At 42.0% G+C, this 144,179-nt stretch overlaps 6 protein-coding genes across 10 annotated transcripts; 3 read left to right on the forward strand and 3 right to left on the reverse strand.

The window, feature by feature from the left end:
* Nucleotides 1–6,023: 6,023 nt before the first annotated feature.
* LOC120024893 (carnitine O-palmitoyltransferase 1, liver isoform-like) lies at nucleotides 6,024–22,216 on the reverse strand. 2 transcript variants are annotated; one of them, XM_038969244.1, is made up of 19 exons: nucleotides 22,074–22,216; nucleotides 21,244–21,402; nucleotides 20,956–21,098; nucleotides 20,703–20,874; nucleotides 20,377–20,481; nucleotides 20,092–20,229; nucleotides 19,892–19,969; nucleotides 16,969–17,076; nucleotides 16,730–16,817; nucleotides 15,196–15,391; nucleotides 14,632–14,820; nucleotides 14,191–14,296; nucleotides 13,938–14,054; nucleotides 13,365–13,529; nucleotides 11,513–11,644; nucleotides 9,369–9,521; nucleotides 9,116–9,229; nucleotides 7,849–7,941; nucleotides 6,024–7,289 (listed from the first exon to the last, which is right to left on the reverse strand). In XM_038969244.1, the coding sequence occupies exons 2-19, from the start codon at nucleotides 21,382–21,384 to the stop codon at nucleotides 7,203–7,205; spliced, it is 2,325 nt and encodes a 774-aa protein (XP_038825172.1). In that variant the 5' UTR covers nucleotides 21,385–21,402; nucleotides 22,074–22,216; the 3' UTR covers nucleotides 6,024–7,202. The 2 variants fall into 2 exon arrangements, with proteins under 2 accessions (XP_038825172.1, XP_038825171.1); XM_038969243.1 differs by lacking the exon at nucleotides 16,730–16,817 and adding an exon at nucleotides 16,102–16,186 and having other exon boundaries at nucleotides 22,074–22,215.
* LOC120024894 (cysteine--tRNA ligase, cytoplasmic-like) lies at nucleotides 21,705–53,428 on the forward strand. 3 transcript variants are annotated; one of them, XM_038969245.1, is made up of 20 exons: nucleotides 21,705–21,767; nucleotides 40,087–40,172; nucleotides 42,195–42,283; nucleotides 43,682–43,778; nucleotides 43,862–43,960; nucleotides 44,213–44,362; nucleotides 44,842–44,982; nucleotides 45,487–45,575; nucleotides 45,691–45,812; nucleotides 45,905–46,146; nucleotides 46,381–46,510; nucleotides 46,752–46,855; nucleotides 48,840–48,937; nucleotides 49,410–49,599; nucleotides 50,041–50,109; nucleotides 50,443–50,524; nucleotides 50,643–50,723; nucleotides 50,831–50,958; nucleotides 51,532–51,615; nucleotides 51,717–53,428. In XM_038969245.1, the coding sequence occupies exons 1-20, from the start codon at nucleotides 21,731–21,733 to the stop codon at nucleotides 51,843–51,845; spliced, it is 2,247 nt and encodes a 748-aa protein (XP_038825173.1). In that variant the 5' UTR covers nucleotides 21,705–21,730; the 3' UTR covers nucleotides 51,846–53,428. The 3 variants fall into 3 exon arrangements, with proteins under 3 accessions (XP_038825173.1, XP_038825175.1, XP_038825174.1); XM_038969247.1 differs by lacking the exon at nucleotides 21,705–21,767 and adding an exon at nucleotides 31,979–32,085 and having other exon boundaries at nucleotides 51,717–51,845; XM_038969246.1 differs by lacking the exon at nucleotides 21,705–21,767 and adding an exon at nucleotides 32,005–32,085 and having other exon boundaries at nucleotides 40,081–40,172; nucleotides 51,717–51,845.
* A 163-nt stretch (nucleotides 53,429–53,591) lies between these two features.
* On the reverse strand, nucleotides 53,592–66,233 carry LOC120024895 (solute carrier family 22 member 18-like). Its single transcript, XM_038969248.1, has 11 exons — nucleotides 66,009–66,233; nucleotides 65,700–65,908; nucleotides 64,141–64,238; nucleotides 63,706–63,851; nucleotides 62,452–62,584; nucleotides 62,250–62,362; nucleotides 61,917–62,027; nucleotides 56,743–56,843; nucleotides 55,942–56,043; nucleotides 55,597–55,717; nucleotides 53,592–54,056 (listed from the first exon to the last, which is right to left on the reverse strand). The coding sequence occupies exons 2-11, from the start codon at nucleotides 65,838–65,840 to the stop codon at nucleotides 53,869–53,871; spliced, it is 1,254 nt and encodes a 417-aa protein (XP_038825176.1). The 5' UTR covers nucleotides 65,841–65,908; nucleotides 66,009–66,233; the 3' UTR covers nucleotides 53,592–53,868.
* Nucleotides 66,234–70,992: 4,759 nt separating this feature from the next.
* On the forward strand, nucleotides 70,993–83,535 carry LOC120025214 (peroxisomal membrane protein PEX16-like). Its single transcript, XM_038969683.1, has 11 exons — nucleotides 70,993–71,172; nucleotides 71,847–71,882; nucleotides 71,995–72,071; nucleotides 72,662–72,795; nucleotides 76,888–76,985; nucleotides 77,290–77,370; nucleotides 77,479–77,625; nucleotides 77,991–78,063; nucleotides 78,290–78,409; nucleotides 81,129–81,193; nucleotides 81,386–83,535. The coding sequence occupies exons 1-11, from the start codon at nucleotides 71,046–71,048 to the stop codon at nucleotides 81,442–81,444; spliced, it is 1,017 nt and encodes a 338-aa protein (XP_038825611.1). The 5' UTR covers nucleotides 70,993–71,045; the 3' UTR covers nucleotides 81,445–83,535.
* Nucleotides 83,536–85,891: 2,356 nt separating this feature from the next.
* LOC120025215 (ADP-ribosylation factor GTPase-activating protein 2-like) lies at nucleotides 85,892–113,507 on the reverse strand. Of its 2 annotated transcripts, XM_038969684.1 has the most exons (15): nucleotides 113,397–113,507; nucleotides 110,243–110,361; nucleotides 110,005–110,077; nucleotides 109,750–109,881; nucleotides 108,044–108,127; nucleotides 107,815–107,920; nucleotides 107,636–107,698; nucleotides 101,297–101,349; nucleotides 100,844–100,980; nucleotides 100,273–100,404; nucleotides 98,958–99,086; nucleotides 98,099–98,375; nucleotides 88,114–88,204; nucleotides 87,869–87,990; nucleotides 85,892–86,265 (listed from the first exon to the last, which is right to left on the reverse strand). In XM_038969684.1, the coding sequence occupies exons 1-15, from the start codon at nucleotides 113,466–113,468 to the stop codon at nucleotides 86,245–86,247; spliced, it is 1,611 nt and encodes a 536-aa protein (XP_038825612.1). In that variant the 5' UTR covers nucleotides 113,469–113,507; the 3' UTR covers nucleotides 85,892–86,244. The 2 variants fall into 2 exon arrangements, with proteins under 2 accessions (XP_038825612.1, XP_038825613.1); XM_038969685.1 differs by lacking the exon at nucleotides 109,750–109,881.
* A 13,021-nt stretch (nucleotides 113,508–126,528) lies between these two features.
* Nucleotides 126,529–133,362, forward strand: LOC120024753 (oncoprotein-induced transcript 3 protein-like). Its single transcript, XM_038969039.1, has 5 exons — nucleotides 126,529–126,630; nucleotides 126,742–127,142; nucleotides 130,362–130,458; nucleotides 130,727–130,943; nucleotides 133,196–133,362. Exons 1-5 carry the CDS (start codon nucleotides 126,529–126,531, stop codon nucleotides 133,360–133,362), a joined length of 984 nt encoding a protein of 327 aa, XP_038824967.1.
* The last annotated feature ends 10,817 nt before the right edge of the window (nucleotides 133,363–144,179 follow it).

Here is a 144,179-nt window from a genome sequence, read left to right on the forward strand (position 1 = left end):
TTTCAAGTTTATTTTATATAGCCCTTCGTACATCAGCTAATATCTCGAAGTGCTGTACAGGAACCCAGCCTAAAACCCCAAACAGCAAGCAATGCAGGTGTAGAAGCACGGTGGCTAGGAAAAACTCCCTAGAAAGGCCAAAACCTAGGAAGAAACCTAGAGAGGAACCAGGCTATGAGGGGTGGCCAGTCCTCTTCTGGCTGTGCCGGGTGGAGATTATAACAGAACATGGCCAAGATGTTCAAAATGTTCATAAATGACAAGCATGGTCAAATAATAATCAGGAATATGTGTGTAGGGTGTGGTGTAGTGTGTTGCGTATGGTGTGTTATGTATGGTGTGTTGTGTATGGTGTGTATGTTGTGGTGTGTATGGTATGGTATGGTGCGTATGGTGTGTTGTGTGTGGTGTGTTGCGTATGGTGTGTTGCGTATGGTGTGTTGTGTATGGTGTATGTTGTGGTGTGTATGGTGTGTTATGTATGGTGTGTTGTGTGTTGTGTATGGTGTGTTGTGTGTGGTGTGTTGCGTATGGTGTGTTGTGTATGGTGTGTTGTGTTGTGTTGTAGTTGGTGTGTAGGGTGTGGTGTGTTGCGTATGGTGTGTTGTGTTGTATATGTGTGTAGGGTGTGGTGTGTTGCATATGGTGTGTTGTGTTGTATATGGTGTGTAGCGTGTGGTGTGTTGCGTACGGTGTGTTGTGTTGTATTTGGTGTTTAGGGTGTGGTGTGTTGCGTACGGTGTGTTGCGTATGGTGTGTTGTGTTGTGTTGTATATGGTGTGTTGCGTATGGTGTGTTGCGTATGGTGTGTTGTGTATGGTGTGTTGTGTTGTAGTTGGTGTGTAGGGTGTGGTGTGTTGCGTATGGTGTGTTGTGTTGTATTTGGTGTTTAGGGTGTGGTGTGTTGCGTACGGTGTGTTGCGTATGGTGTGTTGTGTATGTTATGTTGCGTATGGTGTGTTGTGTTGTATATGGTGTGTAGGGTGTGGTGTGTTGTGTATGGTGTGTTGTGTATGGTGTGTTGTGTATGGTGTGTAGGGTATGGTGTGTTGTGTTGTATATGGTGTGTAGGGTGTGTTGTGTTGTGTATGTTGTGTTAAACTGACAGCGTGCTGGAGGATATAGCGAGACAGAGGTGCAGACAGTGGGGAACAGATGACAACGCAGCAGTCATTTCTGCAGTGTGTGTGTGTTTGTGTTTGTGTTTTTTATGTTGCTTTGTATCGTCTTGTGCTTTGTTGTGGTGTGTTGTGTATGTTGTGTATGGTGTGTTGTGTAGGGTGTGTATGTTGTGGTGTGTTATGTATGGTGTGTTGTGTAGGGTGTGGTGTGGTGTGTTGCGTATGGTGTGTTATGTGTTGTGTATGGTATGGTATGGTATGGTGTGTATGGTGTGTTGTGTATGGTGTGTTATGTATGGTGTGTTGTGTGTTGTGTATGGTATGGTGTGTTGTGTGTGGTGTGTTGCGTATGGTGTGTTGTGTGTGGTGTGTTGTGTTGTGTAGGGTGTGTTGTATATGGTGTGTAGGGTGTTGTGTGTTGCGTATGGTGTGTTGTATATGGTGTGTTGTGTTGTATATTTGTGTAGGGTGTGGTGTGGTGGGTTGCGTATGGTGTGTTGTGTTGTATTTGGTGTGTTGTGTATGGTGTGTTGCGTATGGTGTGTTGCTTATGGTGTGTTGCGTATGTTATGTTGCGTATGGTGTGTTGTATATGGTGTGTAGTGTATGTTGTGTTGTGTATGGTGTGTATGTTATGGTGTGTTGTGTTGTATATGGTGTGTAGGGTGTGGTGTGTTGTGTTGTGTTGTGTATGGTGTTTAGGGTGTGGTGTGTTGCGTATGGTGTGTTGCGTATGGTGTGTTATGTATGTTATGTTGCGTATGGTGTGTTGTGTTGTATATGGTGTGTAGGGTATGGTGTGTTGTGTTGTATATGGTGTGTAGGGTGTGGTGTGTTGTGTTGTGTATGGTGTGTATGTTATGGTATGTTGTGTTGTGTATGGTGTGTAGGGTGTGGTGTGTTGAGTATGGTGTGTTGTGTATGTTGTGTTACTCAGGCAGTCTTTGCCGGCAGCCTCCTTTAGTTCTCAGACTGGACAACCCCAGTGCATCAAAGCGAAATGAATGACCTCATTACAGGGTGGATGCAATCTCTGTATCACAGCCAAGGTGGAACAGCAAATTGAATCACAGGGAACAGCCTGCCCAAGCCATTGTCTGTGCTCAGGTACTGCCAAGATGAAACAACACTGGGACTTGGTGCTGCTTTATTCGTTTTGTGATGGACACTGACCCTGCTCAGGTCCTGGTGAAGGATGACGTTGACACCAGCAGGTGTGAAGAGAAGGGGGATGATATACAAACCTACTCTTTTAATGGGCCAAGAGAGAAATGTACTGGGATGACATTTGCACAGACTGTATACAGACGTTTCTATTGTGTTATTGACTTTTGTTTATGTGTAACTCTGTGTTGTTGTTTGTGACGCACTGCTTTGCTTTATCTTGGCCAGGTCGTAGTTGGAAATGAGAACTTGTTCTCAACTGGCCTTCCTGGTTAAATAAAGGTGAAATAAAACAATGAAAAAGGGTTACACACTGATACATGATCAGGGATTGATCTAGATTAAGATGTTGATGGTGAGTATGTATTCAGGAGAGGTGTTCAGATAGCAGAGACAGAACTGGACCACTAGATCATCTTGATGGAATCGGATTTTCTATCACGATCTCAGGTTCTAGAATGTATTACTGCACACTGTCTAGTGAAAGTATTCACATCCTAGAATGTATTACTGCACACTGTCTAGTGAAAGTATTCACTGTAATTTCCCCACACCCACAGATATTATGGAAATGTTCGTAAGGCCTATTGTAGTAGGAATCCTTGGACCCATTATATTTAAAAAAGCTCATAATGATACCAGCGCAACAGCACTGACAAGTACTGTCATTTGACATTTAACAAGTGAACTGCTTCGCACACTAAATGTTACATCCAGAGCTTATTACTGCATGTCCGGTAGATCATTTGTGTGATCTCCTCAGATGTAAATGCCAAATGCATAGTAAATGTCACAGAGACCTCTATGTACTGGGACTATTCCTATGTCTATCCGTCATCAACATCTGTGACTGGGAGGTATAAACATTTAGTGGACTTACTAATAAGCCTAAACGAGAACATCCTCTGGCAACTTACCCCCAGGTGGAGAAAACATTTACCCCCAGGTGGAGAAAACATTTACCCCCAGGTGGAGAAAACATTTACTCCCAGGTTGAGAAAACATTTACCCCCAGGTGGAGAAAACATTTACCCCCAGGTGGAGGATACATTTACTCCCAGGTGGAGAAAACATTTACCCCCAGGTGGAGAAAACATTTACCCCCAGGTGGAGGATACATTTACCCCCAGGTGGAGACTACATTTACCCACAGGTGGAGACTACATTTACCCACAGGTGGAGGCTGCATTTACCCACAGGTGCAGGATACGTTTACCCCCAGGTGGAGGCTGCATTTACCACCAGGTGGAGGATACATTTACCCCCAGGTGGAGACTACATTTACCCACAGGTGGAGACTACATTTACCCACAGGTGGAGGATACATTTACCCCCAAGTGGAGGATACATTTACCCCCAGGTGGAGACTACATTTACCCCCAGGTGGAGACTACATTTACCCACAGGTGGAGGATACATTTACCCCCAGGTGGAGACTACATTTACCCCCAGGTGGAGAAAACATTTACCCCCAGGTGGAGGCTGCATTTACCCCCAGGTGGAGGCTACGTTTACCCACAGGTGGAGGCTGCATTTACCCACAGGTGGAGGATATGTTTACCCCCAGGTGGAGACTACATTTACCCCCAGGTGGAGAAAACATTTACCCCCAGGTGGAGGCTGCATTTACCCCCAGGTGGAGGCTACATTTACCCACAGGTGGAGGCTGCATTTACCCACAGGTGGAGGATATGTTTACCCCCAGGTGGAGACTACATTTACCCCCAGGTGGAGGCTGCATTTACCCCCAGGTGGAGGCTACATTTACCCACAGGTGGAGGCTGCATTTACCCACAGGTGGAGGATATGTTTACCCCCAGGTGGAGACTACATTTACCCCCAGGTGGAGACTACATCTACCCCCAGGTGGAGACTACATTTACCCTCAGGTGGAGGATACACTTACCCCCAGGTGGAGGCTGCATTTACCCCCAGGTGGAGACTACATTTACCCCCAGGTGGAGGCTACATTTACCCCCAGGTGGAGGCTACATTTACCCCCAGGTGGAGACTACATTTACCCCCAGGTGGAGACTACATTTACCCCCAGGTGGAAGATACATTTACTCCCAGGTGGAGGATACATTTACCCCCAGGTGGAGACTACATTTACCGCCAGGTGGAGACTACATTTACCCCCAGGTGGAGGATACATTTACCCCCAGGTGGAGACTACATTTACCCCCAGGTGGAGGCTACATTTACCCCCAGGTGGAGGCTACATTTACCCCCAGGTGGAGACTACATTTACCCCCAGGTGGAGGCTACATTTACCCCCAGGTGGAGACTACATTTACCCCCAGGTGGAGGATACATTTACCCCAAGGTGGAGACTACATTTACCCCAAGGTGGAGGTTACATTTCTTTCAAAAAGACTACTGATGAAGAATAAACCAAAGAAGGCTTATCTTTCCATGGTAGTATACGGCACACCAACCCGTGGCAGTATACGTCACACCAACCCGTGGCAGTATACGGCACACCAACTCGTGGCAGTATACGTCACACCAACCCGTGGCATTATACGGCACATCAACCCGTGGCAGTATACGGCACACCAACCCGTGGCAGTATACTGCACACCAACCTGTGGCAGTATACAGCACACCAACCCATGAGTAGGATGGAGTCTTTCTACATGCTTCCTAATGATGGTGACTTTTATGTATAATTGTATGAAAGGTTTGTGTCCCAAGATACTTTTAAACCAAATTCACAAACTCACTATGACAGCATGTTGACCATTAACGCTGGATGAAACCATGAGGTCCAGACAGCTGGCCTTGGAGGAGGACGTGCAGAATGTAATCCCTGTCCCTGTATAATTACACAACAGAGTTCATACGTTTTATTTCCTGTGGGTAATGTAATCCCTGTTTCTCTATCCAGACAATGGCATATGGCCAAGTCCTTTTTGACATTTTGATGACTCATCTGCATAGCCTTGTGTGTGTTATTAGTATTATGTTGATTAGCTATCAGGTCAGACAGTGCAGCGACTGAGAAAGAAGGGGAGAGAAATGAGACAGCAGGTGGAGACAGACTATGGTATGTTTGCATTAAATTATATTTGTTTTATTAGTAAATATCTTAAATAAAAATGCTCACTTCATCTACAACGGTGTGGTAAACAGCAAACTAAATGAGATATTTGTCATCGTGTCACCTTGGACTGGTTTAAGCCTGGATACATGAATGCATATTTAACATTGTTAATAATGAATGTGTATATTCATATACACTTCTACAGGCAGCTAGACAGTGTCTGTAATGACTTCAAAAGCTCTGAGTAGAGCAGTAACAGTAGATATGAGTTGCGCTGCGGGGAGACTTCTAAGTTCAGCCCGTGGCTACGTATCATCAGTCTTCAAAGTGGAAAGCCACAACAGAAAATATGTGTCAGGACCTTAGCAGTGTGGTTGTGCAGTGCTTTTCAGCTGTGGACTATGACAGGACTTGTACATCCACCCGTCAAGGCATACCTACCAGGCTTCTAGTAGATTACAGCCTCAGGGTGAAGAGGACACAGGAGAAAGGCCAAAGTGAATGTACTGGTATTCTAATGAAAGAGATCCATCTTCTGGGTTAGAACGGCTATGGCAGTTGGGCTGACATCAAATCAAAGTGTATTGGTAGTGTACACAGTTTATCAGATTTAATAGCGGGTGCAGTGAATTGCTTGTGTTACTAGTTCCTGACAGTGTAGCAAAAATGTCAAACAAGTATACAACTATTAATCCACTGATAACATACACTTTTATTTTGGTATATATATGCTGTTTTACATATTTATAATGAAACATGTAACGCTATCGCCTTGCTATCGCCTTAGCAACAAAGGAATACCTTCTACAGCAGACATTTCTACTGCTATATGATATTTCTAATTCTTTTGAAATTAAAATGATCAAGTTTAAATATTTGTAATTATACTTTACATCGAACAAAGAAAATGTGACGTGTAATGCCTCATGGTGCAGTTTGAAGGAAGTTGAAGGTAGTTCGGTGAGGCATTGCTAACAAGCGTTAGCGCAATGACTGGAAGTCTATAGGTACAGCTAGCAGAGACATAAAAGTGGTATCCATGAGATCATATGCCTCTGGGTAAGTAGAAAAAGGTCTTGATTGCCTAAATGTAGCACTATCCCTTTAAGACTTTACCAACGGTAGTTATACTGTAGTACATAGAGGGCTGGTTTCCTGGACACAGATTTAGCATAGTCCTGGGCAGAAAAACATGTTGAAAGGAGAATATCCATATAAAGTGCTTTTAGTCCAGGACTTATGTCCGTGTCTAGGCAACTGGGCCTTAAGTATGATCCTTCAACTGTCACTAACCATACTATTGAAATGTGTCAGACTCTAGGCTGTTATGGTGTCCATGTTAGGACAGCATCACCTGTCCATGGAAGTTGTCCTAAAATGGATACTGTACCCCTGCCAACAGTCCTTTACTTGGTGGTACACAGAGCAATGGTTAAAACAACAACCGATATTAAAACCCAGAAACCAAAATGCTTTTGTGCAGTTCAAAATACATAGCTAGCAGCTGAAAAGAATTGCACGCAAGACAGCGGGTGTACTGTAAGCGCTGACTGAAATGTTCACGGCCATTTGGTCACTTCACTCTCCAAATCTCACTTCAACTACCACAGTGCATTAAGGCACCAGCACTTTGAAATGAGCTGAGCATAACCTTAACATAGGACAACACATGGCTGCATGGGTCTGTGAGCTAGCATGCAATACACAACTTAAAAAATGGCAAAAACACCCCTATAATCATTCCTATACACTCTTATTTTGTTAATATTATATGATTTTTAAACACATTCTAAAATCATAACACAGAATTTCATCTGCGTAAGCCTATGGAAGAGTTCAAGTTCAGGTTCAGGGAGGGGGGAGAAAGAAAGTCACGCCAAGGCATTTGCATCCAGCTGAAATAAGGCCAGGATGTCGAGCATGGCCTGTTTGATGTGGTTTCCAAAACGATGAGAATCCTATTGGACAGAGGAGAAACAATTTAGAACGGACACGTTCTAAAACAAGCTGACACAATAAAACTTTAGAACGGACACGTTCTAAAACAAGCTGACACAATAAAACTTTAGAACGGACACGTTCTAAAACAAGCTGGCACAATAAAACTTTAGAACGGACACTTTCTAAAACAAGCTGACAATAAAACTTTAGAATGGACACGTTCTAAAACAAGCTGACACAATAAAACTTTAGAATGGACACGTTCTAAAACAAGCTGGCACAATAAAACTTTAGAACGGACAGGTTCTAAAACAAGCTGACACAATAAAACTTTAGAATGGACACGTTCTAAAACAAGCTGACACAATAAAACTTTAGAACGGACACGTTCTAAGACAAACTGATACAAAATAACCTATATGGATATGCAGTTGGTATCAATAGTGGCTGGTCAGCCAGGTCTGCATGTTATTCAGGTCTGTATGTTACCCAGGCGATAGCGATGTCTTTGTTTCAAGTGAGGACAGCTGATTGAAAGCAACATTCAAGATAGGCCATGTGGATCAGCCAACTCACCGTCTCAGGACTCGAGTGCTTGCTGGAGATGTGGAAGTTAATGAGGTTTTCTCCCAAGATGATGTAGGACACACCATATCCATCATCTGCCACCTGACACACAAAGAGAGAAACACAATCAGCGTGTGGAAAAGGATTACACTGCAGCACAGAGATAATCACACTATATCCTACTGGATTTTCAACTGCTAAAATTAGAGAAAACTTGGGCCCTTTAAAATTTATTTTTATTTAAGATTTGTTTTACAGGTTTTCCCCCACTATTTCGCATATTTTACAGAGTTACAATTGGAATAAATTAATTAGGCCCCTAATCTATGGATTTCACATGACTGGGAATACAGATATGCATCTGTTGGTCAAAGATGCCTTAAAAAATGTGGTTGTGGTTTGGTAAGAAGAATGCCCCTCACCCTACAGGTGTGATTACTACCTCTGAGGGTTTATAGCTTGAGGTAGTCACCTCATACAAGTACTTGGGAGTATGGCTAGACGGTATACTGTCCTTCTCTCAGCACATATCAAAGCTGCAGGCTAAAGTTAAAACTAGACTTGGGTTTCCTCTATCGTAATCGCTCCTCTTTCACCCCAGCTGCCAAACTAACCCTGATTCAGATGACCATGCTAGATGACGGAGACGTAATTTATAGATCGTCAGGTAAGGGTGCTTTCGAGTGGCTAGATGTTCTTTACCATTCGACCATCAGATTTGCCACCAATGCTCCTTATAGGACACATCACCGCACTCTATACTCGTCTGTAAACTGGTCATCTCTGTATACCCGTCACAATACCCACTGGTTGATGCTTATTTATAAAACCCTCTTAGGCCTCACTCCCCCTTATCTGAGATACCTACTCCAGCCCTCATCCTCCACATACAACACCCGTTCTGCCAGTCACATTCTGTTAAAGGTCCCCAACGCACACACATCCTTGGGTCGCTCGTCTTTTCAGTTCGCTGCAGTTAGCGACTTGAACGAGCTGCAACAAACACTCAAACTGGACAGTTTTATCTCAATCTCTTCATTCAAAGACTCAATCATGGACACGCTTACTGACAGTTGTGGCTGTTTTGCGTAATGTATTATGTAAGATTTTTGAACACCAGGATGAAGAACACAGACAATAAGATTGTGCGATTATGTTTAAAGGCGGCAGATCACTCCCGAATCTGGTCTGAAAACATCTGACAATCTTTAATGCTACTTTAAAGCCTAATTCATTTTGAGTAGAGGGCCCTTTTGAGGCCAGGCAGGGAACTCACCGGACCAAAGCCTCCCCCGCTGGACACGTACTCCGGGTGTCTGGCCAGGTCAAACAACTCCACCTGCTGGAGGGGAGTCTGACTGGTGGACAGCCTCCAGGGCTCTGACAGCACCTATGGGAGAGAACACACGCTTTAACATACACACCTCTCAAAGGAAAACAAACCGTATCAAAACTAAAAACACACAAACACCTCCATTCCACTGTAAAGATGAATAGTAACATTAACAAGTCAAAATACTACATGTGACCTCTTTGAGGAAGGCCGAGTCCTCCCCCAGGTACTTGGAGACCACGTAGAGACAGAAGAGGTGGCGGTCGATGCCTCCTCCAGTCATGGCCAGTCGGTAGAGCTGCTGGTGTCTTGTCGCAGCTTCCTTCAACAGTTTCAGTCGCAGCTCTCTCTACAGAGAAGACAAGGAATGGTAGGAAGAGACAAGGAGACAAGATGAAAGGAAAGGGGCATACCTAGTCAGTTGCACAACTGAATGCATTCAACCAAAATGTGTCTTCCGCATTCAACCCAACCTCTGAAACAGAGGGGTAAAGGGGTACTAAGTGAAGGTGGAATCGGTCTCTTTTGGCCAATCACATCCAGATATTACAATCTAACCATTTCTCATATGAGCAAAGATATGGAAATAGTTGGGTGCATTTTTGGGGGGCATACATTTTTTTTGTGTATATATATATGTGTGTGTATGTATATATTTTTTTATGCCAAAAAAGATATACACTGCTCAAAAAAATAAAGGGAACACTTAAACAACACAATGTAACTCCAAGTCAATCACACTTCTGTGAAATCAAACTGTCCACTTAGGAAGCAACACTGATTGACAATAAATTTCACATGCTGTTGTGCAAATGGAATAGACAAAAGGTGGAAATTATAGGCAATTAGCAAGACACCCCCAATAAAGGAGTGGTTCTGCAGGTGGTGACCACAGACCACTTCTCAGTTCCTATGCTTCCTGACTGATGTTTTGGTCACTTTTGAATGCTGGCGGTGCTTTCACTCTAGTGGTAGCATGAGACGGAGTCTACAACCCACACAAGTGGCTCAGGTAGTGCAGCTCATCCAGGATGGCACATCAATGCGAGCTGTGGCAAGAAGGTTTGCTGTGTCTGTCAGCGTAGTGTCCAGAGCATGGAGGCGCTACCAGGAGACAGGCCAGTACATCAGGAGAAGTGGAGGAGGCCGTAGGAGGGCAACAACCCAGCAGCAGGACCGCTACCTCTGTCTTTGTGCAAGGAGGAGCAGGAGGAGCACTGCCAGAGCCCTGCAAAATGACCTCCAGCAGGCCAAAAATGTGCATGTGTCTGCTGAAACGGTCAGAAACAGACTCCATGAGGGTGGTATGAGGGCCCGACGTCCACAGGTGGGGGTTGTGCTTACAGCCCAACACCGTGCAGGACGTTTGGCATTTGCCAGAGAACACCAAGATTGGCAAATTCGCCACTGGCGCCCTGTGCTCTTCACAGATGAGAGCAGGTTCACACTGAGCACGTGTGACAAACGTGACAGAGACTGGAGACGCCGTGGAGAACGTTCTGCTGCCTGCAACATCCTCCAGCATGACCGGTTTGGCGGTGGGTCAGTCATGGTGTGGGGTGGCATTTCTTTGGGGTGTTGCACAGCCCTCCATGTGCTCGCCAGAGGTAGCCTGACTGCCATTAGGTACCGAGCTGAGATCCTCAGACCCCTTGTGAGACCATATGCTGGTGTGGTTGGCCCTGGGTTCCTCCTAATGCAAGACAATGCTAGACCTCATGTGGCTGGAGTGTGTCAGCAGTTCCTGCAAGAGGAAGGCATTGATGCTATGGACTGGCCTGCCCGTTCCCCAGACCTGAATCCAATTGAGCACATCTGGGACATCATGTCTCGCTCCATCCACCAACGCCACACCACAGACTGTCCAGGAGTTGGCGGATGCTTTAGTCCAGGTCTGGGAGGAGATACCTCAGGAGACCATCCGCCACCTCATCAGGAGCATGCCCAGGCGTTGTAGGGAGGTCATACAGGCACGTGGAGGCCACACACACTACTGAGCCTCATTTTGACTTGTTTTAAGGACATTACATCAAAGTTGGATCAGCCTGTAGTGTGGTTTTCCACTTTAATTTTGAGTGTGACTCCAAATCCAGACCTCCATGCGTTGATAAATTTGATTTCCATTGATACTTTTTGTGTGATTGTGTTGTCAGCACATTCAACTATGTAAAGAAAAAAGTATTTAATAAGAATATTTCATTCATTCAGATCTAGGATGTGTTATTTTAGTGTTCCCTTTATTTTTTTGAGCAGTGTATATTTCATGGAGGACTGACCCACAACTTTTCAGTTCCTGTAATGCTCACAGAGCCACCATCACAGTTGAACCAAGATCCTTACCGGGTTGTCTTCCACCATGGAGCGGGCGAAGGCACAGGTCTCCACGGTGCAGGAACGCACCGTCTCTGTGCGACCCTCTCGGAACATGCGTGTCATGGACGCCTCGTACGTTAGACAGAACCTCCCCTTGTCCTGGAAGACAAATTCAATTTAATCAAATTTAATGAAACATTTATCCACTCAGGGATGAATAAGGAAAGTCAGGTTCACATTTTTTTAAGAGTAAAGACTCAGTTAACCGTCCTGTAATGTGGTTATAACATATTATAACTAGAGTAAAGACTCAGTTAACTGTCCAGTAATGTGGTTATAACATATTATAACTAGAGTAAAGACTCAGTTAACCGTCCTGTAATGTGGTTATAACATATTATAACTAGAGTAAAGACTCAGTTAACCGTCCTGTAATGTGGTTATAACATATTATAACTAGAGTAAAGACTCAGTTAACCGTCCTGTAATGTGGTTATAACATATTATAACTAGAGTAAAGACTCAGTTAACTGTCCTGTAATGTGGTTATAACATATTATAACTAGAGTAAAGACTCAGTTAACCGTCCTGTAATGTGGTTATAACATATTATAACTAGAGTAAAGACTCAGTTAACCGTACTGTAATGTGGTTATAAAATATTATAACTAGAGTAAAGACTCAGTTAACCGTCCTGTAATGTGGTTATAACATATTATAACTAGAGTAAAGACTCAGTTAACCGTACTGTAATGTGGTTATAAAATATTATAACTAGAGTAAAGACTCAGTTAACCGTCCTGTAATGTGGTTATAACATATTATAACTAGAGTAAAGACTCAGTTAACCGTCCTGTAATGTGTGGTTATAACATATTATAACTAGAGTAAAGACTCAGTTAACCGTCCTGTAATGTGGTTATAACATATTATAACTAGAGTAAAGACTCAGTTAACCGTCCTGTAATGTGGTTATAACATATTATAACTAGAGTACAGACTCAGTTAACCGTCTTGTAATGTGGTTATAACATATTATAACTAGAGTAAAGACTCAGTTAACCGTCCTGTAATGTGGTTATAACATATTATAACTAGAGTAAAGACTCAGTTAACCGTCCTGTAATGTGGTTATAACATATTATAACTAGAGTAAAGACTCAGTTAACCGTCCAGTAATGTGGTTATAACATATTATAACTAGAGTAAAGACTCAGTTAACCGTCCAGTAATGTGTGGTTATAACATATTATAACTAGAGTAAAGACTCAGTTAACCGTCCTGTAATGTGGTTATAACATATTATAACTAGAGTAAAGACTCAGTTAACCGTCCTGTAATGTGGTTATAACATATTATAACTAGAGTAAAGACTCAGTTAACCGTCCTGTAATGTGGTTATAACATATTATAACTAGAGTAAAGAATCAGTTAACCGTCCTGTAATGTGGTTATAACATATTATAACACATACAGTAGTATAAGACATAATAAAGGCCCATAAATGCTTATAACAAGTAACAAGGCATTATAGCTGTCGGCTAAAGCATTACAGATTTTTCTTGCTGGCACATTTTAGTCTTGTCATGTTTGGTTAATAAATAATAAATGTATGTTTGTTATAGCTATCGTCCTTATTAAGGAGGATTTTTATCTCATCAAACTACAGATTGTTGACAGCTACTTACAGCACCATCTCTTAACACTGGTATTCATTCACATGTCCTAAGGAAGCTACATTCCCAACCTGGGTTTTCATATATCCATCCTACCCTCCTTCCTTCCAATTGCCTCGTTGGCTAATCAGCCAATGGACTAATCCAATCAGCTGATCCTCTTTACTGTTGCCAGTCAACAGGGGCAGAGATAAGGACCCTACCCTGAAGTGAGCCAGCTGCAGGGCGATCTGGATGAAGGCATCGGGGCTGGTGCGACACTTTTTGATCAGGCCCTTCCCGAAGCAGTTGAAGGGGATGATGTGGGAGTCGACGTCGTCTGCCAAGGCCTTGGCCACCATCAGAGAGCTGGCGATGGCCGTCTGACACTGAGGCACCGCACACGGGGAACAAAGACACTGAGAATCAGCCCATTTCACTTGGGGTCTCTGATGTATTTGATCAAAGAGCCTCAGTTCTTGATTTCATTTGAAGATTTGAGGTGAGACAGTTGAGGGGGGGGGGGGATTCTCAGAAAGATTAGAGCTCAGGTGGCTTAAAGATGTGAAATCTGAAGGTATTTCTACTGTCTAGTCTATTATCACACTTGTACCAAACAGACAGGATCACTGGGGATCAGATTTGATCATTATAACAATGAAACAGAATGGAAAGGCCTGTGTGTGCATTACTGATGTGCATTAATTGATGATAATTCTGAAAACAATAAATCACGTTTGAAAAGGGGAACATCCCTACAACATTGTAGTTTAACCCAAACCCCTGTGGTAGGCTACCTCAGCTGGGATGTTCCACTGCAGCCTCTGAGGGCCTGGGAGGGACGGGTGGGGGTTTCCTTTGCAGTGGCCTTCCTCTGTGTAACCCAGCTTCACAGGGTCCATCGACAGCACATGCTACAATTAGACAATAACATCATTTAGAGACATGCACCATTTGTTCTGCCAGCTATCTATTCCTGATAACCTATACAGACACACTGTAAACATTAACACAACTAAAGAAGCAGAAGGGCTCTACTCTGCTAGCTACCTCCCAGAGGTGCCCTATGATGGGGGCATCTGCCCAGCTGTGCTCCGCGTTCAGACCCATGGTCCCGTTCCTGAACACGATGAGGTTGAAGGACTTATCAAACCACCTACAAGAAAAAGACAAACACAAACCAGTGCTTGAGCATGAAGTAAGATACAAACTCTAGTATTTAATTATATATATTTTTATTTTATTTTATTATACAAGCATTTAAAAGTGATTTAATTCATAACATTTATGAAAAACGTCTAAACAATTTATAAACATTCAGTAACATTCATAAGTCGTTATAACAGCTTATGCTTGAACCTTTTTGTAAAGGGTAATCTGTAGAATAAATGAGGGCTCAGGTAGATGATAATAACAATAACATTTCATTTGTAGAGCGTATTTCCCACACTCCCTGTGCATAATATGGAGGATTGGAGCCCTCGGTCTCACCTGTCGTAACATTTGCCGTGCAGCAGGGACTTGGCGTAGCTGTCCAGGGACCGGACAGGATCCTCAGCCTTGTAACGCTGCTCTGTGTCGTCCAGGGTCACAAAGAAGGCAGCCTTCTCCACAGTGTCCAGGGCCTGCTGGTTCCTGCCCTGTCTCAGGTAGGCCTCGCGGGCTTCTGCCCAGGGCAACCTGCCAAGTGGGGTGAACATACCATTGGGGAAACTTTTTGATAAAAGTGTGGGTGATTTTTTTACATTTCTGTGAAATCCTCATGTCTTACTCATTGTTGGACCCAAATGTACTATATTTATTTAATATTATACGAATCCTATAATTTAAAAAAATTGCCAATTTGGGTGCAATCATTTAAGTTAATTTCTCAGAAACGATTTCACAACAATCTGAGATGGTGGGTGTTTGTTAAGGTGTCTCTCAGTTGGTTGAGCATGGTGCTTGTAACGGGCAGTTCCATTCCAGCTGGGCTACCCATAGGAAAATGGACACGTCGCGTCAGATAAAAGCATCTGCTAAATGGCATACATTACATGTGTAGCGTTAGCGTACCTGTCCCCAGCAGTGAGGGCGGCCAGGCACTCCTCCCCCGGCTGGGGTTCAGAGGGGTCAGCCAGGATGCGCTCCATCTGTTGCTCTACGGCCCTGGGCGACAGCACCCGACCGTCGTAGAACATGGGCACCTTGAAGTAGCGCCCCCGGTGGTACACCACGATGTGCCTGCTGTCCTGCATATGCTGGATGGTGTCTGGACAAGCACAAGGGTAGGAAGGGATAACTTTGTGTAACTTCCAACTAAATCTAAACAAGAATATGATTATGGCTTAAAGGAGCTCTGATAAACTATTCATACAATGTGGACCTACTGAAGAATTAGCACAACAAACAGGTGGAAACTGCAGTACTACAACATGGCTAAAAAGGGTTTTTCTAGCAACTAAGACAGAGTATCAAGCAGATACCTTGGAGAGACTAAATGTGCTCTGAACTGTTGTTTCAAGTGAAAGACTTGGGAGAGAGTGCTCTAAAGCACAAACTATGGTTGATGTCATTTCCAAGCAGCAGTCAGAACTGCAGTGGGATTCTTTGGCATGAAACAAAAGTTAAAAACACACAATGAAGAGGATTGCAATGAATCATGGGAGTCTATGGGGGTCTAATTCAGGACACTTTGTAGCCTCGGTCACAAAAAAAAATTGCCCTAAATAGCCAATCTGTTATGTCAACTTGGCACTGAGAAAACAGCTCCATCCTGTGATGCCAGTTGGCCTGTATGAAAGTGCACATTGACTGGATATATTTGTGCATAGTCTGCATACATTTAATGTACACGTTGCTAAATAATAAAATGATCAAATAATCTATTCAATCTGCAATTGGTTACACCCGTTCTATGGTTGTTAGAAGTGCTTTAGTCTGTGTGATTGAGAGACTGGGGAGGAAGAAGTGGCCATCTACCTGTATCTACGCCTGGGATACGACTGGTGTTGAACATACGCTCATATTGTGCTGAGCACATTGGAATGGTATTTTGAAGCATGAGCTGAAAGGCAAAAAGGAAAATAGAAAAAAAAAATGAAAAATGACCAAAGCACGAAAGCCTGCTCTCCTAGAAACTGACGGGAGGGGAGCTACAGGGGTGGGGGGTTGATGGAGGAACCAGAACGGCTCACGGGAACATTTCTCCCACGGAAGAGAAGAAAGACAGATGGGTGGGGATTTAAAAAAATACAACAAATTGAAGGGAATGATTGGAGGGGATGGGGAAGGGTTTGAGATAGCTGGTCCTATTTCACCAGCATGTTACAGACTTGAGAAATATGGTTGTCTGGGTCAAAATAAACTATATTCCTGTACAATAACACTAAGTGCAAAAACAGTAATTCCAATAAGCACTTACAATCACTTACAGTGTCAGACAGTACCAAACAGTTATGAATGCAGGCCAAATGGGTGATACATGAGTTTGTTTTTAATGGAACATGCTGGTGAAACAGGAATTCCATGGGGACAGGAATGGGTGGGAGGGATAAGGGGTGAGCTGGATCCAAAGTTGGTCTGTGACAGTAACGCTCCCTCCTCTTACCCCGTTCCAGGCCTGGGAGGCGGGACGTATTGAACAAGCGCTCCCATTGGGCGGAGCAAAGAGGAACTCTTTTATCCAGTGCAAAGAGCTGCACCAGAGAAAACATCCCGTCCGCAAGTGTGAAACAGAAACAACCATATTTATGTCATTGGGTATTAAATACAGAGGGAAGAGGAACACACATTATGGTCATAAAGCAAATAGATAAGAAGCAGTGACCAAAAGTGAAGGCTATTTACCGGTTTGATCTGCGCTCGGTCCAGCATTCTCCTGTACAGCATGATGGCATGGATAGCATTGCCTGCCCGAGCGGCCTGCAGACTGGTGGGAAACACATACAGGAAGTCCTAAGAGAGAGGGAGTGAGAATGGAGAAAAAGATGACAATCACTGAATGAAAATCTACAATGGATAAAGAGAAATATTGCCAAGAGAATCTGATCAAATAGAGTCTGATGAATTGCCAAATTGGTAAACATCCATAAACATATAATAATATTAATAACACATACTTATCAAAGACAGTACAGTATGAAAATAGGCTAAAAGTGCTTCTCCAATAGAAATCCCTGATCATACTTGTAGGCGATGTAATGGAGGCGTTGGCTAGCTAAGCTCATGCGTAGAAACACGTCATCGGGTCTAACGGTCGTCTCGCGCCGAACTGAGCATGTGCAGGCTGTCAAATCAAAAGCACCCCTTCCATATAACATTTAAAAACGCCACTCGCACATCTGAGCTGTCTCTGTTGCAGGTGCATGGTGACAGTTGAATAAGATGAAGAAAAAGAAGAAACCTGCACACTGCTCTCGCTAGCATCACTGCTCTTTAATAAGCTATACGTATCAGCCTTCGATATATAATTGTTTTTATATTAAGTCCGCAAGCTAGATCCCTGCAATGTCTCATTGAAGATCCAGATAACTTTTCTGCCCTCTCTGGACTAAATCCTAATTATGATAAGCGTACCATATTACATGTTGGATCTTTTACATTGCAGTTTACCTACAAAATGTGCTGACTGGGAAGTAGACATACTTCGTATTCATATCACAAAATATATAAATGAGCTCTCCACAATGAATTTCAAAAGAAAACTAGTAAAAATAGACAAGATCCTGCAAACATGGAGAGGTAAATACCTGTCTATTCATGGGAAAATTGCTCGCCAGCATCACCGATCTCGCTAGCATCACTGCTCTCGCAAGCTCTCGCCAGCATCACTGCTCTCGCCAGCATCACCGGTCTCGCCAGCAGTGAGCTAGTACCACTGCTCTCGCTAGCGTCACTGCTCTCGCTAGAATCACTGCTCTCGCTAGTATCACTGCTCTCGCCAGCAGTGCGCTAGTATCACTGCTCTCGCTAGCGTCACTGCTCTCGCAAGTGTCACTGCTCTCGCCAGCAGTGCGCTAGTATCACCACTCTCGCCAGCATCACCGCTCACGCCAGCAGTGCGCTAGTATCACTGCTCTCGCCAGCATCACTGCTCTCGCCAGCATCACTGCTCTCGCCAGCAACCTGATGAACTTCTTAGTCAGCATCACTTCTCTCGCCAGCACCCTGATTAACTCCTTAGCCAGCATCACTGCTCTCGCCAGCAGTGCGCTAGTTTCACTACTCTCGTTAACATCACTGCTCTCGCCAGCAACCTGATGAACTTCTTAGTCAGCATCACTTCTCTCGCCAGCACCCTGATTAACTCCTTAGCCAGCATCACTGCTCTCGCCAGCAGTGCGCTAGTTTCACTACTCTCGTTAGCATCACTGCTCTCGCCAGCAACCTGATGAACTTCTTAGTCAGCATCACTTCTCTCGCCAGCACCCTGATTAACTCCTTAGCCAGCATCACTGCTCTCGCCAGCAGTGCGCTAGTTTCACTACTCTCGTTAGCATCACTGCTCTCGCCAGCAACCTGATGAACTCCTTAGCCCTTAGCTCTGCCGATTTTGTTGTGAGGATACAGAATCAATAGACTATTTGTTTTGGTATTGCCCTCAGGTAGCCTGTTTCTGGTCTCAGGTTCAGGAATGGCTGAAGAATCAGAACATTAATCTAAAATTTACCCTAGAAATAGCATTGTTGGGATATCTGGAGACCAGGTGTCAATTACTAATAGTCTTAGTAAAAGTATTAATCTTCAACTAGCAATCTGTGGATTCTATTCGATTAGATAGATTCAAAGTGTGTCACAACATGGTTGAACGATATATGGTGTGTAGAAATCTGAAGAGGGTGGCCAGGAGAGATAGGTGGGATAGGCTGAGGGAAGCTGAGGGTTAAGATGTGGAACTGGAGACAAGTGGGAGTGGAGTTGCTGACTGGGGGATAGAATGACAGTCAAAGACAAAAGTAAAAAATGATATTGACTGAGGCTGATGCCGTGCAGGTGCTTGTACGCATGAGGCATATACACACACACGCATTCAAATGCACACGTGCACACACATGTAAATATTGTCACACATGCACTGAAACCTATCCAGTTGGCCTTGCTGTTTTGATTACTGTTGTCCTTGATGTCTGTTGTTTTCCTTTGGTTTTCTCTTTTGTTCATTTTGTTGGTTTGGACATTGGGGGACGGTGGCTTGGGGGGGTTTTGGGTGTGTGGAATGGTGGGAGAGGTTGTTTTTTTCAGGGGGGGACTTGGATAGTTGAGGGGCAGCTCTCAGGAACTGTGGGGGGATCTTGGAGGGTTGGTGGCCTGGCGGTTGAGGGCTTGGGCTGGTGGCCGATAGGTCGCTGGTTTATGTCCCCATTTTGGGAGATCTGTCGACGTGCCCTGGTTGCTCCTGTGAGTTGCTCTGGACGGAAGTCTTTTAGATGACTGAATGTAATGTAAATGTTAAGCAGCTTCACTGCAGGTAGATTGTATGTTTTAATGGTTTTTGACAAAAATGAAAAAGTGTCACTTTCACAAGGTTGAAGTAATAACATGTTCAACTACTTAAGACATTGGCTCCAATCTAGGTGGTGCCTTTACATTTCGAGAAAATAAATAACTTTTGAATAATTTTTCACTTCTCAAACCCTAGCCTGGTCTGTCTGGTCTGTTTCACAAGCGTTCCCGGAAGTCTCGTGATGTTGCGCCCCTGGGTTCAGTAAGTCTGTGATATTATTACATTCCTTGCAGCTTGATTATATATAATGCTAGTTCTGACTCTTACCATTGCATAGTAGTTGCTGTTGACCATGATTGGTCCACGGCCTCTTAGGTAGATGTACTCCTCCCACCAGTCACTGACCTGAGAACAGCAAGACAAGCAGGAAGATGGACATGTCGGAATCATACGAAAAGCTATGGAAAACTAATGAAGCTATCTAAGAAAATCTGATGAAAACAATATTTAATTAAAATGTGACTTACATAGTTTGTAGCCCACCAGGATTTGAGTTTCAGGTACCACTGAAGTTTAGGACCCAGGCCTTTCTCAAAATCCTTGGCAAGGCCCTCCATCCTCAAGTACTGTTCGTCGTCCATGAGCGGACGGGCAGATTCAAGGTACTAGCAGAGAAAACATGTATGACAATCTAACATTGCACACCTTCAGGAGTTCTATAAATAGCCACATTGTACCCCTCTAGTAAATGGTTATAATCCATTTAAAAAAAAGATGGTTAAGCGGAGATGTGTTTTGTTTCTGTCACTCACTCTATTGATGGTGTCTTTCACCGAGGGCAGAGGGAGCTGTGGTAACGATGTCTGGAAGCTGTACAACTGGGGATTCCGCCTCCCGGAGAAGATTTTCACCAGGACCTGCACTCATAAATATGGGCTGGTCTGTTAAAGAAGTCTACCTTCAAATAAAAAGGATCATATATATATTTTCTTTGCACCAGTCTTTTGTTTATTTGGTCTGGGGGAGATATTTCTGACATATGATCCTTCTAGGTATAATATTTCTGTAGCCCCCACCTCTACCCGGCATTGGTTTCCCACAAGGCAACACGTGACATGGTCGTTTGCAGTCGACTCACCAGCCAGATGCGTGTTCTCCATGGCACGGTGCCGTGACGGGCATACATCCATCCATGCCAGGAGAGCAGCCACTTGAGTGCAGTTCGCATGGTGAAAAAAATAGCCACCCAGAGCCCTGTGCCAACTAGCACCCCGCCAACCACCTGCTGCTTCTCAAAGGACATGTAGCGACTGCAAGGAGAGGCAAAGCATCACTTACTGGCCATAAACATCCATCAATTGTCATTTTATCTATGTGATTATATACTTTACCTAACAGGCAGGTGAGCACCCACTTTGGTGAACAGTGCCAAGGAAGGGTCAGCTTGGACGTACTTTGCCCTCCCCATGTACAGCCCCACCACTAACATCAGGCCGGTGGGACTGCCAGGGTACACCCCAGTCATCACCCCATTCTGTGGAGGAAATGATATTCAGCTGTTTGACACATCAACGTCACTGTTGGTTGTATTTACGTGATCTGTATAACTTGGTATTGGTATGCCTGGTGGCAAATTTCCCTTGAGACAAAGTTTGAATACAATTTAAGTGTTGGAGCACCTTGAAGCGGATAAACTTTTTCTTCCAGGAATGCAGGCCAGACAGGTAGATTTGTCTCAGGGCCTCGTGGCTCAACTGCAGATCAATGCCATCTGGAGAGACGGTGAACTGGAACGCCACAGCCTGGTGAGCTTCTGCCATGACTCTGCCAGAGGTACTCTACAGTCGAAAACGCATGACAAAACATCACCAAAACATCATCACATGATAAAAATTGAAGCACACAGGCAACTATAATAAAATGACCTTCTCTCGTAAGCTACTTAGGTAGAAAGGACCCACCCACTCTCATGAGCTACTTAGAAAGGACCTTCTCTCAAACAGATGAGACAAGTGGGTGGGAAACATTTGTTCCATTCAGTGAGCAAAAATCTAGTAACGTGATGGTGTGATAAAGCAGTGCTATTTGAGTTTGGCCAATGACAGATGCGCAGCACGACTGCATAAAACACAGCCTGAAACGCAACCAACCTGAATCAACGGAATCATGGTCTCCAAGCAAGATATCAGCACAGACAGAAGGGGTTAGTTATAAATATCTTTGATGTCAGCTAACGTTAATGCCGGATCAACTTTGTGAATTCCAAGGCAGAAAGATACTAGCCAGTTGCCTTGTTTGTTAATATAGCTAGTTGTGACATTCATCCGTTAACTAACTGTCCGCTTATCCTGCCGTTAGCTAACTAGCTAGCTAGCTAACGTTAGCTAGCAGCAAATTGTGGAAGCGCCGGCTAGTTAGCTATGTTAACGTTAGCTAGCTAGATAACGTTGGCCAGACAGCTAGCTAGCTAAATAGTTTGATAACAGGTGAAATCAACAATTAAACTCACGTAGTATCTTCAAATGGCTCCTTTTCAAATATATTTTAGTTCAAAAACATTTCAGCAGCGATTTCAACGACACCAAGTTAGCTGGCTACTACACGCTGGGTAGTAGGCTACGTCGGACGCTCTGGCACGTTCCAGGTTGCATAGATAGGGTATATTCAAGGCTGACTGTCTATCCCAAGGTGCCACGGTTCCGGTCTAGAATCACGGTTTCGACTGCTCCTACAGTTTGGCTTCAGTACTGCAGTTTAACTGACACCCGTCCCAGAAAGCGAATTTCCATACACGACCACATAGTGAAGTCAGATTTCAAATGCATAATAAAGACACTTTATCATTGCTTGACTTGGGCAGGAGCTCACCAGAGATGAGTACCAGCACCTCACATTTTCTACTGCTTGAGCTCCTGTTCATCTTATAGAATGTTAGCTCAAAAAGTATTGTGGAGCTCCTGCACCTAAAGTTTGTACCAGAACCTATTTCAGTCCAAGTCAAACACTGCACTTTAGTCATCAGCTTTGTGCACAAAACATCCATTGAATTATTAAAATAATTGTCACTGAGGCAGATATATATTTTTTTTAATCTATTACCTTCATCGACTCCTCAGCACCCAACTCCATTTTCACGCACCCTGAAACCACATATGAATGAGTCAAAAGGCAGGGGTCCACTTAATCCAAAAATGTCACTCCTACCGTAACAGACTCATCTTTATCCTGACCATCGGTGCAAGGCTCGGGTTCCAAGAACCTCACCAAACCTGCCACCTCTGGTAATTCCCCTCATTCACTTCCATTTCTCCTCCAGAACTGGATCCGGTGTACGGCTCAGTCTGTTTGCACTTGCCACCAGCCTTCTTCGACCTACCGTCTCCCTTTTTTCCCACCATCTTCAACAGATTCAATCCCACCCTCTGCCTCCCTCACTCTCTTCAACCTACACCTCTTTCCTTCCATTCTTCCTCGGTATTCCAAGTATACGTCTCCTTGTGATAATATTGCACTTCTCCTAACATACATCTCGTTCTTGCCCTCTCAAGGGGACGAAGTTGCTATGACCGGAACTCGATGCTAGTGCACATGAGATGTTGGTCCTTATAACCTGGATGCAACCCGGATATAGACGGTCCATGTATCGGCGTATACGAACGCTAGTAGATTACCTTGAAAAAACTAAGGTTGGACATCTTGGATGCAGTCTCCAGTTATTATACCTCAGTGGTCTAAGCTGGGCAGATAAACCTGTATGGATGTAAATCATTGACAATGATTTGAGCATGTACAATAGATTTGTAGTTGTAAACACAATTTGCAAGTGTGTAACTGATGAGTTGTGAACATGAAGGAAAAAAAAGTGTAGTTGTAAGTTAATATTTGTAAACAATTATTGCACCTGCGCATGTCAATTTTGCACACAGACTTTTGGCAGGACTTTAGCACCCTACTGTGACAAAAATATTTGTAGATGTGCAAGCAAGGAGAGAGGGCAGAAGCTCTGAGAGGTGGGACCTGTTTCTTATAACCAATTAGATTTGGTTTTCATAGACCAGCATACTCTACACTGGTAGGTTGGTTGGTGACAGCTCACATGGGCTGTGTTGTCTAGCGCAACCACCTGTCAATCACGACGTGCGTCACCAGTTTACCACAGACTGATTGTCCAATGTCCACCAATGAATCCTAGCTGTTAGCTGTCATAGTGGGTACGTTTAAATGTCTTTCTTTTGTGGCTAGGTAGCAAGTCTTTTTTTTCTTCTTTGTAATACATTTTGGAAGCAAATGTTTTTTTTACCTTTATTTAACTAGGCAAGTTATTGTCCAAGTCATTGTTATTAAGGGTTTGTAACTAACGTTGTAGTCTGATACTAGCTACCAAAATCGATTAAAACTTCTTAAGGCTAGCGGAACCCCTCGACAACATCCGCTGAAAAGGCAGAGCGCGAAATTCTAAAATATTTTGGAGAAATATTTAACTTTCATAAGTGCAATACACCAAATTAAAGCTTAAATTCTTGTTAATCTACCCACCGTGTCCGATTTCAAAAAGGCTTTACAGCGAAAGCACACCATATGATTATGTTAGGTCAGAGCCTAGTCACAAAAAACATACAGCCATTTTCCAGCCAAAGAGAGGAGTCACAAAAAGCAGAAATAGAGATAAAATGAATCACTAACCTTTGATGATCTTCATCAGATGGCACTCATAGGACTTCATGTTACACAATACATGTATGTTTTGTTCGATAAAGTTCATATTTATATCCAAAAATATCAGTTTACATTGGCGCGTTATGTTCAGTAATGTTTTGCCTCGAAAACATCCGGCGAATTTGCAGAGAGCCACATCAATTTACAGAAATACTCATCATAAACTTTGATAAAAGATACAAGTGTTATGCACAGAATTAAATATATACTTTTCCTTAATGCAACCGCTGTGTCAGATTTCAAAAAAGCTTTACGAAAAAAGCACACCATGCAATAATCTGAGTACGGCGCTCAGACACAAAAACAAGCCATACAGATACCCGCTAAGTTGTGGAGTCAACAGAAGTCAGAAATAGCATTATAAATATTCACTTACCATTGATGATCTTCATCAGAATGCACTCCCAGGAATCCCAGTTCCACAATAAATATTTGTTTTGTTCGATAAAGTCCATAATTTATGTCCAAATACCTCCTTTTTGTTCGCGCGTTTAGTTCACAAATCCAAACTCAGGAGGCGTGGGCAAGTCCAGGCGAAAGTTCAGACGAAGTTCAGATGAAAGTCCAAAAAGTTATATTACAGTCGTAGAAACATGTCAAACGATGTATAGAATCAATCTTTAGGATGTTTTTAACATAAATCTTCAATAATGTTTCAACCGGAGAATTCCTTTGTCTTTAGAAAGGAAAAGGAACGCAGCTACCTCTCACGGGTGTGCGCGAGACTGAGCTCATGGCACTCTGCCAGACCTCTTACTCAATCAGCTCTTATTCTCTCCTCCTTCACAGTAGAAGCCTGAAACAAGGTTCTAAAGGCTGTTGACATCTAGTGGAAGTCTTAGGAAGTGCAATATGACCCCATTTACACTGTATATTAGAAAGGCAATGAGTTGAAAAACTACAAACCTCAGATTTCCCACTTCCTGGATGGATTTTTCTCAGGTGTTCGCCTGCCATATGAGTTCTGTTATACTCACAGACATCATTCAAACAGTTTTAGAAACTTCAGAGTGTTTTCTATCCAATACTACTAATACTATGCATATATTAGCTTCTGGGCCTGAGTAGCAGGAAGTTTACTCTGGGCACGCTTTTCATCCGAACGTGAAAATGCTGACCCCTATCCCAAACAGGCTTTAAGTGTAAAGTTATTTTGCAAGCTATTTTAATTTTTAATCAAAACGCTAGCTTAATTCTGTATGGAGCCATAGCTAGCTAACTAGTATAATCATTCACCTGCTAAGACCAAGTAACAGACATAAATCCCATGATTTATTGATCACCCAGTTAGATCTGGAGTTTTAGTAGAAGCACGACTGAAGGTAGAAAATAATTGATTTGGCTTTGACATTGGCTTTATTCTGTACTGCCCTTTGATTCATGTAAAATCTTATCTAAACAATTTATAATTGTCTGTACGAGTCACAGAGAGGGTAGTATAGACTTACTTTTGTAAGTATTAATTGAGGAACCAGGTGAGGAGGGACACAGTCTTGTTGACCGTCATGTCCTCTGCAGCCAGTTCCTGCACCCTGATGGACACAGTGTTGTGGTAGAGCTTGAATAGCCTGTCAAGGTGTTGTAATGTGTTGGGATGCACTGCACCAGCGTCACTGCGGCCTCCAGCCTTGCCCATGGCGTGCTGCAGCACTATCCACAGCTGATTGGCCAGGTCGTCTGACAGGCCGTACACCTTGACAAAGTACAGTGCATTTGGAAAGTATTAAGATCCCTTGACTATTTCTACATTTTGTTACATTTTGTTACGTTACAGCCTCATTCTAATTTTATAAATTTATTGCCACCGGGACTGCCGGTGTAACTGCTAAACGGCTTGCCGACTGTAAACTGTACTGCATGATTGTAAAGGGTTTACTAACATGTTAGTTCCAGTAGCTATGTTGTCTATGACGTTATTAGCTAATATGGTGACAACGATGTAGGCTGTGTGTAGCTGTTAGCAGTTATGATAAGAAGGTTTGGCTTAGAAAGTTTTTTTCACCTGGTCACAGACAGCTGATGTGTTGTGCACTGAAGTCCACAAGCGAACTGAAAAGGCGAGAGGAGGACAGCATGTAGATGTGAAAAGGAATTAAGCAAAATGTTCATGCTGTTTGTGGCTGCTATGAAAGTGAACTGTATTTGCGTGTGATCAGGGGTGTATTTATTCCGCCGATTCTGTTGAATGTTTCTTAAATGGAACGAAACGGGGATAAACACCTGAATTGGTCCAATAGAAACTCTCGTTTGCAACTGTAGGACTAATGATTACACCCTGTATCAGCTAGATGCAGGCAAGAGTGTGCAAGGTGGTGTTGAATGTGTCACTGTCTGTCACCTTGATTACTAACATTTTTCTCTCGACCTGTGCACCTACTGTGCACCTTTAATTTAAAGGCTAGGTTGTAGCACCCTCATGATGGGTATAGGGAAAATTTGAGTATCATATAGTAGCCTGAACCAATCGATGTTACATTGAGCTGGGTGAATGGAATATGAATGACAGTCATCCAATATGGTGTAATAGAAATAAGGCCCTGCTCATGAAAACAATAATCGTCCTCCCTCATCCTAAACGGCACCGACCGCCACTGCATTTACAAGGATTGAGAATCCATTTCCGGAACCTCTCGTCAGAGCCAGAGAAGAAGAAGCGAGAGGGATTACTCAGCCCAAACTGTGTCCATGAAAATAAGACCACAAAGTGAGGAATTTTTGTATGGAGGTCAATGAGAGATTGTGAATTTGGTCAACAAAAAATGGAATTCTAATTTGCTACGTTTGATTGAATAGAAGTTTCATAATGGTTAGGTTGTTACGAAGCCATTGATAGAAGTGGACACACGTGGCATTTTGGAAACTTTGAAAAAAACTACTTTATATCAGAGTTGTGCCTCTTGTTCATACGCGTATCTGCCCTCTCATTGGCTAGAATGCTCCCACCTGATCTCGCATCCTCTCCCTGCCTTCCATCTTTAAGGACATGTATTTCCATTGTTATAGTGGTTACTCAACCGTCTTGTCAATATAATAGATAATCTTTGTCGGAGCCCTATTTGAAAATTGTGGGAGGCAACCATTGAGATATAAAAAGTCTTCACTATTTACCACCGAGGTGGAAGAGAGAACCAACTCGGCGGAAAATCTGTCTCCCTCCAGCAGGTGGCAGTGTTTCGTTGTTTCGCACACCAAGCAAGGAGTTTTTGAATGGAGGTCAATGAAAGAGTGTCGAATTTGGTCAACAAAAATATTAATGGTTTATTTGCTTGGTGAGGTTTATTTGCTCGGTGAGGTTTATTTGATCTAATAGAAGTTTCGTAATGGTTAAGTTGTTATGAGTGTTCTGATATAAGTAGGACACGGGACATCCCGGCAACTTTGAGAAAAAACACTTTATATCGGGGTTGTCTCGCGATGGCTATGCATATGGAATGAGGCTAGTAAAATAGCATCTCTCTCCATTGAATATAGGCGGTTGATGTCATCAACCCTCATCGAATATTCAAAAAAGGATTACAATAAAGAGATGTATCCACCAATCCGAAGAAAGGATAGGTGGGAGCTAGACAGCCGCAGATGCTGATTTGAGGGCAATGACTCCCATTGTTAGGGCGGAGAGACATGTTTCTTGTCAGTATATGCATAATCTTTGGTTACCACAGCCAAAAGCTGAAGTCCCACCTATTCGACCAATCAGATGAGGGAGTGTGATGTCACGTATGCCGGTTTACGGTTAGTGAGAAACAACCAATCAGATGAGGGAGTGTGATGACGCGTATGCCGGTTTACAGTTAGTGGGAAACAACCAATCAGATGAGGGAGTGTGATGACGAGTATGCCGGTTTACAGTTAGTGGGAAACAACCAATCAGATGAGGGAGTGTGATGAGGAGTATGCCGGTTTACAGTTAGTGGGAAACAACCAATCAGATGAGGGAGTGTGATGACGAGTATGCCGGTTTACAGTTAGTGGGAAACAACCAATCAGATGAGGGAGTGTGATGAGGAGTATGCCGGTTTACAGTTAGTGGGAAACAACCAATCAGATGAGGGAGTGTGATGAGGAGTATGCCGGTTTACAGTTAGTGGGAAACAACCAATCAGATGAGGGAGTGTGATGAGGAGTATGCCGGTTTACAGTTAGTGGGAAACAACCATTCAGATGAGGGAGTGTGATGACGAGTATGCCGGTTTACAGTTAGTGGGAAACAACCAATCAGATGAGGGAGTGTGATGACGAGTATGCCGGTTTACAGTTAGTGGGAAACAACCAATCAGATGAGGGAGTGTGATGACGAGTATGCCGGTTTACAGTTAGTGGGAAACAACCAATCAGATGAGGGAGTGTGATGAGGAGTATGCCGGTTTACAGTTAGTGGGAAACAACCAATCAGATGAGGGAGTGTGATGACGAGTATGCCGGTTTACAGTTAGTGGGAAACAACCAATCAGATGAGGGAGTGTGATGACGAGCATGCTGTAGGGGTAGATGAGAGACATGCATTTGTTTTTTCTAGTGATCCATCAATGATTTGGTTATTTATTAGCTATAATAAAACCAACCGTTCTTAATGCAAAGTGTTAATCGGATGTCTTATTGAAACTCAGCTTGCAAGCTTATCATGTTTGCCTTTACTCATATTTGTAGGTTTAGTCCAATATCATCGTTTTTAAAATGACATGTAGACAAACAAATTGACACCTTTATTTTGTGTCTTTATTTTCAAAATCCACAAATAAAACACAGTTTCACAGAAATGTCAATTTTATTGATTGGCTGATTTAAGATAAACTTCAACCCTGTTCCTTTATTTGGCACCTAGGCACATACTATAAACATTTATTTAAGTTAACATAGCCTTGCAGTCCACCTTTTTGGTATTTTGTACCAATTTCCATCACTGTGGTAAAGCGGCCTTTACTGGTTCTAACAGTGTACCTTTCTTGCTGCCAGCTCTTTGCAAACTGTTGGGGGAAAAATCTATTTGACCAAATACAACGCTATTTCTCTGTTAACAAATGAACAACAGACTTTCAGCATGCTTATAGAGAAGGGTACTCAACATGCACTGCACTGACACAATTGACTGATGATTGGTTGAATGAAATTTATAATAAGAAGACTGTGGGAGCTGTACAGATTTTTTTTTTTACCTTTATTTAACTAGACACGTCAGTTAAGAACAAATTCTTATTTACAATGACAGCCTAGGAACAGTGGGTTAACTGCCTTGTTCAGGGGCAGAACAACAGATTTTTACCTTGTCAGCTCGGGGATTCGATCCAGGAACCTTTCGGTTACTGTCCCAATGCTCTAACCACTAGGCTACCTGCCGTGCCACTAGGCTACCTGCCGCCCCGACCATAACCTGTTGTTGAGAAAACGTATGTGTTATGGCGTTTCAACCTCTGCCATATGGTGGATTTAGAGCTATCTGTCTAATAGAACTCAGAGGGTTTTCTATAATGGAAGCTTCTCTAAGGTCAAACATGTAAAGTGTGGTGTACCGCAGGGCAGCTCTCTAGGCCTTCTACTCTTTTCTATTTTTACCAATGACCTGCCAGTGGCATTAAACAAAACGTGTCCATGTATGCTGATAATTCAGCCATATAAGCATTAGCAACTACAGTCTTGCTCTTCATTGTAATCAAAGGGCTAATATAAATTCTATGCATGCCAGTCTCTCTTGGCTATGAGTTGTGGAAAGACTGACTATGTCACTTCTTGTTTTTATAAGAAACATTGTAAATTCCAAATTGTTTGCATAGTCAACTTACACACAGCACTGACACACACACGTACCCCACCAGACATGCCACCAGGGGTATTTTCACAGTCCCCAGGTCCAGAACAAATTCAAGGAAAACGTACAGTATTATACAGAGCCATGAGTGCATGGAACTCCCTTCCATCTTATAGTGCAAGTGAACAGCAAACCTGGTTTCAAAAAACAAGTAAAGCAACACATCACGACACAATGCTTCTCCCCCATGTGACCTACTTGATGTGTGTATGTACTGACATGTACTGTATGTGTAACTGATAGATGCGTACACACACACACGTTAATGTTTTTAACTATATGTAAATTGTAAAGTATTTTGTCTGTCTTCTTCGTTATGTGTCGGACCCCAGTAAGACTAGCTGTTGCCAATCAAACTATATAAAGGTGCAGGGTCTTCAAGCTATGGAAGATTTTTTTAAACATTTCATTTATTTTGGGTAAAAGACATATACAACAAAATGTACCCAGAGCATATCACTTGAAAGTATTAATTAAAACGCTTGCTTCCAAAGTGGTCCTCGACGGTAAAAACAATAACACATACAATGATTAAAAGGCAAGACAAAATTGCAAACAACCATAAATACATTCATTTATATTGACATCCTAAAAAGTGGCACTATTCACTGCACTTTTCCTGAACCTTAAAAATCAACCATATTCATTTCACATTAAAACAATCTATTAATTGCACATCATACCGATCCTTCAAATAAATGCGCCTGACCAGCAGTAGGAGCACAAGGAGCAGTGGAGTGGTTTCTCTTACTTAGACAACCTTCTCCAAATGAAAACCTTTTCCTGCTTTTTAAAGCCAGTTCTACTTTTTCTTTGCTTGATCTCTAAGGGGAGGCTATTCCATAGACAAATGCCTGTATAGAAAAACGTGCTCCTCGCAGTACTGTTTATTCTGGGGATTTTATAAGACATAACACTAGCTCTGCTATTGTAACTGTGGTGGTTATAGACCATATCAATGTGGTTTTTCATATAACCTAGGGGCACGATCATTTACGATGTCAAACATATGATTAAGTTGGCAAAACATTTAATAATTAATTGGATTTAAATGGCACTTTTCTAGACCTCCACAGCTCTTTATAGTGTAAGGGGAAACTCAACACCCTAACCCCACTTATATACTATCTAAAATAATAATTATTATTGGCCCATCCACCCCCCTCTTCGGAGGACAAAAGTAACTTTGTTTGAAATGTTTGTTTTTGCAGATATTGTTACAAATACATTATTCATACAGGGTACTTGTTTAGACAGTATTACATGATAGGAATACAGTTTGATCCATTACACATTAAATGATACCCATCATGACATACTCTTGCAATAAGGGCCACAGGGTCTTTAGTGACCACAGAGTTAGAACACCTGTTTCAAAGTCTCATCTTCAGTTTTATTGAGGAACATTCCATTGTTGGTGTAGTATTTAAACAATATTAAATAGAAATGAATGTTGTAAAAGTATATGGTATAAATTAGTGCTCTGTCTTTAAACTTACTGCCTTCTTGTTCATTTCAGCAGCATTCTTCTCTTTGGCTTTTGTCTTTCCCCTGGTGGCATTCATACATCTTTGTGGAACTTACCTACCCATTTGCCCAACAATTTTATCCTTTCTCAATGTTATGCATTTTAGTGACATTGCCAATTCGTGTTGCCGAATGTCTTTAGTAATTTGGTTCAAACTTGGAACACAATATATTCCATTTCGAAAATGAGGCGGTTCCCGTGAACCGGAATACGCGTCATCACACTCCCTTATCTGATTCGGGTAAGCGGGTCTTCTGAGCCGGCATACTCGTAATCACACTCCCTCAAATGATTGGTTGAGCCTTCTGACTTTGTGGCTGTGGTAGCTAGTGACGACCATAAAAAACGGGAGGCAACGCGGATATCTAGAGAATACAGTCATTGGTCTAGACTAGCGAGAGAGTGTACGTCCGGGCACGTTATTGTTGCATCAGAAATTGCAGACTGTTGACATGTCAAGCTCGGGAGAGTTAGGTAAGTATTGAAATCTTTGCATGTTTTTCATGTTTCCAAATATCAGCAGCGGCTCTTCAAGGCAAATGCGTGTTCTCAGAATATAAATTATTGCACGATATTGAATGTTGGCTACGGTAAGGCTAGCTATTTATATAGTCAATGAAATGAATGCCATTCTACACATCTATAGCGTCAATGTGCAATATGGTACGCAGCATCATCTGGAGATGTGTGCAACAAAAGTTAAACATTCACCTTCTGCTACCATTTCTGTCAAGCCGTCTACGCATACAATTTGATACTTACGTTCGATAAATCCTACGTATGCACCGCAAAGAACGCACTGCAACGGCCATTCTGGTTGACACTGTCGGTGTGATCAAGCGTCACGAATGTATTTAAATCAAAGTGCCGTCCAGCTAGTAGTACTATTAATGGTTATACTACCGTATTACTGGAAAGGGCTGAATCAAGCTTTCGCTTTCACAGTGAATGTCCAGAACATGAGTCATGAGTGACGGTAGATATGGGTATTCTGTGAAAATAGTCCTGACCGGTGTACTTGTGGCTGCGTGATGCTCGGTACACCGGTCACGACTATTTTAGTAGAATAACGTTACTCATAGCTTACTGTCACTGTCTCCAGCTCTTGACATTGGTCGTGTGCTGGGAAGAAAATGTTCTGTATTGTCACATACACCGGATAGGTACAGTGAAAAGTGACATTAATTTTGAAAGCTCATTTCAACCTTTTCCAGGAATACCGTAGAATAACAATCAATTGTACTAGCTAGCTAGATGGCTTGTGAAAATATCTGCTACTACTGCTAGCTAGTCGTCTACAAACAGTCTCTCGACATTGAGCGCTCTCCATTGGTAACCCTCCTGCTGTGTTCCGCTCGAATTGGACCGATTTACACGGGGGGGGGGGTTTTCTCAGAAAAATGTAGTTAATTTAATCTGTCATAAGGTTCCATAACTTTGTCCACACAGGGCTCCGGCCCCGCAGCACGTGCACGCTCTGCGCTGGTATAGGCACATAGCAGCCCTGCAGCGGGACACCCCCAGCCCAGATAGCAGCAGTGAGTAGAGTCCAGGGCCCATGGACAGGATAGGGATGCTTCCCTTAGATTAGAGTAGCCCACTGCATAAGGGCAGTCATGCCCCCCCCCCCCCCCCTAGATTAGAGTAGCCCACTGCATAAGGGCAGTCATGCCCCCCCCCCCCCCCCTAGATTAGAGTAGCCCACTGCATAAGGGCAGTCATGCCCCCCCCCCCCCCCTAGATTAGAGTAGCCCACTGCATAAGGGCAGTCATGCCCCCCCCCCCCCCCCCCCCCCCCCCTAGACTAGACCGATAGTGCATGGCCACTTTGGAATGTCGGTAAGGCTAGCTATTTAAATAGTCAATTAAATTAATGTCATTCTTCTACCTATGATCAGGCATCCCGGATGTATTGAAATCAGGGATGGGCACCTTTTGGGGGGGGGGGGGGGGGGCACACACAAAAACAGATCTCATCATGAGGGGCTGGAGTGGTTTGCGGGTAAAGGTTGAATTTCGCTTTCACAATGAATGTCACCTTTCACTGCACCTATCTGGTGTACGTGACAATACAACATTTGTTATTTTTTTCCAGAACATGAGTTATGACAAGTCCTGGAGACGGTGACCGTAGCTCAGAGTATTCTGTGGGAGTAGTCCTGACAACTGTACTGTTGTCTTCATGATGCTCGGTACACCAGTCACAGCTATTTTCACAGAATACTCATAGCTACTGTCTCCAGCACTTGTTAAAATGTTTAAATGTTTTATTGTCACGTACACCAGATGGCTACAGTGAAAGGTGACATTCACTGTGAAAGCGAAAGTTTAATTCAACCGTTTCCAGTAATACGGTGGTATAACCATAAATGGTACTAGCTGGTCACATTAGATTCAGGCTTCTGGCAACACCCTTGTGTTCTGCTGACAGACGCTCTAGAATGAGATGCTACATTTACAGCTGTTGGGCCTATCCTTCATTATTTCTGCAGCAACACACTGGGCTTCATAGAAGCTTACTAGTGTCAGATATAGCCCAAGCCCCTGTTCAATATGGACTCCTAGTGTCAGATATAGCCCAAGCCCCTGTTCAATATAGACTAGAGGTCAACCGATTATGGTTTTTCAACGCCGATACCGATTATTGGAGGACCAAAAAAGCCGATACTGATTAATCGGCCGATTTTTTTTCATTTTTAAATTTATTTGTAATAATGACAATTTCAACAATACTGAATGAACACTTATTTTAACTTAATATAATACATCAATAAAATCAATTTAGCCTCAAATAAATAATGAAACATGTTCAATTTGGTTTAAATAATGCAAAAACAAAGTGTTGGAGAAGAAGTAAAAGTGCAATATGTGCCATGTAAGAAAGCTAACGTTTAAGTTCCTTGCTCAGAACATGAGAACATATGAAAGCTGGTGGTTCCTTTTAACGTGAGTCTTCAATATTCCCAGGTAAGAAGTTTTAGGTTGTAGTTATTATAGGAATTATAGGACTATTTCTCTATAAGATTTGTATTTCATATACCTTTGACTATTGGATGTTCTTATAGGCACTTTAGTATTGCCAGTGTAACAGTATAGCTTCCATCCCTCTCCTCGCCGCTACCTGGGCTCGAACCAGGAACACATCGACAAAAGCCACCCTCGAAGCAGCGTTACCCATGCAGAGCAAGGGGAACAACTACTCCAATTCTCAGAGCGAGTGACGTTTGAAACGCTATTAGCACGCACCCCGCTAACTAGCTAGCCATTTCACATCGGTTACACCAGCCTAATCTCGGGAGTTGATAGGCTTGAAGTCATAAACAGTGCAATGCTTGAAGCATTGCGAAGAGCTGCTGGCAAAATGCACGAAAGTGCTATTTGAATGAATGCTTACGAGCCTGCTGGTGCCTACCATCGCTCAGTCAGACTGCTCTATCAAATCATAGACTTAATTATAACATAACACACAGAAATACGAGCCTTAGGTCATTAATATGATCGAATCCGGAAACTATCATCTCGAAAACAAAATGTTTATTCTTTCAGTGAAATACGGAACCGTTCCGTATTTTATCTAACGGGTGGCATCCATAAGTCTAAATATTCCTGTTACATTGCACAACCTTCAATGTTATGTCATAATTACGTAAAATTCTGGCAAACTAGTTCGCAATGAGCCAGGCGGCCCAAACTGTTGCATATACCCTGACTCTGCGTGCAATGAACGCAAGACCTGGATTTCTTTTAGCTAAATATGCAGGTTTAAAAATATATATACATCTGTGTATTGATTTTAAGAAAGGCATTGATGTTTATGGTTAGGTACACGTTGGAGCAACGACAGTCCTTTTTCGCGAATGCGCACTGCATCGATTATATGCAACGCAGGACACGCTAGATAAACTAGTAATATCATCAACCATGTGTAGTTATAACTAGTGATTATGATTGATTGATTGTTTTTTCTAAGATAAGTTTAATGCTAGCTAGCAACTTACCTTGGCTTCTTACTGCATTCGCGTAACAGGCGGGCTCCTCGTGAGGCAGGTGGTTAGAGCGTTGGACTAGTTAACCGTAAGGTTGCAAGATTGAATCCCTGAGCTGACAAGGTAAAAATCTGTCGTTCTGCCCCTGAACAAGGCAGTTAACCCACCGTTCCTAGGCCGTCATTGAAAATAAGAATGTGTTCTTAACTGACTTGCCTAGTTAAATAAAGGTGTGTTAAAAAAAATTGAATTGGCGTCCAAAATTACAGATTTCCGATTGTTATGAAAACTTGAAATCGGCCCTAATTAATCGGCCATTCCGATTAATCGATCGACCTCTAATATAGACTCATAGTGTCAGATATAGCCCAAGCCCCTGTTCAATATAGACTCATAGTGTCAGAAATAGCCCAAGCCCCTGTTCAATATAGACTCATAGTGTCAGATATAGCCCAAGCCCCTGTTCAATATAGACTCATAGAGTCAGATATAGCCCAAGCCCCTGTTCAAAATGGACTCCTAGTGTCAGATGTTGCCCAAGCCCCTGTTCAATATGGACTCATAGTGTCAGATATAGCCCCAAGCCCCTGTTCAATATGGACTCATAGTGTCAGATATAGCCCAAGCCCCTGTTCAATATGGACTCATAGTGTCAGATATAGCCCAAGCCCCTGTTCAATATGGACTCAGTGTCAGATATTGCCCAAGCCCCTGTTCAATATGGACTCACAGTGTCAGATATAGCCCAAGCCCCTGTTCAATATGGACTCATAGTGTCAGAAATAGCCCAAGCCCCTGTTCAATATAGACTCATAGTGTCAGATATAGCCCAAGCCCCTGTTCAATATAGACTCATAGAGTCAGATATAGCCCAAGCCCCTGTTCAAAATGGACTCCTAGTGTCAGATGTTGCCCAAGCCCCTGTTCAATATGGACTCATAGTGTCAGATATAGCCCCAAGCCCCTGTTCAATATGGACTCATAGTGTCAGATATAGCCCAAGCCCCTGTTCAAAATGTACTCATAGTGTCAGATATTGCCCAAGCCCCTGTTCAATATGGACTCATAGTGTCAGATATAGCCCAAGCCCCTGTTCAAAATGTACTCATAGTGTCAGATATTGCCCAAGCCCCTGTTCAATATGGACTCATAGTGTCAGATATAGCCCAAGCCCCTGTTCAATATGGACTCATAGTGTCAGATATAGCCCAAGCCCCTGTTCAATATGGACTCAGTGTCAGATATTGCCCAAGCCCCTGTTCAATATGGACTCACAGTGTCAGATATTGCCCAAGCCCCTGTTCAATATGGACTCAGTGTCTGATATAGCCCAAGCCCCTGTTCAATATGGACTCATAGTGTCAGATATAGCCCAAGCCCCTGTTCAATATGGACTCATAGTGTCAGATATAGCCCAAGCCCCTGTTCAATATAGACTCAGTGTCAGATATAGCCCAAGCCCCTGTTCAATATGGACTCAGTGTCAGATATTGCCCAAGCCCCTGTTCAATATAGACTAATAGTGTCAGATATAGCCCAAGCCCCTGTTCAATATAGACTCATAGTGTCAGATATTGCCCAAGCCCCTGTTCAATATGGACTCAGTGTCAGATATTGCCCAAGCCCCTGTTCAATATGGACTCACAGTGTCAGATATAGCCCAAGCCCCTGTTCAATATAGACTCATAGTGTCAGATATAGCCCAAGCCCCTGTTCAATATGGACTCATAGTGTCAGATATAGCCCAAGCCCCTGTTCAATATAGACTCATAGTGTCAGATATAGCCCAAGCCCCTGTTCAATATAGACTCATAGAGTCAGATATAGCCCAAGCCCCTGTTCAATATAGACTCATAGTGTCAGATATAGCCCAAGCCCCTGTTCAATATAGACTCATAGTGTCAGATATAGCCCAAGCCCCTGTTCAATATGGACTCATAGTGTCAGATATTGCCCAAGCCCCTGTTCAATATGGACTCAGTGTCAGATATTGCCCAAGCCCCTGTTCAATATGGACCGATAATAACATTTGCATGACTATCATTTCGCAATCATCGAAGTCTGTAACTTTTTTTTAGGCCTGTATTCATTTGTCAACAGTGTTAACGGCTAGTGGCAGGAGGACCACCGTTTGGTTGTTTCATTGGACTATTTACCATCCCTGAATTGTTTATTTTAATTTCTTTTTTTTTCTTCTTTTTTTTTTGCCATCACACCTGTGTTCCTGTGTGGGTTTTGTGTCTTGTTTTTGACATGCACTTTGAGGGCTAGCTACTGTGTTGCTTTCCACCCCTCCCCACAAGCAAACTAAGTCTACTGGTAGCAGGCCTGCAGCTTTGATGAAGGCACACAGACTGCATGGTGTTCCTGTGCTTTGGAGACCAGGGGTGGTTGTCATCAGACTGCATGGTGTTCCTGTGCTCTGGAGACCAGGGGTGGTTGTCATCAGACTGCATGGTGTTCCTGTGCTCTGGAGACCAGGGGTGGTTGTCATCAGACTGTATGGTGTTCCTGTGCTCTGGAGACCCGGGGTGGCTGTCATCAGACTGCATGGTGTTCCTGTGCTCTGGAGACCAGGGGTGGTTGTCATCAGACTGCATGGTGTTCCTGTGCTCTGGAGACCAGGGGTGGTTGTCATCAGACTGTATGGTGTTCCTGTGCTCTGGAGACCAGGGGGGGTTGTCATCAGACTGTATGGTGTTCCTGTGCTCTGGAGACCAGGGGGGGTTGTCATCAGACTGCATGGTGTTCCTGTGCTCTGGAGACCAGGGGGGGTTGTCATCAGACTGTATGGTGTTCCTGTGCTCTGGAGACCAGGGGTGGTTGTCATCAGACTGCATGGTGTTCCTGTGCTCTGGAGACCCGGGGTGGTTGTCATCAGACTGCATGGTGTTCCTGTGCTCTGGAGACCCGGGGTGGTTGTCATCAGACTGCATTGTGTTCCTGTGCTCTGGAGACCCGGGGTGGTTGTCATCAGACTGCATTGTGTTCCTGTGCTCTGGAGACCCGGGGTGGTTGTCATCAGACTGTATGGTGTTCCTGGGATCTGGAGACCAGGGGTGGTTGTCATCAGACTGCATGGTGTTCCTGTACTCTGGAGACCAGGGGTGGTTGTCATCAGACTGCATGGTGTTCCTGTGCTCTGGAGACCAGGGGGGGTTGTCATCAGACTGCATGGTGTTCCTGTGCTCTGGAGACCCGGGGTGGTTGTCATCAGACTGCATGGTGTTCCTGGGATCTGGAGACCAGGGGGGGTTGTCATCAGACTGCATGGTGTTCCTGTGCTCTGGAGACCAGGGGGGTTGTCATCAGACGGTATGGTGTTCCTGTGCTCTGGAGACCAGGGGGGGTTGCCATCAGACTGTATGGTGTTCCTGTGCTCTGGAGACCAGGGGGGGTTGTCATCAGACTGCATGGTGTTCCTGTGCTCTGGAGACCAGGGTGGTTGTCATCAGACTGCATGGTGTTCCTGTGCTCTGGAGACCAGGGGTGGTTGTCATCAGACTGCATTGTGTTCCTGTGCTCTGGAGACCAGGGGTGGTTGTCATCAGACTGCACGGTGTTCCTGTGCTCTGGAGACCCGGGGTGGTTGTCATCAGACTGTATGGTGTTCCTGTACTCTGGAGACCAGGGGGGGTTGTCATCAGACTGTATGGTTTTCCTGTACTCTGGAGACCAGGGGGGGTTGTCATCAGACTGTATGGTGTTCCTGTGCTCTGGAGACCAGGGGGGGGTTGTCATCAGACTGTATGGTGTTCCTGTGCTCTGGAGACCAGGGGGGGGTTGTCATCAGACTGTATGGTGTTCCTGTGCTCTGGAGACCAGGGGGGGGTTGTCATCAGACTGTATGGTGTTCCTGTGCTCTTGAGACCAGGGGGGGGTTGTCATCAGACTGTATGGTGTTCCTGTACTCTGGAGACCCGGGGTGGTTGTCATCAGACTGCATGGTGTTCCTGTGCTCTGGAGACCAGGGGTGGTTGTCATCAGACTGCATGGTGTTCCTGTGCTCTGGAGACCAGGGGGGGTTGTCATCAGACTGCATGGTGTTCCTGTGCTCTGGAGACCCGGGGTGGTTGTCATCAGACTGCATGGTGTTCCTGTGCTCTGGAGACCCGGGGTGGTTGTCATCAGACTGCATGGTGTTCCTGTGCTCTGGAGACCAGGGGGGGTTGTCATCAGACTGCATGGTGTTCCTGTGCTCTGGAGACCAGGGTGGTTGTCATCAGACTGCATGGTGTTCCTGTGCTCTGGAGACCAGGGGTGGTTGCCATCAGAATAGAGTGGTGGCTTGCATACCCTCAGACAGTTGCCTGCTCAAATCACTAAAATGTCTTCAAATTTTTAATTGGGGAATCCAGAGATTTGAGGAAATTCAATTCCATAATTTGCCTGACCTTCAATGAGACACCATTTAACAGCATGCCCTCTTCAGAGAAACGTTTGACTAATGTTCTAATTAAATGTGTCCTGTTGTTTTTTTTTGTAAAAGGAAAGAGGGTCCAGCCCCCCTGGTCTGCCCCAGCCGGGTCCAACCTGCCAAAGCTGCGACTCTACAACAGCCTCACACGCACCAAGGTGACATGTTGACCTTCTTTTGTTTTGCTCGTTTGAGGGCCATTTTGGATGGCTGAATCCTTATGATCAAATAGGAAAGAAAGACACTGAATGTCAATGTACACATAAAGGTTTACCTTTTGATCCCTTCTCTGTAGCTCAGTTGGTAGAGCATGGCACTTGTGACACCAGTGTAGTGGGTTCAATTCCAAAGACCACCCATATGTAGAATGTATGCATGCATGACTGTCGCTTTGGATAAAAGTGTCTGGTAAATGTACTATATTAATACCAGACTGTTATTATTGGATAAAAGTGTCTGCTAAATGTACTATATTAATACCAGACTGTTATTATTGGATAAAAGTGTCTGCTAAATGTACTATATTAATACCAGACTGTTATTATTGGATAAAAGTGTCTGCTAAATGTACTATATTAATACCAGACTGTTATTATTGGATAAAAGTGTCTGCTAAATGTACTATATTAATACCAGACTGTTATTATTGGATAAAAGTGTCTGGTAAATGTACTATATTAATACCAGACTGTTATTATTGGATAAAAGTGTCTGGTAAATGTACTATATTAATACCAGACTGTTATTATTGGATAATAGTGTCTGGTAAATGTACTATATTAATACCAGACTGTTATTATTGGATAAAAGTGTCTGGTAAATGTACTATATTAATACCAGACTGTTATTATTGGATAATAGTGTCTGGTAAATGTACTATATTAATACCAGACTGTTATTATTGGATAAAAGTGTCTGCTAAATGTACTATATTAATACCAGACTGTTATTATTGGATAAAAGTGTCTGCTAAATGTACTATATTAATACCAGACTGTTATTATTGGATAAAAGTGTCTGGTAAATGTACTATATTAATACCAGACTGTTATTATTGGATAAAAGTGTCTGGTAAATGTACTATATTAATACCAGACTGTTATTATTGGATAAAAGTGTCTGGTAAATGTACTATATTAATACCAGACTGTTATTATTGGATAATAGTGTCTGCTAAATGTACTATATTAATACCAGACTGTTATTATTGGATAATAGTGTCTGGTAAATGTACTATATTAATACCAGACTGTTATTATTGGATAAAAGTGTCTGGTAAATGTACTATATTAATACCAGACTGTTATTATTGGATAATAGTGTCTGGTAAATGTACTATATTAATACCAGACTGTTATTATTGGATAAAAGTGTCTGGTAAATGTACTATATTAATACCAGACTGTTATTATTGGATAAAAGTGTCTGGTAAATGTACTATATTAATACCAGACTGTTATTATTGGATAATAGTGTCTGGTAAATGTACTATATTAATACCAGACTGTTATTATTGGATAAAAGTGTCTGGTAAATGTACTATATTAATACCAGACTGTTATTATTGGATAATAGTGTCTGGTAAATGTACTATATTAATACCAGACTGTTATTATTGGATAAAAGTGTCTGGTAAATGTACTATATTAATACCAGACTGTTATTATTGGATAATAGTGTCTGGTAAATGTACTATATTAATACCAGACTGTTATTATTGGATAAAAGTGTCTGGTAAATGTACTATATTAATACCAGACTGTTATTATTGGATAATAGTGTGGTAAATGTACTATATTAATACCAGACTGTTATTATTGGATAATAGTGTCTGGTAAATGTACTATATTAATACCAGACTGTTATTATTGGATAATAGTGTCTGGTAAATGTACTATATTAATACCAGACTGTTATTATTGGATAAAAGTGTCTGGTAAATGTACTATATTAATACCAGACTGTTATTATTGGATAAAAGTGTCTGGTAAATGTACTATATTAATACCAGACTGTTATTATTGGATAATAGTGTCTGGTAAATGTACTATATTAATACCAGACTGTTATTATTGGATAATAGTGTCTGGTAAATGTACTATATTAATACCAGACTGTTATTATTGGATAAAAGTGTCTGGTAAATGTACTATATTAATACCAGACTGTTATTATTGCAGGAGTTGTTTGTTCCCCAGAATGGAAACAAGGTGTCGTGGTACTGCTGCGGACCCACTGTCTATGATGCCTCTCACATGGGACATGCCAGGTAAAGTTCACTTCAGGAAGTAACAAGACGAGCAGTTTGTGACAGCCACACCGCAAAGAGCTGTTTACTCCAATAGGTTTACTCCAACAGGTGTAGTCCAATAGGTGTAGTCCAATAGGTGTAGTCCAACAGGTTTAGTCCAACAGGTTTAGTCCAACAGGTTTAATCCAATAGGTTTAGTCCAATAGGTATAGTTTATAGTCCAATAGGTATAGTCCAATAGGTATAGTCCAATAAGTATAGGTTTAGTCCAATAGGTTTAGTCCAATAGGTTTAGTCCAATAGGTATAGTCTATAGTCCAATAGGTTTAGTCCAATAGGTTTAGTCCAATAGGTTTAGTCCAATAAGTATAGTCTATAGTCCAATAGGTTTAGTCCAATAGGTTTAGTCCAATAGGTTTAGTCCAATAAGTATAGTCTATAGTCCAATAGGTTTAGTCCAATAGGTTTAGTCCAATAGGTTTAGTCCAATAGGTATAGTCTATAGTCCAATAAGTTTAGTCCAATAGGTTTAGTCCAATAGGTATAGTCCAATAGGTATAGTCTATAGTCCAATAAGTATAGTCTATAGTCCAATAGGTTTAGTCCAATAGGTTTAGTCCAATGGGTATAGTCTATAGTCCAATAGCTTTAGTCCAATAGGTATAGTTTATAGTCCAATAGGTATAGTTTATAGTCCAATAGGTATAGTCTATTGTCCAATAGGTTTAGTTTATGGTCCAATAGATATAGTCCAATAGGTTTCGTTTATGGTCCAATAGGTATTGTCCAATAGGTTTAGTCCAGTAGTCACAAATAGAAGAAAAAAACAAAAATATGTCATGAAAATGCAGGTGAGGTGGCAAACCTTATAAGGGCTCACCTAACTGGCATTTCAATGATTTTAAAGGTGCAGTATGTACCTGACCGACCCGACCAAATTCACATAGAACAGATCTACAGCTTCTTAGACAATTTTTCTATGTGTGATATTTCTATGCTGCCCGTTCTTAAGTTTTTGTTTTTGCATCTTTTACTTTCGGTTTTTGTACACCAGCTTCAAACAGCTGAAAACACAACCGTTTGTGGTGATGGAAAATATATTTCAGTGGTTTAGATGGTACAATGAGTCTCTACACTACACTTGTTTGTTTTGTCACAAACTGAAATTAGGCAAACTATTCGAATTTTAGCAACCAGTAAATGGAGGAGTGATTTCTGCATAGTGCATCTTTAATGATGACATTTTGATAATGACATTTTGATGGAACAAGGGTCATACTTTCCTGACTTATAACTGTTCTGGAAAATAATAGTCTAAGAACTAAGACTATTTCCTGCTGTAGAACCTTTAAATCAATTTCAATTTGAATGTTAAGATGTGTGTCCAAATGATTTGATTCCTTTTTTGTTTTTCAGATCTTACATATCTTTTGATATCCTCCGAAGGATTCTGATGAACTATTTCAAATATGACGTGTTCTACTGTATGAACATTACTGACATAGATGACAAGGTAACCAGCAGTGGTACAAAACAACATGTTGTGAAAACTGAACCGTTGGCTGAATGGTTAGTGATCATTTGTCTGTCTGTCAGATCATCAGGCGGGCCAGACAGAACTACCTCCTGGAACAGTACAGGGAGAAGAAGCCAGCGGCTGCCCAGATACTACAGGATGTCCTTAGTGCCAGAGGGGTAAGACATCAAACTTTTTTATAGTGTCTACAAAGTTAATGACAAATGAATCAGTCACTATTTCCAGGTGTGGCTGTGTGATTGGTCATCTGTGGAACAGTGGCATGTCCTGGGCATACTCTCAGGTTCTAAAGTTCACCCCTGTATGGGGGGTGAGAATGAACCGTCCCATATATAGAGAGAGTGGTAAACTTTGGCGCTGGATGTCACATTACCACATCTAACATCCCATTCACTCCATATCATTTGCAGCCCTTCCAGGCCAAGCTGGCCGAGACCACAGACCCAGACAAGAAACAGATGCTGGAGAGGCTGGACTCTGCCGTCGCTGCTGCCCTGGGACCCCTGCAGGGGGCGGTGGAGAGCAAGGCTGGGGAGGCTGACATACAACGCCTGGCTCAGGTAAGATCTCCTCTCTGCTGTACAACATGGATCTCTACGGTTCCTGACAAGTCTAATACACTTCCAGAGGTTTGGACTGAGCTACCTAGTCAAGTCACATTTGATTGTCTCCACACAGTCCAGTGGAGGCTGCTGAGGGGAGAACGGCTCATAAATCAAATCAAATGTATTTATATAGCACTTCTTACATCAGCTGATACCTCAAAGTGCTGTACAGAAACCCAGCCCAAAACCCCAAACAGCAAGCAATGCAGGTGTAGAAGCCCGGAACGACGCAAATGGAATGGCATCAAACACCTGGAAACCATGGAAACCATGTCTTTGATGTATTTGATACCATTCCACTGATGCTGCTCCAGTCATTACCACGAGCCCGTCCTCCCCAATTAAGGTGCCACCATCCTCCCTTGCGACGCACTTTACGAAAAAGAACACCAGAGACAACAGAAGTCAAATGTGTTCTTTTGTTCTTTTTGAAGGTGTTACTGGAGAAGGCCAAAGACCTGCTGTCTGATTGGTTGGATGCTCAATTTGGCAGTCAAGTGACCGAGAACTCCATCTTCTCTCTTCTTCCAAAGTTCTGGGAAGGGGAGTACCACAACGACATGGACGCCTTGAATGTAGGTGGAAGCACACACAACCCATATTTTATCATTCATATAACATTTATATTTATAATGAATTGTTCATTGTTTTTTACTATGACCTTTTCTAGTGTCAACGCTCATTATCAGATGAGTAATCTTGAATGTAGGTGGAAACACACAACTATTATGTCACATGACCTGAATTTGAACCTTTTTTTATGTAAAGAGTTTTCATCAAACTGTCCCCTTTTCTTTTAATGTCAGAGGGTCCAGCACCATCCTCAGATCATTTCTTCTCATTCTGGATAAGAGTTCAAACACAGGATCAAATCTTATGTCACACGATTATGCAAAAACACAGGGCCCTATCACATAAACCATACAGTATTTCAGCAGTAATGTAACATTAATGTTTCTAATTGTTAATCATATTTTACAATTAAAATGACTACTTTTCTAGTGCCAATCTGATGATGATTGTTAAAATGACTGATTCCCCCACCTATTCTGTGTGCAACCCCCCCCCCCCCCCCCCAGGTCCTTCCCCCGGACGTACTCACCCGCGTCAGCGAGTACTGCCCAGAGATCGTGGACTTTGTGAAGAAGATCCTAGACAATGGCTTCGGGTAAGGGAGAGATGGTATCTGTTATCATTCAGCCCCCCTCCTCTAATTCGTTTTAAAACAACTCTTTGTTCATCCCTCTATTTCTGTCGGGTTGTTTTTATTTTCCCGTCGGCAGGTACGAGTCCAACGGTTCAGTTTATTTTGACACAGCCAAGTTTGACACCAGCCAGAAGCACGCGTACGGCAAGCTGGTACCTGAAGCGGTCGGTGACATGAAAGCTCTGCAGGAGGGAGAGGGTAATAATATCAATCATTTATAAAGCTCTTTTTTTTTTTAAACTAACTGCTACAATGTATGTGAGTTATTGGTTGTCCGCTGTGTCCTGCAGGAGATCTGAGTGTCTCAGCAGACCAGCTCAGTGAGAAGAGGTCGCAGAATGACTTTGCCCTGTGGAAGGCCTCTAAGCCGGGGGAGCCGTCCTGGGACTCACCCTGGGGAAAGGGACGGCCTGGCTGGCATATCGAATGTTCCGCTATGGCTGGTTCCATCTTGGGAGAGTCCATGGACATCCACGGAGGAGGGTTTGACCTCCGATTCCCCCATCACGATAATGAGTTGGCTCAGTCCGAGGTAAGGGTTTATTCTCAAGTGATCTGTTTCTATGACATGGACAGTGGTCCGTTTGTGTACTCCCAAGTGTGCACTTGTTCACTCCCCCTCTAGGATTTGAAAGCATTGGCCTATAGTAGCAGCAAACTCCACAAGGGCAAGTGAATGAGTGTACACTTCGGGGAGAACAGTAGGGAATTGGAATGTAACCGTAGTATTCAAGTTGAATAACAAGCAGGAGACTTGTTCACGCAGGCTTACTTTGAGAATGACCACTGGGTTCGCTACTTCCTGCACACTGGTCACCTGACCATCGCAGGCTGCAAGATGTCCAAATCTCTCAAGAACTTCATCACCATCAAGGATGCCCTGGCAAAGAACACAGGTGAAGCTACTTCTCAGTAGCCACTAAAACAATAGCATTATGTTATGGCAATGTGGGTGTCAGGTGTGTGTGTGTGTGTGTGTGTGTGTGTGTGTGTGTGTGTGTGTGTGTGTGTGTGTGTGTGTGTGTGTGTGTGTGTGTGTGTGTGTGTGTGTGTGTGTGTGTGTGTGTGTGTGTGTGTGTGTGTGTGTGTGTGTGCATCTGCGTGCAAGCTAACAGCTGTTCTGTGTGTTCCCCTCAGCTCGGCAGCTCCGTCTAGCCTTCCTGATGCATTCCTGGAAGGACACCCTGGATTACTCCTCCAACACCATGGAGTCAGCTGTCCACTACGAGAAATTCCTGAATGTAAGTGATAATATAGCCCAGAGGTGCTCCTCTATAGTCTTAAACGGGTAGGTCCACATTTTGGCATCTAAGTCCTTTTATGTCTCTGTGTGTAGTTTGAAGGTAGTTTCTGGAGCCCAGGGCCTGCGTTATGAGCAGGTCTTAGGGGGCCTGGCCCACACTACCGTACCTCCTTGCCCGTCTAAATAAAATATTTCAATATTGATTATTTATTTGAGTGACGGACGCTGACAAGCATCTGAGCGAGCGAAACAGCTCCCCTCTGTGTCAGTATGTGTGGCCCATGTTATCATTTTTTGGGCCAGACTGCATCAGATACCTGGGCTACATGTAATAAGGCGCTGCTTTGCCCGCTGGGATGTTTTCTCCGGTGAGATAGTTTCAGACACTTGTGAATTGAAGGAAAGTTCGGATGCTGTAATTATTTGGGACGAATGTACAACAGTGTGCAATGACCTACTTTTTTAAAGTGATTTGTTTAACAATCAGATGAAAACATGACTGGTTGTGTTCATGCCACATTGAAAGGTAATGCATGTTTTCAGTTAAATTACATTTCTTTACTATAAAACCCATTTAAATAAAATTATGACATGCCATACTGTTTTTGGCCAGATAGCATCAGATACATGGGCTACACATACTGAGACAGAGGGGTGCTGTTTCGCTCGCTCGGCTGCTTGTTGGCGCTCGTCTCTGTCAGTTGTGGAAGTCAAATGCCTGTCCAACTGATTAATTCTGGCGCCGGCTCTGATAGGGCCATCGCCAACTAGAGTTAGTGCAGTGACTGGAAGTCTACAGGAGCAGCTAGCGTGTTTGTGTAGCAGTGTTTATTTTCATGAAATTGTTTTAGTTTTTCTTCTTCTACTCTCCGGCTCGGAGGACTCAAAGTGCACCTGTTTGAGTCCGCTGACCACAAGGGGACTTTCTTTTTCAGTTAAACTCCTGTGAGGAGAGGAAGACTTTCATTTAGTCTTCCTCTCCTCACAGGAGTTTTTCATTTAGTCTTCCTCTCCTCACAGGAGTTTTTCATTTAGTCTTCTTTTCCTCAACAGGAGTTTTTCATTTAGTCTTCCTCTCCTCACAGGAATTTTTCATTTAGTCTTCTTCTCCTCACAGGAGTTTTTCAGTTAGTCTTCCTCTCCTCACAGGAGTTTTTAATTTAGTCTTCCTCTCCTCACAGGAGTTTTTCATTTAGTCTTCTTCTCCTCACAGGAGTTTTTCATTTAGTCTTCCTCTCCTCACAGGAGTTTTTCATTTAGTCTTCCTCTCCTCACAGGAGTTTTTCATTTAGTCTTCTTCTCCTCACAGGAGTTTTTCATTTAGTCTTCCTCTCCTCACAGGAGTTTTTCATTTAGTCTTCTTCTCCTCACAGAAGTTTTTCATTTAGTCTTCTTCTCCTCACAGGAGTTTTTCATTTAGTCTTCTTCTCCTCACAGGAGTTTTTCATTTAGTCTTCCTCTCCTCACAGGAGTTTTTCATTTAGTCTTCCTCTCCTCACAGGAGTTTTTCATTTAGTCTTCCTCTCCTCAACAGGAGTTTTTCATTTAGTCTTCCTCTCCTCACAGGAATTTTTCATTTAGTCTTCCTCTCCTCACAGGAGTTTTTCAGTTAGTCTTCTTCTCCTCACAGGAGTTTTTCAGTTAGTCTTCTTCTCCTCACAGGAGTTTTTCAGTTAGTCTTCCTCTCCTCACAGGAGTTTTTCATTTAGTCTTCTTCTCCTCACAGGAGTTTTTCATTTAGTCTTCCTCTCCTCACAGGAGTTTTTCATTTAGTCTTCCTCTCCTCACAGGAGTTTTTCATTTAGTCTTCTTCTCCTCACAGGAGTTTTTCATTTAGTCTTCCTCTCCTCACAGGAGTTTTTCATTTAGTCTTCTTCTCCTCACAGAAGTTTTTCATTTAGTCTTCTTCTCCTCACAGGAGTTTTTCATTTAGTCTTCTTCTCCTCACAGGAGTTTTTCATTTAGTCTTCCTCTCCTCACAGGAGTTTTTCCTCAACGTCAAAGACATTCTCCGAGCTCCCTGTGACATCACCGGACAGTTTGAGAAGTGGGAGGCAGCGGAGATGGAGCTCAACGAGAGGTGAGAGGAGAAACGTCACAAGCCTGGTGTTAATAATCGATACGACTTCGTTTTGAAGGTTTGGTAATAATGCCTTTGTTATGGGGTTGTTAAAGTCCCTTGGAGCTTGTGGCCTGGAAGGACCTTTTTTTGAAACCTCTCTTATGAGGCATGGCACACAAATGTAAACATCTGAAGGCTTCAATAAGCTTTCAGTGTTTCAAGCTTCATAACAGGATTTTGGTAAAGAGTGCTGATATGACCTTAGTAGTCATTTGTCATTCCATGTAATGTCATGTTTTATGACAACCCCGTGTTGCAGGTGTCAGGGAGTAATCAAACAATGTACCACGTAATCATCTGTTGTGAATGACTGCCCCCTGGTGGCAGCTCCCTGTGTAGACTAGAGAGGAAACCCCACTCACATTGGGCTTGTCTGTCTAGTTTCTATGAGAGTAAACCCCGCCCACTCCTCCATTGTCCCTGTCTGCAGTTTCTATGAGAGGAAGGCAGCAGTCCACGAGGCGCTGTGTGACAACGTGGACACGCGCTGCACCATGGAGGAGATGAGGGCGCTGGTGACCCAGAGCAACACCTACATAGCCAGTAGGAAGAGGTCCAAGCTGCAGCCCAACCGCATGCTGATGAAGAGCATCGCTCTCTACCTGACTGACATGCTCAAGGTGAGGGAGAGCTTGTGCAGCATACCAGGGGGTGTGTTCATTCATTGCACACTGTTGCAGAATGTTTTGCACCGTAGCAACAAAAAAAAATGTTTTGCCGCCAAAATGAGTTTCTATTGGACAAATTTAGTTCCTCCCTGTTTCGTTTATGTTTGCTTTTGTTTGGTTCCATTTGGTTCCGTTTGGTTCCTAGTGAATACACCCCAGTATTACATTCACAAGACCAGAGCTGATGTCGACAAAACAACGGTGCCATCACATACATCTCGAGAATACATTCAGTATTAAAAATGAGACGCGATGTAGAAAGTGAAACCGGGTCACATGATATTTACACCACTATAGCTAAGCGGTATGATAGTAACCTATTCTGTCATTTTACTTATCAGAAGACCACATCCTTTGTTCTGATGACATTCTCTAACCCCGTCTGTGTTGTAGACCTTTGGGGCCATTGAAGGGTCCGAGCCTATTGGATTCCCAGTGGGAGGAGATGGTCACCATGTGGATGTAAGTATTGCCCTGGAGATACCAGGCTGCTTCTTGGCAGTCCAGGTGCTTTCAACATGATATACTGTTGGGATTGGCCACCACCATTTCTCCTCAGTTTGTAGTGGTCCTCTGTCGCTCAGTTGGTAGTGTATGTCGTTTGCAATGCCAGGATGGAGGGTTTGATTCCCGGGATCACCCATATGTATGTATGTATGTATGTACTGTATGTATGTATGTATGACTAAGTCACTTTGTATTTTAAAATAAATCATATTGTTATTATATCCGTGTTCTCGTAGACGTTGTGATTCTGTGGACGTTTCTAGTCAAGCTAACTGAGGCTGCTTGCAGATGGAGACCACAGTGATGCCCTATCTGAAGGTGCTGTCAGACTTCAGAGAATCTGTTCGCAAAATCGCCAGAGAACAGAATGGTAAATACTTCCTCCCTCCCAAGTTATTCAACAAAAATACTACTAATTTAACCCAGTTGTCTGCCGCTAGAAATGTGAGGCTTGTAGACGTGGTGACTGACTCTGTCTGTGTTCTCAGTGACAGAGGTGCTACAGCTGTGTGACGTGGTCCGTAATGACACCTTACCTGAGCTGGGGGTGCGTCTAGAAGACCATGAAGGTAAATGCACTGACCACAATATGTACACACACACACACACTCAATAGATCAGCGAAAACTAGTAGCAGCCACAGTGATGACTGGCTGTGTTGTCTTGTCATTGTTAGGTCTTCCCACTGTGGTGAAGCTGGTGGATAAAGAGACCCTGCTGAGGGAGAGGAATGAGAAAAAGAAGATGGAGGACGAGAAGAAGAACAAGAAAGAGGAGGCTGCCAAGAAGAAGCAGGAGCAGGAGGTTAGTAGGACCATAGAGATGGATAGAGGAGGACTCATCTTTGGTGGAATTCCCTCAATGGGAGAGTCCTTTGTCTTCCGAGTCCTCCACTAACTGATCTGAGCGCAGTAATACTGATGTTACCAGCCTCATGTCTAGATGTAGGTATATTGATGTGTCCCCTCTGCTAACTGATCTGAGAGCAGTAATAATGTAGGTATATTGATGTGTCCCCTCTGCTAACTGATCTGAGCGCAGTAATAATGCAGGTATATTGATGTGTCCCCTCTGCTAACTGATCTGAGCGCAGTAATACTGATATTATCAGCCTCATGTCTAGATGTATGTATATTGATGTGTCCCCTCTGCTAACTGATCTGAGAGCAGTAATAATGTAGGTATATTGATGTGTCCCCTCTGCTAACTGATCTGAGAGCAGTAATAATGTAGGTATATTGATGTGTCCCCTCTGCTAACTGATCTGAGAGCAGTAATAATGTAGGTATATTGATGTGTCCCCTCTGCTAACTGATCTGAGAGCAGTAATAATGCAGGTATATTGATGTGTCTCTGTTCATGGTTGTTTCATCACAGTTGGCCAAACTTGCAAAGATGAAAATCTCCCCATGCGATATGTTCCGCTCTGAAACCGACAAGTATTCCGGCTTTGATGAAACGGTAAATATACAACAATTGTATACCTCCTTGATATCTTGAGTGGCTACAAGACTTTATTGAATATCAAGTGTTTTGACAGGCCCGTTCTGCTCCTCCAACAGGGTTTCCCCACGCGTGATGTGGAGGGGAAGGATCTCAGTAAGGGACAGACCAAGAAGCTGCGGAAACTCTACGAGGTCCAGGAGAAACTGCACCAAGAGTATCTCCAGACCAATCAGAATGGCTGCTGAGAGTCCTGGGCCACGTTCAGTTGTCAAACGTTCTGGAATGTTGCAGATAGTTACGCCACTATTGGAGCCGACATGATTCCTTAATCTACATGTCAGAGAGAAGCATGTTTGTTCTACATAGCATATTTCTATCTGAACGTTCCCGAAACGTTGCGTCCTGCTGAACGCGCCCCCTGGAGGACGCTACTCCGCCCCTCCCACGCTCCGCCCATAGCGATAGTTTTGTCGTTATTCAGTTCCTCTAATAATTGTTTTGCTAAATCAACAATTCCCTGCATATTATGTGAGGGCTTGCAAATTTGACCAATCACCGCACTATTTCTGAATAAAGCAGTCAAATCGTCGCAATATTATCTCATAAAATGTACCCATCACCGCAGTACAAAAAAGAGCGCTTGCCATTTCAACCAATCACCTCACATTTACCGCATAATATAGTTCATCCAAGCCACACGACAAAACTCTTCCCTCAATCAGAATGGCAGAATTACAGCAGCAAAATAAAGCTTTTTTTTCTCTCTCAGCAAATTACACAAAAAATCACTGTGAATTCCTGGAGGGCCTGACTATTGGTGATGCTGAGGCCAGAGAGACCCTGGGTGTGTTTCAATAGTCTAAAGAATGATCTCTTTGTTAGCCTCCTCTGAGTTGACACGTCAGGACGGTGAAGGTAATATGGTGGATGGTTGTTTTCTCCTCTCCTCCTCTTTTACTTGAGAGCAGGTGGAAGGTGAGGAGATGAATCCACTCTCCCACTGTTTTTAAGACCTTGGCACAAAACCTGGGCTCCTTTGCACTGCACTCCATGGGGTCACTTTAAACGGTTGGTTCAATCAAAATCACTAATTGATACATTTTGTTTGTTTTTTTGGTGATTGACCGCAACTACGGTTTGCATTCAGTTACTTTCCTACAGCTACCAGCGGCTAAGATTGGTATTGATAACCTTTAGCTTGAACTAAATTGCGTGCCAAAATGAACTCTGCGTAAAACCACACCTGGGGGTAATCGATGGCGATGCTAAAGTGTGTCTGTGGTTGTTTTAGCTAATTAATAATAACCTACTAGTTGTAGACTCTCCCTGGCCCGCCGACAACCTGCAAGCTGAAAACATGACATTCAGGTGAACTATCCCTGTAGGCAACAGGTTGTCTGTTGAAAGGGGAAATGAGTCCTCTGAAACCCTTTGTTGGCCCAGGCTTCCATGTGCTGTAGATTGACTAGTCACACCATGATAGTTTTAGCTCTCCACTGCAAAGTGCTGTTATTGGTTGGCAGCGTGTCATACAGCCGTCCATTGAGGTTTCATTTCCCTCTCCCCATCATGACTGCATATCATTCCTTTTTTTATTCTGATATTATGACTGAGAGGACAGTGAAGTTGAATTAATGCACGATTGCAATGCAGAGATGATTACAGAAACATTTGTTACAGAGGCTTCCTTGGGGGTTTTGGTCTTTTACATGACAAAATAACATGCTTTGAGCAGGTGTTAGGCATGTTGCAACGATAGCAGAGGGATGAGAAATCTTTTATAGGAATATGGAATGTGTGAGACCTTGAAATAAACATTTTAACAAAACATTTGTTTTGTATCTTCAGTTATTGAAATGGTTGAGTAAATATGAAATAGAGATTCTGTAGAGCTAACACAACTACAGCAGTGACCATCTACTAGTTACTAATAGATTGGGTTTAATGCCCCACACACACCTTCTGTTTGACAGAAACACAAAAATCACATCTGCAGAATCAACAAAGGATTTTATATGTAAGTGGCATCTCCAGTAAACAACTGTTCTTCTGAACGTTCCTGTTTATTGAATATCAAATCACAAGTACAATATTCACATATACTGTATATTTTTTTATCCTTATATGAACTGTAACTCAGTAAAATCTAGGAAATTGTTGCATTTTATATTTTTGTCCATTTATAGAAATATAATAAAATTCTCTGATAATATAAAACTATATTTAGGTCACTTTTAAAATGCCCTATGTATTTAAGTCGGTGGAATGTCATTCTCTGTGCTCATCTTTGCTGTTGACCATGTTTCTAAGCATAAACACAAACACGACCATGTTTACGACAAACTGGATGAACCCAAAAGAGGCCACTCCGTAGTTGTGATACAAGAAGCCTCCAATCGTGGGGCCGATGGTGCGGAGCAGAGACTGCACAGAGGCACACAGGCCCAGCATCGTGCCTGCAGAAGAGTGAAGAGAACCAATCAGAAAAATGTCCAGAGCAAAACAGACAGAAGTTGCACTTCAATGTTAAACTGTTTCTTTCAGAATGTTACGACACCAACTGTGATTCTTTCAGAATGTTACGACACCAACTGTGATTCTTTCAGAATGTTACGACACCAACTGTGATTCTTTCAGAATGTTACGACACCAACTGTGATTCTTTCAGAATGTTACGACACCAACTGTGATTCTTTCAGAATGTTACGACACCAACTGTGATTCTTTCAGAATGTTACGACACCAACTGTGATTCTGTCAGAATGTTACGACACCAACTGTGATTCTTTCAGAATGTTACGACACCAAGTGTGATTCTTTCAGAATGTTACGACACCAAGTGTGATTCTTTCAGAATGTTACGACACCAACTGTGATTCTTTCAGAATGTTACGACACCAAGTGTGATTCTTTCAGAATGTTACGACACCAAGTGTGATTCTTTCAGAATGTTACGACACCAAGTGTGATTCTTTCAGAATGTTACGACACCAACTGTGATTCTTTCAGAATGTTACGACACCAAGTGTGATTCTTTCAGAATGTTACGACACCAAGTGTGATTCTTTCAGAATGTTACGACACCAAGTGTGATTCTTTCAGAATGTTACGACACCAAGTGTGATTCTTTCAGAATGTTACGACACCAAGTGTGATTCTTTCAGAATGTTACGACACCAAGTGTGATTCTTTCAGAATGTTACGACACCAAGTGTGATTCTTTCAGAATGTTACGACACCAAGTGTGATTCTTTCAGAATGTTACGACACCAAGTGTGATTCTTTCAGAATGTTACGACACCAACTGTGATTCTTTCAGAATGTTACGACACCAACTGTGATTCTTTCAGAATGTTACGACACCAACTGTGATTCTTTCAGAATGTTACGACACCAAGTGTGATTCTTTCAGAATGTTACGACACCAACTGTGATTCTTTCAGAATGTTACGACACCAAGTGTGATTCTTTCAGAATGTTACGACACCAAGTGTGATTCTTTCAGAATGTTACGACACCAAGTGTGATTCTTTCAGAATGTTACGACACCAAGTGTGATTCTTTCAGAATGTTACGACACCAACTGTGATTCTTTCAGAATGTTACGACACCAACTGTGATTCTTTCAGAATGTTACGACACCAACTGTGATTCTTTCAGAATGTTACGACACCAACTGTGATTCTTTCAGAATGTTACGACACCAAGTGTGATTCTTTCAGAATGTTACGACACCAACTGTGATTCTTTCAGAATGTTACGACACCAAGTGTGATTCTTTCAGAATGTTACGACACCAAGTGTGATTCTTTCAGAATGTTACGACACCTAGTGTGATTCTTTCAGAATGTTACGACACCAACTGTGATTCTTTCTCGGTAGGTGATTTTTCTTAAACGTTTTTTTGTTGTTAGGTTAGGCAATGATTTACTGATTTAACTGATGCCCCCCTACACATTTCTCAACGTATGTGTTTGAAACGCTTAATTGTCTCACCGGTATCGGAGGAAGGCACAGTCTTTGTCAGCATGCTGTCAGTGATGACGTTGAACACGCTGAGAGAGAACATCATGGGCAGAACGATGAAGCAGAACTGGAACACGTTAGCCATGAAGACCTGCCAAGGAGAGAACGAAACGTTAACCTTTTAAGATCAAAGATTTTACAAAAGGGTCATATTCATTAGGCACCAAACGGAAATAAAACAACTGAAACGGGGAGAGACTGTGAAACTGTCCAAGTGCTTTTTCCCCCTTTTAAATTTTTTTTTTTGTGTACGTTTTGCTACGGTGAATATATACAACCCTGCATTTATCACAAGATGAAATGAATCCTCTATACCTGAGCCAGGCCCACCAGACTTGACATGCCGATGGAGAGGAGAAGCAGTGAGTTCTCAGAGTACTTTGAGGTCAGCCAGCCAATCACTCCCCCTTGGATTACCTGGAAAAATTGGACCAAAAAAGTTCATTTCTCACCAGAGTTGCTCTATTAGATCCTGTTCCCACGAGGGAGGGGATTTGATATCCTGGAGATTTCAGGAGAATTTAGCCATCTAAACTCTGAATTACTGTAAATACATCGTGTTGTCCTAACCAGGAATGTAGTGGTCAAATAACGTGGTGAACACGGGATCGCCAGTCGAGCTGACGCGCAAACAACGTCATCGCTAATTTAGCAGCACAGGTGCAAAATACCACAAAACAAAGAGGCCACAATGAGAGTATAAAAGAAACAAACTCACACTCACACTTGTCTTTTCCTACTAACATTAACAGCTGATTAACTACTTCACTGAGGAAAAATGACTGAGCTAGTTGGGACAACCACATATATATTAAGATGACTGCACTAACTGTAAGTCTCTCTGGATAAGAGCGTCTGCTAAATGACTAAATATAATGTGTCTCTGGATAAGAGTGTCTGCTAAATGACTAAATATAATGTGTCTCTGGATAAGAGTGTCTGCTAAATGACTAAATGTAATGAAAGTGTCTCTGGATAAGAGTGTCTGCTAAATGACTAAATGCAATGTGTCTCTGGATAAGAGTGTCTGCTAAATGACTAAATGTAATGTGTCTCTGGATAAGAGTGTCTGCTAAATGACTAAATGTATAGGTCGTGAGCATCCTTGCTCCATACCATTGACACGATCCCAAAGTAGGCCATAAGGTAGCCATTCTGCTCTGGCGCCAGCTGGAAGAAGTTCATAGCGATAACAGAGAACATGACCTGAAAGATACCTGAGACAGAATCCCGTGAGGTTTTTAAAAAGGACTCCATGCAAACACAGACAGACACACTAAAAAGACAACATGTAAAAAAATAAATATATAAATATACACTGCTCAAAAAAATAAAGGGAACACTAAAATAACACATCCTAGATCTGAATGAATGAAATATTCTTATTAAATACTTTTTTCTTTACATAGTTGAATGTGCTGACAACAAAATCACACAAAACTTATCAATGGAAATCAAATGTATCAACCCATGGAGGTCTGGATTTGGAGTCACACTCAAAATTAAAGTGGAAAACCACACTACAGGCTGATCCAACTTTGATGTAATGTCCTTAAAACAAGTCAAAATGAGGCTCAGTAGTGTGTGTGGCCTCCACGTGCCTGTATGACCTCCCTACAACACCTGGGCATGCTCCTGATGAGGTGGCGGATGGTCTCCTGAGGGATCTCCTCCCAGACCTTGACTAAAGCATCCGCCAACTCCTGGACAGTCTGTGGTGCAATGTGGCTTTGGTGGATGGGGCGAGACATGATGTCCCAGATGTGCTCAATTGGATTCAGGTCTGGGGAACGGGCGGGCCAGTCCATAGCATCAATGCCTTCCTCTTGCAGGAACTGCTGACACACTCCAGCCACATGAGGTCTAGCATTGTCTTGCATTAGGAGGAACCCAGGGCCAACCACACCAGCATATGGTCTCACAAGGGGTCTGAGGATCTCATCTCGGTACCTAATGGCAGTCAGGCTACCTCTGGCGAGCACATGGATGGCTGTGCGGCCCCCCAAAGAAATGCCACCCCACACCATGACTGACCCACCGCCAAACCGGTCATGCTGGAGGATGTTGCAGGCAGCAGAACGTTCTCCACGGCGTCTCCAGACTCTGTCACGTCTGTCACGTGCTCAGTGTGAACCTGCTTTCATCTGTGAAGAGCACAGGGCGCCAGTGGCGAATTTGCCAATCTTGGTGTTCTCTGGCAAATGCCAAACGTCCTGCACGGTGTTGGGCTGTAAGCACAACCCCCACCTGTGGATGTCGGGCCCTCATACCACCCTCATGGAGTCTGTTTCTGACCGTTTGAGCAGACACATGCACATTTGTGGCCTGCTGGAGGTCATTTTGCAGGGCTCTGGCAGTGCTCCTCCTGATCCTCCTTGCACAAAGGCGGAGGTAGCGGTCCTGCTGATGGGTTGTTGCCCTCCTACGGCCTCCTCCACGTCTCCTGATGTACTGGCCTGTCTCCTGGTAGCGCCTCCATGCTCTGGACACTACGCTGACAGACACAGCAAACCTTCTTGCCACAGCTCGCATTGATGTGCCATCCTGGATGAGCTGCACTACCTGAGCCACTTGTGTGGGTTGTAGACTCCGTCTCATGCTACCACTAGAGTAAAAGCACCGCCAGCATTCAAAAGTAACCAAAACATCAGCCAGGAAGCATAGGAACTGAGAAGTGGTCTGTGGTCACTACCTGCAGAACCACTCCTTTATTGGGGGTGTCTTGCTAATTGCCTATAATTTCCACCTGTTGTCTATTACATTTGCACAACAGCATGTGAAATTTATTGTCAATCAGTGTTGCTTCCTAAGTGGACAGTTTGATTTCACAGAAGTGTGATTGACTTGGAGTTACATTGTGTTGTTTAAGTGTTCCATTTATTTTTTTGAGCAGTGTATATAAAAAGGTCATTAAACACTGAACATTGGTTGAGATGGGTGTTGTAGTTTTTATTAAGATTGTTAAACGCTGAACATTGGTTGAGATGGGTGTTGTAGTTTTTATTAAGATTGTTAAACGCTGAACATTGGTTGAGATGGGTGTTGTAGTTTTTATTAAGATTGTTAAACGCTGAACATTGGTTGAGATGGGTGTTGTAGTTTTTATTAAGATTGTTCATGTGAAGGCCAAATTACAGAGGAGGAACTGCTGGATGCAATTGGGGCCTTTAAGGATGGGAAAACTCCAGGGCTGGATGGCATACCAGTGGAAGTATACAAAACTTTTTTTGATATACTCAAAGGACCATTATTAGCTTGTTTTAACCACTCCTATATAAATGGTAGATTATCAGACACGCAACAAGAAGGTCTGATATCGTTATTACTGAAACAGGACCCAAGTGGTATATATAAAGATCCAGTCCAATTAAAAAATTGGAGACCTCTTACACTTCAGTGTTGTGATGCAAAAATCCTAGCAAAATGCTTGGCGCATAGAATAAAAAAAGTTTTGTCAGATATTATTCATCCTAATCAGACAGGTTTTTTACATGGACGATACATTGGAGATAATATAAGGCAAGTACTGGAAACAATAGAACACTATGAAATATCGGGGACACCAGGTCTGGTTTTCATAGCTGATTTTGAAAAGGCTTTTGATAAAGTACGACTGGAGTTTATATATAAATGCCTAGAATATTTCAATTTTGGGGAATCTCTTATAAAATGGGTTAAAATTATGTATAGTAACCCTAGGTGTAAAATAGTAAATAATGGCTACATCTCAGAAAGTTTTAAACTATCTAGAGGAGTAAAACAAGGTTGTCCACTATCGGCATATCTATTTATTATTGCCATCGAAATGTTAGCTGTTAAAATTAGATCAAACATTAATATTAATGGATTAGAAATCCGTGGCTTAAAAACTAAAGTGTCATTGTACGCTGATGATTCATGTTTTCTTTTAAAACCACAACTAGAGTCTCTCCACGGCCTCATAGAGGATCTAGATACCTTTGCTATCCTCTCTGGATTAAAACCAAATTATGATAAATGTACCATATTACGTATTGGATCACTAAAAAATACACATTTTATATTGCCATGTAGTTTACCAATTAAATGGTCTGACGGAGATGTGGATATACTCGGTATAAAAATCCCAAAAGAAAGAAATGATCTCACTCCAATAAATTTTTATAGAAAGTTAGCAAAAATAGATAAGATCTTGCTACCATGGAAAGGAAAATACTTGTCTATTTGTGGAAAAATCACCCTGATTAACTCTTTAGTCATATCACAGTTTACCTATTTGCTTATGGTTTTGCCTACACCTAGTGACCTGCTTTTTAAATTATATGAACAAAAAATATTCCATTTTATTTGGAACGGCAAGCCAGATAAAATTAAAAGGGCCTATTTATATAACGAATATGAATTCGGAGGGCAGAAATTATTAAATATTAAAGCATTAGACCTCTCACTAAAGGCATCAGTCATACAAAAGTTATACTTAAATCCAAACTGGTTCTCTAGTAAATTGGTACGAATGTCTCATCCTATGTTCAAGAAGGGCCTTTTTCCCTTTATTCAGATTACACCTGCTCACTTTCGGTTGTTTGAAAAGGAAATAATCTCCAAAATATCCTTATTTTTTAAACAAGCCTTAGAAAGTTGGTTGCAATTTCAGTTTAATCCACCTGAAAGGACGGAACAAATAGTACAACAAATATTGTGGTTAAATTCAAATATAGTAATTGATAAAAAAACTGTATTTATCGAAGAAATGTTTAAAAAAGGTATAATTTTTGTGAATGATATCATAAATAGGACTGGTGGAGTTATGTCACACATGCAGCTCACACAGACATATGGAAATGTCTGCTCTACCCAAAATTACAACCAATTAATTGCAGCATTACCACAAAAATGGAAGAGGCAAGTAGAAGGGGAAAAAAGTAAGGAACTTGTATGTCGGCCCTGTATTAAAGAACATAAATGGTTAAAGAAAAGTGTGATAAATAAAAACATATACCAATTTCATTTAAGGACCAAAAAACTGACAGCTGTGCCATATAAATTGCAAAATAGTTGGGAAGAGATGTTCGATGTACCCATTCCATGGCACATGGTTTATGAATTGATACGCAAAACAACGCCGGATTCAAAACTTCGAATTTTTCAATTTAAATTATTGTACAAAATTCTTGCAACTAATAGAATGTTATATATATGGGGTATACAATCTTCCCAGCTCTGTAGATTCTGCTGTGAGGAGGCAGAGTCATTAGATCATTTATTTTGGTATTGTCCATATGTAGCTCGTTTTTGGTCACAGGTCCAGGAATGGCTGAAGAATTGCAACATTTGCCTAGAACTAACGCTACAGATAGCAATACTGGGGGATTTGAAAAGCCATAGTCAATCAATCAATAATATAATAATTATTTTAGCAAAAATGTTTATTTTTAATTTACAATCTGTAGAAGCTATGAGAATAGGAAGGTTCAAATCTTTTGTGAAGCATCACAGCACAGTTGAAAAATATATGGCAAATAAAAATCCGAAATGGATGATGTTGGAAGATAGATGGGAAGGGTTGAGTAGAACTGAAGGGTGGGACTAATAACAAGATAAACAATGTAGGGCATACGGGATCTGTGAAATGTGTATAGGTGCGGAGCTTTTGTGAAATAGCACAGTTACAAGTGGAAATAAAATTGGATGGACAACAGAAATAGAGGAAGGACTAAGAACAAACAAGAGAGAACTATTATAAAGTAGTCTGTGTCTGTAAAATAGGTATAAGATGTATAAATTGAAGGTAAAAGCAGAAGTGTTTATTAGTTTACTCCAATTGGGGGAGCGGTGGTAGGGTTGCGGGGAATAATAATAAAGGTATATTCTTTAAAAAAGTATGTATGTCTATATAGGTATGTGTATGTATATATGTATATATGTATGCATGCGTGTATGGATATATATATTTACCCCAAAAAATATGGGGGATTGGAAATGATGCAGACAATTACATTGGAAGCAACATTCTTTCCGCAATATTAAGCTGATCCACCCCAAAAAAAAAAAAAAAAAAAAAAAAAAAAAAAAAAAAAAAAAAAGATTGTTAAACGCTGAACATTGGTTTGTGTTAAGTGTGCATAAATGCTTTTCTCCAAATAAAATCTGTAGGTAAACTGTGTTACGTGCTTTTACCCTTTCACTACATCACTGGTTCCAGTTCTACAGCAACACATTCCTGCTAAGTGATTAGGTCTCCCTCAGATGAGTCTAAACTAAGACAGGTGGAGAATAGACAACTCTTATAGGTCACAGTGGAGGACACCCACCTGATGGCAGACCTGAGATGATCTTGACCATGAAGGTTTTGGCCACACCAGGGAACTTCATCAGTCTGGTGATCTCACCCAGGTCAAAGACTGACTTGGCATTGCTCTTCTCTGCAGGACCAGGAAAATACGTCACACGCAACTCACATATGAAGTCACGTGTCAAATACCACACATTATGGATGTCCCCACGTCACACAGGCCACAGTAAGTGTCAGATAAAGCAGAAATTTTATTTTTTGCACCACACACACACACCCATACACAAACACACACACGCACAAACCCTTTAGAGAGTGAATAGTGTGTTGTGAGGTAGGTGTAGAGTCTTACTGTCTGTGTTGTCCTGTGGCGCTTGTAACTTAGTGTGTTTAGGGATAAACGTCCAAACCAACAGGAAGCTGATGAAGCTCCCTCCAGCAGCTACACAAGCAGCAAATGTCTCCCTGGAAAAGCCATAGCAGGGATGTCACACGGCTAAATTCCAGCTCTTGGATTGGACTAGAATCTGTGAGCATTGAGGTGCTTCACTCACCCATAGCGTGTGCTTAGTGTACCGCCCAAGGTGGAGCCAGCAACCATGCCAATGCCAAAACATAGGCCCAGCTTGCCAAGGGCATCTGCCCGCTTGTCAGGTTCTGTCAGGTCAGTCACTACCATCTGGGCTCCTGGTGAGAGGAGGAGAGAGGAGCACAACAAGTCAGATTTATACACACTTTAGTAACACTGGAACATATGGGGTATAGAGAGACATATATGGATCTGTTAAGAGGGCTGTCTAGTACAGTAGATCCTAGTACAGGAGGTCCTATAGGATCTGTTAGAGGGCTGTCTAGTACAGTAGATCCTAGTACAGGAGGTCCTATAGGATCTGTTAGAGGGCTGTCTAGTACAGTAGATCCTAGTACAGGAGGTCCTATAGGATCTGTTAGAGGGCTGTCTAGTACAGTAGATCCTAGTACAGGAGGTCCTATAGGATCTGGTAGAGGGCTGTCTAGTACAGTGGATCCTAGTACAGGAGGTCCTATAGGATCTGTTAGAGGGCTGTCTAGTACAGTAGGTTCTATAGGATCTGTTAGAGGGCTGTCTAGTACAGTAGATCATATAGGATCTGTTAGAGAGCTGTCTAGTACAGTAGATCATATATGATCTGTTAAAGGGCTGTCTAATACAATAGATCCTAAAGGATTTGTTAGAGAGCTGTCTAGTACAGTAGATCATATAGGATCTGTTAGAGAGCTGTCTAGTACAGTAGATCATATAGGATCTGTTAGAGAGCTGTCTAGTACAGTAGATCATATAGGATCTGTTAGAGAGCTGTCTAGTACAGTAGGTCCTATGGGATCTGTTAGAGGGCTGTCTAGTACAGGAGATCCTAGTACAGTAGATCATATATGATCTGTTAAAGGGCTGTCTAGTACAGTAGATCATATAGGATCTGTTAAAGGGCTGTCTAATACAATAGATCCTAAAGGATTTGTTAGAGAGCTGTCTCTAGTACAGTAGATACTATAGGATCTGTTAGAGGGTTGTCTAATACAATAGATCCTAAAGGATCTGTTAGAGAGCTGTCTAGTACAGTAGGTCCTAGGCACGGTACATACGCTGGGGACTTATCTGGGAGTTTGAGTATGAAGGGAACAACAGTTAGTATATTTGTCTCTAACTGTGATTGTGTAATTGCTGTGGATCATGTCATGCAGGGCTCCCTTGAAAAAGAGACCTTGCTCTCAATGGGACTCCCTGCTAAAATAAAGGTTAAATAAACAACAGGCAGTGGAGCACTTACCAGGCAAGCCATGCATCAAGACAGCGGGGAGTTTGTGGATGAAGAGCATGAGAGGACTGTCAGCTATCGCTAGTAACCCATAGTAGACTACAGAGGCAGTGCAGGATAGACACATTGCTGCCCTGGCACCAAAAAGGTCTGCAAACCTACCGACAACAGAAAAATAACACTGATCTATATTGACATCTGCCAACATATGGCCACCAACACATACCAGCTGCGATCTTGTGTCTGGACTCAGGTCTGATAAGCCCTCTCTGTATGGTTCGTTGCCCCGAGTCATTGAACCATAACTCAATTACATTTAAGTGAGAGCACTTTAAAGCTCAATTTGCCAGCAGCAAATTGTGCATCTTTGACCAGGGTTGGAGATTAAAGATACAGACTGTGGTTATGTAACAGATTATGTATTTCATTCAACAGAGTTTTGCTCACCTGCCAAATATCGGGCCTCCCAACAATTGGACGACACCAACCATGGTTTGCAAATAGCCAATCCATAAGGTGTCAAATCCCAGCTTCTTCGCCAAATACTGAATGGTGAGAGTTCAAACGTAAATACATATACATTTTTTAAATATTATAACAATTAATCAGTGGTGACCTGTCATTCAGGGCTGTTTTGAGCCCCACATGTTTTGCAAAATATAATAAAAAAATATTTTTACTTTTTTGGGCCTTGCCTGTTTTGCATGTTATTTTGACATTAATACTTGTAACATATCAGTTTGCAAACAATGTAAAAAAAAATATATATATTATTGAGTTAATAAAGCCGCATACAAACATGGTCTCTTTTTAGTTTTCTTGAGTAAGGCAGCTCCAAAATGCAGGTGTTTCAGCCTAGTTCAGTGCTTTCTGTGGTGGTGGGGCAAGCCAGCGGAAAATACGGAGCGTTGAGCCGTGATTGCCGCAAATTCATCAATGAGTTATTTGGAATGAATCAGTGGCTAACTGCAAGCATTGCAAAGCAATCATTAGCCTGCTATTCAGTGGAGTGGCTGTGTGGTCCCAAGTCTAAGATTACGGGTCTCTTTTCCTAGTTTAAAATGATAAACATTCAACATTGTCCATGCTGTCAATGAAGCATGATTTGTGCCATGCTAAGAACGGCCCATGTTCTGAATTCTGTCGTTGTACATTTCAAAAGTGCTGAACAAATAGTTATATTGACTACGTCCGTCCTAGCTCGCTCATTAATGTCTTCATCGAAATTACGGATTGCCTCTTATCCGCTGGTCGTCCCCTTATGACATAGTTTGTACATCTCAATTTTTTGTAGAAACCACATTTGTTTAAGCAAGTCAGTCTGGCTTTTCCAGGGAGACATCAGCTATGTTTTTTTAAAAGGCATTAAATGAGGCTGAATGAACTGTTTCGCTGCCAGACAAGGCTCCGCAGAAAGCCAGGTGTAGCAGTGGTAAGGTGTTGGGACAGAAACTGTTAGGGCCTAAGGTGTAGGCCCTAACAGTTTGTGGGCACCGTTTGTCACCGTTATAGTGCAATTATTATATTGTTTAGTGTTGTGGCTTTGCTGGTATGTATCCCACATTCTTTTTTTTATGGTCCCACCAAGATTTACATGCTAAAATCGCCACTGTAATTAATTCATACTAGATTGTCATAGATATACTGCTTTCAAAGCGCATAGTCACAATCCTTTATCCAAAACGATGGTGCCCTCAAGAAGCCCCAGGTGAGGCCATTTTTCTATCTATTGTTTTAGATGTAGGCCTATGTCAACAATCCCAAGGCCATTTATAACTGTTCAAACCTATTAGCAAATGGCAAATATCTACAATACATTTGAATAACAGCAAATGAATGCATATCACACGTAGCCTACTATTTGTAGCAATTCTGATATCGAAAGTATTGAAATAAACTGCATTGTTTTCTTTCTCAACTCTCAATATAGGCTAATCATATAACAACAAAAACAACCACTTTTGTAACCTGGGTACTAGAATAGACATTAAAACAGAAATACTTACAGGAGTGATGGAAAACTGTAAAAACATGCATGTGATATCCAGGACAGCTATGAGGTAAGTAACGTAAATTACTCTCTGCATCTTTGAGCCTGTATGTACATCGGTAACGGCGGTGGGTGAGTCTGATTTAACTCGTGACATTTTACTGTAACGTTAAGCCTAAACCCAATTCGGTCCACCCTCTTGCATACAATAGCCTCCTGGAAAACCTGGAACAAGGATAAATAAATGATGAAATAACAAACAACGGCATAAGACAATATAATGCCGACACTGTGGCTGTCAAGTATTGAGATTAAATACACTTACCTTTGTTTATCTGAAGACGAAGTTCTTATAAATGCATAATACATCCGTCAAAAGTGTTCCTGCCGTTACTACCGATGCAGATGTTGATTTCACACTATGAGCGCCCCACCGGAAAAGAAAGGTGACGGTCAAACGCCATCGTTCATTCAATAAAGCAATTCGTAAGGATTAACTTTAGGAATGATTTCTCACGCATAATATTTCCCTATGTTCTTGTACTTTGATCTTTAGATGATGTAATATGTTTGCCGGCAGCACAAAAACGGAACTTCCTGTTTTCAGGCTTCAAAATAAAAGCTCTCATGAACTCATGCTGTTGTGCCCTTGAGCAAGGCACTTAACCTCTTAAATGCTCCAGGGGCGCTGACCCTGTGCTATTCCTCCAAACTCCCTGTGTGTGTGTGTGTGTGTGTGTGTGTGTGTGTGTGTGTGTGTGTGTGTGTGTGTGTGTGTGTGTGTGTGTGTGTGTGTGTGTGTGTGTGTGTGTGAAGCGGGCGGGATATAGGATAAAGACCATAGATAATAGTACTTCCTATTCATGATGAACTCATTGAAGTCGAATTAATTGCCATATTGTTCAAATATATTCAATTCTTAATAAAAAAATAAAATAACAAATTTTTTCAGTTGGGGACCTTGCTCTGTATTTGTATTAATTTCTTAATTTTCCTCTAGTTTCAGTAGTGGACTTTTATTCTGACTTCTCAACCAGAAGTTCATTGGTGAAACCCAGCTAACTCCACATGAGAGTCCTCCCACTTTACACAACCACAAGTGGCGTGACTACTAGATTTCAGTTTTCTATTAGGTCGTCATGTACGGGTAGGCTTACATGTGACAAGTGTTGAGTTGGTTAAAGTTCATCATTGTTGAGAATGACTATGTTCATATTCAATGGCGACCCGTCATTCAGGACAGGTGTGGCAGAGCCTCACCTGTTTTGAGCCCCACATTTTTAGCAAAAAATATAGATTGTTATTGTTATGTTATTTTGGCATTAATACGTGGCACATATCAGTTTGCAAACAATGTAAAAAAATATATATTATAATTGAGTTAATAAAGCCGCATACAAACATGGTCTCTTTTTAGTTTTCTTGAGTAAGGCAGTTCCAAATGCAGGTGTTTCTGCCTAGCTCAGTGCTTTCTGTGGTGGTGGGGCAAGCCAGCAGAAAATAGCTGGCGTTGCACCTTGATTGGCTCAGTGCTCTGTCACTCATGGGGACACTACGTCACCGCCAAGTCTAAGGGTAGAACTCGAAAATTCATAGTTACACTAGAAGTGCCCATACAAGAAGCCTCAAGGTCATTGGCCACAGATAAAATGATGTCAAATTACATTATATCTACAGTAGCTTTGATTCGATTGATCATGTCAACATCATACTTTCAAAATCTTAGCTAAATGATGACATCATGAATCAAGTCGACAATCTACTGGCAAATAATTTTTAATCCTTGTCATATGAAGAGAAATAATAAAGAGAAATTATAGATAAAACGTATCGGTGCTCATCGGCCATTGGACATAAACATTACACAACAAGTTGGAAATCGCAAATTCAACAATGAGTTGTTTGGAAGGAATCAGTGGCTAACTGCAAGCATTGCAAAGCAATCATTAGCCTACTATTCAGTGGAGTGGCTGTGTGGTCCTAAGTCTAAAATTAAGGGGGGTCTCTTTTCCTAGTTTAAAATGATAAACATTCAACATTGGCCATGCTGTCAATGAAGCATGATTTGTGCCATGCTCAAAACAACTGTTAACACGGAAGTGCAAAATCTGACTTTAGTGAGTTCAAGACAACTGGGACCTCGGGTAAACGAGTTACGACTGGGAAAATACATTTAGAACTTTCATCCAACTCGGAATTGTAAATCGGGAACTCGGGTCTCTTTCTAGAGCTACGACCTGAAGATCACTGATAATTTCTTGAGTTCCCAGTTGTCTTGAAAGCCCCATAAATCCAGAGAATACAAGACTTTGCTGACAAAGTTTGATGACAAAATTTGCCCTCGGAGGACCGCCACGCCACCTTCCTGTTCAAGTGCCAGAGAGATATGTATACTGTAGCAAAGGAAGTAATACTAAGTGTATGTTGTGTAGTAAGCTGTTAGTAGCCCAAGTGCCTCACCCTAATAATTTGGCCTATTTTCACCTCTTAATTTTGCCTACTGTTCTGACTTGGTGGTGCACATGTAGCCTATAACCTGTTTTTGAGAAATGTAATCATCGAATATTGTAAGAGCTTTCATTGTCTGGTTATATGCCCCCTTTATTTATCCTACGATTCTGACTTGGTGTACAGAGAGAATACTGTAAGAATGGCCCATGTTCTGAATTCTGTTGCTGTACATTTCAAAAGTGCTGAACAAATAGTTATATTGACTACGTCCGTCCTAGCTCGCTCATTAATGTCTTAATTGAAATTACGGATTGCCTCTTATCCACTTGTCGTTCCCTTATGACATAGTTCGTACATCTCAATTGTCAGCCGTATCAGCTATGTTTTTTTTAAAGGCATTAAATGAGGCTGAATGAACTGTTTCGCTGCCAGACAAGGCTCCGCTGATAGCCAGGTGTAGCAGTGATAAGGTGTTGGGACTGCTGTTGGGACAGATTTATGTAGGCCCTAACAGTTTGTGGGCATCGTTTGCCACCGTTATAGTGTAATTAATGTATTGTTTATTGTTGTGTTGTGGCTTTGCTGGTATGTGTAACGGATGTGAAATGGCTAGCTAGTTAGCGGTGGTCCGCGCTAATAGCGTTTCAATCGGGTACATCACTCGCTTTGAGACCTTGAAGTAGTGGTTCCCCTTGCTCTGCAAGAGCCGCAGCTTTTGTGGAGCGATGGGTAACGATGCTTCGTGGGTGTCAGTTGTTGATGTGTGCAGAGGGTCCCTGGTTCGCGCCCGGGTCGGGGCTAGGGGACGGACTAAAGTTAAACTGTTACATATGCATCCCACTTTTTTTTGCCCCACCAAGATTTACATGCTATAATCGCAACTGTTCGTATTGTAAGCTAAGTTAACGATATTGCTTATTCCCAAACATGGTTACTCTGACAATCTAACAAATACCGCTCAGGACATACAACCTCAGTCAGTAAAGATGTCCTAAATGTATTCTGTCACAACAAAACATGCTGTGCTATAAAAGGGAACATTGATTTACTTCTGTGAATTGTTACCGGGGTCCTGGGCCGGGCGTAAAGGCCTGCTGGTCTGTCAGGATGTGTGTGGGGACGAGCTAGACCAGGGATGGGGGTCACAAAAAAATCTGCACTCATCATGAGGGGCGCAGTGGCTCGCGGGTCTGTATACCCAAATCCATACCCACACATGCAGTCAGAGCCTTTTGGTGGCCTCACTAAATACCAACCATTTAAATCAGTTGATATGTTGATACAGCAAAACATAATTATAATAAAGCTGATAAAATAGGTTAAGACATAAGGCTAACATTTATACGACATGTTAGTTCCACACTCTCTTAAGGACTTGAAGCCCACCTGGGAGCAGTGTAAATTACTTAAGTAAAAATACTTTAAATTACTACTTAAGTCGTTTTTTGGGGTATCTGTACTTTACTTTACTATTTATATTCTTGACAACTATTACTTTTACTTCACTACATTACTAAAGAAAATATTTAACTTTTTACTCCATACAGTTTCCCTGACAACCCAAAGTACTTGTTACATTTTGAATGCTTAGCAGGACAGGACAATTGTGAAATTCACACACTTATCAAGAGAACACAGGGTCATCCCTACTGCCTCTGGTCTGGCGGACTCACTAAACACAAATGCATCTCTTATAAATAATGTCTGAGTGTTGGAGTGTGCCCCTGGCTATCCGTAAATTTGAAAAACAATAAAATGTTGCTGTCTGCTTTGCTTAATATAAGGAATTTGAAATTATTTATACTTTTACTTCTACTTTTGATACTTGAGTATATTTTAGCAATTACATGTACTTTTCATACTTAAGTATATTTAAAACCAAATACTTTTATGCTTTTACTCAAGTACTATTTTACTGGGTGACTTTCACCTTTACTTGAGTAACTTCCTATTAAGGTATCTTTTACTCAAGTATGACAAATGGATACTTTTTCCCAACACTGCCTGGAAGGAACGTTTCTAGGGCTCCAAATAGACATTGTATCATTCAATTTTAAATTCCATGAGACCACAGCCGGTGTGTTGCATTATGTGTATACACATTTTAACAAATTGCAACTACATGTGGACTGCATGCACTTTACAAAAATCATATGATCAAAGGTCATGCCGTTTTTATTTATGAAGTCGCTTCTCACCAACTGCACCATGCTATGTGCAAACCAATCATTTTGTGTTTTGTTTGATCCACGCGAACGTTGCCAAAGACTTGAATGAAACAGGAAACAACTTTACTGCTTTCTAAAGCTACAGGGAATACAAAATAAAGTTATATTTGAGACTTCTCTCTAACCAATTCATTGTAGTGTGTGATATGGAGGTGAACAAAAGTTTATTTTGACATGTATACAAACAAACGTTTATAAACAATAGCAGCTATGTTGACACTACCATGTTGATCTGAGCGCTGCCGTTGGAAAACCACTACAGTGTCCGACTGTTGGCTGTCGGAGATGCACCTCCCCGACTCCACTCGCCGACTTGTCTACAGTCGGCTTCGCTAGGCTTACTGCTCGAACACACTCAAAACCTTTGCCTTCGGCGCCCTGTCACAAGAAGGGACATACTATTTTCACGCCCCTTCGATAAAGCTACGACCGGAAGTGATTACCGTGGCAGGTTATGAGAGTGTTTTCGCCAACCCTAACCACAGATAATAATCTTATACAAATATTTGCCCTAACCCTTTTCCAAACATTAACCATAGTCTCATAACCTGCTACGTTTATTCTAACATAATACAAAAAAGTTACTTCCGGTGTTTTTCGTCACAGGAAGCAGACTTCAGTTGCGGAAGTATAATGTGTAGGTGATCGTTTCAGTACATGTTTTGATTTAGCAGTTTAATGCAATGTCTAAACTGTACACAGAGAAACTGACCCGGCTCTACGAGCGGTATCGGGAGTACGTTACGAGGAACCCTGCAGCGACTGGACAACTGGAGAGCACCGTAAGAACGCTGTCGTACCTCATTTCAGGTGAGTTTAAAAGTGAAAGCCAGAGCGAATGGCTTGCTGCGTTCAAGAACAACTGGGAACTCGGAAAAATACGAGGTCAAATCACGACGTCAGTGATATTTTGGTCTGAAAGTCGGAGCTGCAGAAAGAGGCACGAATTCCTGAGTTAGAAAAACTTTTTTGAACGGTCATCCGAGTCGGAACTCGATTTTTTTTTCTCCCGAGGTCACATTTGTTTTGAACGCACTGTAGTCGAAGTGGGAGATTCTGAGTTCCCATTTGTTTTGAACGCATCATCCTGTAAAATGTATCCAAGTTGCCAAGCTAATTGCCTACACCTCTTCCCAAAACATTGACCATGTATCGCCTGATGTTCCTCTCAACACTACAATCTCGTGTTTGATCATGAAAACAAAGGAATGTTATTCTCTAATTCAGCATATGAAAAACAGTCACAGCCATGCATCTGGTGCATAATTCAGAGTGCAATCGTTAAATATAACTATTTGTTACATCGTGTTGTCAGTAGTCCTGTGTAGAGTCTGGCATGGCCCATGGCAGGCATAACTCTACCTTATGAAATGTAATTATTATCTGAAATATTTAGCCAAGTTCTTTGATTGGTTCTCTGTTGAAACAGCATTACATTAGTTTGACATACCATCAGTCCTCGAGTGTTTTTGTGTCTTTCACAGGGCGTTTCACTGACTCCCACGAAATCTCTGAATTGGGTAGGTTAGCACCTCACAGTTAAAGTTTTATTGACTGCAGTATAACCATGAACTAGAAGCATTCAGGAACTTCAACTGGTGGATCAGTTTGTTGTTGTGTGTGTTTTTGCAGTGTACTCTGCCTCCAACCTGCTGGTGCTGCTTAATGATGGCATTCTGCGCAAAGGGCTGTGTCGAACCCTACCCATGGTGAGGTCCACCTCCACCAGGTCAATCACAATAGTATAACCTTACCCATGATGAGGTCCACCTCCACCAGGTCAATCACAATAGTCTAACCTTACCCATGATGAGGTTTACCTCCACCAGGTCAATCACAATAGTCTAACCTTACCCATGGTGAGGTCCACCTCCACCAGGTCAATCACAATAGTCTAACTTTACCCATGATGAGGTTCACCTCCACCAGGTCAATCACAATAGTCTAACCTTACCCATGATGAGGTTCACCTCCACCAGGTCAATCACAATAGTCTAACCTTACCCATGATGAGGTTCACCTCCACCAGGTCAATCACAATAGTCTAACCTTACCCATGGTGAGGTTCACCTCCACCAGGTCAATCACAATAGTCTAACCTTACCCATGGTGAGGTCCACCTCCACCAGGTCAATCACAATAGTCTAACTTTACCCATGATGAGGTCCACGATAGTCTACATATGTGCTGGGTTGTGTTCATTGGGCACAAAATGGAAGAAAACACTCTGAAACAGGGAAGTGCTATCGGAACTGACTGTGCAATCCCTGACCGTGTGTGTGTGCGGTTGTTTGTTCAGTCTCTCTCTCAGCAGAGGCTTCTCACCTGGCTGTCAGTGGTGGAGTACGTGGAGGTGTTCCTGGAGATGGGGGCCACCAAGCTGTGGGGGGAGGGAGGTCGCTGGCTGGTCATAGTGCTCATCCAGATCACTAAGTAAGGAATGAAGGAGCCCCTCGTGGAGCGATATCTAACCAACGCTTTAACTTGATCCCTTTTGATCCATCTACAACATGCTGTATAGTTTGAAAAGTCAAATAAATATGCAGGGATACATTGATTAGTAAAGACAATGAGATATTCAGGGATACATGGATTAGTAAAGACAATGAGATATTCAGGGATACATGGATTAGTAAAGACAATGAGATATTCAGTGATACATGGATTAGTAAAGAGTGAGATATTCAGTGATACTTGGATTAGTAAAGACAATGAGATATTCAGTGATACATGGATTAGTAAAGACAATGAGATATTCAGGGATACATGGATTAGTAAAGAGTGAGATATTCAGTGATACTTGGATTAGTAAAGACAATGAGATATTCAGTGATACATGGATTAGTAAAGACAATGAGATATGCAGGGGTACATGGATTAGTAAAGACAATGAGATATTCAGTGATACATGGATTAGTAAAGAGTGAGGTATTCAGTGATACATGGATTAGTAAAGACAATGAGATATTCAGTGATACATGGATTAGTAAAGAGTGAGATATTCAGTGATACATGGATTAGTAAAGATAATGAGATATTCAGTGATACATGGATTAGTAAAGAGTGAGATATTCAGTGATACATGGATTAGTAAAGAATGAGATATGCAGTGATACATGGATTAGTAAAGAGTGAGATATTCAGTGATACATGGATTAGTAAAGAGTGAGATATTCAGTGATACATGGATTAGTAAAGACAATGAGATATTCAGTGATACATGGATTAGTAAAGAGTGAGATATTCAGTGATACATGGATTAGTAAAGATAATGAGATATTCAGTGATACATGGATTAGTAAAGAGTGAGATATTCAGTGATACTTGGATTAGTAAAGACAATGAGATATTAAGTGATACATGGATTAGTAAAGGACAATGAGATATTCAGTGATACATGGATTAGTAAAGACAATGAGATATTCAGTGATACATGGATTAGTAAAGACAATGAGATATTCAGTGATACATGGATTAGTAAAGAGTGAGATATTCAGTGATACATGGATTAGTAAAGAGTGAGATATTCAGGGATACATGGATTAGTAAAGACAATGAGATATGCAGTGATACATGGATTAGTAAAGACAATGAGATATGCAGTGATACATGGATTAGTAAAGACAATGAGATATGCAGTGATACATGGATTAGTAAAGTGTGAGATATTCAGTGATACTTGGATTAGTAAAGACTATGAGATATGCAGTGATACATGGATTAGTAAAGTATGAGATATTCAGTGATACTTGGATTAGTAAAGACAATGAGATATGCAGTGATACATGGATTAGTAAAGAGTGAGATATTCAGTGATAAATGGATTAGTAAAGAGTGAGATATTCAGTGATACTTGGATTAGTAAAGACAATGAGATATTCAGTGATACATGGATTAGTAAAGAGTGAGGTATTCAGTGATACATGGATTAGTAAAGACAATGAGATATTCAGTGATACATGGATTAGTAAAGAGTGAGATATTCAGTGATACATGGATTAGTAAAGACAATGAGATATGCAGTGATACACGGATGAGTAAAGAGTGAGATATTCAGTGATACTTGGATTAGTAAAGACAATGAGATATTCAGTGATACATGGATTAGTAAAGACAATGAGATATGCAGTGATACATGGATTAGTAAAGACAATGAGATATTCAGTGATACAGGGATTAGTAAAGACTGAGATATTCAGTGATACAGGGATTAGTAAAAGACAATGAGATATTCAGTGATACAGGGATTAGTAAAAGACAATGAGATATTCAGTATTCATATTCATATTCCCCCAACTTTTCTGACCGTTTCCGCATGTGATGGCTGTGGGAAAGGTTTCGTGTGTGTGTATATATGTCTGCCTTTTTTAGACAATGAGATATTCAGTGATACATGGATTAGTAAAGAGTGAGATATTCAGTGATACATGGATTAGTAAAGGACAATGAGATATTAAGTGATACATGGATTAGTAAAGAGTGAGATATTAAGTGATACATGGATTAGTAAAGACAATGAGATATGCAGTCATACAAGGATTAGTAAAGTGTGAGATATTCAGTGATACTTGGATTAGTAAAGACAATGAGATATTAAGTGATACATGGATTAGTAAAGGACAATGAGATATTAAGTGATACATGGATTAGTAAAGACAATGAGATATGCAGTCATACATGGATTAGTAAAGAGTGAGATATTCAGTGATACTTGGATTAGTAAAGACAATGAGATATTAAGTGATACATGGATTAGTAAAGAGTGAGATATTCAGTGATACATGGATTAGTAAAGAGTGAGATATTCAGTGATACATGGATTAGTAAAGACTGAGATATTCAGTGATACTTGGATTAGTAAAGACAATGAGATATTAAGTGATACATGGATTAGTAAAGGACAATGAGATATTCAGTGATACATGGATTAGTAAAGACAATGAGATATGCAGTGATACATGGATTAGTAAAGACAATGAGATATTCAGTGATAAATGGATTAGTAAAGACAATGAGATATTCAGTGATACATGGATTAGTAAAGACAGAGATATTCAGTGATACAGGGATTAGTAAAGACTGAGATATTCAGTGATACAGGGATTAGTAAAGACTGAGATATTCAGTGATACAGGGATTAGTAAAAGACAATGAGATATTCAGTGATACAGGGATTAGTAAAGAGTGAGATAATCAGTGATACATGGATTAGTAAAGGACAATGAGATATTCAGTGATACATGGATTAGTAAAGAGTGAGATATTCAGTGATACATGGATTAGTAAAGTGTGAGATATTCAGTGATACATGGATTAGTAAAGAGTGAGATATTCAGTGATACATGGATTAGTAAAGACAATGAGATATGCAGTGATACATGGATTAGTAAAGACAATGAGATATTCAGTATTCATATTCATATTCCCCCAACTTTTCTGACCGTTTCCGCATGTGATGGCTGTGGGAAAGGTTTCGTGTGTGTGTATATATGTCTGCCTTTTTTAGACAATGAGATATTCAGTGATACATGGATTAGTAAAGAGTGAGATATTCAGTGATACATGGATTAGTAAAGACAATGAGATATTAAGTGATACATGGATTAGTAAAGACAATGAGATATTCAGTGATACATGGATTAGTAAAGACAATGAGATATTCAGTGATACATGGATTAGTAAAGAGTGAGATATTCAGTGATACATGGATTAGTAAAGACAATGAGATATTAAGTGATACATGGATTAGTAAAGACAATGAGATATTCAGTGATACATGGATTAGTAAAGAGTGAGATATTCAGTGATACATGGATTAGTAAAGAGTGAGATATTCAGTGATACATGGATTAGTAAAGAGTGAGATATTCAGTGATACATGGATTAGTAAAGAGTGAGATATTCAGTGATACATGGATTAGTAAAGAGTGAGATATTCAGTGATACATGGATTAGTAAAGGACAATGTCAGCCTGTAGGTCTAATATTATAAACTGCTTTTCTTTAGATTGTCTCTGATGGTTGAAAAACGTCATGGTTACTGGGATGTTATGTTGCATGGTGTTACATTCCATTTCTCTCCTTCCACCTCACTCCCCTCTCTGTTCTTTCTCTCTGTCCAACATTTCTCCTTCCACCTCACTCCCCTCTCTGTTCTTTCTCTCTGTCCAACATTTCTCCTTCCACCTCACTCCCCTTTCTGTTCTTTCTCTCTGTCCAACATTTCTCCTTCCACCTCACTCCCCTCTCTGTTCTTTCTCTCTGTCCAACATTTCTCCTTCCACCTCACTCCCCTCTCTGTTCTTTCTCTCTGTCCAACATTTCTCCTTCCACCTCACTCCCCTCTCTGTTCTTTCTCTCTGTCCAACATTTCTCCTTCCACCTCACTCCCCTCTCTGTTCTTTCTCTCTGTCCAACATTTCTCCTTCCACCTCACTCCCCTCTCTGTTCTTTCTCTCTGTCCAACATTTCTCCTTCCACCTCACTCCCCTCTCTGTTCTTTCTCTCTGTCCAACATTTCTCCAGAGCCGTCTTGCGCTTCCTACTGCTCTTCTGGTACAAATCTGGCATGCAGACTTCCCCTCCTATTACCCCACTGGACAGGGAGGCACAGGGAGGCAACGGTAACAGAAAAGAGTTTGCACGTCGGCATATATTTTATGTTGAACACATTTGTTTTTAATAATGCAGGGTGTCTGGCAGATAGCACTGTATCCAAACAATACGACTTAAACATGACTCTCTTTGTTCATTTGATTCAAAACAACTTTGGGGCAGTTGTGTCCGCTTCTTGTTGTGCTATCTCATTGGCTATAACCAATGTGCCAATGTCCTTGGTCGCACCATATACTGCAGAGTTCACAATCTAGACAACATGGAACTACTACCTGGACATAAATATATTTCTGTACCTCTCCCTCCTTACAGATGAGGACCATGATGACCACCAGGATGACAGCTCCTTTGTGGGCCAGCGGTCAGGGAGGGTGATGAGGCCGTTGGGAAATGGTACACATGTTCCAGTACAATGTTTGCATTCAGGACCGTGCCAATACTATTTATCAGGAATGTACTATCTGTTCCTTACCTCTTTCTCTCTCTCTCTCTGTCTCTCAGCTCCCTCTCTGCAGGCTCGTCTGTGGGCAGCCCCCAGTAGGGAGAAGAGGTGTAATGTGGAAGAGGATCTGACCTCTAGTCCCACTGCCCTGGGGGTCCAGGAGACCATAGCAGAGTCCATGTACATCGGACGCCCGCTGGTACACTGTATCCTTCCTACTCTGGGACTCTGCCACAGAGACACTAGATAATTAAACGTGCACAATGTCATCACATGATTACTGCCTCTATAGATTCTGGTCTGGTACGGCAGCTATAAAGTACATTGGCTGAAATGGTTGCATGATTCCATATCATACCTCTGTATGGCCTAGAAGCATTCTGTTCATCTTAACAGCACGTCCCTTACTAGTGGGATACATCACTGCACTGTATATACAGTATACTAGTATTTTACCTAATCAATGGTAAATGAAACCTCAAGGATTTCTCATTCTAACTCCAGTCAGTCTATACTTTGGAATGTGTTACTTCAGAGGGTGTGTTTTCCTCAACGCTGCTCCCAAACGCAGTGCTCTGCCTGGGAATGTGTGGGAGAGGCTCCTGGAAACCGTGGCTCGTATCTGGAGCCATGGAAATGACCAGGTAACCATGCTCTCTTCTCTTTACACTGACATGTGCTAAGAGGAATCACAAAAGAAATGCACACATTGACTGGGCACATGATATATGCATGATATGTGTTCCACTATTAAAACAAAATAGCCATAGACATACTCTTCTATACAGGCCATTTAAAAGCAGTGTCATGAAGGAGGCACTGAAACATGAGTGGGATAAAGAGGTATCCCCTGGTCTGTTCTCTCCACAGTTTTGGTTTGATGAGTGACACTAAGTCTCTGAACCGGCAGGAGAGGGCGGAGGTGAGGAGGAGGGCCTTTCTGCTTCTGTACTACCTGCTCCGCTCCCCTTTCTACAACACATTCTCTGAGTAAGTAGAATCACAACTACAACACATTCTCTGAGTAGAATCACAACTACAACACATTCTCTGAGTAAGTAGAATCACAACTACAACACATTCTGAGTGAGTAGAATCACAACTACAACACATTCTCTGAGTGAGTAGAATCACAACTACAACACATTCTCTGAGTTAGTAGAATCACAACTACAACACATTCTCTGAGTTAGTAGAATCACAACTACAACACATTCTCTGAGTTAGTAGAATCACAACTACAACACATTCTCTGAGTTAGTAGAATCACAACTACAACACATTCTCTGAGTAAGTAGAATCACAACTACAACACATTCTCTGAGTAAGTAGAATCACAACTACAACAGATTCTCTGAGTAAGTAGAATCACAACTACAACAGATTCTCTAAGTAGAATCAGAACTACAACAGATTCTCTAAGTAGAATCAGAACTACAACAGATTCTCTGAGTTAGTAGAATCAGAACTACAACAGATTCTCTGAGTAAGTAGAATCAGAACTACAACAGATTCTCTAAGTAGAATCAGAACTACAACAGATTCTCTAAGTAGAATCAGAACTACAACAGATTCTCTAAGTAGAATCAGAACTACAACAGATTCTCCGAGTTAGTAGAATCAGAACTACAACAGATTCTCCGAGTTAGTAGAATCAGAACTACAACAGATTCTCCGAGTTAGTAGAATCAGAACTACAACAGATTCTCCGAGTTAGTAGAATCAGAACTACAACAGATTCTCCGAGTTAGTAGAATCAGAACTACAACAGATTCTCCGAGTTAGTAGAATCAGAACTACAACAGATTCTCCGAGTTAGTAGAATCAGAACTATAACAGATTCTGAGTTAGTAGAATCAGAACTATAACAGATTCTGAGTTAGTAGAATCAGAACTACAACAGATTCTCTGAGTAGAATCAGAACTACAACAGATTCTCTGAGTAAGTAGAATCAGAACTACAACAGATTCTCTGAGTAAGTAGAATCAGAACTACAACAGATTCTCTGAGTAAGTAGAATCAGAACTACAACAGATTATCTGAGTTAGTAGAATCACAACTACAACAGATTATCTGAGTTAGTAGAATCACAACTACAACAGATTCTCTGAGTTAGTAGAATCACAACTACAACAGATTCTGAGTTAGTAGAATCACAACTACAACAGATTCTCTGAGTTAGTAGAATCACAACTACAACAGATTCTCTGAGTAAGTAGAATCAGAACTACAACAGATTCTCCGAGTTAGTAGAATCAGAACTATAACAGATTCTGAGTTAGTAGAATCAGAACTACAACAGATTCTCTGAGTAGAATCAGAACTACAACAGATTCTCTGAGTTAGTAGAATCAGAACTACAACAGATTCTCTGAGTTAGTAGAATCACAACTACAACAGATTCTCTGAGTAAGTAGAATCAGAACTACAACAGATTCTCTGAGTTAGTAGAATCAGAACTACAACAGATTCTCTGAGTTAGTAGAATCAGAACTACAACAGATTCTCTGAGTTAGTAGAATCAGAACTACAACAGATTCTCTGAGTAAGTAGAATCAGAACTACAACAGATTATCTGAGTTAGTAGAATCAGAACTACAACAGATTATCTGAGTAAGTAGAATCAGAACTACAACAGATTATCTGAGTTAGTAGAATCAGAACTACAACAGATTATCTGAGTTAGTAGAATCAGAACTACAACAGATTCTCTGAGTTAGTAGAATCAGAACTACAACAGATTCTCTGAGTTAGTAGAATCAGAACTACAACAGATTCTCTGAGTTAGTAGAATCAGAACTACAACAGATTCTCTGAGTAAGTAGAATCAGAACTACAACAGATTCTCTGAGTTAGTAGAATCAGAACTACAACAGATTCTCTGAGTTAGTAGAATCAGAACTACAACAGATTCTCTGAGTTAGTAGAATCAGAACTACAACAGATTCTCTGAGTAAGTAGAATCAGAACTACAACAGATTCTCTGAGTAAGTAGAATCAGAACTACAACAGATTCTGAGTAAGTAGAATCAGAACTACAACAGATTCTCTGAGTAGAATCAGAACTACAACAGATTATCTGAGTTAGTAGAATCAGAACTACAACAGATTCTCTGAGTTAGTAGAATCAGAACTACAACAGATTCTCTGAGTAGAATCAGAACTACAACAGATTATCTGAGTTAGTAGAATCAGAACTACAACAGAACTAAATGTATGCTGTTTTCTAATTCTCGTAGATATATTTGATGGCTTACACATTTATGCATTGGATGGTTCTTTCATTGTGCATGTTCCCGCCTATAAATATCTGGGCTTATAGCCTACAAAACTCCCTACATCTCAACTCTCTGGTGCCTTTAGGGCAGTTTAGGACTTTAATGTTGAAGAAATTTAATGAGAATTGCAACTGTTTGGATTGAATGTGAATGATTGTACAGTATTTGTGGTGTTTGAAGCTGTAATTTGTAGTTTATTTTATTTGTATTGATCATTTTGGATTTGTTGTATTGTTGTCCTCAGGGCACCATTGTAAACTAGACTCTGGTCTTAATGGGTTCCCCTGAATAAAATACATTCTGACCAAGTAAAATCAAAACCAACAGATTCTCTGGCTAGAGAAGTTCTTTACCATAATGACAATTGGAACGTGGCATATTTTCTATCATGTGTGCTGCTTTTTAAACCTTTTGATTTTGTTTCACGTAGAACAAAGATCCTGTTCCTACTCCGATTTCTGTCAGACAACGTTCCCGGCGTCGGGCTGGTTGCTCGTAAGTGTTTACTTTTTATAGAAACCAAGTATCTGAAAATGGCATGGGATGCATTTGTTCCGTTTACCTTTTTGGTGGTCCACTGTCTGCTGACATGCACTGTGGCTTCCAAATTCTGCCAGTCTGCATCTTGTCAGTTAATGTGTTCATTTTCCTGATTGGTTTAACCTTATCCTCCACTTGTCCTTCCAGGCCCTCTAATGGATTACCTACCTGTCTGGCAGAAGATCTACTTCTATAACTGGGGCTGAGGGCAAGAGGTGGTTGAAGGTCACCTGGCCAGCTGGATAGAGATCGACACTAAAGAGGGAGACCCTGAGTAAAATACAGAGCCAGAGACACAAGTCCCCCACAGACTGCGCTGGTTAATCTGCTCTATTTCAACTGGGACCCTCAAATAAGATCCAACATGCAGTTATGTTGCTAGGGCATGCCAGAGTACCTTACGGATCCTTCCGTTCTGTTGCTAGGGCATGCCAGAGTATCTTACGGATCCTTCCGTTCTGTTGCTAGGGCATGCCAGAGTATCTTACGGATCCTTCCGTTCTGTTGCTAGGGCATGCCAGAGTATCTTACGGATCCTTCCGTTCTGTTGCTAGGGCATGCCAGAGTATCTTCCGGATCCTTCCGTTCTGTTGCTAGGGCATGCCAGAGTATCTTCCGGATCCTTCCGTTCTGTTGCTAGGGCATGCCAGAGTATCTTCCGGATCCTTCCGTTCTGTTGCTAGGGCATGCCAGAGTATCTTCCGGATCCTTCCGTTCTGTTGCTAGGGCATGCCAGAGTATCTTACGGATCCTTCCGTTCTGTTGCTAGGGCATGCCAGAGTATCTTCCGGATCCTTCCGTTCTGTTGCTAGGGCATGCCAGAGTATCTTCCGGATCCTTCCGTTCTGTTGCTAGGGCATGCCAGAGTATCTTCCGGATCCTTCCGTTTTGTTGCTAGGGCATGCCAGAGTATCTTACGGATCCTTGCCTTTTGCATTCCCTCCTTGTTCTTTATTTTTGTAATCTGAGTGATTTCTGTCAGACTGATCTTGAACCAGTGATTATATGATGAATTGATGCTGGTTGTGTGATTTAGTTTTCTCCTTTTGTAAACTATACATTACCCAGAGGTGTTATTGACCGAGTGGTATGAGATATTTGTCACCGCTGGTGATGATCACCATCTTGTCAGTCAGTTTTGCTGTCTGTCACTGGGAACAATCCCTCCTAAATGTCTCCAGTTAAACAACCCATTACAGCTAGCCCTGATGGGTTCTGTGCAGTTGGTCCTACAGCATTACATCAAATGACTTTGAGGCTGGTTGAAGTTCTCTCTATGGGGCTGTCCCAATATCTAATTTCTCCCAAAGTGTTCACTCCTTCCCACAAATCTAGATATGCATTTGGCATGGGCTAGTGGGAGTTTCCACCATATTTCGTATACTAGTCATTTCCTTTCAAATCTGTGAAGGGACGTTAATTGGAGGAAGGAGAGAATTGGGCCATAACCTACATTCCTCTTATGTTTGTCAGATTGGCACAGTGGGTAGAAAAACAAATGAATGTGACCATGATATGGAATCTAACATTTGTATATTAAATATATGCTGTATTCTCAATTATTGGTATTAACAGTGGGTACCTAAATGGTGCTGGTCCAGTAGTTGTATTTTATTTAACCAGGCAAGTCAGTTACGAACAAATTCTTATTTACAATGTCGGCCTAGGAACAGTGGGTTAACTGCCTTGTTCAGAACAGATTTTTACCTTGTCAGCTCGGGGATTAAATCCAGCAACCTTTCGGTTACTGGCCCAACGCTCCAACCACTAGACTACCTGCCGTCCCGTCTAATTGTTACTTAATTGGGGTTGAGAATTAAGAATCGATTTTTGTAGTTTATCCAGACTACTTGAAAACAACCATCTGGAAATACATTGAAACCAGGTTGTTTTCCCTGTGTGATAAAAGTGTTGATGATTGGGGGAAGTGGAATGTTGTGGCTCTGAGTGCCTTTTCAAAAGTTGACTTACCAGAGGAAAAAGGAAATGAGGTCTAATGTACTTATTTGAAATTGTGTGAATGTTTTTTTTATTTATGAATCCTACAAATGTGTTCAATAAATCAACAGAATAATAATCTATTTATTTTAGGTAGGTTTTCATGACTGCGTTTACACAGTACAAATCAGATTTTTTTTTGACCAATGAGATCAGCATGTGTAAACACAGTCCTTGTCATGCAGACAACTAGGATTCAGTCCATGAACTTAACAGCGGGCAACCATAGTGATGGATTTCAATCTTTATTGACACAAATCTAACTTTTTGTAGCCTACAATAAATAACTTTTGTTTTCATGGGTCATTGGGATAGCCATTCTTCAGGCTTTATTCATCACTAGTGGCACATCCAGGGGGACAGACCGGGCCACATGAGGCCATGGGTGAACACACTCAAAACCATACCCATGATGACAGTCATGCCTTAAAAATAATGAGAAATTGTCAACAGGTCAGTGGTGGTATAGTCCAGAGACTTCCCCCAAACTCAGTCCTGGGCTGCCCCGTGCACGTTTTGGTTTTTGCCCTAGCACTACATGGGTGATAAAAACTTGTCAAGCTTTGAATATTTTAAACTCAGCTGTGTAGTGTTAGGGCGAAAACCAAAACGGGGCCCCAGGATCAAGTTTGGAGCTTACCGTAAAACACTGATCTCAACTAACACACGGCTGTTAGAGAAGCAGGAGGTGCCTTTTGAATGTCCTTCCAACAGACAACCATCTAACACAGGGGTGTCAAACTCATTCCACGGAGGGCCTAGTGTCTGCAGGTTTTTGGTTTTTCCTTTCAATAAAGCCCTAGACAACCAGGTGTGGGGAGTTCCTAACTAATTAGTGATGTTAATTCATCAATCAAGTACAAGGGAGGAGCGAAAACCCGCAGACACTCGGCCCCCCGTGGAATGAGTTTGACACCTGTGATCTAACATGTCCATCAGTGGAGGCTGCTGAGGGGAGGACGGCTCATAATGGTCGGACTGAACGGAATGGCATCAAACACCTGGAAACCATGTGTTTGATACCATTCCACTGATTCTGCTCCAGCCATTACCACGAGCCCATCCTCCCCAATTAAGGTGCCATCAACCTCCTGTGGTGTATATCAAACTAAGGGGACTGTCGAGGGTGTAACCTTCTCCAGTCCATTACTGCTGCCATCAGGGGACTGTCCAGGACGGTGTAACCTTCTCCAGTCCATTACTGCTGCCGCGATGCAGCCCGGGAATGAGAGCCTCAACTCTGTAATGATCATCTCAGCAAGCACCAATAAAATAGACGGAAAGGGGACCTCCATACAAAACAGACAATGGCTTTAAATTACTTTGAACCAAGTGCATATCTAGTGCTATGGAAGGTGCTAGATCAACCCCCGCTACTACTACCAATGGTGACATTCAAGGTCATCTTTTTTTGTAGTCGCAGAATATATATATATCAATCTTCTGAGATGCGCAACTACAAAACAGACATCATGGAACACCAACCGTTGGTATAATGTAATTCCACCTTCCAGGCTCTGTGATACCAGACACCCTTTCTGTTCATGAAATGTATTGTGTAGAACATACACTAGTCAGGAACAAGAGGTAATCACGTCACCTCTATATGTATTATATAGTATTTCTACCTGTTACATCCATTCATATATTTTTCTTTGCCAAATAAGACATTCGTGACTGGACCGTCTCAAATAGTACTGAGGTACCCCTGTTCTAGACGTTACACATCACTGAATTTACCCCCCGGGTTCCATTTGACCAAGGGTGGTAGGCTCCTCTTACCCGTTCTCTCATTTTGATAGGCAGGTCACCAGAAATGAACATAAAACGACGAGGGACTGAGTGGCAGCCAGGCTCTGTCCAGTCACAGGTTTTACAACAATCTGATGAGCATGCCTTCCATTAGTCATTGCTCCTGCCATTCAACAAGACGGTACAGAATGAGGGATCAAACTCCCATTTAGAACAGAATGAGGGATCAAACTCCCATTTAGAACAGAATGAGGGATCAAACTCCCATTTAGAACAGAATGAGGGATCAAAGTGTGTTTCGACATCAGAGGTTAATATGGCTTCCCAAAGTTTGTGTGGTGTGATTGTGTAAACCCAGTGACTGAACAAGCATAGACTGAAGGAGACCACCATCCACATTCTTACCAGCATCGCCATTCAGTCGAAGCACCCAATCATTCCTAACACACACTGAACTCTTTCTGTTGAAAAAGGCTGAAAGCCAACCTTTTCTTCTGACCCGACTAAAAACCTTTCAGACCCTGGTGAAGAACTCACATTGCACTGCAAGATGGGCTAGGTCATTACGCTTCTAAAATATACCCCCCCGGTCCATCTCCTGACCTTGGTAGATTGCATCACTCAGTCAGAGTGGAGGTGTTGCGTTTGATTCCTGCTGTGTGGAGTTCAGTTAAAACATTCTTACAATTTAACTTGGTGTGATTAACTCCATTCGACCAGAGAATGTCATCCATTGTCGTGGTAACTAAAATGGAAACGGATAAATCAACCGTACTGGACCACTGTTTCCCTTTGATGATGTTAATGCTGAATGGTTAAACGCCAACGTCTGTTCAAATAGTGAGACACGGTTGAAAACACACAGGAAAAACAATGTCAAAAAGCATAGTTCAACAGAGAAGATTGGTTATCATATCATTCTTAGAGAATACTTTATATCATTAATATTTGTTGAAATCAGAGACCAAAACAGTATAGAAAACAAGACTAGTTAGAACAGGAAAAAAAATACTTTACACCTTCCAGAGCTTTCTTCGCTGAAAATAAAACTTTGTCTCACTCTCTGTAAAGTGGATGGACAGAAACGGGGTTGGGGGGGGGTGTAGGGTCCCCCTCCATTCATGCAATCTCTCTTCCCTTCTCTCACTAGATACCAGTCAGTAGTGATTTGCTCTGTCCCCCCCCTCCACTCTCTGTCAGTATGACGTCATGGCTCCCTCTCCCCCTGCAGCTGGGTGTTGGTCGTCCTGGTCTCTTCAGTAAGCGCCATAGCGATCCTAAAAACAAACACAAGAAGCTGGGTCAGCACATTAAGATCCATCTAGTGATGTTTTCCTACCAATACTAGAGAACAGAGCGGTATGTTTTCCTACCAATACTAGAGAACAGAGCGGTATGTTTTCCTACCAATACTAGAGAACAGAGCGGTATGTTTTCCTACCAATACTAGAGAACAGAGCGGTATGTTTTCCTACCAATACTAGAGAACAGAGCGGTATGTTTTCCTACCAATACTAGAGAACAGAGCGGTATGTTTTCCTACCAATACTAGAGAACAGAGCGGTATGTTTTCCTACCAATACTAGAGAACAGAGCGGTATGTTTTCCTACCAATACTAGAGAACAGAGCGGTATGTTTTCCTACCAATACTAGAGAACAGAGCGGTATGTTTTCCTACCAATACTAGAGAACAGAGCGGTATGTTTTCCTACCAATACTAGAGAACAGAGCGGTATGTTTTCCTACCAATACTAGAGAACAGAGCGGTATGTTTTCCTACCAATACTAGAGAACAGAGCGGTATGTTTTCCTACCAATACTAGAGAACAGAGCGGTATGTTTTCCTACCAATACTAGAGAACAGAGCGGTATGTTTTCCTACCAATACTAGAGAACAGAGCGGTATGTTTTCCTACCAATACTAGAGAACAGAGCGGTATGTTTTCCTACCAATACTAGAGAACAGAGCGGTATGTTTTCCTACCAATACTAGAGAACAGAGCGGTATGTTTTCCTACCAATACTAGAGAACAGAGCGGTATGTTTTCCTACCAATACTAGAGAACAGAGCGGTATGTTTTCCTACCAATACTAGAGAACACAGCGGTATGTTTTCCTACCAATACTAGAGAACAGAGCGGTATGTTTTCCTACCAATACTAGAGAACAGAGCGGTATGTTTTCCTACCAATACTAGAGAACAGAGCGGTATGTTTTCCTACCAATACTAGAGAACAGAGCGGTATGTTTTCCTACCAATACTAGAGAACAGAGCGGTATGTTTTCCTACCAATACTAGAGAACAGAGCGGTATGTTTTCCTACCAATACTAGAGAACAGAGCGGTATGTTTTCCTACCAATACTAGAGAACAGAGCGGTGATCATTAGGAAACTGAAGAAAACTGACAAACGGAGAGACCACCTGGACTCGTTCAAAACAAATGCTCAATTTATGTTTCAGTTGCAAAACCTTTTCCGTTGTATGTCCTACTAGACAGTAGACAGGACAATAGAGTTTCTCTGTATGTGTAATTGTATTGTGTTGAGGCGTCTCTGGTCCTGTAGAGTTTCTCTGTATGTGTAATTGTATTGTATTGAGGTGTCTCTGGTCCTGTAGAGTTTCTCTGTATGTGTAATTGTATTGTATTGAGGTGTCTCTGGTCCTGTAGAGTTTCTCTGTATGTGTAATTGTATTGTGTTGAGGCGTCTCTGGTCCTGTAGAGTTTCTCTGTATGTGTAATTGTATTGTGTTGAGGTGTCTCTGGTCCTGTAGAGTTTCTCTGTATGTGTAATTGTATTGTGTTGAGGTGTCTCTGGTCCTGTAGAGTTTCTCTGTATGTGGAATTGTATTTTGTTGAGGTGTCTCTGGTCCTGTCACCTGTATGGTGTTCATGACGCCGTTGGCCAGCACGGCCATCTTGCCCGCCACAGTCTTCACCCCCTGTTTGAACTGAGCAATGTCTGGCCCCGTCGGCAGCACACTCTCATAACCTGCTGCCCCTACAGAGACAGAGAGAGAGATCACAAACACACATTAACAAATACTCAAACACTCTCATAACCTGCTGCCCCTACAGAGAGAGAGACAGACAGAGATCACAAACACACAACATTAACCCTTACCTGTGTCACGGTCACTCCCGTCCCCAAACAGGTCAGCAGAGCTGATGGACGTGTTGCCAGACAGGCCCTCCAGACGTGTCTTGGCCTCATACTGGGGAATGACAGAACAACATGTCATTAGACAACACCATCGCATTCGCTTGACTAGTCAACACCAACGACACCATCTCATTAGACTAGACAACACCATCGCATTCGCTTGACTAGTCAACACCAACAACACCATCGCATTAGACAACACCATCGCATTAGACTAGCCAACACCAACAACACCATCTCATTAGACTAGCCAACACCAACAACACCATCGCATTCCCTTGACTAGTCAACACCAACGACACCATCTCATTAGTTTAGGGTTGATCCCATTTAAACTGGTCGATTGTTTGGTCGATATGCTGTTGGTCGACCGATATATCTTTAGTTGAGCAGTCAGCCGCAATATTATAATTATTTTTTAATGGTGTACAAAACACCTGTCTGATTGGCACCTGTCTGATTGGACTGATCTATTGTGGAGGCTGTGGGGATGGAACAGTCCATCACTAAGACATGTGCAACTGAAATTCTATATGGTTACATTACATAAGAACAATGGTGCAACACTAATAAAAATAGTATTTTATAACAAATGCGCTTGGATAGCGGTCGCTGTCCGCGGTTCTGAAACATCAGTGCACTGTTGAATTGAGCCTTTTCCTGGACCATGTTGCTATGTGGATAATAGCAGAGTTAACCAGCATGTTGAATTGAGCCGTTTCCTAGACCATGTTGCTATGTGGATGATAGCAGAGTTAACCAGCATGTTGAATTGAGCCGTTTCCTAGACCATGTTGCTATGTGGATGATAGCAGAGTTAACCAGCATGTTGGTGTTGAGAACAATGTGGCGGAGACAGCAGTGGAGTGAGGAGACGAGGAAACAGCCCTGGCCTAAATTGTCTAATCACAAAATGTCGGATACAGCAATTTCACAAATTAGGCAATTTAAAAAAAAAAAACGAATCTTTGCTATGCTTAAAGGATGTAGAATTTGTTTCATGAGAAGAGCCTCTGGTATTACACTGGACAAAAAAAGAAAGGTCCCAGAAATGTTTCATACGCCACCTTACTTCTCAAATTTTGTGCACAAATTTGTAGACATCCCTGTTAGTGAGCATTTCTCATTCGCCAAGATAATCCATCCACCTGACAGGTGTGGCATATCAAGAAGCTGATTAAACAGCATGATCATTACACAGGTGCACCTTGTGCTAGGGACAATAAAAGGCCACTCAACACAATGCCACAGATGTCTAAAGTTGAGGGAGCGTGCAATTGGCATACTAGCTGCAGGAAAGTCCACCAGAGCTGTTGCCAGAGAATTGAATGTTCATTTCTCTACCATAAGCCGCCTCCAACATTGTTTTAGAGAATTTGGCAGTACGTCCATCCTGCCTCACAACCGCAGACCACGTGTGTGGCGTCTTGTGGGCGAGCAGTTTACTGATGTCAACATTGAGAACAGAGTGCCCCACACATGTAGTGGGGGGATGGTATGGGCAGGCATAGGCTACAGACAACAAACACAATTGCATTTTATCGATGGCAATTTGAATGCACAGAGACACCGTGACCAGACCCTGTGGCCCAATGTCGTGCCATTCATCCGCCGCCATCACCTCGGCCCCGTTTCGCAAGGATCTGTACACAATTCCTGGAAGCTGAAAATTGTTGCCCATTGAGCATGTTTGGGATGCTATGGATCGACGTGTACGACAGCGTGTTCCAGTTCCCGCCAATATCCAGCAACTTTGACAGCCATTGAAGAGAAGTGGGACAACATCCCACAGGCCACAATCAACAGCCTGATCAACTCTACGTGAAAGAGATGTGTCACACTATATGAGGCAAATGGTGGTCACACCAGATACTGACTGGTTTCCTGATCCACTCCCCTACATTTAAAAGAAATTTATATTTTGGTAGAAAGAACAGACGACTCTCGGTCAACCAATATTTGTATTTATTTTACGGTGACAGCCCTACATTAGCTAGACTAGACAACACCAACAACACCATCTCATTAGACTAGTCAACACCAACAACACCGTCTCATTAGACTAGACAACACCGTCTCATTAGACTAGACAACACCGTCTCATTAGACTAGACAACACCGTCTCATTAGACTAGACAACACCGTCTCATTAGACTAGTCAACACCGTCTCATTAGACTAGTCAACACCGTCTCATTAGACTAGTCAACACCGTCTCATTAGACTAGTCAACACCGTCTCATTAGACTAGTCAACACCGTCTCATTAGACTAGTCAACACCGTCTCATTAGACTAGTCAACACCGTCTCATTAGACTAGTCAACACCATCTCATTAGACTAGTCAACACCATCTCATTAGACTAGTCAACACCATCTCATTAGACTAGTCAACACCATCTCATTAGACTAGTCAACACCATCTCATTAGACTAGTCAACACCATCTCATTAGACTAGACAACACCATCTCATTAGACTAAACACCATCTCATTAGACGAGACAACACCATCTCATTAGACTAGTCAACACCATCTCATTAGACGAGACAACACCATCTCATTAGACTAGTCAACACCATCTCATTAGACTAGACAACACCAACAACACCATCTCATTAGTCAACACCAACAACACCATCTCATTAGACTAGACAACACCAACAACACCATCTCATTAGTCAACACCATCTCATTAGACTAGACAACACCAACAACACCATCTCATTAGACAACACCATCTCATTAGACAACACCATCTCATTAGACTAGACAACACCAACAACACCATCTCATTAGACTAGACAACACCATCTCATTAGACTAGACAACACCAACAACACCATCTCATTAGACTAGACAACACCATCTCATTAGACTAGACAACACCATCTCATTAGACTAGTCAACACCATCTCATTAGACTAGTCAACACCATCTCATTAGACTAGACAACACCATCTCATTAGACTAGTCAACACCATCTCATTAGACTAGACAACACCATCTCATTAGACTAGACAACACCATCTCATTAGACTAGACAACACCAACAACACCATCTCATTCGTCAACACCAACAACACCATCTCATTAGACTAGTCAACACCATCTCATTAGACTAGACAACACCATCTCATTAGACTAGACAACACCAACAACACCATCTCATTCGTCAACACCAACATCTCATTAGACTAGACAACACCATCTCATTAGACTAGACAACACCAACAACACCATCTCATTAGTCAACACCAACAACACCATCTCATTAGACTAGACAACACCAACAACACCATCTCATTAGTCAACACCATCTCATTAGACTAGTCAACACCAACAACACCATCTCATTAGTCAACACCATCTCATTAGACTAGACAACACCAACAACACCATCTCATTAGACAACACCATCTCATTAGACTAGACAACACCAACAACACCATCTCATTAGACAACACCATCGCATTCGCTTGACTAGTCAACACCAACAACATCATTAGACAACACCATCTCATTAGACAACACCATCTCATTAGACAACACCATCTCATTAGACAACACCATCTCATTAGATTAGTCAACACCAACAACACCATCTCATTAGACAACACCAACAACGCCAACTCATTAGACTAGACAACACCATCTCATTAGACAACACCATCTCATTAGATTAGTCAACACCAACAACACCATCTCATTGGACTAGACAACACCATCTCATTAGACAACACCATCTCATTAGACAACACCATCTCATTAGATTAGTCAACAGCAACAACACCATCTCAGACTAGACAACACCATCTCATTAGACAACACCATCTCATTAGACTAGTCAACACCATCTCATTAGACTAGACAACACCATCTCATTAGACAACACCATCTCATTAGACTAGACAACATCATCTCATTAGACAACACCATCTCATTAGACTAGTCAACACCATCTCATTAGACTAGTCAACACCATCTCATTAGACTAGACAACACCATCTCATTAGACTAGTCAACACCATCTCATTAGACTAGTCAACACCAACAACACCAACTCATTAGACTAGACAACACCATCTCATTAGACAACACCATCTCATTAGACTAGACAACACCATCTCATTAGACTAGACAACACCATCTCATTAGACACCATCTCATTAGACAACACCATCTCATTAGACTAGACAACACCATCTCATTAGACAACACCATCTCATTAGACAACACCATCTCATTAGATTAGTCAACACCAACAACACCATCTCATTAGACTAGACAACACCAACAACACCATCTCATTAGATTAGACAACACCAACAACACCATCTCATTAGACAACACCATCGCATTCCCTTGACTAGTCAACACCAACGACACCATCTCATTAGTTTAGGGTTGATCCCATTTAAACTGGTCGATTGTTTGGTCGATATGCTGTTGGTCGACCGATATATCTTTAGTTGAGCAGTCAGCCGCAATATTATAATTATTTTTTAATGGTGTACAAAACACCTGTCTGATTGGCACCTGTCTGATTGGACTGATCTATTGTGGAGGCTGTGGGAATGGAACAGTCCATCACTAAGACATGTGCTACTGAAATTCTATATGGTTACATTACATAAGAACAATGGTGCAACACTAATAAAAATAGTATTTTATAACAAATGTGCTTGGATAGCGGTCGCTGTCCACGGTTCTGAAACATCAGTGCACTGTTGAATTGAGCCTTTTCCTGGACCATGTTGCTATGTGGATAATAGCAGAGTTAACCAGCATGTTGGTGTTGAGAACAATGTGGCGGAGGCAGCAGTGGAGTGAGGAGACGAGGAAACAGCCCTGGCCTAAATTGTCTAATCACAAAATGTCGGATACAGCAATTTCACAAATTAGGCAATTTAAAAAAAAAACGAATCTTTGCTATGCTTAAAGGATGTAGAATTTGTTTCACGAGAAGAGCCTCTGGTATTACACTGGACAAAAAAAGAAAGGTCCCAGAAATGTTTCATACGCCACCTTACTTCTCTCAAATTCTGTGCACAAATTTGTAGACATCCCTGTTAGTGAGCATTTCTCATTCGCCAAGATAATCCATCCGCCTGACAGGTGTGGCATATCAAGAAGCTGATTAAACAGCATGATCATTACACAGGTGCACCTTGTGCTAGGGACAATAAAAGGCCACAACACAATGCCACAGATGTCTCAAGTTGAGGGAGCGTGCAATTGGCATACTAGCTGCAGGAAAGTCCACCAGAGCTGTTGCCAGATAATTGAATGTTAATTTCTCTACCATAAGCCGCCTCCAACATCGTTTTAGAGAATTTGGCAGTACGTCCATCCTGCCTCACAACCGCAGACCACGTGTGTGGCGTCTTGTGGGCGAGCGGTTTACTGATGTCAACGTTGAGAACAGAGTGCCCCACACATGTAGTGGGGGGATGGTATGGGCAGGCATAAGCTACGGACAACAAACACAATTGCATTTTATCGATGGCAATTTGAATGCACAGAGACACCGTGACCAGACCCTGTGGCCCAATGTCGTGCCATTCATCCGCCGCCATCACCTCGGCCCCGTTTCGCAAGGATCTGTACACAATTCCTGGAAGCTGAACATTTCCCACTTCTTCCATGTTGCCCATTGAGCATGTTCGGGATGCTATGGATCGACGTGTACGACAGCGCGTTCCAGTTCCCGCCAATATCCAGCAACTTTGACAGCCATTGAAGAGAAGTGGGACAACATCCCACAGGCCACAATCAACAGCCTGATCAACTCTATGTGAAAGAGATGTGTCACACTATATGAGGCAAATGGTGGTCACACCAGATACTGACTGGTTTCCTGATCCACACCCCTACATTTAAAAAAAAATGTATATTTTGGTAGAAAGAACAGACGACTCTCGGTCGACCAATATTTGTATTTATTTTACGGTGACAGCCCTACATTAGCTAAACCAACAACACCATCTCATTAGACTAGTCAACACCAACAACACCATCTCATTAGACTAGTCAACACCATCTCATTAGACAACACCATCTCATTAGACAACACCATCTCATTAGACAACACCATCTCATTAGACTAGACAACACCATCTCATTAGACAACACCATCTCATTAGACAACACCATCTCATTAGACTAGTCAACACCATCTCATTAGACTAGACAACACCATCTCATTAGACTAGTCAACACCATCTCATTAGACAACACCAACAACACCATCTCATTAGACAACACCAACAACACCATCTCATTAGACAACACCAACACCATCTCATTAGACAACACCAACAACACCATCTCATTAGACAACACCAACAACACCATCTCATTAGACAACACCAACAACACCATCTCATTAGACAACACCAACAACACCATCTCATTAGACAACACCAACAACACCATCTCATTAGACAACACCAACAACACCATCTCATTAGACAACACCAACAACATCTCATTAGACAACACCAACAACACCATCTCATTAGACAACACCAACAACATCATCTCATTAGACTAGTCAACACCATCTCACTAGACAACACCATCGCATTAGACAACACCATCTCATTAGACTAGTCAACACCATCTCACTAGACAACACCATCTCATTAGACAACACCATCTCATTAGACTAGTCAACACCATCTCATTAGACTAGTCAACACCATCTCATTAGTCACCACCATCTCATTAGACTAGACAACACCATCTCATTAGACTAGTCAACACCATCTCATTAGACTAGTCAACACCATCTCATTAGACAACACCATCTCATTAGACTAGACAACACCATCTCATTAGACTAGTCAACACCATCTCATTAGACTAGTCAACACCATCTCATTAGACTAGACAACACCATCTCATTAGACTAGACAACACCATCTCATTAGACAACACCATCTCATTAGACTAGTCAACACCATCTCATTAGACTAGTCAACACCATCTCATTAGTCTAGTCAACACCATCTCATTAGTCAACACCATCTCATTAGACTAGTCAACACCATCTCATTAGACTAGTCAACACCATCTCATTAGACTAGACAACACCATCTCATTAGACTAGTCAACACCAACAACACCATCTCATTAGACTAGAGTAGTAGAAATACACTGCTCAAAAAAATAAAGGGAACACTTAAACAACACAATGTAACTCCAAGTCAATCACACTTCTGTGAAATCAAACTGTCCACTTAGGAAGCAACACTGGTTGACAATAAATTTCACATGCTGTTGTGCAAATGGAATAGACAGAAGGTGGAAATTATAGGCAATTAGCAAGACACCCCCAATAAAGGAGTGATTCTGCAAGTGGTGACCACAGACCACATCTCAGTTCCTATGCTTCCTGGCTGATGTTTTGGTCACTTTTGAATGCTGGCGGTGCTTTCACTCTAGTGGTAGCATGAGACGGAGTCTACAACCCACACAACTCAGGTAGTGCAGCTCATCCAGGATGGCACATCAATGCGAGCTGTGGCAAGAAGGTTTGCTGTGTCTGTCAGCGTAGTGTCCAGAGCATGGAGGCGCTACCAGGAGACAGGCCAGTACATCAGGAGACGTGGAGGAGGCCGTAGGAGGGCAACAACCCAGCAGCAGGATCCTCCACGTCTCCTGATGTACTGGCCTGTCTCCTGGTAGCGCCTCCAGTTTGATTTCACAGAAGTGTGATTGACTTGGAGTTACATTGTGTTGTTTAAGTGTTCCCTTTATTTTTTTGAGCAGTGTAGAATGAAACAAACAGGCATTCTATTTTTGCTCTATTATAGTGGCCACTATAGTATACATTGATCAAGTGCACAAGGCTACGTGTGTGCAAAAATAACATTCACAAGAGTAAAACATATAATATATATTCACACACAAGTGTTACTGTCAAGTTCAACACAACTAAGCAACATCTGTGGGCTACACATTATTGTATTGTACACTATCTGCCTATGGACATCTGTTCTACAATGTTCCAGCAGAGCATGATACCCTTTGTTGGCATAATTGATCTCTTTCAGGCAGAGAGTACACCTGGACTACCCCTTTTAATCAACAGTATTGACAAAGAGGGAAAGTGTGTAGTGTTTGTCGTGGCAATTTCCTGTATTACCAAATGATGAGAGAGCAAACCACACACCAGCCAGAGTTATACTTAAACTTCACCTTTAATAATAATTAAGCTTTTGCAATAGCATTTCACTTTCAACATTTCAGTATCTCTAATGAAAATTTGAGAGTGGCCAACATAATGGCAACAGATCTTTTATAGCAAAGATCCACCCCCTAGTCGACATGACAAACCACAGATAATAGGAACTGCTTCACAAAGAAAGACTTTTACTTGAGAGAGTATCCCATAGCTAGACAGCATTCGCTATAAATTATCGTTCAGTTTGGTCTCCTAAATAAGGTTCTAATCTCATTCTTGGTACTTCAGAGTACCAAAACATTACCTCATCCAATGGCATATATCAATTCTGGATACTCCCATCTCAAATACACCCAAACCTGGACAAACTCACTGAAGACAGTGAGCCTCTTAGGTCATATACTAGGTCAAGATAAGGGCAACCTCAGAGGGGACATACAATGGTTCCAGACACTGCCATACTCCTTCCCCCAATGAGAAAAGGAGGGAGTGACTGGCGTACAGACATTGTATGAGATAACTAACTGGTTCCCCATTAATAACGCCATCCCTTCACATGGTTTAGGAATAGTTAGACACATTCCCATAAGAAAACAATGTTCCATTCTGTCCTCCTCCCCTTCTGATATTCTACATAGCACCACATGGTTTAACAGATACATTGACATATGAAGACAAGCCTGACCTCTCCCCTCTCTGGGCCCCAAGTGACTAAGCCCTAGCTGAGAAGTGATAACTGCAACTGCCAACCCTATAGTCCAAAGGGAACCATTCTAATGACAAGTATCTCACAAGCATATGATGAAAATATCATCTTATCTATGTTACCCATCTAATTCTGATTCATCCCCAACATGTTCCTTTCACCTCTATAGTGGCATCCAGCTTAAGCCAGACCCAAGTCCAGCTACACTTGATCCCTGAATCCACTTGTTTAACAAGCAACGCCTCATTTTCACCAAATTCTCTCATTCTGAAAATGAATACTATAGCGAATTGGTTAGGTTACTAATGTTAGCTCATCTGATGTTGTAACGTCAGCTAGCTTAATGTTAGCTGTCTGACTTTAATAGCCAGCTAATTTTCATAAACTCAATTATTTGATCAGTTAAGTTGGCTAATGTTGCTCAACATTTCTCTGGCTGGCTAGCTAACGGAGAATTCAATCAAGCTAGCAAGATAACGTTACTTAGCAATGCTAACAATACTTGTTCCACCACATTTTCTCCCTCACCTCAAACTATCCAAATGCCAGTTGTTTTTCAGTTACAGCTCATGAGGCGCTGATGATGTAACCAGCAAATTGGTTGTCTCTTGTCTCTTCAGTCGCGTGCTGCATTCTGTTGTTATGTGAACGATTGGCTGAGTCTTGGATACAGCCAGTATTGCTCCAAACGCGCATCACTCGTTCGCTTACAGCCAGTAGTGTGATCCAAAGCCAAGGCACCCCCAAACTTTTCTCATCGGATCTACACGAATCACGTAGGTCACCTATTTCTGATTCAAAACGGAGAATTTTGCCGAAAGGTGACTAGTTTGCATGCCTGCATACTAGTCAACATCATACTAGACTAGTCAACATCATACTAGTCAACATCATACTAGTCAACATCATACTAGAAAACACAATATTAGACAACACCATACTAGACCAGAGCAGCGGTTGTCTTACTAAATGCGGCCTGCCTTGCTCTAGAGGTTTCCGTTCAGTTGACAGGTGGCTTGGTATTTGTTGGTAATACAGCGGTGTAACTTTACCTCGCCGTAGTTCTCACGGCCGAAGAACATGTCGGAAGAGATGGCCTTGGCGTTGGAAAACTTCTGCCGGGCCTCGCTCGACTCGGACACGGGCGCCGCCACCTCCGCCTTCCGCCGACTGGGCCGTTCTCCGATAGGCTGGATGCTGGATATGGTCACCTCCTCTTTAGGCTCCTCCTTCTCCAGGGCCCAGGAGGAGGTGAAAGAGGCCACGCCCCCATCAGAGTCCCACCGCGAGCCGAAGCCGTCGCCCGCCGTGAACGGGTTGTCCTTGTACCTGTCCCGACAAAACACACACACACAGAGGCAGGGACAATGGTGGTCAGGTAGGGATACACAAGGATACATTCATAATGGATTAGATCTGAGGAAACAGAGGTAGATGAAGGGATATATTACCCATAGACCCAAGGCTCTACCCCTAACCCATAGACCCAAGGCTCTACCCCTAACCCATAGACCCAAGGCTCTACCCCTAACCCATAGACCCAAGGCTCTACCCCTAACCCATAGACCCAAGGCTCTACCGCTAACCCATAGACCCAAGGCTCTACCGCTAACCCATAGACCCAAGGCTCTACCGCTAACCCATAGACCCAAGGCTCTACCGCTAACCCATAGACCCAAGGCTCTACCCCTAACCCATAGACCCAAGGCTCTACCGCTAACCCATAGACCCAAGGCTCTACCCCTAACCCATAGACCCAAGGCTCTACCCCTAATCCAATCCTTTCAGCTGTATACAACAACCCCAGTGCCTGGGAGGTAGCTAGCTTGGGGTTGGAAGTCCATTTGGAATTGGACAGAAACCCGTTTTTCCACGACTACTCCATTCTGATCTGTTTGGGGTGTGACGTACTTAGGGGGTCCGGAGGAGAAGCCCGGCTCATCCAACATGTCCAGTTTGGAGCGAGGCGAGGACTTGGCCCCCAAGGGCGTCTCCTGCTCAATCACCTGCATCTCTGACATCACTGAGTGAGATATGGTGCTGGAATACACAGAATACACACACTTAAGTCATGTCCACACACAATAATGTACTGCAACACAATCTACACACACACACCGTAAACACACAAACACCACTGAAGTTAAAACCACACGCTGTAACATGGCATCCCATCAAAGAGTGGGACACCAACCAAAAGCATAAATAATTAAAGGGATACTTCGGGATTTTGGCAATTAGGACCTTTATCTACTTCCCCAGAGTCAGATCAACTCCTTTATCTACTTCCCCAGGGTCAGATCAACTCCTTTATCTACTTCCCCAGAGTCAGATCAACTCCTTTATCTACTTCCCCAGAGTCATATCAACTCCTTTATCTACTTCCCCAGAGTCATATCAACTCCTTTATCTACTTCCCCAGAGTCATATCAACTCTTTTATCTACTTCCCCAGAGTCATATCAACTCCTTTATCTACTTCCCCAGAGTCATATCAACTCCTTTATCTACTTCCCCAGAGTCATATCAACTCCTTCATCTACTTCCCCAGAGTCATATCAACTCCTTCATCTACTTCCCCAGAGTCATATCAACTCCTTTATCTACTTCCCCAGAGTCATATCAACTCCTTTATCTACTTCCCCAGGGTCATATCAACTCCTTTATCTACTTCCCCAGGGTCATATCAACTCCTTTATCTACTTCCCCAGAGTCATATCAACTCCTTTATCTACTTCCCCAGTCAGATCAACTCCTTTATCTACTTCCCCAGAGTCAGATCAACTCCTTTATCTACTTCCCCAGAGTCAGATCAACTCCTTTATCTACTTCTCCAGAGTCATATCAACTCCTTGATACCATTTTTATGTCTCTGCATGCAGTTTGAAGGAAGTTGCTAACTAGCCCTGCTAGCAGATACCCATAAACTTCCAGTCATTGCGCTAACGCTAGTTAGCATTGACTCACAAAACTCTCTAACTTCCTTCAAACTTGACACGGACTATAAATATGGTATCCACGAGTCCATCTGACTCTGGGGAAGTAGATAAAGGGCCTGATTGCCAAAATCCCAAAGTATCGTTTAAGCAGGAATACTATAGCCTACATTAGCACATGCAAACAGGCAGCACTCATGTGCTATTTGTAGTGCTCAAGGAACGCTTATTCCATGAGAGAAACATTACTGTTGTTTGAGAACATGGTTTGAACACTGATAACGTGATTACCTGCGGTTGCCGAAGCCCATGCCCAGTCTCTCAGCCTGCTCTCTCTTCTTACCCTCCATGTTCTGCATCTTCTTGTTGTCCATCTTCCTGTCAATCTCCAGCTCCTTGTAGGCCAGGCGCATGGAGGCCACACTGCAAAAAGAGACACATTTGTCAATTGTTCTACATTCATTTGCAATAATTTTGCCCGCTTGGAATTTGAGGAAACTCTCCTCCCGACCATGTCGTTCTCCTCATAAAATGATTACCAACATTACCCTCCGTGTGTAAAATGTATGAAGACATTTTGTCCCCCCCACGGTTATGGTCCATAATTGTCGGTTACACGATAATAGGATTATTGTGCCAGCGGATGTCACTACTTGCTGTCCTCAAGGATCCCCTCTATTCACTTCCTGTACGCAGAAGTAGGCTCCATATTTCGCAGCATGATATATACAACCACTGAACAGTCTGACCATGAGAAGACAGCAAATATTAATTTAGTGTAAACACTAAAACAGCAGTAAGAGCAGAATGTGGGGCGGAGGTGTTTCCATGCTCTCTGACTGTCAAACTGTGGTTCACTCACATGGACTCCTCTGCCTGTTTCTTAGCATCAGCTGCTTGCTCCTCTCTCAGCTTCTCAGCTACCTGGGCCTGTTTCTCCACCTCCGAGAAGCTCTTACTGCTCACCTTCTGGGCCCCCAGGCCCTTCTTAGCACCCAGCTGGAGGGAGATGAGCACAGAGGAGATGGTTACACACAGCTGGGGACAGAGGAAATGACTGCCACCCAGTGGACACGTGGTTGTATTACATTCATGGTTTGATCAACGCACTCTTGATTCATTAGCCAGGTTTGGTGGTTCTGATTTGGGACATTTGTTTTTCTGGTCACCGTGACTTACCCAGGAACAACACCGAGCCCTAACTACATGCCATATCTTGGGCTCCACGTGTTTCCTAGTCAGGTCAAGTGACCAGCCTAAACCCTGCTCCTCACGTGGAGCCCCCTGTCTGAGTGCTGAAGGGGGTGTAACTTACCCCTTTCTTAGTAGTGCTGGGCTTCTTTTTCCCAATGATGGATTGCTTCACATCTGTAACACAAAGCTCATCATTAGAACACTGGTGGACAGCGACAGGCCAGGGACTCCCGAGTTGTAATCGCTCTGCAGAACTTTGAAAAAGGAATGCAAGTTGCACACACACCAATGTTAACCCCTACAAATGCATAGGCGTGCCCCCATACATGTGAATGCACAAACCGTTGTACGTTTCCCCCTCTGTTAAACAGGTGCAAACATTCAGTATCCTTAGCAGACGCTACGCAAAGAACTTGTCAACACACTCAGATGAGAAATAGCATTCCAACAGTCCTTTTATCCAGTCAGAGCAGTTTCAAGACATGTGCTACAGTCAGCAGTGTTATATCACTGCAGCTGAAGGACAGCACCATTGTCATACACCTGACAGAAATAGGTTCATTTGTTTACGTTATTCTAAAGTTACGGGACAGACAGTTCCTATAATAAGTATTCCCCCCATTGGACTTTCACATTTTGATACGAAGTAGAACTGAAATGATAAGCACCAAATCATTGATCCGTACCAAATACTCCATGTCAAACTGAAAATAAAATTATATAAAATGTTCACAAATTAAGAAAAATGTATAACTCAAATATCTTGATTGTTGAGCAGAAAACATTTGTGTAGCAAATCACACAATAAGTTGCATGGCCTCAGTGTGTGAAATAATAGTGGTCAACGTGATTTGAATGACCCTTTCTTGGTACCCCAAACATACAACCTCTGTAAGGTCAGACACATTTCAGTTGAATACATTCAGTTGTACAACTGACTAGGTATCCCCCTTTCCCTCAGTGAAGTAGTGCATTTCAAGCAGAGATTCAACCAACGGGAGCTTTTCAAATGCCTCATAAAGAAGGGCAGCGATTGGTAGATGGGTAAAAAAAAAGAAGCAGGCACTGAATATCCCTTTAAGCTTGATCAAGTTATTACAAAGATACAGACGTCCTTTCTAACTGAGCTGCCGGACGGGAAGGGAACCGTGCAGTGATGTCATCATGAGTACTACTGTGACTTTAAAACAGCTTCAGGGTTTAACGGCTGTGATGGGACAAAACTAAGGATGGCTCAACCACATTGTAGTCACTCCACAATACTGATCTACTAAGGATGGCTCAACCACATTGTAGTCACTCCACAATACTGATCTACTGAGGATGGCTCAACCACATTGTAGTCACTCCACAATACTGATCTACTAAGGATGGCTCAACCACATTGTAGTCACTCCACAATACTGATCTACTAAGGATGGCTCAACCACATTGTAGTCACTCCACAATACTGATCTACTAAGGATGGCTCAACCACATTGTAGTCACTCCACAATACTGATCTACTAAGGATGGCTCAACCACATTGTAGTCACTCCACAATACTGATCTACTAAGGATGGCTCAACCACATTGTAGTCACTCCACAATACTGATCTACTAAGGATGGCTCAACCACATTGTAGTTACTCCCCAATACTGATCTACTGAGGATGGCTCAACCACATTGTAGTCACTCCACAATACTGATCTACTAAGGATGGCTCAACCACATTGTAGTCACTCCACAATACTGATCTACTAAGGATGGCTCAACCACATTGTAGTCACTCCACAATACTGATCTACTAAGGATGGCTCAACCACATTGTAGTCACTCCACAATACTGATCTACTAAGGATGGCTCAACCACATTGTAGTCACTCCACAATACTGATCTACTAAGGATGGCTCAACCACATTGTAGTTACTCCCCAATACTGATCTACTGAGGATGGCTCAACCACATTGTAGTCACTCCACAATACTGATCTACTAAGGATGGCTCAACCACATTGTAGTCACTCCACAATACTGATCTACTAAGGATGGCTCAACCACATTGTAGTCACTCCACAATACTGATCTACTAAGGATGGCTCAACCACATTGTAGTCACTCCACAATACTGATCTACTAAGGATGGCTCAACCACATTGTAGTCACTCCACAATACTGATCTACTGAGGATGGCTCAACCACATTGTAGTCACTCCACAATACTGATCTACTAAGGATGGCTCAACCACATTGTAGTCACTCCACAATACTGATCTACTAAGGATGGCTCAACCACATTGTAGTCACTCCACAATACTGATCTACTAAGGATGGCTCAACCACATTGTAGTCACTCCACAATACTGATCTACTAAGGATGGCTCAACCACATTGTAGTCACTCCACAATACTGATCTACTAAGGATGGCTCAACCACATTGTAGTCACTCCACAATACTGATCTACTAAGGATGGCTCAACCACATTGTAGTTACTCCCCAATACTGATCTACTGAGGATGGCTCAACCACATTGTAGTCACTCCACAATACTGATCTACTAAGGATGGCTCAACCACATTGTAGTCACTCCACAATACTGATCTACTAAGGATGGCTCAACCACATTGTAGTCACTCCACAATACTGATCTACTAAGGATGGCTCAACCACATTGTAGTCACTCCACAATACTGATCTACTAAGGATGGCTCAACCACATTGTAGTCACTCCACAATACTGATCTACTAAGGATGGCTCAACCACATTGTAGTTACTCCCCAATACTGATCTACTGAGGATGGCTCAACCACATTGTAGTCACTCCACAATACTGATCTACTAAGGATGGCTCAACCACATTGTAGTCACTCCACAATACTGATCTACTAAGGATGGCTCAACCACATTGTAGTCACTCCACAATACTGATCTACTAAGGATGGCTCAACCACATTGTAGTCACTCCACAATACTGATCTACTAAGGATGGCTCAACCACATTGTAGTCACTCCACAATACTGATCTACTAAGGATGGCTCAACCACATTGTAGTCACTCCACAATACTGATCTACTAAGGATGGCTCAACCACATTGTAGTCACTCCACAATACTGATCTACTAAGGATGGCTCAACCACATTGTAGTCACTCCACAATACTGATCTACTAAGGATGGCTCAACCACATTGTAGTCACTCCACAATACTGATCTACTAAGGATGGCTCAACCACATTGTAGTCACTCCACAATACTGATCTACTGAGGATGGCTCAACCACATTGTAGTCACTCCACAATACTGATCTACTGAGGATGGCTCAACCACATTGTAGTCACTCCACAATACTGATCTACTAAGGATGGCTCAACCACATTGTAGTCACTCCACAATACTGATCTACTAAGGATGGCTCAACCACATTGTAGTCACTCCACAATACTGATCTACTAAGGATGGCTCAACCACATTGTAGTCACTCCACAATACTGATCTACTAAGGATGGCTCAACCACATTGTAGTCACTCCACAATACTGATCTACTAAGGATGGCTCAACCACATTGTAGTCACTCCACAATACTGATCTACTAAGGATGGCTCAACCACATTGTAGTCACTCCCCAATACTGATCTACTGATGGCTCAACCACATTGTAGTCACTCCCCAATACTGATCTACTAAGGATGGCTCAACCACATTGTAGTCACTCCACAATACTGATCTACTGAGGATGGCTCAACCACATTGTAGTCACTCCACAATACTGATCTACTAAGGATGGCTCAACCACATTGTAGTCACTCCACAATACCGATCTACTAAGGATGGCTCAACCACATTGTAGTCACTCCACAATACTGATCTACTAAGGATGGCTCAACCACATTGTAGTCACTCCACAATACTGATCTACTAAGGATGGCTCAACCACATTGTAGTCACTCCACAATACTGATCTACTAAGGATGGCTCAACCACATTGTAGTCACTCCACAATACTGATCTACTAAGGATGGCTCAACCACATTCTCAACCACATTGTAGTCACTCCACAATACTGATCTACTAAGGATGGCTCAACCACATTGTAGTCACTCCACAATACTGATCTACTAAGGATGGCTCAACCACATTGTAGTCACTCCACAATACTGATCTACTGATGGCTCAACCACATTGTAGTCACTCCCCAATACTGATCTACTAAGGATGGCTCAACCACATTGTAGTCACTCCACAATACTGATCTACTGAGGATGGCTCAACCACATTGTAGTCACTCCACAATACTGATCTACTAAGGATGGCTCAACCACATTGTAGTCACTCCACAATACTGATCTACTAAGGATGGCTCAACCACATTGTAGTCACTCCACAATACTGATCTAAATGACAGTCAAAAGAAGGAAGTCTGTACAGAATTTTATCCCTCACTTTGACATGAGACTATTTTGTGTAGATCAGTGATGTATTTAAATGTTTTTTTTTTTTCATTTTAATCCCAATTTGTAACACAATACAACATGAAGTCCAACGGGAGTGAAAACTTATGAATGACACTGAGTCTGCTAGGTCTGTGACCGAGGCTACGTGTTGAATGAAAGACACTGAGTCTGCTAGGTCTGTGACCGAGGCTACATGTTGAATGATAGGCACTGAGTCTGCTAGGTCTGTGACCGAGGCTACGTGTTGAATGAAAGACACTGAGTCTGCTAGGTCTGTGACCGAGGCTACGTGTTGAATGAAAGACACTGAGTCTGCTAGGTCTGTGACCGAGGCTACATGTTGAATGATAGGCACTGAGTCTGCTAGGTCTGTGACCGAGGCTACGTGTTGAATGAAAGACACTGAGTCTGCTAGGTCTGTGACCGAGGCTACGTGTTGAATGAAAGACACTGAGTCTGCTAGGTCTGTGACCGAGGCTACATGTTGAATGAAAGACACTGAGTCTGCTAGGTCTGTGACCGAGGCTACATGTTGAATGAAAGACACTGAGTCTGCTAGGTCTGTGACCGAGGCTACGTGTTGAATGAAAGACACTGAGTCTGCTAGGTCTGTGACCGAGGCTACATGTTGAATGAAAGACACTGAGTCTGCTAGGTCTGTGACCGAGGCTACATGTTGAATGAAAGACACTGAGTCTGCTAGGTCTGTGACCGAGGCTACATGTTGAATGATAGGCACTGAGTCTGCTAGGTCTGTGACCGAGGCTACGTGTTGAATGAAAGACACTGAGTCTGCTAGGTCTGTGACCGAGGCTACGTGTTGAATGAAAGACACTGAGTCTGCTAGGTCTGTGACCGAGGCTACATGTTGAATGAAAGACACTGAGTCTGCTAGGTCTGTGACCGAGGCTACATGTTGAATGAAAGGCACTGAGTCTGCTAGGTCTGTGACCGAGGCTACATGTTGAATGAAAGACACTGAGTCTGCTAGGTCTGTGACCGAGGCTACGTGTTGAATGAAAGGCACTGAGTCTGCTAGGTCTGTGACCGAGGCTACATGTTGAATGATAGGCACTGAGTCTGCTAGGTCTGTGACCGAGGCTACATGTTGAATGAAAGGCACTGAGTCTGCTAGGTCTGTGACCGAGGCTACGTGTTGAATGAAAGGCACCGAGTCTGCTAGGTCTGTGACCGAGGCTACGTGTTGAATGAAAGGCACTGAGTCTGCTAGGTCTGTGACCGAGGCTACATGTTGAATGAAAGGCACTGAGTCTGCTAGGTCTGTGACCGAGGCTACATGTTGAATGAAAGACACTGAGTCTGCTAGGTCTGTGACCGAGGCTACGTGTTGAATGAAAGGCACCGAGTCTGCTAGGTCTGTGACCGAGGCTATGTGTTGAATAGGGGTTGTCTGACTGTTGTATTAATGTTAGGAGACTGGAAGAAGGAAGAAAGCCTTGGCAGTCACACATTTTACTTAGAGCTGGGAGGGAGGGGCTTAAGCTTGCGTGTCACAATCAGGTGAGGTGTCAGTCAAGCACAGAACCAACCATGCTTCCTGAAAATCTGGCCAGCCAATGGGCTAACGGCAGCTTTTAAAAAGGCGTTCCAATCACCTTTGGGTAGCTGTGGTTGATCTGACGACAAACGCATGGAGTCCTCTACGGACAAAGCAGACACAGGTGTTACTGAGGGCTCCATGGTCATATGGACAACCTCCAGTGACTGTATTACAGGGTGGGCTATGTATGGGAGGGCTAGGGACAATTTGGTGCCTGGTCCAAATGTCTAAATAAGGGGGGGGGGGGGGGGGGGGGGTCTCCAATTCTGGGAAGAGCCAACAAGAGCAGCCTTGCCAGAATATCAGGGGGGGGGGTTACTGTGGATGTTGAGGTCTGGAAATGGCTGTGACCATCACCTATTCTGTGTTTTTAAGGTCAGCAAAGATCCTTGAGAGGTGAGGGGAGGAGCTGTTGTCATGTGAAAGGAGGCAGAGGAGGAACAGGATGTTGGCTGATGACTTACCTATAGCGACTTTGGGAGACTGCTCAGTGCTCAGTCCCTCAATGCTTGGTCCTTCCTCCAGCTCTGAGAATGTCAAATACAATCACAGATCAACTGTCTAATTCAACCTCAGAAACATATGGGAAAGCTCCAGACGAAAGGATAGGAGAGGGGGGACTGTGTGTGTGTGTGAGACTCACGAGTGCTGGCGGTGTGGGGGGCTTTGGGTGTGTCCTCCAATAGTTGAGTGAGGGTTCCATTGTGTTCTGTCAGGGAAGGAGCTGTCACGTCCCAGCTGTTTGAAGGCTGCAAATACACCAATTCAGTCACATTAAATAACACAACACGTACACACAGAACCAACACTACTGCACACACAGAAAACACTTGTGTGATTGGTGTGATTTGAACAATAGCCCTCAGGCCTACCTGAGTATGCTCAGCAAAGAAGTCTGTCTGTCTCTTCTCTGGGGCTGCAGGCTGGCTGCTCACACTGGATGGGTCAATCCACAGCTGAAAGAGAAAGAGGAAGGGTTTACGGACGCCATTCACAAAGCCAACTGACATTTACTCCTGAGGTGCTGACCTGCTGCACCCTCGACAACCACTGTGATTATTATTTGACCCTGCTGGTCAAATATGAACGTCTTAACATCTTGAAGAACAATCTGGCCTTAATGGTCATGTACTCTTATAATCTCCACCCGGCACAGCCATAAGAGGACTGGCCTCCGCCCAGAGCCTGGTTCCTCTCTAAGTTTCTTCCTAGGTTCCTGCCTTTCTAGGGAGTTTGTCCTAGCCACTGTGCTTCTATATCTGCATTGCTTGCTGTTTGGGGTTTTAGACTGGGTGTCTGAAGAAGCTCCTTGTGACATCAGCTTCTGTAAGGGCTTTATAAATACATGTGATTTAGATGGCCCAGAGCCAAATCAACCCTGGCCTCCATAGATATAGACATCATAAGTCTATACCCACTAGATTTGGGAAAGGAATATGTTGGTCATAGGGACCGTATTGATTTCCCATTTTAAATATAGCTCAGCTCTATCACACCTGCTTAAACCGTTTGGCCCAAACTGAAGACCATAGTTGATGATTTGAAACTAGTGAGTTAAAATATGAAACACCTCTACACACTCACAGCACATTCAAATCTGAGTTGGTATTTGCAAAAGCCTTGTGAGGACCTGGAAGTGCATCTGCATGCAGCTGCACCAATGAGAACAGATATGGTGTTTGTGAGTAATTATGTATCGTGTGATCTATCCACAAGACATTAATTAATGCTGCTGGTGACATCACACGTGGAGTTTGCCCACTCGCTGGTGACTCAACAGGCCAATGTGTAGCTGATATGGGTGGCTGTGAGAGGGACGAGAGAGGGGGAGTTCGTTGCCTTCTCAGTGGAGGAATAATATCACAGTAGGAATATATAGACCTATATAGATAACCATAAGACATAATATATAGATCTATATAGATAACCATAAGACATAATAATAATATATAGATCTATATTGTTAACCATAAGACATAATAATAATATATAGACCTATATAGATAACCATAAGACATAATAATATATAGATCTATATAGATAACCATAAGACATAATAATATATAGATCTATATAGATAACCATAAGACATAATAATATATAGATAACCATAAGACATAATAATAATATATAGATCTATATAGATAACCATAAGACATAATATATAGACCTATATAGATAACCATAAGACATAATAATAATATATAGATCTATATTGATAACCATAAGACATAATAATAATATATAGATCTATATAGATAACCATAAGACATAATAATATATAGATCTATATAGATAACCATAAGACATAATAATATATAGATCTATATAGATAACCATAATTTATAATAATAATATCAGTAGGAATTTAAACAACTCAATAAACATGGTGTAATTCCAAAAGCTCAATGTTCAGTGTGGTATAGTGGTTACAACCACAACTTGGGAGTAGGGATATATCACCGTGAGCCTCGTTTAAAAAGCTGGGTTAAGGGCGAGTTGTTACATGCATACATGCTACATAAAGGTATGGTACGTTTGGGTGACCGTTGAAGCTGCGCTCACAGCCCACACTCACGTCAGACCCATATTTAGACAGCGCCGTGTTGGCTTGCTGTCGGATCTTCTCTCGGTACATCTGTGCCGCGCGGCTGTTGTACTTGGCGGTCGTGTCATTGGTGGAGCAGCCATGCTGGCGGAAGAAGGCCGTCTTCACCAGGAGGACACAGACAAGAGGGGGAGAGAGAGTCAGAGCCACAGCAGGTCCTGTTTAAAGTGGTGTGTTGTTCCAACGTCTATATATATATAGTGGAATGTTATGGTGTTGACGTACCGCGTTGCCGTTTCCTCCGACCTGCATACATCTCAGCTGAAACCAGCTCCAGTTGGAGTCCAGCTCAGTGGATCTGAGATGAACAACAAAACAACATGGGGATTGTATCAAATGTTCTCCTTGACAGTGTATGACAGTAAAACTTGTGATTGTCGCGTCATGACGTGTGTGTTTGTGTGTGTGTGTGTGTGTGTGTGTGTGTGTGTGTGTGTGTGAGAGAGAGAGACAGACAGGCTACCTGATAAAGCTGAGGTGCACTCCTAGAGAGCGATGAATGCCAGAGCAGTCGATGCACAGAAACACTCCATATGGTATACTGGCCCAGCTGGGGTTCTTGGCAGCACAGTCAAAGCACGCCTTGCACAGAAACACACACACACAATACACTGCCTAGTTAGCTAGCTACATACCTACAGCAGACATGTCTGGATGTGGTCTTAAACAGGGAAGAGAACAAGCTGCGTAGTTACAGACATGGGACACATGGGATACATTAACCATAAAGCCCTGTTCATTGTCAATGACTAAACTCAAGGGTTATTTCCACTAGATCTCAGGTTCTACATATGATCGCAGCCTCAAGGATTAGATGTCCAATAGCTTTCTTGCTTTTTAAACTTGGCTATCACTGAACGCATAGCTAACATAAAAATGGCCGTGAGTTCATCTCAATAAGTAGTTATTTCTACCGCTGGGGAAGACCGACTGATAGTGCTCCATCATATTTAAATCAACTGTTTTAATTAAGGAAGATTACACAGAAAATGAAGATATTTTAGACTATTGAGATGCAACCAATCAGAGGAAGAGGCGACGCGAGAGGGGAAACTGCTAAAAAAAATCTGTCTCCTCCATCAGGTGGCAATTTTCAACATAAAACTTGCCCACCAAGCAAGGCGTTGAGTGTCGAAGGTTAATGAGAGAGTTGAATTTGGTCAACAAAAAAATGTAATGGCTTATTTGCTACATGAGCCTTAATTGATCTAAGACGTTTTGTAATGCTTAAGTTGCTATGAGTGTACTGATATAAGTAGGACGTGACATCTGGCAACTTTGAGTAAAAAAACACTTTATATCAGAGTTGTGCCTGGTTTAGTGCTATCCAGTACCCTTGAGACATCCCTAGCCTAAACCCTAACTTAACCTTTTTTAATGTCAACTTCAATGAAATAACGTCAGAGTTGGGACGTCCCAATGATCCCAGATAGCAAGGACCATCATGCCTGTTGTTCACACGCGTATCTGCCCTCTCTCATTGGCTAGAATGGTCCCACCTGATCGCACCTCCTCACGACTGTATTTCCATTGATAGAGCGACTACTCGACCATCTGGTCAACATAATGCAGCGTTTCCCAAACTAGGGGTTCCTTGATTTGAAAAATGGGGTCACGAGAGAAACATCAACAAAATCACGCTTCACTCATAGAACCAGGGTAATGTCTGTAACCTCTGGTAGCCGCTATATGTGAGTTGTAATAATCAATAATGGCAAGTTGAATGCCTGGGCTTAAAGGAGATTCGCCATATCAACGTCTCCTGTAAGGTCCAATTCTGGTCCAGTCGACCCCTATCCCAAGAATGTACTCTTAAGGAGTGTAGGCAAGCCTACCGTTAGTCCTTAAGGTCCAATAAGTGACCTTATATACGGAACAAAAATACGATTTTACTGAGTTACCGTTCATATAAGGAAATCAGTCAATTTAAATTAATTAATTAGGCCCTAATCAATGTATTTCACGACTGGGCAGGGGTGCCGCCATGGGAGGGCATAGGCCAACCAATTTGGCAGCCAGGCCCAACCAATCAGAATTAGTTGTTCCAACCCAAAAGGGCTTTATTACAGACAGAAATACTCCTCAGCACCGCCACCCCTCCCCTCGCAGGTGAAGAAGCCAGATGTGGAGGTCCTGGGCTGGCATGGTTACAGGTGGTCTGCAGTTGAGGCCGGTTGGACATACTGACAAATTCTATAAAATGACTTTGGAGGCGGATTATGGTAGAGAAATGAACATTCAATTCTCTGGCAACAGCTCTGATGTTCATTCCTGCAGTCAGCATGGCAATTACACACTCCCTCAAAACATGAGACATATGTGGCATTGTGTTGTGTGCCAAAACTGCTCATTTTAAAGTGGCCTTTTGTTGTCCTAAGCACAAGATGCACCTGTGCAATAGTCATGCTGTTGAATCAGCTTCTTGATATGCCACACCTGTCAGGTTGATGGGTTATCTTGGCGAAGGAGAAATGATCACCAATAGGGATGTAAACAAATTTGTGCCAAAAAAAAAATAGAAAACCTTTATGTGTACATGGAAAATGTCCGATTTTTTCCCCCGCTCATGAATCATGGGACCAACACTTTACATGTTGCGTTCATATTTTTGTTCATTGTAGGTTATTTTCAGAGGTAAACTGGCTTTGGCAGCCAGAACAGCAAAATACTCCATCTAAACGGGAATTGATTCTCAATTGCGATACGGTTCTAGGAACATAATGCCCTTAAGTTCATATCACATCTGCAAAATATACACACACCCCGTTTTAACCGGCTTCACAGTTGCTGCCGAGAGTATTTTTCGGTTACAACACGTTTCTGGCGGCCTTCTAACATTACACACTAATTGTGTTAGATTGCTAAATAGCACAGGTGGTCGCCTCAGTCTTCCGTCAACACGCGCTGTAACATGGAGATATGGCCGTGTGGGGAGACGAATAGAATAGGTGTGTAGTACTTTACCTGTTTGAAAAATATTTCTCGCTGATATGAAAGATAGGTGTCTTATTTCCAAAACCGTAGCGCAAGTGATGCGTGTTCAAGTTCATACAGAGCGTCCGGGCTCTTAAAGTTCCACTGGGAAGAAGACAACATCAGTCGCAAAAGGTCATTCTCGGCTATGGATGAGGCAACGTTAGTCGACCCCGGGAATTTAGCTTGGCACGTTAAGCTAGGCAACTTTGCATTTTGGTAATAGCTAATTAGCTGAACATCTGGATTGAAAGCAAAATAACCGAATGGCTAGCTAGCTAACGTTTGCTAGGAGTCCAATTACGTTGGCTTTGGTGCTAACGTTAGACAATCTTTCAGACATTGGCCCCGGCCCTACTCGTTCTGGCTCAAATAAACAAGTCACCAGACTGGTTAACTAGGTTAGAAAAGCAGGGCACGTTAACGATACATAGCATAGTATACGTGGCCGATTTAGATAAGCAAAGTTAGCCGCTCTGCTAGCCTAGTGAGCTAACGTCAGCTTCTTGCTGGCCGTCGTAAGGCCCAGGCAGAGACCAGCTTGCTACCGTAGACGGATGGACGTCATTTTTCTGGTCTACGTTCCATCTCCAATAACGGATCAATAAATTCGTGAATAGACAGTAAGCACTTATTCGTGTTACCTTGTTAGTTGGAATAGACCGTAGTCTTTTAAAAATGGTCAGAATTTCTGTCTTGTTCGGCTCCGCAGCCATCTTGCTACCTTTCTAGAGGTACGGGTGCCAGTGGGGATAAAAAATGCTGGGTTGTTCGCGAAGTTCGATCAGAGGTGATGCTGCGTTCATGTGCCCCTCGTAAAGTCGGAAACAAACAGTTTTGTAAGAGCTTTGATTGTTGAAACTTTTTTGTATGCCTATTTGTCTGGCAGCAGTTCTACACACTGGCGACGCATTTTGGCCAGTTTGGTGTACTCTAAAAAGAAAAGGTTCCTGGACTATCCTTAGGGGTTCTTCAAATTGAAACTGTAGGGGAATCCCTTTAAGTTATTTGAATAACCCCTTTAATGGATTTAAAAAATATATGTTTTTATTTAATTAGGCAAGTCAGTTAAGAACAATTCTTATTTACAATGACGGCCTACCCCATCCAAACCCTAACCCAGACGCCGCTGGGCCAATTGTGCGCCGCCCTATGGGACTCCAAATCATGGCCAGTTGTGATACAGCCTGGAATTGAACAGTGCCTTAGATGCAGTGCCTTAGACCGCTGTGCCCCTCGGGAGCCCCCCAAAGAACCTTTTGGGGTTAATTATTAACTACACCCCCCCCCCCTGTTATTATTAATAATAGAATGCATAACAACAATAACAATATTTTAGTTGTCAGTGTTTATTATGATTTTAGTGGCAAAGCAGAATAAATAAAAAAATCTAAATATGAGGTAAACTCCCAGCAGAGCCAAGTCCAATGGCGTGTTGATGTTCACGTGTTGATGTTCTCCGTATCCATAGCCAGAATGATTTTGCAGTACATGGTGATTGAACAGGTTTCCTGTTATATCCCAAAAAGAGTAATTATACAGATGATTAAAAAAAAAAACATCCACACGACACTATTCATACCTTGATTTTTGTGGTGAATATTTATTTTTATTTAACTAGGCAAGTCATTTAAGAACAAATTCCTATGTTTTATTTTATTCTGCTTTGCCTCTAAAATCATAATAAACACTGACAACTAAAATATTATTGTTATTGTTATGCATTTTATTATTGAAATGGGGTGTGGTTAAAAAATGAACCCCAAAAGGTTCTTTGACTGCTTTGTTCAGGGACAGAACAACAGATTTTTTTAACTTGTCAGCTCGGGGGTTTGATCCAGCAACTTTTCGGTTACTGGCCCGAAGCTCTAACCACTTGCCGCATAATAATAATGGTTTTCATACACAAAGCTTGTCCATAATGTAGAGGCCTATTGACATACCTTGTCCATAATGTAGAGGCCTATTGACATACCTTGTCCATAATGTAGAGGCCTATTGACATACCTTGTCCATAATGTAGAGGCCTATTGACATACCTTGTCCATAATGTAGAGGCCTATGGAATATTCATTACCTTTGTATGTCTCTTCGTCTGTATACATACAGACACAAAAGTGAGCAATCCAGTCATCTGCACACAATACAGCTAGCCTTCAACATACTCTTATAGCCTACATATTCTTACCTCCTTGTTTATTGATATCCATTGAATTGTGTCCATTTTCTGTTTTAGAAAGAATTGCACAAATATGAAAAGGTAGATGGTATCATCAAAAAACAATATGAATTTAGATCATCTAAGGGTCAAGCATTTTGCCCTAAACTGAGGAGATCTTCACCTGCACCTCCTGCCCTTTCAAATCCAAATGTTTCAGTTGGGCAGTTAGGTTCCTGCAAGAACCCCCACCAACTAAGGAGGTTCCTCGATGAACCCCACCTCCTATGGGGTTCTTGGAAGAACCTTTTGGGGGCCATTTTCAGTGCCAAGAACTCTAAGGTTCTCCAAAGAACTTTGAGGATCTTAGAAGAGCCCTTGTTGAACCCCTAATTTTTTCATGTTTTCAGTAGGAAGGCAACAACTGAAACATTATAGACTACAAATTGAAATATCTTGGTAGGCTTAGAAGGGCCATTAGGTCAGGTTGCATTCTGTCAATTGTTCAACTTTCTGAAACCTTTTGCCTTGTTCACATGCTAGTCGGAAACTAGGAAACTCGAAAATGTCAAAGTTGCTGATTAGTTGAACGAGGCACGTGTATAACTACAACCAGTTAGCAAGTAGGAAATGTTTCTTGTTCCGACTGGTAGTTGAACGCGGCATTTTGCTCGCAAGGTAGTGCGTTTAGTCCAACCTCATTTTCAATGTTGTAAAACATGTAGGGATTTCGATTAGACTGAACCAGGGTAAATCAGGTTATGGCCTGTCACTTCACCGGGCAAAAGCGGTGAGGAAGGTAAGCCCAGCTCAAATCGATTATCACCGGGCCATAATGTCAACAAAATAGCGTGATAAATCATTCAGAAACATAACACATGTATTTTCTATACAATTTTCAAAGTAGTTTTCCTTGGGATAGGCATATATAAGTTTTTATGAAGAGCAAACACGTGCATGTGAATGTAACAGTATAACTTTAGACCGTCCCCTCGCCCCGACCCTCTGCACACATCAACAACGGTCGCACACGAAGCATCGTTACCCATCGCTCCACAAAGGCCACGGCCCTTGCAGAGCAAGGGGAAACACTACTTCAAGTCTCAGAGCAAGTGACGTAACCGATTGAAACGTTATTAGCGCGTACCCGCTAACTAGCTAGCCATTTCACATTCGTTACATGAAAACACTGAGTACTCCGCTCTTGGATTTAAAGCCGCTTTCACATGCTGGGTAACCCGGAAATGCCGGACTTGTTAACTGGTTGATCGCGGCAAGTGTATAACTACAACCAGTTAGCAAATCGGAAAGTTCCGAGTTTCCTAGTTCCGACTGGCACTTAAATGCGACAGATGGCCCAATCATGACACCGAGCAACAAGCGCCTTATTAAATGACGAGCCAACTCAGAGGAAGTTGCAATTTAGCTCGCCCGGTTCACCCTGTGAGAGGAGTTTAGTCTGGGTGAAACTTGATTGCATTCGTTTTGAAAACGGCTGGGGTGAGAGAGTGCGTTTGTGCAGTACGTTTTTTTGGAAGAATTGGACCTTATTTAAAATTCTTCACATCAAATAAATGTACAAGCCGAAATAATAATTGTCACAAGAATAGGCATATGTACAGGCTATATACAAATAGCCGAATTATATATCCATAGCCATTATTCATCATAATTAAAATAAAAAAACAAGTCTTTAGCTTTTAAAAAACATGCATGGTAATACTTTTCAAATGTGTAGGTATGGTCTAAACAAGTGAAACTCATAGGTCACTGCAACAACAACATCAAAATCACCAATAAGATTACAGTCTCATTGGCATCCTTTCATTGCAAAAGAAAACATATTTATAATGAATATTGCAATCTAATTATGAAGTGAGGCAACACAGGTTCAAACAATGCGATTTTTTTTCTCAAATTCTTTGAAGTGCATCACAAACCCGGTTATTCCAGTCATTGAATTACTCCACGCCTCCACCATATAAATGAATAGGAAGGAGGTGATTAGACAGACAGACAGACAGACAGATAGGCTAAGAGAAAGACATCATGGACCTTGGTATGCTGCTCCTGCTGGTACTCAGCAGTGCCGTCTGCCACATCGCGGATTCGACGTATTATGGTGGGACTATGCGCTGTACAGTACCGGGATACATGCCCCCAGACTCGAAATGGACAGGGGAGGTAGGTTCCAATGAGTGCATAACTTGATTTGCAATAAATAGTCAATAAGTAGTCTACAAAGTACATGCCAAACCTGCCAGTGCCTTTAATACTATAACACTCATAACCAGTGGTGGGAAAAGTACCCAATTGTCGTACTTAAGTAAAAGTAAACATAGAAAACGACTCAAGTGAAGTAATCTTGTAAAATACTACTTGAGTAAAAGTCATAAAAGTATTTGGTTTTAAAAATACTGAAGTATCAAAAGTACAAGTAAATGCTATGTATCATTTCAAATTCCTTTTTAAACCAGACAGCACAATTATTATTTTTTAACTTATGAATAGCCAGAGGCACACTCCAACAGTCAGACATCATTTACAAACGGAGCATTTGCGTCTGGGGAGTCCGCCTGATCAGAGGCAGTAGTGATGACCGCTTGTTCCACATTATTGTGGATGCTACTATGATTACGGATAATCCTGAATGAATCATGATATTTGTGCATCTTTCTTACTCAAGCTGACTGTCTGCACTTTAACCAAAACATTGTTTTTGCTTAGTTACTTTACACCACTGCTCATAACCAATTTCACAAGGTACATTTACCATTTCTGGCAGTGAAAAAAACACACAATTTCTGTCTTGCTTCTATGTTTGGGGATAAAACAGTTGAAACGATGTAGCCTAATTTATCACTTTTGGGAAAGATTTTTAAATATTTTTTTTTATATGGAAATGAAAATGAAAATGAATGTCAGTAGAAGATGTGATCATACAGGTTTGACATGCACATCCAAGAAATACAATGATCTGTAAACCAGCTCTGATTCTGAAAGCCACAGAAGGTGTTCAGCCATGCCTTTTCTTTATCACCTGTTAAAGGAAACTGTTCAGACATGTAAAACAGATGTCTGACCAATCTTTATCGATTGATGGAGTATCAGGTAAAATAATAAAGGAAGAAAGATATAGGAGGAGGAAGAGAGAAAGGAAGATAGAAGGGTGAGGAAGAGAGAAAGGAAGAGAGAATGGAAGATAAGAGGGGAAGAGAGAAAGGAAGAGAGAAAGGAAGATAGGAGGGGAAGAGAGAAAGGAAGATAGAGGGGGAGGAAGAGAGACAGGAAGATAGAGAGATAGAGGGGGAGGAAGAGAGAAAGGAAGATAGGAGGGGAAGAGAGAAAGGAAGATAGAGGGGGAGGAAGAGAGAAAGGAGATAAAGCTAGGGTTGATAACAGTACACTGTAAACCCAGATGTGCTGTCATTACTCAAAACTTGTGAGGAAACTCATTGCACTTAATATATCCGAGCAGTGGTGTAAAGTACTAAAGTAAAAATACTTTAAAGTACTACTTAAGTATTTTTTGGGGTATCTGTACTTTACTTTACTATTTATATTTTTGGCAACTTTTACTTTTACTTCACTACATTCCGAAATAAAATTTTGACAGGAGAATTGTCCAATTCACACACTTGTCAAAAGAACATCCCTGGTCATCACTTTTCCCTCTGATCTGGCGGACTCACTAAACACAAATGCTTCATTTGTTAATGATGTCTGAGTGTTGTAGTGTGCCCCTGGCTATACAAAAACGAAAAGAGAATTGTGTTGTTTGATTAATATAAGGAATTTGAAATTGATACTTTTGATACTTAAGTACATTTTAGCAATTCCATTTACTTAAGTATTTTTAAAACCAAATACTTGTAGACTTTTACTGAAGTATTATTTTACTGGGTGACTTTTACTTTTACTTGAGTCATTTTCTATTAAGGTATCTTTACTTTTACTCAAGTATGACAATTTAGTACTTTTTCCACCACTGTATCTCAGTATAGTTACTTAAAGTGATATTGTCATCATGACCGTGTAGGAGTCCAGATTTGAGTTGTATCAACTTGAACATTTAGAGTAATGCCCCCACTAAGCCACGCCTCCAATATAATTTACCAGCGTGCCTTGCCTTTCAGAGTGAAGTGTGGAGTTACCACCCATGACTGTATTTCTTAGTGACAGAGACATGGTTGTTGAATTCGTTCATTTTCAGTCCTGTGGCCTTCACCAAATGAGTTCCTAGGCGAATGTTATCATTATAATAAAACTCATTATGACAATACATTACATATTTCCTAAGGCCTTATTATGAATCCTAGCTTTACTTTAATACATTGGCCTGAAACTCATGGTTTACAGGCCACATAAGGCCTGCAAGTAGGTTTGCAAAATTCTGGTAACTTTCCCCAAATTCCATCTAAAGTACTAATGACTTTTCATTGAGTTCAACTTACTAGTAGTATTTGAGTAAAAAAATGCCTTGGGGTTTACAGTGTAGTTTGTGGTCAATTCCAAGTAATTTCCTGTTAGTAGATTTGCAAATGGAAAATCTTAAGTGCAATTTATAAAAAATGAAAACAACACTCCAAATCAATTCCACATCCAATGAAAGTAAGAAGTTGATTTAGCAGCTTTTCTACATAAACTAGTTGATGGAGGAAGTTGATTTAGCAGTTTCCTTACGTAAACTCTGTGGAAGAAATTGGGGGAGAGATCTTCAAGTTGAGAAATAGCTTGAGTCATGGGACAATATTACAGTACATTTACCATCTAATGCACTCTTGAGAACCATTCAACAATATTAACTAATATATTATATCAAACATGTATTACTTATTTGTTCTGTCTTGGTGCAACCGTTTTTCGTTTTGTCTTGATGCAACCTTTCTTTCTATCTTGATGCAACCATTATTCATTCTGTCTTGATGCAATCATTATTCATTCTGTCTTGATGCAACCATTATTCATTCTGTCTTGATGCAACCATTATTCATTCTGTCTTGATGCAACCATTATTCATTCTGTCTTGATGCAACCATTATTCATTCTGTCTTGATGCAACCATTATTCATTCTGTCTTGATGCAACCATTATTCATTCTGTCTTGATGCAACCATTATTCATTCTGTCTTGATGCAACCATTATTCATTCTGTCTTGATGCAACCATTATTCATTCTGTCTTGGTGCAACCATTATTCATTCTGTCTTGGTGCAACCATTATTCATTCTGTCTTGATGCAACCATTATTCATTCTGTCTTGATGCAACCATTATTCTTTCTGTCTTGATGCAACCATTATTCTTTCTATCTTGATGCAACCATTATTCATTCTGTCTTGATGCAACCATTATTCATTCTGTCTTGATGCAACCATTATTCTTTCTATCTTGATGCAACCATTATTCATTCTGTCTTGATGCAACCATTCTTTCTATCTTGATGCAACCATTATTCATTCTGTCTTGATGCAACCATTCTTTCTATCTTGATGCAACCATTATTCATTCTGTCTTGATGCAACCATTCTTTCTATCTTGATGCAACCATTATGCATTCTGTCTTGATGCAACCATTATTCATTCTATCTTGATGCAACCATTATTCATTCTATCTTGATGCAACCATTATTCATTCTGTCTTGATGCAACCATTATTCATTCTATCTTGATGCAACCATTATTCATTCTGTCTTGATGCAACCATTATTCATTCTGTCTTGATGCAACCATTTCTAAACATTGTTAATGCAACCTGACCTCTCTCCCCTATCAGGGCCCTATATTCAAAAAGCTTCTCAGAGTAGTAGTGCTGATCTAGGATCAGGGTCCCCCCTGTCCGTATACTCTTATTCATTATGATCTAAAAGGCAAAACTGATCCTGTATCAGCACTCCTACTCTGAGGCTGTCTGTGAGTATGGGTCCTAACCTGTGTGCTGGCAGGTACAATTCCACTATCGTGAGAATGGCCGGGACAGGTGTGAACAGCAGTCCTCCTGGGAGTGCACCAGCGGCTACTGTAATGGCAGTGCCAACCGACAAGGACCTGTCATGCAAACCACAGACAAGGACCAGTCCGGCCAAAACCTCTGGTGCCAGTCAGAGGGACACTTCACTAGAAACTTCACTAGGGACCAGAAAACCCAATCCTACACCCTGAGGTAAACTTGGATTTTCTGGGTGTGGTGGAGGAGGGGGAGTTGACATCAGCCTCTGGGTGTTAGAGACAGGAAGTCATCTGTTGAATGCTGTTTTGAAGAGTAATAAGCACATCATCCAGGCATCTTGACCCCCCCCCCCCCCCGACACACACACAAACCCTGTATAGTTACTGTTGCTGTGTCTGTTGTGCTCCGATCCCATCAAACAACATTTTTCTGGATTTTAATGTTGGAAAGACATCACATTGCAATCTGAGCACTGTGAAAATAACAGTTATATTGATGATGTGGATGGAATCACTAGAAAATACTGGTATCTGTCAGAATGATGTCATGCTGATCTAACACTTCAATGCAGTGATTCAACCTCTCATTGTAGTGACTCAGGTTGCTGTTGGGGCTCCAATGTCAATGGAAAGACCAACTGGACAATACACACCGAGGTGGATTTGGGGTTACGGGTCAGCCCGGGGCCTCCAACCCAAAACACACCTCCTGTCACGGCAACTGTCCCAACCCTGCGGTACGACCATGAGGAAAGCAAACTGAATGTATCAAAAAAGAGCTTCTGCCAAACAACCGCATACTAAACTAAGTGGCATATTTCAACCTGAGCCCTTTAGAACCCATAGCGGCCGTCTCAGTCATCTACAGCAGCATTCTAGAATTCTATTGTGCTCTAAAGGGTTAAACAATACATTCTGTTTTATTCTACATCTAGATAACACTACAGTCATGTCCCTGTTATCTGGGATTATTATCTACTGATGAAAGTGTTTTTTGTTTCTCTCTGTGATGTCATGAGTAGAGTTCCTCAGAACTGCTTTTCCACTCTTCCTCTCTTGGCCTATGACCCGGATGGAGATGACGTGAGGTGCCACTTCCCTGTGAACGCCGCACACCCCAACATTACACTTGACAGGGTAATAAAATAAACAATGTCCCTCCCTGCAGATTTATGTAGATGCAATCAAGCCCGTTTATTAACGGTTTAGTGCATGGGGTATTATTAAGTTCGCTAAAATCAGATTGGTTGAAGAATTGTTCCGACTTCAAAGGCACGTGAACAATCCCTGCGAAGGTACCGCAGGGGGTTCCCCCTCTCAATGTTTTTTTATGAATATCACTAGCAACAACAGAATAAACACATTTTCTTATTACATACCCACAGTAGAAAAGAGGAGAATATCTTATTTCTAATGATGTCAACTTTATTACTCAACTCCGAATATTGAGCAAATTACACTCATGGTATCCAATTACACTCACTGGAGTATCTGATTTAGGATTTTAAAAGGCACATGCGAATAGGGGTGGCTTCATGTGCTCGTGGGAAATGGGAAACTGGGAAGTGGGAAGTCGTAAGTCCGACATGAATGTGTTCTCGAATGGGACATAATGTTTTTCAAACACATGGCTAACCTTTGTTTAATCAGATAAACAGTTGCTCTTAGTGAAAATGTGTTTGGAGTCACCGTTCTAGCTAATAGGCTATGTTTAGGTTTACACTTCCTCTTCCAATTATAATGTGGGCAGATCAAAATATTGAAAACGATCTAGGAAATATTTTCATTTTAAAATGTTGATTACTTCTCCTTTCCATTATCATTTACCTGATGTGAAGGGGAAAAAAACGTTTTTGCTAACTGTATGATGTTGGTCCCTGGGTCGCCGGTTTGCCTGGGATGGGGTCCCTGGGTAAGATAATGTTGAAGATCCCTGGTCTAGTGTGAAAGACCCTTGTTTATTATTATAAACATTCAATCCAATTCAGCACAATTAACATCCAACATGACGTAGATGCACTGATCTGGGATCAGCTTTTCCTGTTCAGATCATAATGAATAGAATTACGTGGACAGGGAGAAACTGTTCCTAGATCAGCAGTTTATTCACTATCTTCTCGTTCCTCCAGGTCCAGTGCACTCTGCATGCCACGGGCCTGTTGGCTGTAGGGTTGCATGTATTTGAGATGCTGCTGCAGGACCACCCCACTGTAGACGTCAACATGACGGGATATAAATCTAATTATACCAGAAAGGCCCTGAACGAGTCCTATGTTAATAACCCGACTCCGACCCCGTTCAGCCGTGTGCCCTTGCAGTTTGCCGTGGAGAGTAAGTAGCATGTCTCACAGTTGAATACTTCCTTTTGGCAGAGTGAACCAACCAATCTATTTAATTAAATGTGATTTGTATAGCGTTTTGTCTAGTCGTATAATATGTATAGATCAGTGACGTATAGTCATTTGTCAAAAAATAAAACAGAATTTGAGTTGCATGTTGGTAAAAGTGGTATAGGTTTCAAAATTGAACTCTTAGTTTGTTTATGCAGATGTAGTTTTGTTCACCTGGTGGAATGACAGTAAAGATGATGGTGCATTCCAAAATGGCAATCTGCATGGTTTTAATCTCCCTAATTACATTGTAATTACATCTATTTACTGAGAGCAGCACAAAATGCTATCAATCTAGCTAAAAACAAACACCCTACTGCCCCTGATAAAATAATCAGACAACAATTTAGTCCGAAGCTTTGTCAATCATTGTTTACAGACATGTATGTCGCTGTGGATCCTCTAAAGGGGCAATCTGGGATTCCAACAACAACAAAGCGGACACCGTGCCACTTTTTTGGGTAAACAGCTGAGGGATGGGTCTGGAGAAATGCAACCACTCTCAAATGTATAGACGGAGCTATGGATACAAGGACTGACTATCCATGAGATCAAAATGATAGCTATGGATACAAGGACTGACTATCCATGAGATCAAAGTGATAGCTATGGTTACAAGGACTGACTATCCATGAGATCAAAATGATAGCTATGGATACAAGGACTGACTATCCATGAGATCAAAATGATAGCTATGGATACAAAGACTGACTATCCATGAGATCAAAGTGATAGCTATGGATACAAGGACTGACTATCCATGAGATCAAAGTGATAGCTATGGTTACAAGGACTGACTATCCATGAGATCAAAATGATAGCTATGGATACAAGGACTGACTGTCCATGAGATCAAAATGATAGCTATGGATACAAGGACAGACTATCCATGAGAACAAAGTGATAGCTATGGTTACAAGGACAGACTATCCATGAGATCAAAATGATAGCTATGGATACAAGGACTGACTGTCCATGAGATCAAAATGATAGCTATGGATACAAGGACAGACTATCCATGAGATCAAAGTGATAGCTATGGTTACAAGGACAGACTATCCATGAGATCAAAGTGATAGCTATGGTTACAAGGACAGACTATCCATGAGATCAAAATGATAGCTATGGATACAAGGACTGACTATCCATGAGATCAAAGTGATAGCTATGGTTACAAGGACAGACTATCCATGAGATCAACATGATAGCTATGGATACAAGGACTGACTATCCATGAGATCAAAATGATAGCTATGGTTACAAGGACAGACTATCCATGAGAACAAAGTGATAGCTATGGTTACAAGGACAGACTATCCATGAGATCAAAATGATAGCTATGGATACAAGGACTGACTGTCCATGAGATCAAAATGATAGCTATGGATACAAGGACAGACTATCCATGAGATCAAAGTGATAGCTATGGTTACAAGGACAGACTATCCATGAGATCAAAATGATAGCTATGGATACAAGGACTGACTTTCCATGAGATCAAAGTGATAGCTATGGTTACAAGGACAGACTATCCATGAGATCAAAATGATAGCTATGGATACAAGGACTGACTATCCATGAGATCAAAGTGATAGCTATGGTTACAAGGACAGACTATCCATGAGATCAAAGTGATAGCTATGGATACAAGGACTGACTATCCATGAGATCAAAATGATAGCTATGGTTACAAGGACAGACTATCCATGAGATCAACATGATAGCTATGGATACAAGGACTGACTATCCATGAGATCAAAATGATAGCTATGGATACAAGAACTGACTGTCCATGAGATCAAAATGATATCTATGGATACAAGAACTGACTGTCCATGAAATCAAAATGATAGCTTTAACCATGTTATGAAGCTATACAAACATTAGATTAAATAAAACAAGCTTGTATTTTAGGTAGTGATTTATTAAGACAGTTGAACTAAGCTCCTGAGGCATTTCTATAAGTTATAGTATTGAAGAATCAATGTCTATATATCATTAATTTAATAGTATAATAATGGATGTAGCAATCCCAGAATGCCCCTTTATTAACACACCCACTAGATATCTAAAACCTGTCCTTTCTGGGGTTCTAGTCCAGCCAACTCTGCCCAACTGTCTCCCTGGCTACATAGAGAATGTCAAGAGTGTTCAAAGCTGTCATCAAGGCAAAGGGTGGCTACTTTGAAGAATCCCAAATATAAAATATATTGTGATTTGTTTAACACTTTTTTGGTTACTACATGATTCCATATGTGTTATGTCGTAGTTTTGACATCTTCACTACTATTCTAAAATGTAGAAAATAGTAAAAATAAAGAAAAACCCTAGAATGAGTAGGTGTGTCCAAACTTTGACTGGTACTGTATCTAAAACCTGTCCTTTCTGTGGTTTTAGTCCAGCCAGCTCTATCCAACTGTCTCCCTGGCTACATACGGCCACAGTTCTGGACTCCGACACCTTCACATGGGGATGTCCATCATGCCGCTGTGGGTCACCTGTACCAGCTCGAAGCCCGAGTAAAAACAGCCCATGCCAAGTAAGAGTACCTCTCTCACCTACATCACTTTACTGTCCAAAACTCCATTGACTTCCCCCGTTGTTTTACGTCTGGACTGACTGCAGAGACCACAACACTTAGCAATGCTCGTTTTTTTAACCAGCTTGAACAGCACATGAAAACCGCAAATGAATGAGATGAACAGAGTTTAATATGAACAAAATACTCCTTGGCATCCTCGCGCTTGTCCAGGGGTTGTAACTTTTGTCTTTCTGCTTCCTCAAAGGATATTTGACTTCCAGGTCAGCGGCCCTTCCAACATGACCAAGAAGATCCAGGATGAGGGCTTTGGTGTCACGAGGCTCTTCCTGGGCTGGATCCCGCAGGAAAGACACCTGAAACAAAACATTCCCATCTGCTTCACTGCCGAGACAAACGTGAGGTACGTTGAAGGGACATTTACAGTAGTTGTTGTTGTTGTCGTTCTGTGGTCATTGTTTTTCTTATTTGTTCTTCATTTCAGCCAATCAGAGATGAGATGTGTGGTTGTGGTGGTGGTCAAAGCCCTCACACTTACAGGTTAGTTGATTTTCACCTCCGTCAATCTCTGCACTGTTGCTAGATAGACTCCCATGTATGTTTATAGGGTAAGATCCAATCCTAACGTGATGATACACACATAACACATCATCTCCTCTGTGTACAGGTGAGGCGAATGTTTCGTGCACAGCGAATAGGATCAGCATCGCCGTGAGCAAGGCCTATCTGCCTGAGGTGGACATGAAGTGGCTGCGGCTAGCCGACTCATCCTGCTCCCTAACCTCCAACCAAACACACATCATGGGTACCATGTCACTCAACACCTGTGGCACAAAGATGGAGGTATGAGAAACATTCGAACACACATACTTGGAGGTGTGTCATCTCTTTCTCCTCTCTTGTGTTTTGTTTCTTATCTTCCTAAATCTGATTTCTCTCTCCGCCTCTATCTAGGATGCAGGTGACTTCATGGTGTTCAAAAACGAAATAAACTCCTTCGACGCAGCCAACGCCACCATCACACGACGTAACCGGATCAACATCGGCTTCTCCTGCCGGTACCCCAAAACTGTCAGCATTTCCAACTATTACCAGATCCACAGCTCCAACTACATGTTCACAGAGTCCAACTTTGGTAGCTTCGGCTACACCTTTGAGGTCTTCAAGGACAGTAAGTTCAGCCAGAAGGTGGATCCCAGTGCTTACCCAGTGAAGGTGAAGCTAATGGACAGGGTGTACATGGGCATCCAGGCCCAGTCCGATCTGCCCAAGGTACAGCTGTTGGTGGAGTCTTGCAAAGCCACTCCGGATGACAGCGCCAGCAGCAGTCTCTTCTACGACCTCATCAAAGACGGGTGAGGAGGGGTCCCACAAAAGGGCTGTGGGCTTGAAGCTGTGAAAGTGGAATTGCAGGAATCTGCCGTCGTTCTGTATTTCTTACATATTGAATCTTTATTTAGGCAGGGTGGAGTCCCGGTGAGACCAAGGTCTCCTTTACAAGGGAGCACTGCATGACAAACAATTACACACTCAAGGCAGCATAGGAAATACACAACATTACACAACATACACAAATGAAAATCTTATTTTGTTCACCTGCAAGAGTAAAGAATGTGTGAACCACAGGTAACAGTTAACATAATGTTGCATTTCTAAATGGTAAACAACAGGTAACAGTCAACATAATGTTGCATTCCTAAATGGTAAACAACAGGTAACAGTCAACATAATGTTGTATTCCAAAATGGTAAACAACAGGTAACAGTCAACATAATGTTGTATTCCAAAATGGTAAACAACAGGTAACAGTCAACATAATGTCACATTCCTAAATGGTAAACAACAGGTAACAGTCAACATAATGTTGTATTCCAAAATGGTAAACAACAGGTAACAGTCAACATAATGTCACATTCCTAAATGGTAAACAACAGGTAACAGTCAACATAATGTCACATTCCTAAATGGTAAACAACAGGTAACAGTCAACATAATGTTGTATTCCTAAATGGTAAACAACAGGTAACAGTCAACATAATGTTGTATTCCAAAATGGTAAACAACAGGTAACAGTCAACATAATGTCACATTCCTAAATAGTAAACAACAGGTAACAGTCAACATAATGTCGCATTCCTAAATGGTAAACAACAGGTAACAGTCAACATAATGTTGTATTCCTAAATGGTAAACAACAGGTAACAGTCAACATAATGTCGCATTCCAAAATGGTAAACAACAGGTAACAGTCAACATAATGTTGCATTCCAAAATGGTAAACAACAGGTAACAGTCAACATAATGTCACATTCCTAAATGGTAAACAACAGGTAACAGTCAACATAATGTTGCATTCCTAAATGGTAAACAACAGGTAACAGTCAACATAATGTCGCATTCCAAAATGGTAAACAACAGGTAACAGTCAACATAATGTCGCATTCCTAAATGGTAAACAACAGGTAACAGTTAACATAATGTCACATTCCTAAATGGTAAACAACAGGTAACAGTCAACATAATGTTGTATTCCTAAATGGTAAACAACAGGTAACAGTCAACATAATGTCACATTCCTAAATGGTAAACAACAGGTAACAGTCAACATAATGTCGCATTCCAAAATGGTAAACAACAGGTAACAGTCAACATAATGTCACATTCCTAAATGGTAAACAACAGGTAACAGTCAACATAATGTCACATTCCAAAATGGTAAACAACAGGTAACAGTCAACATAATGTCACATTCCAAAATGGTAAACAACAGGTAACAGTCAACATAATGTTGCATTCCTAAATGGTAAACAACAGGTAACAGTCAACATAATGTCGCATTCCAAAATGGTAAACAGGTAACAGTCAACATAATGTTGTATTCCAAAATGGTAAACAGGTAAGTCAACATAATGTTGTATTCCTAAATGGTAAACAACAGGTAACAGTCAACATAATGTTGTATTCCTAAATGGTAAACAACAGGTAACAGTCAACATAATGTCACATTCCTAAATGGTAAACAACAGGTAACAGTCAACATAATGTCACATTCCAAAATGGTAAACAACAGGTAACAGTCAACATAATGTCGCATTCCTAAATGGTAAACAACAGGTAACAGTCAACATAATGTTGTATTCCAAAATGGTAAACAACAGGTAACAGTTAACATAATGTTGTATTCCAAAATGGTAAACAACAGGTAACAGTCAACATAATGTTGTATTCCTAAATGGTAAACAACAGGTAACAGTCAACATAATGTTGTATTCCAAAATGGTAAACAACAGGTAACAGTCAACATAATGTCGCATTCCAAAATGGTAAACAACAGGTAACAGTTAACATAATGTTGTATTCCTAAATGGTAAACAACAGGTAACAGTCAACATAATGTCACATTCCAAAATGGTAAACAACAGGTAACAGTCAACATAATGTTGTATTCCTAAATGGTAAACAACAGGTAACAGTCAACATAATGTTGCATTCCAAAATGGTAAACAACAGGTAACAGTCAACATAATGTCACATTCCTAAATGGTAAACAGGTAACAGTCAACATAATGTTGTATTCCAAAATGGTAAACAACAGGTAACAGTCAACATAATGTTGTATTCCTAAATGGTAAACAACAGGTAACAGTTAACATAATGTCGCATTCCTAAATGGTAAACAGGTAACAGTCAACATAATGTCACATTCCAAAATGGTAAACAACAGGTAACAGTCAACATAATGTTGTATTCCTAAATGGTAAACAACAGGTAACAGTCAACATAATGTCGCATTCCTAAATGGTAAACAACAGGTAACAGTCAACATAATGTTGTATTCCAAAATGGTAAACAACAGGTAACAGTCAACATAATGTTGTATTCCTAAATGGTAAACAACAGGTAACAGTCAACATAATGTCACATTCCTAAATGGTAAACAACAGGTAACAGTCAACATAATGTTGTATTCCTAAATGGTAAACAACAGGTAACAGTCAACATAATGTTGTATTCCTAAATGGTAAACAACAGGTAACAGTCAACATAATGTTGTATTCCTAAATGGTAAACAACAGGTAACAGTCAACATAATGTTGTATTCCTAAATGGTAAACAACAGGTAACAGTCAACATAATGTTGCATTCCAAAATGGTAAACAACAGGTAACAGTCAACATAATGTCACATTCCTAAATGGTAAACAACAGGTAACAGTTAACATAATGTTGTATTCCTAAATGGTAAACAACAGGTAACAGTCAACATAATGTTGTATTCCAAAATGGTAAACAACAGGTAACAGTCAACATAATGTTGTATTCCAAAATGGTAAACAACAGGTAACAGTCAACATAATGTTGTATTCCAAAATGGTAAACAATGTTTTGTTTCCCTAATTATTTGTTTTGTTTTCCACAGTTGCTATTTGTCTATCAGTCTTTATTGACTAAGAGCAGCACATAATGCTATTGACAAGCTTCAAATGGGACTGAGAGATTACACAAACATAATCATTAATTAATTTGTCTCCATCCTGTCTCAGTAAAATGTACTTTCTTTCTTTTACAATGGAGGTGTCTAAAGGACGAGACGGTCAAGGTTTATCCCGGGAACCTAACCCAATTCTACTTTGAGGTCCAGGCCTTCAAATTCACTGGGAGCTACAACCAGGTAAAACTTAACATCAAAATGACTTGTCTTCACATTCTTTCTTTGTTATATTTACTGACTTTATTAGAGTATAATCATGTTGCATCAATGTGAAATTTACCTGACGACATCAAGATGCACACGTTTGGTCTTATTCAGACACAGATTTCAACCTAAATGTTTATTTCACAAATATCAATCCAACTGGTTGATTGTGGATGTTGATTCAGTATTAGGAAAATCTTCTTGGATGGTCACCTCCCTTTCCCATCCCATGATCCTCCTTTAGGTGTACCTCACCTGTACCGTCATCCTGTGTGAGGTGGGAAACCCCAACTCTAGGTGTGGCCAGGGCTGCCTGAACAAAGCCTCTCGGAGGCGCAGGCGAGATCTCCCCAACGGAGAGACAGACAGGCACTACATAACCCAGGGTCCTTTCCGTGTGGTCAGAGAGGCCCAGACCAGTGCAGACCAGAAGACAGGTGCAGATGAAAAGACCCATGCAGGTAATTACCCCGCTCTTAGGGATGAATCAACATTTACAGAATTGGTACCTGGAGGAAAATGGGGAGGGTTATGCTTTTTCAATTTCAGTCAAGGGGAAGGTTTTTGACATCTAGTCCAGGGGAGGGTCATGTAAATATTTTTCAGTGTTTTTGAATGAGTTTCTTATTAGGCTATGTATCAATGTGTGCCCGATGCCGCCCCTCATCTCTGACTCTCTACTGGACACGCAAAATCAAGTGAGCCTATAGGCTGTTTAGAGTGGTCTCAATCAAATGATCCATAGCCTATAGGCTACGAAGTGCATGCTGGGAGAAGTACAGAGCAAAGTTCTATTTGTCAGATCGCCGATGGGAGCGGGTAAATAAAACTAAGCTGCATTACACAATGCATATTCCACCCTGAGCCCCGGCCTGCTCTGTTCTTGTTGACCCCCTCTCCCCCCCCAAAAATGGTGTGCTGCCTAACCAATGGCTGTGCTCTGTAGGCCTATGGTGGCAGTTCAGGAAGAGAGTCAAAGACTTTCTCTGAAATGTTTTGTTTGATTAGGCCTAGTCCAACAAATGCACCAACTTGCGGTCAGACTAGACTATAGCCTGTTCAGCTTGAGAAGGAGATCGAAGAATCTGCCCTTGCCCAGTCGTGAAATCCATAGATTATCGCGGAAATGAATATATTTAAATTGACTGATTTACTGTAACTCAGTAAATACATTGAAATCGTAGAAAATACACTATATATACAAAAGTATGTGGACACCCCTTCAAATGAGTGGATTCGGCTATTTCAGCCACACCGTTACTGACAGATGTATAAAATTGAGCACACAGCCATGCAATCTCCATAGACAAACATTAGCAGTAGAATGGCCTTACTGAAGAGGCACCGTCATAGGACGCCACCTTTCCAATAAGTCGGCCCATCAAGTTTCTGCACTGCTAAAGGTCAACTATAGGTGCTGTTATTGTGAAGTGGAAACATCTAGGAGCAACAACGGCTCAGCCGGGAAGTGGTAGGCCAAACAAGCTCACAGAACGGGACCGGCGAGTGCTGAAGCACGTAAAAATTGTCTGTCCTCAGTTGCAACACTCAACCGAGATCCAAACTGCCTCTGGAAGCAACGTCAGCATAAGAACTGTTTTTTGGGAGCTTCATGAAATGGGATTCCATGGCCGAGCAGCCGCACACAAGCCTAAGATCACCATGTGCAATACCAAGTGTTGGCTGGAGTGGTGTAAAGCTCGCCGCCTTTGGAGCAGTGGAAGCGCGTTCTCTGGAGTGATGAATCACGCTTCACCATCTGGCAGTCTGACGGTTGAATATGAGTTTGGCGGAGGCCAGAAGAGCGCTACCTGCCTGAATGCACAGTGCCAACTGTAAAGTTTGGTGGAGGAGGAATAAAGGTCTGGGGCTGTTTTTCATGGTTTGGGCCCATTAGTTCCAGTGAAGGGAAATCTTAACGCTACAGCATAAAATGACATTCTAGACGATTCTGTGCTTCCAACTTTGTGGCAACAGTTTGGGGAAGGCCAATTCCTGTTTCATCACGACAATGCCCCCGTGCACAAAGTGAGGTCCATACAGAAATGATTTGTCGAGATTGGTGTTGAAAAACTTGACTGGCCTGCACAGAGCCCTGACCTCAACCTCATCGAACACCTTTGGGGTGAATTGGAATGCCAACTACGAGCCAGGCCTAATAGCCCAACATCAGGGCACGACCTCACTAATGCTCTTGTGGCTGAATGAAAGCAAGTCCCAGCAGCAATGTTCCAACATCTAGTGAAAATCCTTCCCAGAAGAGTGGAGGCTGTTGTAGCAGCAAAGGAGGGATCAACTCCATATTAATGCCCATGAATTTGGAATGAGATGTTGGACGAGCAGGTGTCCACATACTTTTGGCCACATAGTGTATCTTTTACTGAAGGGAGGGCCATCCATTTTCATTTCAGAGTGGTCTGATTTTCTCCATGTAACCGTTATTATAAATAACGTCCACCCTCTTAGTAAATGATTCATTCTGATCAGGATTAGACCAGAAAAACACCAGTATGTCCCAGACAATTGTGTTGAAGTATTTAGGATAAGGTTATAGACCTTACCTAAAACATAACCCTGAACATGCTGACTGGATGGACTGTGTCCCAATACTTTTTCATGACTACCTTTCCTTGCCTGCTTTTTCCTAAATGAACAAATATAAACTCCCATTACTCTGATGACATTATTTGGTTGTTTTTGCTGTTGATTGCAGCTCCTGTTGTAGATGTGGAAGCTACACATTTTCTCAGATCGGACATGGGAACCGTAGTCTTCGCCGGGCTGTTCATCATCACCTTGATGCTGCTGGCTGTGGTCGTGGTCTATTTTTTGAAGAAGAGCAGAGCTGAAGAACACAAGGCTCTCATTGCATATGATTAGAGAAATGTAACTGGATTTGTGCCTGACCAGGGTCATGTGACTGAACGCACTTCTGGTTTACCAAAAGTACACCTTTCTTTTAGTTTTACTTTGAACAACAAATTAACACTAGTTTACATACTGAATACGGTAACATTACTACACAAATGAACACTAGTTTACATACTGAATACGGTAACATTACGACACAAATGTAGTTGGTTCATTCTTATTCACTTTTCTGTGATATACACATTTGGATCAACTGTTTGATACTCCTGAATCAAGAAAGTGGAAGAATTTTTTTGTTGTTGAGAATCCTGTTATGCAAATAAGTCTGTATTGATTAAATACATTTTAGGCAGAAGTCCTCTTTTACTGTTCTCTGCCTCACCACTCATTCAAACCTGATTACCTGCTTTAAAGGGGCAATCATTTTATGACTAATTAATGATATTTATTGATTCTGGAATATTTATAAATTCCTCATGAGTTTAGTTCAAGTGTTGTACCCCTATCAGAACCCAAAATATATGCTTGTTTTACTTCAATGTTTGTAAATAAAATAAATATAAACAAACTATATAGCCTCAAAACATGTTTCTTAGCTATGGATCCTTGCATCTATAGCTCCGTCTATGAATTTGAGAGTGGTTACATTTCTCCAGCCCTGTCCCTCAGCTTTTTACCAAAACAGGTTTAACAATGCAGAAGCACGTCTTCCGTCAAAGTTTTGCCTGTTGTAGATAGATGCACAGTTATGAACTTGAAAAGTTATTAATAAATCAATTAGGCACATTTGGGCAGTCTTGATATAACATTTTGAACAGAAATACAATGGTTGATTGGATCAGTCTAAAACTTTGCATATACACTGCTGCCATCTAGTGGCCAAAAACGACATTGCGCCTGGGCTGGAATAATACATTATGGTCTTTCTCTTGCATTTAAAAGATGATGGTACAAAAGAACATGTTTTTTCTTTGTATTATCTTTTACCAGCTCTAATGTTTTATATCCTCCTACATTCATTTCACATTTCCACAAACTTCAGTGTTTCCTTTCAAATGGTATCAAGAATACGCATATCCTTGCTTCAGGTCCTGAGCTACAGGCAGTTAGATTTGGGTATGTCATTTCACGTAGAAAATTTAAAAAAAGGGTTCGGTCCTTAAGAGGTTTTAAGCCCTTGTTTACAATTGACAGACAGGAAAATGAGGGAATGACTTGTATATAATCATCATTATTGTAACGGCAGGTTTAAATACCCTCAGTTACCAGGCTGTTACAGTGTAATTACAGAGATGATTCCACTTCCAGTTCCTCTGACTTATGTCAAGTCATCTACGCTTTGTGAGCGTTTGGCCCACACTGAATGAGTTCCATTTCGAGAGCTTGGGACCTTAAGCTTCTATCTGTATTTTTGTCCAAATTGAGTTATTGATATTTAGCCTTGTTCTGTTCAATGTTCTCGACCTTTATATATATTACTCTAAATACCCCAATTAATGTTGTTAAGTTCAAAAGAATACAAGATAAAAATAGCTGACACCATTCAAATCAACGAGGAAAATGTAAAGCCAATTATCTCAGAATCATCTTTACGCAGACAGAACCTTTTAGTCCCAAGCTCTAAATGTGTTTATGTCATGACCTCTACTACCTGCCACTCTCTCCATTGGTTTGTTTATGTCATGACCTCTACTACCTGCCACTCTCTCCATTGGTTTGTTTATGTCATGACCTCTACTACCTGCCACTCTCTCCATTGGTTTGTTTATGTCATGACCTCTACTACCTGCCACTCTCTCCATTGGTTTGTTTATGTCATGACCTCTACTACCTGCCACTCTCTCCATTGGTTTGTTTATGTCATGACCTCTACTACCTGCCACTCTCTCCATTGGTTTGTTTATGTCATGACCTCTACTACCTGCCACTCTCTCCATTGGTTTGTTTATGTCATGACCTCTACTACCTGCCACTCTCTCCATTGGTTTGTTTATGTCATGACCTCTACTACCTGCCACTCTCTCCATTGGTTTGTTTATGTCATGACCTCTACTACCTGCCACTCTCTCCATTGGTTTGTTTATGTCATGACCTCTACTACCTGCCACTCTCTCCATTGGTTTGTTTATGTCATGACCTCTACTACCTGCCACTCTCTCCATTGGTTTGTTTATGTCATGACCTCTACCTGCCACTCTCTCCATTGGTTTGTTTATGTCATGACCTCTACTACCTGCCACTCTCTCCATTGGTTTGTTTATGTCATGACCTCTACTACCTGCCACTCTCTCCATTGGTTTGTTTATGTCATGACCTCTACTACCTGCCACTCTCTCCATTGGTTTGTTTATGTCATGACCTCTACCTGCCACTCTCTCCATTGGTTTGTTTCTGAGTCTGCTAAAGTGGTGTGAAGTACTTAAAGTAAAAATACTTTAAAGTACAACTTAAGTCGTTTTTGGGGGTATCTGACTTCACTATTCATATTTTTAACAACTTATACTTTTACTTCACTACATTCCTAAAGAAAATAATGTACTTTTTACTCCATAATTTTTCCCCTGACACCCAAAAGACTTGTTAAATTTTGAATGCTTAGTAGGACAGTAAAATTGTCAAATTCATGCACTTATCAAGATAACATCCCTGGTCATCCCTACTGCCTCTGATCTGGCGGACTCAGTAAACACAAATACTTTTTTTGTAAAGATGTCTGAGTGTTGGAGCGTGAGGCTATCAGTAAATCTTAAAAAACTAGAAAATTATGCCGTTTGGTTTGCTTAATGTAAGGAATTTGAATTTATTTTTTACTTTTGATACTTAGGTATATTTTAAACCAAATAATTTTAGACTTTTACTCAAATAGTATTTTACTGGGTGACTTTCACTTTTACTCGAGTCGTTTTCTCAAGGTTTCTTTACTTTTACTCAAGTATAACGGTTGTGTACTTTTTCCACCACTAATCTGCTGATACTGTACATATTTAAATTCAAATGACTATGTTAAAAGTGCCACTGGAATAAACACTAATTCATCTGTTAAAAATAGAAACATGAATACATAGTTAAGCGACACCTGCAGTAATGTGAGCCCTTGAGTGGGGAGTTGTGAGGCCAGAATAGATCTGAAGAGGAATTTCTCCCTTCACTCTATAGAGGATGGACCATCGTAGGAGGACAACATGCAGGCAAATAACAAAAGGACAGCCTACTTTAAATGCTTCCACTTTACTGTTGAAAGTATCAGTGACTTCAGAAAGTATTCCTACTGTGGTGGAAATTCTACACAGGGACACTCAAAGTCAATATGAAATGAGTCGTGATAGAGAGGTTCTAACCAACTCAATGCACCAAGTACACATCAGCAGTTCTCTTGTATACTTACACAGAAAGTCATATTTGCATGATGTAGCTTATTCGTTATTCATAATCATGTGACTGACCAATACCTCACGAGGCTTCTTCTCTCCAAGCTGAGACCTTGAAACTGTAACGACAGCCTTCCTCCTCTTCGTCTGAAGAGGAGGTGTAGCAGGGATCGGACCAAGACGCAGCGTAGCTTGTGCTCAACATATTTAATACAGACGATAAACGTGAACACTTAACAAATACAAAATAACAAATGTGGCAACCCGATACAGTCCTATCTGGTGCAGAGAAAACACAGAGACAGGAAACAACCACCCACAAATCCCTACACAAAACAAGCCACCTAAATATGATTCCCAATCAGAGACAACACAAAACACCTGCCTCTGATTGAGAACCATATTAGGCCAAACATAGAAACAGACAAACTAGACACACAACATAGAATGCCCACCCAGCTCACGTCCTGACCAACACTAAAACAAGTAAAACACACAAGAACTATGGTCAGAACGTGACAGAAACTGAGATATTGTTCTCAAAACAAGGGTCTGGGGATACTGCCAAATTGCAGATACTACAGTGCGGATTTCTCCCAGGCATGTTTAATCAGTCACTTGCATGAACACAGAAATTGGTTATTAGAAAAGAACAAACATAAATATTTCCATCACAATACCCCTTGACTTATTCCACATTTTGTGTTACAGCCTGAATTCAAAATGGATTAAATAGATTTCTCTCTCTCACCCATTTACACACAATAACCCATAATGACAAAGTGACATGTTTTTAGAAAAGTTTTGCAAAAGTATAGAAAATGAAATACAGAAATATCTAATTTACATAAGTATTCACACCACTGAGTCAATACATGTTGGAATTACCTTTGGCAGCAATTACAGCTGCAAGTATTTCTGGGTAAATCTCTAAGAGCTTTGCACACTAGGATTGTACAATATTTGCACGTTATTCTTTTTTTTTTTAAATTCAAGCTAGGTCAAGTTGGTTATTAATCATTGCTAGACAGACATTTTCAAGTCTTGCCATAGATTTTCAAGCCACTTTAAACTGTCCCTAGGCCACTCAGGAACATTCAAGATTGTTTTGGTAAGCAACACCAGTGTATAGTTGATCTTGTGTTTTAGGTTATTTCGAGAGAGAGAGACAGAGAGAGTGAGGGACAGAGAGAGAGTGAAGGACAGAGAGAGAGTGAGGGACAGAGAGAGAGACGGACAGAGAGAGAGAGACGGACAGAGAGAGAGAGACTGACAGAGAGAGAGAGACGGACAGAGAGAGAGAGACGGACAGAGAGAGAGAGACGGACAGAGAGCGAGAGGGACAGAGAGAGAGACGGACAGAGAGAGAGAGACGGACAGAGAGAGAGAGAGACGGACAGAGAGAGAGAGAGACGGACAGAGAGAGAGGTGGACAGAGAGAGAGGTACAGAGAGAGAGACGGACAGATGTGGTGTGTCCTAACGAACTAGACCCAGGTAGGCCTATAAATTCCAGACATATGAGTGATTCTGTCACTGAAAAGTCCTTTTCTGATTCAATTGGCTCATAGCCAACATGACACGCTTTACAGCAATAATTCACAATTCACAACCTTTTCTATTATTGGATGCACAAGGAAGTACCTGTTCCAGTGTGCTGTCAAAATACTTTTTTGGGTAAGCGATGTCAATCATGTCCATCTATTGACATCGTTTACGGGAAAAGCTATTTCGACAGCGTTTACTGGAACAGGTATTGTTGACTCAATTAAATGCTTTACAATCAGTTGCTTGCCAACATAACATGCAACAATTCACATGGAAACATAACATTTCAGCCTGGAAAGTCCCGTTTGTTTGTGCTAACATTCCACTCCTTGCCATACCATACATGTTTGTCATGACAAGTAATCCCTCCAGGAATTCGTCTCATTCTTTGTGATTTTTGCTGCGGCAATTCTTACATATTGCTTGACAATTTTCAATAATTTTTATCCAATTTGTTACGAAAAATGCACTGGCGGGGAAATACAGTATAAAGAAATATTAGCACTAATCATAGTCATTCACATTAAACACCTTGCACTTCTATAAAACACAAAGGGCATATTTTACTTGCTGTTGCAAGAAGAAATAGATTTCAAACAAAGTTACAGAAAATAAGTATTAACAGGTGTAATGATGATGTCCTTTACGATTCCTACCACATCCTGTATTAGGAGGAAACTCACCCCAAAAATGATTATCTACAAGACAATAATATTCAATCGTCCTATTGGTAAGGTACTCATTCACCAAGTCCTTTAAAAGTGACCATCTCTTCCACACTGCTATCAGTCCCACATAGAGATGATGTTCTGACAGTCGGCTGGTCGTGAGGAAATCTTCTTCCGTTCCACTAGTTGATAAAGACTTCTCTAATGAACACTTCACCGGTGATGCTATTCAACCGATCGCTGCCTGCACCTGCCCGCCCGTCCAGCATCACTACTCTGGACGGTTCTGACTTAGAATATGTGGACAACTACAAATACCTAGGTGTCTGGTTAGACTGTAAACTCTCCTTCCAGACTCACATCAAACATCTCCAATCCAAAGTTAAATCTAGAATTGGCTTCCTATTTCGCAACAAAGTATCCTTCACTCATGCTGCCAAACATACCCTCGTAAAACTGACTATCCTACCAATCCTCGACTTCGGTGATGTCATTTACAAAATAGCCTCCAATACCCTACTCAATAAATTGGATGCAGTCTATCACAGTGCCATCCGTTTTGTCACCAAAGCCCCATGTACTACCCACCACTGCGACCTGTACGCTCTCGTTGGCTGGCCCTCGCTTCATACTCGTCGCCAAACCCACTGGCTCCAAGTCATCTACAAGACCCTGCTAGGTAAAGTCCCCCCTTATCTCAGCTCGCTGGTCACCATAGCAGCACCCACCTGTAGCACGCGTGCCAGCAGGTATATCTCTCTGGTCACCCCTAAAACCAATTCTTCCTTTGGCCGCCTTTCCTTCCAGTTCTCTGCTGCCAATGACTGGAACGAACTACACAAATCTCTGAAACTGGAAACACTTATCTCCCTCACTAGCTTTAAGCACCAGCTGTCAGAGCAGCTCACAGATTACTGCACCTGTACATAGCCCATCTATAATTTAGCCCAAACAACTATCTCTTCCCCTACTGTATTTATTTATTTATTTTGCTCCTTTGCACCCCATTATTTCTATTTCTACTTTGCATATTCTTCCACTGCAAATCTACCATTCCAGTGTTTATCTTGCTATATTGTATTTACTTCGCCACCATGGCCTTTTTTTGCCTTTACCTCCCTTATCTCACCTCATTTGCTCACATTGTATATAGACTTATTTTTCTACTGTATTATTGACTGTATGTTTGTTTTACTCCATGTGTTACACATGTGTAACCCATGTGTAACAACATGTGTTGTTGTATGTGTCGAACTGCTTTGCGATTTTCAGGAAAAAGTTGGACATTTCACCTAGATATCCCTAATGTGACGCCTGCGGTGTACAACACAGAAGCTGATCAAGTTCTGATTATCTTACTATGCTTCTTCAACAGAGATTGGCCCGCGATTGCTAATCAATCAGTTCTTTATTCTCCAGGCTCCGCTTTGTCATCAAAATGGAGAACCTTGTAATAAGTGACATGTATCCATTGTGATTTTCCCTGGACTTTTACTGCCGACCTCGTTATGAGCAAAACTTGATAAGGACCTTCCTGTTTTGACCCTAATGTGTCTGTTACATATTTTCTTTTACCATCGCCCACTGTCCTGGCACTACGTCATGCCCCCCCCCGGGAGTTATTCCTCACGCCTGTTTAACTTGCCTGGCTGCTTCCCCTACTGCATTAGAGAGTTGCATGCAATAGTTAAGCATTGTGTCACTCATAAAGTGAATGTCTGCTTTTTCTCAAATCTAACGTGCCTGCTAGTGACATGGGTCGACCTGTGATGACCTCAGACGGAACCTTGTGGTTTTGTGTTGCCACGTATACTAGATAATACCGTAGCTACGCCTCCGAGGTGTATTTCCTAATCAGTTTAGGTAACAGAGGTGTTCTCTTGGCAGCCACCTTGGCAGCTCTGTCAACCAGATCATTACTTTTACTCTCATCTGGAAAGATTTTTCCATGTGTTTTCAATTTCTAAATTGCAACTTGTCCAGGTAACTGGAGAGCATTCAGTGGTACCTCTGGTCCGTTCTTCACAGGAGCTCCCAGTGATGTCATGAATCCTCTGTTTTTCCATATTTTTTCCAAAATCATAGGTAACACCAAAATCATACATTGAGTCTGTGTAGGTGTAACGGATGTGAAATGGCTAGCTAGTTAGCGGGTACGCGCTACTAGCGTTTCAATCAGTTACGTCACTTGCTCTGAAACCTAGAAATAGTGTTGCACCTTGCTCTGCAAGGGCCGTGGCCTTTGTGGCGCGATGGGTAACGATGCTTCGTGGGTGACCGTTGTTGATGTGTGCAGAAGGTCCCTGGTTTGCGCCCGTGTCGGGGCGAGGGGACGGTTTAAAGTTATACTGTTACATTGGTGCCGTGACCCGGATCACTGGTTGCTGCGGAAAAGGAGGAGGTTGAAAGGGGGGTGAGTGTAACGGATGTGAAATGGCTAGCTAGTTAGCGGGTACGCGCTACTAGCGTTTCAATCAGTTACGTCACTTGCTCTGAAACCTAGAAGTAGTGTTGCACCTTGCTCTGCAAGGGCCGTGGCCTTTGTGGCGCGATGGGTAACGATGCTTCGTGGGTGACCGTTGTTGATGTGTGCAGAAGGTCCCTGGTTCGCGCCCGTGTCGGGGCGAGGGGACGGTTTAAAGTTATACTGTTACATAGATATGAGCTGTTTTTCCTTCAGCTTGTTTACATGCTTCTGACAAAGCCACCTGTGCTGATGTTCTTGCAGGTAACGTGCCTGTAACGTGTGCACTGGGAGTCGGGAAGCAAGTTCGGGGAGTGAATCATTTAATAAATAAATGAAAACATAATACAAAACAAGAACAACGCACAGACATGAAACAGGAACAACAACACCTGGGGAAGGAACCAAACAGAAACAACAACACCTGGGGAAGGAACCAAACAGAAACAACAACACCTGGGGAAGGAACCAAACAGAAACAACAACACCTGGGGAAGGAACCAAACAGAAACAACAACACCTGGGGAAGGAACCAAACAGAAACAACAACACCTGGGGAAGGAACCAAACAGAAACAACAACGCCTGGGGAAGGAACCAAACAGAAACAACAACGCCTGGGGAAGGAACCAAACAGAAACAACAACACCTGGGGAAGGAACCAAACAGAAACAACAACACCTGGGGAAGGAACCAAACAGAAACAACAACACCTGGGGAAGGAACCAAACAGAAACAACAACGCCTGGGGAAGGAACCAAACAGAAACAACAACGCCTGGGGAAGGAACCAAACAGAAACAACAACACCTGGGGAAGGAACCAAACAGAAACAACAACACCTGGGGAAGGAACCAAACAGAAACAACAACACCTGGGGAAGGAACCAAACAGAAACAACAACACCTGGGGAAGGAACCAAACAGAAACAACAACACCACCTGGGGAAGGAACCAAACAGAAACAACGACACCTGGGGAAGGAACCAAACAGAAACAACAACACCACCTGGGGAAGGAACCAAACAGAAACAACAACGCCTGGGGAAGGAACCAAACAGAAACAACAACACCACCTGGGGAAGGAACCAAACAGAAACAACGACGCATGGGGAAGGAACCAAACAGAAACAACGACACCTGGGGAAGGAACCAAACAGAAACAACAACACCACCTGGGGAAGGAACCAAACAGAAACAACAACACCACCTGGGGAAGGAACCAAACAGAAACAACGACGCATGGGGAAGGAACCAAACAGAAACAACGACGCCTGGGGAAGGAACCAAACAGAAACAACAACACCTGGGGAAGGAACCAAACAGAAACAACAACGCCTGGGGAAGGAACCAAACAGAAACAACAACGCCTGGGGAAGGAACCAAACAGAAACAACAACACCTGGGGAAGGAACCAAACAGAAACAACGACGCCTGGGGAAGGAACCAAACAGAAACAACAACACCTGGGGAAGGAACCAAACAGAAACAACAACACCTGGGGAAGGAACCAAACAGAAACAACAACGCCTAGGGAAGGAACCAAACAGAAACAACACCACCTGGGGAAGGAACCAAACAGAAACAACAACGCCTGGGGAAGGAACCAAACAGAAACAACAACACCTGGGGAAGGAACCAAACAGAAACAACAACACCTGGGGAAGGAACCAAACAGAAACAACAACGCCTAGGGAAGGAACCAAACAGAAACAACACCACCTGGGGAAGGAACCAAACAGAAACAACAACGCCTGGGGAAGGAACCAAACAGAAACAACAACACCTGGGGAAGGAACCAAACAGAAACAACAACACCACCTGGGGAAGGAACCAAACAGAAACAACAACACCACCTGGGGAAGGAACCAAACAGAAACAACGACGCCTGGGGAAGGAACCAAACAGAAACAACAACACCTGGGGAAGGAACCAAACAGAAACAACGACGCCTGGGGAAGGAACCAAACAGAAACAACAACACCTGGGGAAGGAACCAAACAGAAACAACAACACCTGGGGAAGGAACCAAACAGAAACAACGACACCTGGGGATGGAACCAAACAGAAACAACAACGCCTGGGGAAGGAACCAAACAGAAACAACAACACCTGGGGAAGGAACCAAACAGAAACAACAACACCACCTGGGGAAGGAACCAAACAGAAACAACAACACCACCTGGGGAAGGAACCAAACAGAAACAACAACACCTGGGGAAGGAACCAAACAGAAACAACAACACCTGGGGAAGGAACCAAACAGAAACAACAACACCACCTGGGGAAGGAACCAAACAGAAACAACAACACCACCTGGGGAAGGAACCAAACAGAAACAACAACGCCTGGGGAAGGAACCAAACAGAAACAACGACGCCTGGGGAAGGAACCAAACAGAAACAACAACACCTGGGGAAGGAACCAAACAGAAACAACGACACCTGGGGAAGGAACCAAACAGAAACAACGACGCCTGGGGAAGGAACCAAACAGAAACAACAACACCTGGGGAAGGAACCAAACAGAAACAACAACACCACCTGGGGAAGGAACCAAACAGAAACAACAACGCCTGGGGAAGGAACCAAACAGAAACAACGACGCCTGGGGAAGGAACCAAACAGAAACAACAACACCTGGGGAAGGAACCAAACAGAAACAACGACACCTGGGGAAGGAACCAAACAGAAACAACGACGCCTGGGGAAGGAACCAAACAGAAACAACAACACCTGGGGAAGGAACCAAACAGAAACAACAACACCACCTGGGGAAGGAA

The sequence above is a fragment of the Salvelinus namaycush genome, chromosome 30 (assembly GCF_016432855.1).
Source record: "Salvelinus namaycush isolate Seneca chromosome 30, SaNama_1.0, whole genome shotgun sequence".
In the NCBI taxonomy this organism is placed as follows: Eukaryota; Metazoa; Chordata; class Actinopteri; order Salmoniformes; family Salmonidae; genus Salvelinus; species Salvelinus namaycush.

What these genes read in the sequence shown, in the direction of transcription:
- LOC120025215 (XM_038969684.1), bottom strand. Translation starts at nt 113,468, where the DNA reads ATGGCTGCGGAGCCGAACAAGACAGAAATTCTGACCATTTTTAAAAGA. An exon ending in TCGGAGGAAACGGCAACGCG is followed by an intron (nt 109,882 to 110,004) that starts GTACGTCAACAC and finishes CTCCTGGTGAAG; the next exon opens with ACGGCCTTCTTCCGCCAGCA. An exon ending in CCCCCACACCGCCAGCACTC is followed by an intron (nt 107,699 to 107,814) that starts GTGAGTCTCACA and finishes TGACATTCTCAG; the next exon opens with AGCTGGAGGAAGGACCAAGC.
- LOC120025214 (XM_038969683.1), top strand. Translation starts at nt 71,046, where the DNA reads ATGTCTAAACTGTACACAGAGAAACTGACCCGGCTCTACGAGCGGTAT. An exon ending in GCTGTCGTACCTCATTTCAG is followed by an intron (nt 71,173 to 71,846) that starts GTGAGTTTAAAA and finishes TGTCTTTCACAG; the next exon opens with GGCGTTTCACTGACTCCCAC. An exon ending in CCACGAAATCTCTGAATTGG is followed by an intron (nt 71,883 to 71,994) that starts GTAGGTTAGCAC and finishes GTGTTTTTGCAG; the next exon opens with TGTACTCTGCCTCCAACCTG.
- LOC120024893 (XM_038969244.1), bottom strand. Translation starts at nt 21,384, where the DNA reads ATGGCAGAAGCTCACCAGGCTGTGGCGTTCCAGTTCACCGTCTCTCCA. An exon ending in CCTCCCAGGCCTGGAACGGG is followed by an intron (nt 15,392 to 16,729) that starts GTAAGAGGAGGG and finishes GTGCTTGTCCAG; the next exon opens with ACACCATCCAGCATATGCAG. An exon ending in CACGGCAAATGTTACGACAG is followed by an intron (nt 14,297 to 14,631) that starts GTGAGACCGAGG and finishes TTTTTCTTGTAG; the next exon opens with GTGGTTTGATAAGTCCTTCA.
- LOC120024894 (XM_038969245.1), top strand. Translation starts at nt 21,731, where the DNA reads ATGGTCTCCAAGCAAGATATCAGCACAGACAGAAGGG. An exon ending in TGCCCTGGCAAAGAACACAG is followed by an intron (nt 46,511 to 46,751) that starts GTGAAGCTACTT and finishes TGTTCCCCTCAG; the next exon opens with CTCGGCAGCTCCGTCTAGCC. An exon ending in AGAAGAAGCAGGAGCAGGAG is followed by an intron (nt 50,959 to 51,531) that starts GTTAGTAGGACC and finishes GTTTCATCACAG; the next exon opens with TTGGCCAAACTTGCAAAGAT.
- LOC120024895 (XM_038969248.1), bottom strand. Translation starts at nt 65,840, where the DNA reads ATGTCACGAGTTAAATCAGACTCACCCACCGCCGTTACCGATGTACAT. An exon ending in GCCACAGGACAACACAGACA is followed by an intron (nt 62,028 to 62,249) that starts GTAAGACTCTAC and finishes CTGGTCCTGCAG; the next exon opens with AGAAGAGCAATGCCAAGTCA. An exon ending in TGTGCCTTCCTCCGATACCG is followed by an intron (nt 54,057 to 55,596) that starts GTGAGACAATTA and finishes ACTCTTCTGCAG; the next exon opens with GCACGATGCTGGGCCTGTGT.
- LOC120024753 (XM_038969039.1), top strand. Translation starts at nt 126,529, where the DNA reads ATGAAGTGGCTGCGGCTAGCCGACTCATCCTGCTCCCTAACCTCCAAC. An exon ending in TACGACCTCATCAAAGACGG is followed by an intron (nt 127,143 to 130,361) that starts GTGAGGAGGGGT and finishes TTTACAATGGAG; the next exon opens with GTGTCTAAAGGACGAGACGG. An exon ending in AGATGAAAAGACCCATGCAG is followed by an intron (nt 130,944 to 133,195) that starts GTAATTACCCCG and finishes TGTTGATTGCAG; the next exon opens with CTCCTGTTGTAGATGTGGAA.